The sequence below is a fragment of the Triturus cristatus genome, chromosome 4_1 (assembly GCF_964204655.1).
Source record: "Triturus cristatus chromosome 4_1, aTriCri1.1, whole genome shotgun sequence".
Lineage (NCBI taxonomy): Eukaryota > Metazoa > Chordata > Amphibia > Caudata > Salamandridae > Triturus > Triturus cristatus.
In genome coordinates, this window is record NC_140585.1 from 7,773,735 (window position 1) to 7,917,913 (window position 144,179).

Here is a 144,179-nt window from a genome sequence, read left to right on the forward strand (position 1 = left end):
TGTAATGTACACAAGGTACTTGTAATGTGCATGTGACACTTGTAATGTATGTGTGATACTTGTAATGTATGTGTGTTACTTGTAATGTATGTGTGTTACTTGTAATGTACATGTAATACTTGTAATGTACATGTGATACTTGTAATATATGTGTAAAACCTGTAAGATTCAGGAGACTCTGTTTGGAAGAATCCCCAAGCCTGTGTCCACGTGAAGCCTTTAACACCAAGCTGCCAGAAAAGACCCCTGGGTTGGGACTATAAACTTCAAGAATGAAACTAGGTTTATAAAATATTCTAAGTTACATACATGACATATTCTACAGCATGTCAGGCTCAAGGCAAAAGTGAAATCTAATGTATATCCATTTACTGTAGATTTGGGCCAGTGGAAAAGTGTCAATGTTAACTGGTAATGTCAACAAATATATTATACTAGGGAAGTCCTAATACAAGTAAAAAGAAAAGAGAATTTTCAGTGCATTCTATATTTGCAATACATTAGACATACATGGTTGGAATGTACTTTATAAACTGATATTAATTTCTTAGCTAATTATATGAATTTATTTCAAGGTGTGATTGTTTCCATTATAAGATTATCAGGAACTGCCAAAGGGCCCATTTTGTAATTCTTTAACAGAATTCTGTACAAAGAAATGTTTTTTACCTACACTGCAATAGGCAGGGAAATACTGTTTTAAATGCAATTATTCCCTGGTAAGATACAACAGATAAAAAAGATACATGTTATGAGCCAGTTTGTTCATAGCCCACCTACGGTAGTACAAAATCACATGTAATCCTTGCAAAATTATAGTTCACTCTGTTGAAGGAGAAGTCAAACATCAGCAGATCGGTCTCTGAATGAATCAAGAGACAACAACAAAGCTGTACATCAATGCAGAACATAAGATAAACGAATGTCAGTAGAAAATTGGAAGTGGCCAGCACAGTTAAAGGATCTGTGCCCTTAAGGCGCCGCACTCTCCGTTACACCAGCTCCATCTTTCTTCTCCAAGTGGAGTCTCAGATGTCTTGTAAGAGATTGCTTTGCAGTGAAACTCTTCTCACACTCAGTGCAATTAAAAGGCCTCTCTCCTGTGTGTGTTCTCTGGTGTTGTATTAGAGTTGTGCTCAGAGTGAAACTCTTTTCACACACAGTGCACTTGAAGGGTCTTACACCTCTGTGTATTCGTAGGTGTTGTACGAGGGATGGTTTCACAGTAAAACTCTTATCACACTCGGTGCAGTTAAAAGGTCTCACTCCTGTGTGAATTCTTTGGTGTTGTAAAAGAGCGGTCTTATCAATAAAACATTTCTCACAGTTTGTGCAGTGAAAGGGCCTAATCCCTTTGTGGATTTTTAGATGTCGTAATAGAGCTGATTTATCAGTGAAACATTTTGCACACTCTGTGCAGCTAAAGGGCCGCACTCCTGTGTGTATTCTTTGATGTTGAGTAAGAGCAGTTCTCACCCTAAAACTCTTTTCACACTCCATGCACTTGAAGGGCCTCACTCCAGTGTGTATCCGTTGGTGTCTTAGAAGATGTCCCTTTTCAGTAAACCTCTTCCCACATTCTGTGCAGTGAAATGGCCTCACTCCGGTGTGTGTTCTCTGATGATTTAGAAGATTTCCTTTTTGAGTAAAGCTTTTCCCACAGTCAGTGCACTGAAACGGCCTCTCTCCTGTGTGTATTCTTCTGTGAATTACGAGATCAGACTTTAGAGTAAAGCGTTTTTCACAGTCTGTGCAGGGAAAGGGTCTTAGCCCTTTGTCGGGTCTCTGATGTGCCGCAAAAAAGATCTTAGTCCTATATGCCTTCTCCCACTCACTGCTGGTCAAGCGTTTTTCTGTTGTCTGGAGATTGTGTTGTTGATTTAAGATGAAATTGTGAGTAAACGCCTTACACTCTGTGGATGTACTGGTCTCTCCCTCATTCACACTTCTTTCTTCTGACTGGAGGGCTGGTGAATGAAAAGAAATGTAAAAAATAGGGAAATAGTTTACATAAACAAGCACCAATGTGTGATATTACATGTCAGTGGTTGGCAGTACTGCTACAGGGATGTTTTGCATGTTACAATGAGAGGCCGTACCAAGGATTCCTTTGATACACAAATGTTAGACACTCAGGTAATGTCAGACAGATAATAGACTCTTGTCGCTCATGTGACATACTTATGTCAGTCATGTGACAGACCTACATCAGTCAAACGCATGTTGGACAGTCATGTGCTATGCCATGTTATGTAGATTTGTAGAGTGCACTGTCCTGGCCCTGAGCAGGTTTGGGTCTAGCCAAACCTATGGACTAGTGGAACTACTCAAAGTCAGGTCTTCATCTTCTTGTGGAATTCAAAAAGTGAGGAGGAGGCTCTTATGTGTAGTGACAGGTCCTTCCACTCTACGAGGGATGTAGGAGAAGGTGTGACTGACAGATATGGTTTTTCGCATCTGTGAGATTTGAGCAAGAGTGCAGATGAGCAGAGGTGTCTGGAAGGTTTGTTAAAGCAGGTGCAATTGTTGAGGCATGCTGGGTCAGTGCTATGCAGTGCCTTCAGAAGTGTGAGTGAGGAGTTTGAATTGTGCTCGTTTGTGTATGGGGAACCAGAGGGGGTCCTTTAGGTGAGGAATGATGCGAGATCGGCATGGGAGGTTGAGAGTGACTGGCTGTAGAGTCCTGAATGGTCTGCAGGCCTCTGTGAGTTTTTTGTTGATCCTGGCATATAGAGGATGTTCTCGTAGTTCAGCTTGCTTGTGACCAGGGTGTGCATGACGGTTTTGCTGGTGCTGATTGAGAGCCGTTCAAAAATCATCTTTAGCATCTTCAGGGTATGGAAGCATGAGGTGGTGATGGCATTGACTTGAGCTGTCGTGTCAAGTTTTCTGTCGATGATGATCCAGAGGTTCTTGGTGTGGGTGGTGGGGGTGGGTGTAAGTCCAAGAACAATTGCCCACCACGTAAAGCCCCATGGTGAAGTGCTCTTCTCGAAGATCATGATTTCAGTGTTGTCAGTAATCAGCTTTAGACAATTGGTCTTCATCGATTGGTTGATTTCAGTCATTCTTGTACGTGAGGGAGGGCTTGAGCTGTGTGTCGTTGGCATAGGAGAGGATGTTGGGAGAGTGGATGATGCTGGCTAGAGAGATAATTTCTGCGTTGCAGAGTGTCAGGCTCAGGGAGGATCTTTGCAGAACTTCGCAGATGAGGTCGGCGGCATCCGAGGTGTGTGGTGTCAGGTTAATTGACTGGATCCTTCCAAACAGGAAAGAACAGATCCATCATAGTGTGTGTCCTTAGATTTCAATGTTGTGCTTCCTTTGGATAAGGATGGGGTAGGAGACTGTGCCAAATGCTGCAGAGTGTTTCAGAAGAATGAGGCCACCATGTCTGTTCCATCCAGAGTCATGCAGATGTCATCTGTGGCAGCGATGATGGCAGCTTCTGTGCTGTTGTTGGGTCTGAAACCAGATTGAGTGATGTTGAGAAGTTTGTAGTCATTGAGGTATTCAGTGAGGAGTTTGTTGATGATTTTTTTCTAAGGTCTTGGGCGGGAACGGTAGCAGGGAGGTCGGTCTTCAGTTTGTAAGCATTGACAGGTCAGTGGGGGTTCCTTCAGCAATGGGAGAACCGGTGCCTATTTCCAAGCATCTGGGAAGGTTGTGTAAGCCGAGGAAGCATTCAGCATGAGTGTGAGCATGGCTCTGGAGATGGTGTGGTGGGGCAGGGTTCTGATGGGGCTCCTGAGTTGATGGACTTCCCGATGGGAGCAGTTCTTATGGGGTGATGGCGAGCATAAGTTATTTGGATAAGATCGGGAGGCATTTGGCAAGATCTGCCCGGTCCATTTGCGGGTTGAAGTTTATGTAAATGGTGGTGATTTTGTTGCTGAAGAACTGAAAGAGTGTTGCAGAGGTCCTGCGAAGGGGTGATTGAGTTGAAGGCAGCCGCCTGTGAGGTCAAATTCCTCACAACGGTGAACATTTCTTTGCTTCTGTTGGTGCTGGCATTGATGCGATCCACCAGAGCGGCACTTTTGGTGGTCTAGTTCATTTGGTGGACTTGTCTCAAGATGGATTTGTAAGGTGCTTCTATCTGCATTGTCCTGGCTCGTTCTCCATTTGCCCTCCAGTTGTTTGCAGTGGTGATTCATCTGTCTGAGTGTTCGTGTACCAAGTGGCCTGGGGTTTGGGTCTTGCTGTGCTGCTGTGTTTGGGGTGAATGGGGGGAGGAGTCAGTGCAGGAGGTGACAGATGTACAACATTGGGCAGTGGCATGACACACTCATGTTGGACAGTAATACGATAACGACCATGGCAGGCAGTTATATGACACTCCCATGTGAGACAGACATGTGACATGCCCATGTCGGTAATGTGACAGATCCATGACAGTCATGTGAGAGACCTATGTCAGATTTGCAACAGAATGTCAGATATGTGACAGACCCATGTCCAGTTATATGAGAAACCCGTGTGTGACAGATATGAGACAGACCCATGTCAGTTCTGAGTCAGACCCATGTTGGGCATGTGACGGACCCAATTCAGGCAGATGTGACACACCCATAGCAGACAGATGTGCGAGAGATCAATGTCAGAGATATGACCGACTCCTCTCAGTCATGTGATGTACCCATACCAGTTCCGTGACAGAACCGATGTCATAAATGTGATGACCCATGTAAAACAGCCATTTAACAAACTTGTCAGACATGTGACACAATCATGACAGCCAGTCATGTGACAGACCCATGCCAGGCATGGGGCAGACGCATGTCAGACAGTCATGTAAAAGAACTATTTGTTTTATACATCACACAAGCTTTATAAAAATAAATGTATGAGCAAAATAAAATCACATTCTCCTGCACAAGAAATTCTTTATAAAAACTTCATATATATATATATATATATATATATATATATATTATTTTTTTTTAAATTATTTTTTTAAATGTCCACACATCGAGAGACAACTCCTTTGGAATGGAGGGCATTAGTTTTACTTTAGGGGTTTGTTTTGGGAAAAAAGTACAAAGTAAACGTTTGACAGGAGGTGTCCGTCATGTTTGAAAGAGCTATCCTTCTTTTAAAACTTTTAAGACATTGACAGGAAGCACCGTGATGACGGTTACTGCCAATGTTTAGAGTTGTCCACAGGACTGGTGTACAATTTTACATTTGGCGGACAGAGGACCCTTGGTATAGTGGGTGTAAAATACTCTGGCATACCGACTTACTTACCTCCGGCAGCCAAATCCGAAACCAGCTCCAAAGCCCTGTTTCCTGGCACTGGCGTCGCTCTGCCACCACCATCAGCACTGGTTGAGAGGGTGATAGCCACCCTCACTCAGACGAGGGGTACACTTAGAGCGAGCTCTGGCATTAACCAACAATGTGAAACCCTGTGAACACTTTCGATGTGATTCTACAATTGTAATACTCCCTGTACAAACACACAGAGGGTAATCAAGTAAAAAGTATATAGGCAGCTCAGCTTTTTCACGCTAAAGAGAGGACTTTTATTCCAACGCTTAGGTCATAGATTTGTCATTGATATTAGAAACACTGTAAATAACTTTAGATTTAAACAGAGGAAGGCATGAGTGGCCTTCCCATTCCAAGCTCTTGTTGGAGAGGTTGATAAAAATATTAATTTTCATATTTAGAGTACATGGAAAGTGTGTGAGGCCACACCTCCAAGGTCTCTTGGACACAAAGGTGAATAAGTAATCCTCAAGACAAGTATGACATGGTCCTTTGAAATACAGGTGCTACTGTACCTTTATGACTTGATAACATCTAGATTGGACTATATTATTGGTCTATATGCAGGTTCTACAAAACAAGCCTTGCAGAACCTTCAGGTGGTGCTACCCTCTGCGGCCAGACTTGTACTCAAACTCCCTTGTTGCTCCTCGTCATTGAAAGTACTACATTGGCTGCCAGTCCATAAAAGATTTATTTTTAAAATTATCTTTTTCATTTTTGGAGCTTTTAGAGGACTGGGGGCAAAATATTTAATTTCCAGAGTTACCCATTACATAACGACACATCTTCTCAAGTCCTCACAAGCCAACCTGCTCAAACCCCACACGTACAGACTCAAAACCTAAGGAGAAAAATCCGTCACAGTTTTGGGCACGAGAGCCTGGAATCAGCTTCCCAGGAAGTTAAGATTCATTAATTTAGAAAGAATTTTCAATCTGCAGCTTAAGACATGGCTCTTTGGCATCCCCAGTGCTTTGTGCTATTCAATTATTCTCCAACGCATTGCTCCTCCAAGATTGATCAAGACTGACTAAGTGTATGCAGCCACATCCATTACCGCATAGCGGCAGGATGCTCCTATGGGAGTGGCAGTGCGCTCTAGAAATACAATACTCATACTCATACTGCACGCTCCCTTAATCCTTAAACACCTCTTCTGTCTTTCAGGGTGTAGCAAAATTGAAGAGTCAAGGCTTACTGTTTGGAGGGCGGTGTGGGCTAAAATTCAACAAGCCACCACATCTCTCACAACAAATATATATTTCCAAATCAGTGTTATCATTTTGTAAGAGAAATAAGACTCTATTTACATTAAAAGAATTATGCCTAATAGCTTCAGGAAAGCTCCAATCATAAATCATCACCACAAGGTAAGTGGGGCTATTTCTATGTACTTAGATGTGGATATTGTTAAGACCCATGGGCGCTACCAGGATACATCCACATCTACTTAAGACCCATGGGCGCTACCAGGATACATCCACATCTTAAGACCCACGTGCACCACCAGGAAACATACACATCTTCCTAAGACCTACGTACGCTACCAGGATACATCAATTATAATGGTGGGATGCACACCAAAGTTACAAATGTGTTCCATGCTTGTCTATGCTATTTATCAAGAGTGCGTGCATACCGGTTTAGTGCCACGCCCAAAGGCACCAGAATTGACAACAACATAATGAACTGGGGCATTTCATTTTGCCCCAAGACCGATTGCACAGCTGTAATCCGCCGCTTCGGCTGACAATATAATTAATACCAAGTTTCCTCCATGTTTAATCACGTATTCCAATTCTTTATGCCTCTGTTTTTCATCCACAATATTCTTTAATCCACACACGGGTAATTATGCCATTTTCCAATTTCCTATTGTTAAAGCTGTGCCCATCCGGACCTCTTGCTGAAACATGACAAATGCAAGAGTTCGTTTAAAGCAGCGTTTATTTAAAAAGGACCCAATGCATTTCGGGCTATGTAAGGAGTTGACCGAGTTGGGTGATAAATCTAATGTGTGGGAATGAGTGTGATGCAAGTAGGCGAGAGATGAAAGTTCACGAAGTCATGAGTTAGATGAAGATTGCTTGACACGGGGTTTAAAAGCAGGAGGTAGATAATGAAAGGGCTTACAAGTGAAGAGAGGGATTAAGCTAGTTGGTTTAAAGAATAGTGGCACTACGGGGTGTAACGAAAAAAAAAAATGTGTCCAAAGGGGCAGGGGTTTATTATTCACTGTTATCATTATTAGAATGAAGGGTCAGTTTTTATTGTTCACAAAGGAGATCACTACATGACATGAGGACGGGGTACCATTAGATTAGTCATTTTTGATAAACCAGTCATATTGTATACTCAAGATGTAAGATATGTAGATGGTTAATATGGTACTGATTATGTGTTTCATTGTTTATTTTTTAGCGTCCCCTGACGAAGGGCGCTTGTAGCCCGAATTGCATTGGGTCCTTTTTAAATAAACGCTGCTTTAAACGAACTCTTGCATTTGTCATGTTTCAGCAAGAGGTCTGGATGGGCACAGCTTTAACAATAGGAAATTGGAAAATGGCATAATTACCCGTGTGTGGATTAAAGAATATTGTGGATGAAAAACCGAGGCATAAAGAATTGGAATACGTGATTAAACATGGAGGAAACTTGGTATTAATTATATTGTCAGCCGAAGCGGCGGATTACAGCTACCAGGATACATCAACATATTAAGACCCACGTGCACCACCAGGAAACATACACATCTTCCTAAGACCTACGTACGCTACCAGGATACATCTACATCTTCCTAAGACCTACGTACGCTACCAGGATACATCTACATCTTCTTAAGACCTATGTGCACTACCAGGATATATGCACATCTACTTAAGACCAATGTGCACTACCAGGATACATCCACATCTTCTTAAGACCAACGTGTGCTACCAGGATACATCTACATCTTCTTAAGACCCACGTGCGCTACCAGGATACATCCACATCTTAAGACCCACGTGCACTACCAGGATAAATCCACATCTTAAGACCCACGTGCACTACCAGGAAACATACACATCTTCTTAAGACCAACGTGTGCTACCAGGATACATCTACATCTTCTTAAGACCCACGTGTGCTACCAGGATACATCCACATCTTAAGACCCACGTGCACTACCAGGATAAATCCACATCTTAAGACCCACGTGCACTACCAGGAAACATACACATCTTCTTAAGACCCACGTGTGCTACCAGGATACATCCACATCTTAAGACCTACGTGCACTACCAGGATACATGCACATCTTCTGAAAGACCCATGTGCGCTACCAGGATACATCCACATCTTCCTAAAGCCTGCGTACGCTACAAGGATACATCCACATCTTCTTAAGACCAAGGTGCACTACCAGGATACATCCACATCTTCTTTAGACCCACGTGCACTACCAGGATACATCCACATCTTCTTAAGACCAATGTGTACTACCAGGACACATCTATATCTTCTTTAGACCTACCAGCGCTACTAGGATACATACACATCTTCCTAAGACCTACATATGCTACCAGGATACATCCTCATCTTCTTTAAACCTACCAGCGCTACTAGGATACATACACATCTTCCTAAGACCTACATACGCTACCAGCATACATCCACATCTTCTTAAGACCTACATGCACTACCAGGATACATCCACATCTTCTTCAGACCCACGTGCACTACCAGGATACATCCACATGTTCTTAAGACCAATGTGTGCTACCATGATACATCCACATCTTCTTAAAACCAATGTGTACTACCAGGATACATCTATATCTTCTTAAGACCTACGTGCACTACCAGGATACATCCACATCTTCTTAAGACCAATGTGCACTACCAAGATACATCCACATCTTATTTAGACCTACCAGCGCTACTAGGATACATACACATCTTTCTAAGACCTATGTACGCTACCAGGATACATCCACATCTTCTTAAGAACAATGTGCACTACCAGGATACATCTACATCTTCTTAAGACCTACCAGCGCTACCAGGATACATCCACATCTTCTTCAGACCCAGGTGTACTACCAGGATACATCCACATGTTCTTAAGACCAATGTGTGCTACCATGATACATCTATATCTTCTTAAGACCTACGTGCACTACCAGGATACATCTACATCTCCTTAAGACCTATGTGTGCTACCAGGATACATCCATATCTTCTTAAGACCCACATGCACTACCAGGATACATCTACATCTCCTTAAGACCTATGTGCGCTACCAGGATACATACACATCTTCTTAAGACCTACGTGCACTACCAGGATACATCTACATCTTCCTAAGACCTACATACGCTACCAGGATACATCCACGTCTTCTTAAGACCAATGTACACTACCAGGATATATCTACATCTTCTTAAGACCTACGTGTGCTACCAGGATACATCTACATCTTAAGACCCACGTGCACTACCAGGATACATCCACATCTTCTTAAGACCCACGTGTGCTACCAGGATACATCCACATCTTAAGACCCACGTGCACTACCAGGATACATCCACATCTTAAGACCCACGTGCACTACCAGGATAAATCCACATCTTAAGACCCACGTGCACTTCCAGGAAACATACACATCTTTCTAAGACCTACGTACGCTACCAGGATACATCTACATCTTCTTAAGACCTACGTGCACTACCAGGATACATGCACATCTACTTAAGACCAATGTGCACTACCAGGATACATCCACATCTTCTTAAGACCCACGTGTGCTACCAGGATACATCCACATCTTCTTAAAAACCACGTGTACTACCAGGATACATCCACATGTTCTCAAGACCAATGTGTGCTACCATGATACATCTATATCTTCTTAAGACCTACGTGCACTACCAGGATACATCTACATCTCCTTAAGACCTATGTGTGCTACCAGGATACATCCATATCTTAAGACCCACGTGCACTACCAGGATAAATCAACATCTTAAGACCCACGTGCACTACCAGGAAACATACACATCTTCCTAAGACCTACGTACGCTACCAGGATACATCTATATCTTCTTAAGACCTACGTGCACTACCAGGATACATCCACATCTTCTTAAGACCAATGTGCACTACCAGGATACATCCACATCTTCTTTAGACCTACCAGCGCTACCAGGATACATCCTCATCTTCTTTAAACCTACCAGCGCTACTAGGATACATACACATCTTCCTAAGACCTACATACGCTACCAGCATACATCTACATCTTCTTAAGACCTACCAGCGCTACCAGGATACATCCACATCTTCTTCAGACCCAGGTGTACTACCAGGATACATCCACATGTTCTTAAGACCAATGTGTGCTACCATTATACATCTATATCTTTTTAAGACCTACGTGCACTACCAGGATACATCTACATCTCCTTAAGACCTATGTGTGCTGCCAGGATACATCCATATCTTCTTAAGACCCACATGCACTACCAGGATACATCTACATCTCCTTAAGACCTATGTGCGCTACCAGGATACATACACATCTTCTTAAGACCTACGTGCACTACCAGGATACATCTACATCTTCCTAAGACCTACATACGCTACCAGGATACATCCACGTCTTCTTAAGACCAATGTACACTACCAGGATACATCCACATCTTCTTAAGACCCACGTGTGCTACCAGGATACATCCACATCTTCTTAAGACCCACGTGTGCTACCAGGATACATCCACATCTTCTTAAGCCCACGTGCACCACCAGGATAAATCCACATCTTAAGACCCACGTGCACTACCAGGATACATCCACATCTTCTTAAGACCCACGTGCGCTACCAGGATACATCCACATCTTCTTAAGACCCACGTGTGCTACCAGGATACATCCACATCTTAAGACCCACGTGCACTACCAGGAAACATACACATCTTCCTAAGACCTACGTACGCTACCAGGATACATCTACATCTTCTTAAGACCTACGTGCACTACCAGGATACATGCACATCTTCTAAAAGACCCATGTGCGCTACCAGGATACATCCACATCTTCCTAAAGCCTGCGTACGCTACAAGGATACATCCACATCTTCTTAAGACCAAGGTGCACTACCAGGATACATCTACATCTTTTTTAGACCCACGTGCACTACCAGGATACATCCACATCTTCTTAAGACCAATGTGTACTACCAGGACACATCTATATCTTCTTTAGACCTACCAGCGCTACTAGGATACATACACATCTTCCTAAGACCTACATATGCTACCAGGATACATCCTCATCTTCTTTAAACCTACCAGCGCTACTAGGATACATACACATCTTCCTAAGACCTACATACGCTACCAGCATACATCCACATCTTCTTAAGTCCTACATGCACTACCAGGATACATCCACATCTTCTTCAGACCCACGTGCACTACCAGGATACATCCACATGTTCTTAAGACCAATGTGTGCTACCATGATACATCCACATCTTCTTAAGACCCACGTGTGCTACCAGGATACATCCACATCTTCTTTAGACCTACCAGCGCTACTAGGATACATACACATCTTTCTAAGACCTACGTACGCTACCAGGATACATCCACATCTTCTTAAGACCAATGTGCACTACCAGGATACATCTACATCTTCTTAAGACCTACCAGCGCTACCAGGATACATCCACATCTTCTTCAGACCCAGGTGTACTACCATGATACATCTATATCTCCTTAAGACCTATGTGTGCTACCAGGATACATCCATATCTTCTTAAGACCCACATGCACTACCAGGATACATCTACATCTCCTTAAGACCTATGTGTGCTACCAGGATACATCCATATCTTCTTAAGACCCACATGCACTACCAGGATACATCTACATCTCCTTAAGACCTATGTGCGCTACCAGGATACATACACATCTTCTTAAGACCTACCAGGATACAAACATCTTCCTAAGACCTACATACCATACCAGGATACATCCACGTCTTCTTAAGACCAATGTACACTACCAGGATACATCTACATCTTCTTAAGACCTACGTGTGCTACCAGGATACATTCACATCTCCTTAAGACCTACGTGCACTACCAGGATACATCTACATCTCCTTAAGACCTACGTGCACTACCAGGATACATCTACATCTTCTTAAGACCTACGTGTGCTACCAGGATACATCCACATCTTCTTAAGACCTACCAGGATACAAACATCTTCCTAAGACCTACATACGCTACCAGGATACATCCACGTCTTCTTAAGACCAATGTACACTACCAGGATACATCTACATCTTCTTAAGACCTACGTGTGCTACCAGGATACATCCACATCTTCTTAAGACCAATGTGCAGTACCAGGATACATCCACATCTTCTTAAGACCTACGTGTGCTACCAGGATACATCCACATCTTCTTAAGACCAATGTGCACTACCAGGATACATCCACATCTTCTTTAGACCTACCAGCGCTACTAGGATACATACACATCTTTCTAAGACCTACGTACGCTACCAGGATACATCCACATCTTCTAAAGACCAATGTGCACTACCAGGATACATCTACATCTTCTTAAGACCTACCAGCGCTACCAGGATACATCCACATCTTCTTTAGACCTACCAGCGCTACTAGGATACATACACATCTTTCTAAGACCTACGTACGCTGCCAGGATACATCTACATCTTCTTAAGACCTACCAGCGCTACCAGGATACATCCACATCTTCTTAAGACCCACGTGTGCTACCAGGATACATCCACATCTTCTTTAGACCTACCAGCGCTACTAGGATACATACACATCTTTCTAAGACCTACGTACGCTACCAGGATACATCCACATCTTCTTAAGACCAATGTGCACTACCAGGATACATCTACATCTTCTTAAGACCTACCAGCGCTACCAGGATACATCCACATCTTCTTAAGACCTACCAGCGCTACTAGGATACATACACATCTTTCTAAGACCTACGTACGCTACCAGGATACATCCACATCTTCTTAAGACCAATGTGCACTACCAGGATACATCTACATCTTCTTAAGACCTACCAGCGCTACCAGGATACATCCACATCTTCTTCAGACCCAGGTGTACTACCAGGATACATCCACATGTTCATAAGACCAATGTGTGCTACCATGATACATCTATATCTTCTTAAGACCTACGTGCACTACCAGGATACATCTACATCTCCTTAAGACCTATGTGCGCTACCAGGATACATACACATCTTCTTAAGACCTACCAGGATACAAACATCTTCCTAAGACCTACATACCATACCAGGATACATCCACGTCTTCTTAAGACCAATGTACACTACCAGGATACATCTACATCTTCTTAAGACCTACGTGTGCTACCAGGATACATCCACATCTCCTTAAGACCTACGTGCACTACCAGGATACATCTACATCTCCTTAAGACCTACGTGCACTACCAGGATACATCTACATCTTCTTAAGACCTACGTGTCCTACCAGGATACAAACATCTTCCTAAGACCTACATACGCTACCAGGATACATCCACGTCTTCTTAAGACCAATGTACACTACCAGGATACATCTACATCTTCTTAAGACCAATGTGCACTACTAGGATACATACACATCTTCCTAAGACCTACCAGCACTACCAGGATACATACACATCTTCCTAAGACCTACGTACGCTACCAGGATACATCCACATCTTCTTGTAATGTAAATGAAATGTAATGTAAAGGTATATTTATATAGCGCGACTATCACTCCAAGGAGCATCTTGGCGCTAATACAGAAACCAGAGATGGAAACACTGCTGGTTAGCTGCGAACGGTAGAAAGATAGGCGATCAAATCAGATTTTTCCAGAGTATGTCTGGTGCACCAAAGATCCAGGTTTTAAGTGCCTTCCTAAACACAGACTCGGATGCAATCTGGCGGAGTTGAGGTGGGAGTTTATTCCATGCCTTTGAGCCTATGACTGCGAGTGATTTTCCTCCCTTCGAGACCAATCTGAAAATTGAAATATTCAACAGATTGGCGTTAGATGATCTTAAACTTCGGGAGGGAACATAGCGCTTAAAGCCAGAAGGTATTGGGGGCCTAGGGAGTGAAAGGCCCTGAAGGTAATGATCAGGACTTTAAACAGAACGCGTTTGTGAATTGGCAGCCAGTGCAGGATATCTAGTGCCGCAGAAGCAGATGATCTCCTGGGCCACTTCAGTACCAGCCGTGCAGCCGCTTGCTGGACCACATGGAGCTGGTGCATAACTGATCTGTTAGTTCCTGCATAGAGGCTGTTACAATAATCCAGCCTGGAGGTAATGAGGGCCACGGCAGCAGTGTGCCTGGCTGAGCTGGGAATCAGGTCGAAGAATTTCTTTAGGCTTTTTATGATGTGGAAGCAGGTACCTGCAACTGCCAGTGTTTGCTGTTTAAATGATAGGGTAGTGTCACATTTTATTCCTAGATTCCTAGCTACGTTTATTGTATTAGGGGGAGGAGTGGCATTTTATGGCCATCAAAGTTTAGGCGTGAAAAGGTTTTGCTGGCCAAAAGGCAGGATTTCGTTTTTTTCAGAGTTACACCTCAGATGGTTATTATTCATTCATCTGAAAGTCGCTGTGAGGCTTTTGCGGAGATTTTCTTCCGCCTGGGTAGTGTGATTGTCCAAGACCAGGATTAGCTGCGTATCGCCCGCATATGAGATGGTGTTTATATTAAAGGACGATATTAGCTTGATCAGAGGGGACATATATGCATTGAAGAGGGTCGGGCTAAGGCTCGATGCTTGAGGTACCCCTGATATGAGTGCTTTTTCTTGAGAGTTATATTGTCCTAGCGTGATCACTTGGCGTTGATCTTGCAGAAAGTTCTTTATCCACTCTAGGACAGTGCCAGATATGCCAGATGATGCAAGACGGTCTAAAAGAATGACATGTGAGACCGTGTCGAAGGCCGCTGACAGGTCTAATAGTATCAGGACTGCTTTCTTTCCCTGATCCAGGGCTGCTCTTAGGGTTTCCGTTGTATACAGTAGGGCAGATTCTGTTGAGTGTTGGGCTCTAAAACCTGATTGATTAGACTGCATCGCATTTGTTTTCTCCAGGAATGTAGTGAGCTGGCTATTAACACATTTTTCAGTCAGCTTGCACAGACTAGGTAGGAGCGAGATGGGACGTAGGTTAGAGAGACTCGTAGGATGTACCAGTTGTCTTCTTAAGACCCACATGCACTACCAGGATACATCCACATCTTTCTAAGACCTACGTGCGCTACCAGGATACATCCACATCTTCTTAAGACCTATGTGCGCTACCAGGATACATCCACATCTTCTTAAGACCTACGTGCGCTACCAGGATACATACACACCTTCCTAAGACCTATGTACGCTACCAGGATGCATACACATCTTCCTAAGACCAATGAACACTACCAGGATACATCTACATCTTCTTAAGACCCATGCGTGCGAGATGGGACGTAGGTTAGAGAGACTCGTAGGATCTACCAGTTGTCTTCTTAAGACCCACATGCGCTACCAGGATACATCCACATCTTTCTAAGACCTACTTGCGCTACCAGGATACATCCACATCTTCTTAAGACCTATGTGCGCTACCAGGATACATCCACATCTTCTTAAGACCTACGTGCGCTACCAAGATACATCCACATCTTCTTAAGACCTACCAGCACTACCAGGATACATACACATCTTCCTAAGACCTATGTACGCTACCAGGATGCATACACATCTTCCTAAGAGCTACGTACGCTACCAGGATAAATACACATCTTCTTAAGACTAATGTGCACTACCAGGATACATCCACATCTTCCTAAGACCAATGTGCACTACCAGGATACATCCACATCTTCCTAAGACCTACATACGCTACCAGGATACATCCATATCTTCTTAAGACCAATGTACACTACCAAGATACATCTACATCTTCTTAGGACCCATGCGTGCTGCCAGGATACATCCACATCTTCTTAAGACCTACGTGCGCTACCAGGATACATCTACATCTTCTTAAGACCTACCAACACTACCAGGATACATACACATCTTCCTAAGACCTACATACGCTACCAGGATACATACACATCTTCCTAAGACATACATGCGCTACCAGGATACATCCACATCTTAAGACCCACGTGCGCTACCAGGATACATCCACATGTCATATGTGCTGAAGGCCAGGCCCAGCATCAGGTTCTGCCTGTTACAGAGATCAGTCGCTTGGTCTGATCCTCAAGTGAAGTGCGCACAGCTCATGGCAGACTGCCTAGGGATTGTGGTGCCTAAACTTCAGCTGAGTCAGGCAGCCATAACTTGATTCCTCCCTTGAGGGTTTTAGAGGCTACGCAGCTGCAGTTCGATCAGTGGAAAGAGGGTGGCAAAAGGTTGGAGGCATACAGCCCTCACAGTGGTGAAGGGGTCATAAGAATTCGGGAGTCAGATCTTGCGTTCAGTAGTTTAGAGAGGCACATACTCCCTCAAGATTCTTTCCAGCACCACTTGAGGTAAAACAGCAGTGAGACAGGGATTTCAAGAGATCGTGGTTCTCTTGATCACTGGCTTGAGGAACGCAGAGTAGCAGCAGTCGCTGAAGCACATGGCGTCCCTCTGTCTAGAGTGGCAAGGTGGGTGAAAAACACTGGACTGGAATGTCGCAGTGCGAGATCACCTGTGACGGAGTTTAATTCAAGCATTCCATCCATCACCATGTTGTTTATAGCAGTCAACACTATGACTGGTTGCTCACGCGTGGATCCCATTCTCACTGTGACTCAGGATTCCAGCAACACCCTACTGATGAGAGGTGAAACCAAAGAGGCTGAAACTGGTCCTGGGTAGCTTGAGTTCCCTTCTGAAGGGGACCTCGCCTGGCAGTTAGAGATCAACAGTTTCCATGATGAGCAGGGTAAGCACTGGTCGGCATAAGGCAGGCCACTGTTTACAGTTGCATGGTAGGCGACAACAATGGGCTGGAATGCTGGACATGGTGAACGCTACTGGCTGAGATTAAGTCAAGCATTTTATCCATCACCTTGTTGTTTGTTTCATCTGCTGCACAGCTCTTCTGTTGAGTGCTGCTTGGGGAGAAGAAAGATGCAGCAGTGACTGCAGAGGTACACAGGCCCACAGGCTAATCTTATGCACCACTTATTGCTGCTATTGTCAGTGAGACTGGCCAGCTCCTCAGGCTGCAGTTGCTATCTTGTCAAATGTGCTCACAGGAACAAACAGGGGCACTAGACTAGGATCGGTCTGAATCTCGCAGGGACTCAATTCGGAAGACAGCATCCACCCATCTCTCGCCATGTTGCAATAGCAAGAAGTTTTGTCCACAGTGTAGGGCTAGATTCCTTATCAGTTGAGGACAACAAATATTCGGCCTGTGGGGACACATTTATTCTATACTGGTGTGCAGAGCTCTGTGAAGTAAAAGGAGGCCTCTGGATAAGCCAATACACTGGCAGTCGGCCTCCAAAAAAACTACCCACTACTCACTTGTTCTCAACATTTGGAGGCAGCCAATCCGGTCTAAGCACATTTCCTATAGGTAAGTCACGGCTCAGTGATTTCCAGGAGCCAGGAAGATTGTCCCTCTATTGCTGTTGGTTGGGGTCTCGACCTTTGCTGGTCAGTCAGGTTGATGAGTCCTATCTTACGTAATTGAATAGGACAAAGAATATGGGGTATAGAGACGCAGCCCACCTCTTTACTGTAGGTGTGCAATCGGTGGCCATGTACTTGGCCATAGTGTTTACAGGTCCTCAAACAGTTGCCACAGGAGACTGTGCAGGGCAAGCCAGATGCTGTGGATGAATGTCTCTGTGATTAGGTTGTTGGACACACAGTATAAGCCACATAAGAAAGTAATTATGGAAAAGTGTACATTTTATAGGAGGCAACAACTAGTCGGTGAACCTATTGAAAGTTATGTGCAGGCCAACTTTTGGGTAAAATACTTTCAAGGATAAAGTGATAAGGAGCCAATGAGGGGAAATTAACAGAAAAACGTAAGACGTTGTTAACCACTGCCAATTTTTGAGAGTGAGATTGAAAGTACAGCATCTTATATGGAGGAGCGGTCACTTATTTCAGGATCCCAGATTGTGCATAAAGTGTAAGCAAACACACAAACAAAGGAGGAGTGTGGTACCACAGGGAAGAAACCAAAAAGCTGGCAATGTTACAGTGAAAGTCATCTAGGAAATGCATTGTTTTGCCCAGTGATTGATTGCAACGTTTCACTTAAAATGGCTGTTATGAAACCGATTAATACCATTGAGAGCCAGAACAAATGTAATGGAGAACCTAATTTAAGTAAACAAAGTATTGTACTGTGTGTTGACTCTATTGGCACCTCCATGGCTTGGTGTATTGAAAATGATAACCTGCTCGGAAGAGATGGTGTGCATGTCATTAACAGACCGTATTGTATAACAGATGTGGAGGGTGGTCTAATGAGGATGATGGCTAATTCTAGTTAATCAATTCTGCTTATTGGCAGGGATGACCAGAGTGAATTCCGGAGACTAACTTTAAAAGAGACCAATGTCACACTTGTCGTGACTTGCGTCTGGTGTCAGAGAAAATGATGTGTTGGGGTATTCTAATGCTGTTCTCATCTTTAAAGGTAACAAATATGGTTCATGTTAATTGTGATGGCTAGAGCAAAGACATTTGCAAATTATACTAGATTTAACAAATCCTAGACAGGTGATACTAGGGAGAGTGTGTGTGAATGTTTGTTCTATGGGTTCAACATTTTGAGAGCAGAGGTGTCCAGATGTATTTAGGGGCAGCCTAGGTACGCCAAAGGGTTTTTCCAATAGAATCAAATAGAAATTGTTGTCCAATCGATGGTGCATAAAATGCAGAGGGTTCTTTTAGCATTAAGTGCAGAACTGAAGACTGAGCTTGATAGTAAAGAGTAAAGAGAGGGTCATTGAACTAACTTAGGGCTCAACATGGTTGTTACAACAGGTACTAGCTTGTAAGTCTAATGGTTCCCTCGGAATACGTGTGAACCTCAGGGCCTTATTTGGGGTGATAGACATCTCCTGCTTAAAATTAACTAAATATTGACAGTGTTGAAAATGCAATTTGTTTTTATCACAAATGATTTGTCAGAAGCCAAGAACATCATCTGCAGAGCCCCCCAAGGATCATCTCTCCACCTGACCTTGTTTAACATCTATATGACTCCACAGGCCGACTTCATCAGATCGCACAACATCAGTATCCTTTCCTATGCAGACGACGTCCAGCTGATACTCTGACTGACAGGCAAGACTCCTGTGACAAAAACCAACTTTGCCACCTGCATGATCGCATCAGCCACCAGGGTGAGATATATCTGCTTCAAGCTCAACTCAGACATGAGTGAAGTAGTGATCTTCGGAACAAAAACCTCTGCTTGGGAGTCCAATTGGTGGCCAGCATCCCTCGATTCCACACCAATCCCAGCCGGCCATGCTATAAACGTAGGAAACATCCTAGACAACAAGCGCAACATGACAGTCCAGATAAATGTGGTGACCTCTACCTATTTCCATATCCTGGGGATGCTGTGAAAAATCTTAAAGTGGCTACCAGAAAAAGCCAAGAAAACACTCTGATAACCAGCAGACTCTGCAGGAATTTCCAAATTGATCCTGAACAGTCTCCAAACCATCCGAAATGGTGCAGCAAGACTTGTGCTTAACCCACCTCACCCCATTCACATCACTCCACACCTGGAGGAACTTCACTGACTTTCCATACACAAAAGTACTCAGTTCAAACTCCTCATGCACACAAACAAAGCTCTGCACAACACAGGCCCCACCTACCTCAACAGTAGCATACACTTTCATCAATCTTTCAGACACCTTCGCTCAGCCGGAGTCTCAGTAGCCCATGTACCCTGCAGACACAAAAACAGAGCAGGAGGTTGCGCCTTCTTGTACATCTCCCCCAATGCATGGAAGAACCTCAACCGCACATCAGAGCCTTCTTCTTGCGTCTTGAGTTCTGCAAGAAGCTGTAGACCTGGCTTTTCCACTAATCTCACATTGGAAGACAGCCTCCTACCCATCTGTGAAGAGCGGGGATCAGATTGTAGACTGCGTACGCATAAAGGTCTTGTTGGTATGAGGGCCATGAAGCACATGCTTAGGGAGAGTTTCTGAAGGCGTGATCTAGATAAGTACATGGAATGGTATGTGAGGCAATGCATTTCATGTGCCAGCACTGATATGTGACAAGTCCCTCTGCTGAGTCCTACTGAATTGATGCAAGTTTTTAAAAAAGTACCAGCCGAAACTGGGTCTGGGTATCACTGATTTCCTTAGGGTATGGAAAGAAATTATGGAATGAAGTGCTTGAGTAATAAAGCCCTGTGGAACCCATTCTAGACACCCAAGTCAGGCCTTCCACACAAAGTGGAGGGGAGGTTGTTTGCGGAGACAGTGGAAGTGTACTGTTGAGATAACTGAAGCTGGAGAGAGAAGACCTAGACTCTGTAGTGAACTGAGTGGAACCAAGGCTCCTTTAGACATTCAGTGAGGTCTTTTGTTTGGCAGAACACTCCTTCTTAGTCTTCCCCAACACTGCCCCTTGGGGATGGTTGCGTTGATGCGTGGGACAGCAGACTCTGTTGTGCAGAGGGAAGGAGACACGTTAGGTGAAGTCCAGCTTTTTGTCTTTACCTGATCACACTTTCAGTTTGGCTGATGATAGCCGCATGCAGAAACCTCACACAACTTTGTGATTGTGTTGTGAGTGCTCTAAACAGAAGGCTACTCTGCTTTGGGAGGTATCACTATACAAAGAGTCTGTGTCAGGAGAACATCCTGGAAAGGAAACTTAAAAAAAAATACCACTCATACCAGTTCTGAAGACTGTGACAGTGAAGACATATCTCCTATCTCCTACCTGATTATGCTGTAAAAAATGGAGGACCAACTACTCCACTTGTTATTCCAGCCCCAAAAGTATTTTTCAGATTTTAAAAATAAATATTTTTAAGCAATGTGTAGAAATAACAAAAAAAAATTTATATACTATAATTACACTTTTCTGAAAGTGAATTAATTTATATATTCAAAACAGATTGTTAAAATATTTTGTAATAAGAGGCAGGTCCTGAACAGACTGGACGACTTGATCGAGTAGCAACAGATTCCATCAAATCTGCAGGCGGGTTTCAGGAGACAGAATAGCACAATCGATCAAGTGTTCAGGTTTCTGGCCATTTATTGGAAAACGGTTGTGCTCCAAAAGTCCCATCTCTGCTTAATTTTTGTTCACCTGAAATCTCCTTTTGATTTGGCCCCCAGGGTTAAACTTTGGGAGTCTCTAAAGCAGAACGGTTTCCCTAACGACCTGTTGTCTATCCTAATGCGTTTGCATCAGGACAAAAACAACCGAGAACACTGGGATAAAAATAGAGAGTTAACTAGACCCATTGACATACACAAGAAAGTATGACAGGGGTGCGTCCTTGCCCTCACTTTGTTCTCCCTCTATCTTAACGGCATAGCCCCATATTAGAAGATTGTCAGTGTAATCTCCTGAGGAACAGGGGCCGGAAGGCTCCCATGCTCCTTTTTCAGGTCTCGCTAAGTCAGCGCGCATGCGCTGCTCGGAGAGACTTTAGTAGGTGAGTTTTCAAAGTGCTGCTGGCTGGCGACACGCTTGCGTTCACGCGAGCGTGCAAGCGCGAACCGCCAGCCTTCAGCACGATCTGTCTTTGCATCCAAGGTTCCTGAAGTCTCCTCCTCCTGCCTCCTGTGATGACAAGATTTCTCCTCTTCAGCAGGTATAAAGACAATTGTTGCAGTACTTGGTCTGCCTCCTACATTGATGCTTACTGCACAGTCACTGGACAGGCTTGGTAAACAAACACACCTGTTACATAGGAGCCATCTTGTGTTTGTTGTGACTCCAGGCAGTTTTTTGCCGCCCCTGGGGAGATGTTCTTTCCACTTGCTGTTCTGAAATCCCGCCTTCGGGCTCTTAAGCACCTTTAAATCCTCATTAACAAAATAACTCGCTGCAGCAATGATTTTGTTCCCCGGAGAGCGCGAGGTTACTATGGGTGTGAATTCTTGGAGGTACCAGCTCGCTGCTTTGCCGCCCACTCCTAGACACAGGACTTTGTGTTTCCTGCTGGCCCGGAGGGGGCTATCCTGCCTTTCTGGGTACGGGGCTGTTGTCTTCCTGGTTACAGGGGGCCACCTGCGCCCCAGTGCGTGATCTTGGCCCTTCTAATGAAAAACTATAATTAGAGCTCACTGCAAAGGTGAAATTGTTGCGTGGAAGATTTAAAGGGGCAATTCATATATATTTTTTTTACCTAGCGCTTGTGTCTTCCTTCCTACATCTACAGATCAGAGGGACAGTCTTTTATTTTTCAGCTTGAGTTGGTTGTAGGCTTGGATCAGTGTTACTCTCGGAGGGGTCATTGTCATCAGTTCTGATCTGAGTTATGAAGTTTGAAATTGGCAAGTATATACTGAAGGGCTGGCCTTCGCTCCCAGACGTTTGGGGAGGAAGAAAGGAGCGCTTCACTGGGTACCGGTCCTGGTTGCTTATCTCACGGGTCTTTCTTTATTCATCAGACGTGCTGGCCGTCACCTGTGGCCACCCATAACTTTAGCTAGAGCTTTCTTTATAAATGTACATTTTCCCCCTCCTGACAGGATAAAAATGCAGAGATCTCAGGTGAGACGCTGGAAAGGAACGTTCTAGACTATAAAACGAAATAAATAAATCTGCTTCGCGATTTGAGCCATGCGTCAGCAGTCTACAATAAAATACAGACCATGTGGGGTGAATTAGTTGTATGAACCAAATACTATGTGTTTCTTCATTTTTCAAAAACTTTTCAGCCAACATCTTATCCCAGTGATGGACAACTGACGTTTAACCCCTTGACTGCCGTCTTTATGTAAATGTATGTTCTAAAAATGTGCACCCAGCATGCCCTTTTGATGCATTTGTACATCATAGGCACAAATGTCAAGTAAAGTGCCCATCCAGTGTTTGTTCTGTGCATACTCTGGAGAAGTGTCTGGCTCTGGACCTGTGCAGTGTTCTGTGCACACTCTGGCGAAGTGTCTGGCTCTGGACCTGTGCAGTGTTCTGTGCACGCTCTGGCGAAGTGTCTGGCTCTGGACTTGTGCAGTGTTCTGTGCATGCTGTGGAGAAGTGTCTGGCTCAGGACCTGCGCAGACAAGGGGTTAACCTTTTTTGTTTTATTTTAAGCTGCCTGCACAGTATCTTTGCATCCCTTCTATAAGCTGCCCTTTGGCGTCCCTCTCTTGTGTGGTAACAACCAGTCCCACCTCATCAGGTTCTAATGCTTCCATCAGATTTACTGCCCCAGTTGTATGATTTCAGTGCAAGTTGTCGTGTCTAACCCTCCAAGGTTCCTGAAGTCTCCTCCTCCTGCCTCCGCTGCATATTTTTAGGTCTCGCTGAGTCAGCGTGCATGCGCTGCTCAGAGAGACTTTAGTAGGTGAGTTTTCAAAGTGCTGCTGGCTGGCGACAAGCTTGCGTTCACGCGAGCATGCACGCGCGATCCTCCAGCCTTCAGCGCCATATGTCTTGCCTCTTGCTTGCTCCCTGCCTCCACCCCTCCTCCCGCCTTCGCGCTTACAAGCGTTCGGGATTCTCCCAGTGGGTGCATCATCATCAGGCAATATCACGCCCACCTTAAATGTATCTTCCATCGCTGCCTCAACGTGCTTTCTCTTTCCACAAACTCGATGTTTGTGTTCCTTTATTTTGAGATGCTTTTAGTGTTACTGTTTTGTGACTTAAGGAACATTAAGGAAATGTTACAGTGAAACTGGACAACGTTCACAGTGTTTATTTCTGATCACAGCGGCTGCTTCATGTCCATTGCACCATTCAGGGAGTCCTTTCGTTGGCGCTTTCATGAGGACATGATGAGGAAGCTGGAAACTTTTGGCACATTCTCTTTAAAAGAACAGCATATTAGCGACTGCTTAGTCGATTAGACCTATGTTGCGCTTTAGATCTCAAAGCGCTATGGTGGGTGCAGCAGTTATAACTCATGAAATATGGGGTGCAACTCACAGGGAGGGGGCAGGTTTGAGTGCACATTGGTTGCAATCGAACTCTTGAGATGATGGGCTGTGTGTATCCATTATCAGCACTGAGTCTTTGCTAAGTGATCTTGTTTTGTTTTTGTTGTTGTGTCAATGCTTTGCTGCGCCCGTTTGACTTACAACGTTCTTTCTCTTTCTCCAAACTCGATGTTTGTGTTCCTTTATTTTGAGATGCTTTTAGTATTACTGTCACACACACAACCACAACCACACCCACCACACACACACACAACCACACACACACACAGCCACACACACAACCACACACACACACACACAACCACACGCACACTCAACCACACTCTCACACAACCACACACACACAACCACACACACACACACACACAACCACACACAACCACACACACACAACCACACACAACCACACACTCAACCACACACACACACACACACTCAACCACACACACAACCACACACACAACCACACACACAACCACACACACAACCACACACAACCACAACCACACACAACCACACACAACCACACACACACTCACAACCACACACTCAACCACACACACACACTCAACCACACACACACACTCACTCAACCACACACACACAACCAACCACACTCAACCACACACACACAACCAACCACACCCACACAATCAACACATACACACACAACCACCACCACAACCACAACCACACACACCCACAACCACACACACAACCACACATACACAACCAACCACACATCCACACCCACAACCACACACAACCACAACCACACACACAAAGGGAGGAGACAACTGCAGCAGGACCTTCGGCTCGATCAGGACAGCAGAACCACTGGAAAAGGAACCCCTCGGCACGACCTGGGCAGCAAGAAGTTATCACTGGAGACATCGTGATCCTATGAACAATAGTGTCATCAATGATCTAATCCAAACTGTAAACTGTGACAAATAACATCCCTATATATTGCATTACCACAGAAACAGCAACAAGCGTTGACATAGCCAATAGGTCTCGCCTTTGGGACCTTATAAGTGTTTTGCCATGCAACAGTTGTTGTTGCACCAAGGATATTGTGCTGCATAACTAAATACTTATAAGGTCCCAAAAGCTAGACCTATTGGCTATGCCAATGCTTGTTTGCAGGTGACACCTTGTTCGTGTCAAAGACCGCTGCTGACCTCCAGTCTTTGGTGGATAGATTTGCAGCATTTTGTGTTGCACGAGGACTGCTGATATATCACACTAAAACAAAGTGCATGACAATCAACCTTCCTAAATCATACTGAGGTGTCATCAAGCTTGATGGTGTCATTTTGGAGAGGGTCTCAGCCTTCGATTACCTTGGCCCTTGCAAATTGTTAAGAGTACTCTTAATTTAACCCGTCATGCTTCGGCTATCCTCAGGCGTTATGAGGCTACAAAAGCCAGGATTATTTTACCTGCACTTAAGATCTACAGTTCAAAAGCAGAGGGAAGTGTGTGATATGGGGCTGAGTTGTGGGGGAGCACGTGTCGACCCAATTAGGCACAGCACAAAATACTTTTCTGAGATCCTTGGGGGGCGTATCTAGAAGTACACCACTATTGCCACTGCGCTGGGACATGGGCATCAAATCTATAAAACCCAATTTTGATAATTACTATATTGGCACTGGCTGCAATACACTCCAGCTTTAGCGGAGCACTAGAATGCTTTTAAAAAGATAGTGGAGATAGATACATCTCACACGGTCAAGTGGCTATGGTACGTTAGAGAGGCATTGGCGGAGCTTGACAGATGACAATCAGTTCCTGGGGAAACTCCATGCTCTCCACAGCCCCCCCCAGGGACACTCCATGCTCTCCACAGCCCCCCCAGGGACACTCCATGCTCTCCACAGCCCCCCCAGGGACACTCCATGCTCTCTGCAGCTCCCCAGGGATACTTTATGCTCTGTGCAGCCCCCTGGGGACACTCCATGCTCTCCACAGCCCCCCAGGGACACTCCATGCTCTCCACAGCCCCCTGGGGACACTCCATGCTCTCCACAGCCCCCTGGGGACACTCCATGCTCTCCACAGCCCCCCAGGGATACTTCATTCTCTGCGCAGCCCCCCGGGGACACTCCATGCTCTCCGCAGCCCCCCGGAGACACTACATGCTCTGCGCAGCCCCCCGGGGACACTCCATGCTCTCCACAGCCCCCCACGGACACTCCATGCTCTCCACAGCCCCCCGGAGACACTCCATGCTCTCCACAGCCCTTGGGGACACTCCATGCTCTTCGCAGCCCCCCTCCGAGGACACTCCATGCTCTCCACAGCCCCCAGGGACACTCCATGCTCTCCACAGCCCCCTGGGGACACTCCATGCTCTCCACAGCCCCCCGGGGCCACTCCATGCTCTCCACAGCCCCTTGGGGACACTCCATGCTCTCCACAGCCCCCTGGGGACACTCCATGCTCTCCACAGCCCCCCGGGGACACTCCATGCTCTCCACAGCCCCCCGGGGACACTCCATGCTCTCCACAGCCCCCCGGGGACACTCCATGCTCTCCACAGCCCCCAGGGACACTCCATGCTCTCTGTAGCCCCTGGGGACACTCCATGCTCTTCGCAGCCCCCCGGGGACACTCCATGCTCTCCACAGCCCCCTGGGGACACTCCATGCTCTCCACAGCCCTTGGGGACACTCCATGCTCTCCACAGCCCCCCGGGGACACTCCATGATCTGCGCAGCCCCCCGGGGACACTCCATGATCTGCGCAGCCCCCCGGGGACACTCCATGCTCTCCGCAGCCCCCCGGAGACACTCCAAGCTCTCCGCAGCCCCCCTCCGAGGACACTCCATGCTCTCCACAGCCCCCTGGGGACACTCCATGCTCTCCACAGCCCTTGGGGACACTCCATTCTCTCCACAGCCCTTGGGGACACTCCATGCTCTTCGCAGCCCCCCTCCGAGGACACTCCATGCTCTCCACAGCCCCCAGGGACACTCCATGCTCTCCACAGCCTGCAGGGACACCCCATGCTCTCCGCAGCCCCCCGGGGATACTCCATGCTCTCCGCAGCCCCCCGGGGACACTCCATGCTCTCCACAGCCCCCCGGGGACACTCCATGCTCTCCACAGCCCCCCGGGGGACACTCCATGCTCTCCGCAGCCTGCAGGGACACCCCATGCTCTCCGCAGCCCCCCGGGGACACTCCATGCTCTCCGCAGCCCCCCGGGGACACTCCATGCTCTCCACAGCCCCCCACGGACACTCCATGCTCTCCACAGCCCCCCACGGACACTCCATGCTCTCCACAGCCCCCCGGGGACACTCCATGCTCTCTCTGCAGCCCCCCGGGGACACTCCATGCTCTGCGCAGCCCCCCGGAGACACTCCATGCTCTCCACAGCCCTTGGGGACACTCCATTCTCTCCACAGCCCCCCGGGGACACTCCATGCTCTCCACAGCCCCCCGGGGACACTCCATGCTCTCCGCAGCCCCCCGGGGACACTACATGCTCTCCACAGCCCCCAGGGACACTCCATGCTCTCCACAGCCCCCCGGGGACACTCCATGCTCTCTCTGCAGCCCCCCGGGGACACTCCATGCTCTCCACAGCCCCCAGGGACACTCCATGCTCTCCACAGCCCCCCGGGGACACTCCATGCTCTCCACAGCCCCCCGGGGACACTCCATGCTCTCTGCAGCCCCCCACGGACACTCCATGCTCTCCACAGCCCCCCACGGACACTCCATGCTCTCTCTGCAGCCCCCCGGGGACACTCCATGCTCTCCACAGCCCCCCGGGGACACTCCATGCTCTCCACAGCCCCCCGGGGACACTCCATGCTCTCTGCAGCCCCCCGGGGACACTCCATGCTCTCCACAGCCCCCCGGGGACACTCCATGCTCTCCGCAGCCCCCCGGGGACACTCCATGCTCTCCACAGCCCCCCGGGGACACTCCATGCTCTCTGCAGCCCCCCGGGGACACCCCATGCTCTCCACAGCCCTTGGGGACACTCCATTCTCTCCACAGCCCCCCAGGGACACTCCATGCTCTCTCTGCAGCCCCCCGGGGACACTCCATGCTCTCCACAGCCCCCCGGGGACACTCCATGCTCTCCACAGCCCCCCGGGGACACTCCATGCTCTCCACAGCCCTTGGGGACACTCCATTCTCTCCACAGCCCCCCAGGGACACTCCATGCGCTCTCTGCAGCCCCCCGGGGACACTCCATGCTCTCCACAGCCCCCCACGGACACTCCATGCTCTCCACGGACACTCCATGCTCTCCGCAGCCCCCCGGGGACACTCCATGCTCTCCGCAGCCCCCCGGGGACACTCCATGCTCTCCACAGCCCCCCGGGGATACTCCATGCTCTCTGCAGCCCCCCGGGGACACCCCATGCTCTCCACAGCCCTTGGGGACACTCCATTCTCTCCACAGCCCCCCAGGGACACTCCATGCTCTCTCTGCAGCCCCCCGGGGACACTCCATGCTCTCCACAGCCCCCCGGGGACACTCCATGCTCTCCACAGCCCCCCGGGGACACTCCATGCTCTCCACAGCCCCCCACGGACACTCCATGCTCTCCACGGACACTCCATGCTCTCCGCAGCCCCCCGGGGACACTCCATGCTCTCCACAGCCCCCCCACGGACACTCCATGCTCTCCACGGACACTCCATGCTCTCCGCAGCCCCCTGGGGACACTCCATGCTCTCCACAGCCCCCGGGGACACTCCATGCTCTCCACAGCCCCCCCGGGGACACTCCATGCTCTCCACAGCCCCCCGGGGACACTCCATGCTCTCTGCAGCCCCCCACGGACACTCCATGCTCTCCACAGCCCCCCACGGACACTCCATGCTCTCTCTGCAGCCCCCCGGGGACACTCCATGCTCTCCACAGCCCCCCGGGGACACTCCATGCTCTCCACAGCCCCCCAGGGATACTTCATGCTCTGCGCAGCCCCCCGGGGACACTCCATGCTCTCCACAGCCCCCCCGGGGACACTCCATGCTCTCCGCAGCCCCCCGGGGACACCCCATGCTCTCCGCAGCCCCCCGGGGACACTCCATGCTCTCCACAGCCCCCCGGGGACACCCCATGCTCTCCGCAGCCCCCCGGGGACACTCCATGCTCTCCGCAGCCCCCCGGGGACACTCCATGCTCTCCGCAGCCCCCCACGGACACTCCATGCTCTCCACAGCCCCCCACGGACACTCCATGCTCTCCGCAGCCCCCCACGGACACTCCATGCTCTCCACAGCCCCCCATGGACACTCCATGCTCTCCACAGCCCCCCACGGACACTCCATGCTCTCCACAGCTCCTGCATCAGTCACACGGAGAGGTCGCCAGGATTGCCATCAAGGATCGAACGTTTACCCACCTGATTCAGCAAAAGAGGTCGGTTTGGTTGAATGAACCTGAACTAAGTGCGTATTTGACTGTGAGAGATCTGCAAGACGGGACATGAGCATGCTTCACCCTTTACCTGACTTTGCAGAAATGGGCGGAACAGCCAGAGTAAGGGCTAGTGGGAGAGACTCAGGGGCGCAGCATCACAAAGGAGACCTGCACCTAGGCACACCTTTACGAATGGCTGGTTGGATGGTGAAGAGTTTCGTTCCACTGCATAATTAAAAGCATTTTCTTTTTATGAAAAGACAAGCACTGGGCTGGCCGCTGAAGTGACTGTGTCTGATGGGTGAATGCGGAGAACTGAACTCAAGGTTACCTTACCTGACAGTCAAGTGCCCTCTCTACCCTGAGAGTCGAGCATGGAAGGGAATCTATTTCACTCACTGTGAACAGCCGTGGCTGGGGGGGTCTCTGTCCATGCGAGGCAAACCTCATCAGCCACTACTCTTGAGGCCCTGCTGCCCTAAGAAAAGATCTGATGCACGTCTTCATCTACTAGCAGACGACCGAGCAGCATCACTACGTTTCCTCAACTACCTGACGCCCTATTACGTCTACGGTGCAGTTTCCCTGTTTGCGCCACGGCGCACCTTAAAACAGGTATGCCGGGCGCAAAAAGGGAAAGTACACACTATTACATGGAATGCACTGCCCCCAGGGCAGCCACAAACTCGCGCTGCCCGCAGTGCATATAGGTAAAATATGGAGTAGCTCCGAAGCAGCTCTTGTGTTTCACTGGACAGGTGGCAACCCGCCTGCACTTTTAAAAGGGAACAGAGATCCCCTTGCAGGCAGGTGAAGTGAGTGACTGCACCAGCCTGCAAGGGGACCACTGGGGTCCATGGGGCCCATTTCCCCCCTTCAGGGGCCTGATATCAGGACACGCACTCTCAGCGCACCTGCTGACAGCTTCTTTACCTCTGCGCCTACGTCTCTAAAGGGAGAATGCAAAGGTATTCCCTCATTTGCATGCCCCCATGTAAATGTGGGAACGTACTCTGGTGATCGCGTTGGCGCTAGATTTGCGCTAGCGCTATCTGTATTACAGAGAGGGCAGCACAAGCGTCTGTGGCCCCTTCAGTAATACCAAAGTGCCCCGCGGGCACGTATAGCGGACAACCATATTCATTGTGCCCCTGGGGCACTTTTCATAATATGGCCAAAGAAGTGTAGATGGCCAGGTGCTCGGTTGAGGCACATCTTCCCCTAATACCAGAAGCGCGGATAGGCAGTCGCTTAAGGGAGGCATGTGTCACTGTAATCCCACTGGATCTGTCAGCCTTCGTGTGATTGTATGTGGGAAAGCACCATTCCTTACCTGGAGCATAACTGACATGTTGTGTTTCCTCTGGCCTCGGAAAGGTGGTGGGATGGCTCTCCTCCTCCTCCTCCTCCTCCTCCTCTTTAATGATGACCGAAATGATATTTGTTATCGTCCCAGAGCCTAAAATGTATTGAAATGAAAAAATAATTAAAACATTTACTTTTCAATGTACTATGTGCATGAGTGTGAAATCTGCTGACTTACTGCAAAGAAGGCCAGATGCACGACCCTATTTTGCAACCCGCTTGTGCAGGCAAAATCTAATAAGGCCATGTCCAATCCCTATTTAGCGAGTCGTTGTTTACATATGGGAACCGCAGTAATGTTGTGTGTCTGGAAGGCGAGACTTGTGAAACACACACCTCCTCTGCGAGTGCAGACATGCTGTCCAGCAAGGAAATGTTACAGGGACGAAGTCCCACCCACCACAGACAGTATTGTGTTCAGTCTGGAAACACCACAGGAAGGGCGTTTTCAAAGGTTAGGGCCTGCGGGTTAGTAGAAATACAACTCAATGCTCTGGCCGCACTAGGGCACCCCTGACACCCATACAGGACCCTCAAGAGGCTCTCAAGGGGAGGACAAGTGGTAAGCTTCCTTGGTGTGTGTCATGTGAGACCACTTGTGTGTTTGTGCTCTGAGACTTCCACCACTTGTCACTCACCTGAGGGACAGTCACTGCCATGTTTCCTCTCAGTGTCTTCATCCACAGGCCTCAGATCTTCTGTTCCTGTAGCTCCTAATGAAGACACACAGGAGGAAGTCAGAGAGCCTGTTTGCAATGAGCACAGCATTATTATTATCATCATAAAAGTTAATAATAGAAATAAATTTAAAAATAAACATTTTCTAACAAAAATTATTTAAACTAACCACATGACCTCTAACAACATTTATTAAGTATTATTTAAAACAGTGGGGGCGGGGGAGGAGCCAAGATGGCGACCGGAGCAGACGCTTGAGCGCCCGGCTCCGTCGGCCCTTGGCCTCGGACTATCATCCTGCTTCCTATCCTCGCCGATTTTCGAGGTGCAACGTGTGCGACGACGCGCTGACCGCGCCGCCGCTTTCCCGGAGTCTTAGCCCGCCCGGACGCCGGAGTTCTTGGTGCTTTTGTTCTCCGCACTGGACCCCTGCTCTATTGTGGCCTTGGCCGGCCCCCTGGAAGCTCCGCAGTTACCGGACCCGCTAGCGTAAACCTGAGCCCCACGGTCCCGGTCCCACCTTACACCACGGACTGTCGCCGGATGAGCCGGGGGAGGGACGCCCAGACACCTCCTGCACCCCGCAACTGATGGGCTGGAGCTACAGGGTAAGCCCCGGTGCGGCGGGTCTCCTGCCCCGTTCCGTGGACCGCGCTGTGGGAGGCTGCAGACCCCCTTCTTCTATTGCCTAGTCGGCTGCAAAGAGAACCCGAGGGAAGGGCAGCGATTGTTGGCTTTTCCCTGTTGCGGCGCAGACCTGAGGGGAATTGCCTCCTTGCTACGACCTCCCCCCCTGGCCACCGTACCGTGCTGCGGTAAAACATGGCGATGATTGCCTGCTCGCGGCTGGGGGATGCTACTCTGGTCTCGCCCGCTGCCCGCTTCGCCCTCCCTCTACCAGACACCAGCTCCACAGTGCCGTCCCGGATTGCTACCGATGTGGGGGAGCAGCCTCCGCTGACATGCGGCTCCGTTCTGGCTGCCCTGCGGGACTTGCGTCTACAAATGTGTCTTGGCTTGCAAGCGCTGAGTGAGCGGTTTGACTCCATACTGTCGGCTGCGGGTCGTGAGCGCCCCGTTTGTCATCAACAAGGCGTGGGTCTGCCAGTGCTTTTGTCCTCTTGCGGGGACGCAATGGCTGTTTATGATCGTGCTACACTGGTGCCTGCCTCTGGCTTTACCGGCACCCAGGATCAATCGCTCTCCAGCTCAATTGCGGATACTTTGTCTCCCCGTTCATTGCTGCCTGCTTCGTTGTTGCCTGCCTCACCGTGCCCGCAAGGGTATCCAGCAGAGCGACACCTGACGTCCTCGAGGAACTGTTCACGGTGGCCTACTGCTTCTTTTCTGTGGAACTCCTGTACTTTACATGCCAGGTTTGGACTTTATGTGGTGTACAAGGGGACCTCAATAGATGGTCGGCGGCCATTTTGTGACTCTACTTCACCATCTTCTCCCAAGCGGCCATATTGTCTTTGTCTGCACGGGGGGCGGGGCCTTCATGTAGGGGCTGGGGTAATCTTAAGCCCGCGATCGGGCCAGGGCTAAACTGATTTATATCGCCATGGTTTCACGGATGGGCTGGACTGGGACTGGAACTGTTTGCATATGTTGTGCGCACTCGTCGCGGTTTGTCCGCCTTCACTTCAATTGTTGTGACACGTTATCTTCCCACGACCGCCTTCGGCGTAGTGGGTTCTCAGTGGGTGGAGGCCATAGCTGGCCGATGGTTTCGGGCGCTCTGGGGTAACGTAGGCTCCTCCCCACTTACCTCTCTGTTCTCTTATTTTTCTTCACTCTATTCCTACTTTCTCTCTTGTCTATATTTCGGGTTCATTGGGCGACAGGCACTATGCTGGGGGGGGGGGGCAGGCCGTAGCCTCCGCATTGGTGTAGGGTGGGGGGGCAATTCACTGTTTCTACTTAGTTCTATGGGCCTTTTTCTTTTATGTTTCTGCGCTATACTTGTTTCGATTCGGGGTCCGGGTGTGGGGTGGATTGAGTGGGGGCGGCTCTGGAGGGGTGCATATTTACTCATGTGACTATCCTGTTATATAACTGCATCGCCTCACTGCCTGAGGTTTTCCTTCCATGACCGTTTTAATGATGCTGCTGCTCTCCCGTGTGGTGAAGCTATCTTGCGGACTCGAATCTCCTTGGTTCTCATTCTTTACTGATTTTTCCCTGATAAAATTATTTTGAAAACCTTAAAATTAACCTTCACTTCTCCTTCCCCTGGTGTCAAGGATCTCTCCAGTGTATACCTCATGACTCGTTGCTAATCTTGACCGTTGATGCACAGGGGATGTAATGTTTGTACCAGTGCTTAACCGTACCGTGGCCGGCCTGACGGTTGTAGGCCCGTATTTGTTCTTTTAATATGCACAAATGAAGGTTTTAAAAAAAAAAAAAACAGTGGGGGCGCTAGAGGGCGTGGGCAAGATGACTGCCTGAGTGCGGCTCCACCAGCCGAGTGCAGGATACGACAATAATCCTGATAATGGTGTGACATCAGGCCCTCGCAGTAGTGGAATCCCAACAATACTGGTGGCGAGGCGACATCCAGCAGTCCATGTCGGGCGAAGACGGCGACGGAGGATGCGGTCCGACCTTGTGGCGGCGGTCTGGGATGAGGAAATGGTGACTGCCTGGACCTCCTGAATGGGCCTGATGGGCCATGAGGGCACCGCAATATAAGCAGTGAGGGGAGAGTAGCCACCCAGTGCCTGATAATGACGGTGAGAAGCTGCTGCGTCCATGATCAGCCCGAGGGACAGTAATGAGCCGAGACGGACCTGCTGAGTGTGGAATGGACGGACGAGTGACTGTTGCGTCCATGATCAGCCTGAGGGACAGTAATGAGCCGAGACGGACCTGCTGAGTGTGGAATGGACGGACGAGCAACTGCTGCATCCATGATCAGCCCGAGGGACAGTAATGAGCCGAGATGGACCTGCTGAGTGTGGGATGGACGGACGAGCAACTGCTACGTCCATGATCGGCCCGAGGGACAATAATGAGCCGAGAAGGACCTGCTGATTGCCAGATGGACGGACGAGCGACTGCTGCGGGGGAACAACCTTTACAACGCAACTTTTACAACGCACTACACTTACAACGCATTTTTTACAACGCAAAATCCATTACAACGCACTACACTTACAACGCATGACACTACAACGCATTTTTAAAAACTACCTTTACAACGCATTCCATTACAACGCCTACCATTACAACGCATAATATTACACTACACTATCCAACACTTACCCTACTGTTGCACCCCCTGGAGTTAGAATAGTAATTTTTACCCCTATACTATCCAACACTTACCCTACTGTTGCACCCCCTGGAGTTAGAATAGTAATTTTTACCCCTATACTATCCAACACTTACCCTACTGTTGCACCCCCTGGAGTTAGAATAGTAATTTTTACCCCTATACTATCCAACACTTACCCTACTGTTGCACCCCCTGGAGATAGTATAGGGGTAAAAATTGCTATTCTATCTCCAGGGGGTGCAACAGTAGGGTAAGTGTTGGATAGTATAGGGGTAAAAATTACTATTCTAACTCCAGGGGGTGCAACAGTAGGGTAAGTGTTGGATAGTATAGGGGTAAAAATTGCTATTCTATCCAACACTTACCCTACTGTTGCACCCCCTGGAGTTAGAATAGCAATTTTTACCCCTATACTATCCAACACTTACCCTACTGTTGCACCCCCTGGAGTTAGAATAGCAATTTTTACCCCTATACTATCCAACACTTTCCCTACTGTTGCACCCCCTGGAGTTAGAATAGCAATTTTTACCCCTATACTATCCAACACTTACCCTACTGTTGCACCCCCTGGAGTTAGAATAGTAATTTTTACCCCTATACTATCCAACACTTACCCTACTGTTGCACCCCCTGGAGTTAGAATAGTAATTTTTACCCCTATACTATCTAATACTTACCTTAAATGCAATTTACTATTATGCGTTTGTTAGAAATGGGATTTCTGGTTGGCTAAGTCTTGCGCCAAAGTCAGGCAGAAACCACCACTCTAGTCAGGGCAAGGAAGTTACACGCCAAAGATAACCCCTGCTCACCCCCTTGGTAGCTTGGCACAAGCAGACAGGCTTATCCCTGAGGCGATGTGTAAAGCGTTTGCGCGCGCACCCAGCAACAACACCCAAGGCCCACCACAAAGGAAACTCCACACAAGGTATTCTATAAAAATAGCCTTTGTATTATACACAACACATTAGATAAAAACACACACTCTACAATGTGCCAACAGGCACGGGCAGAATTTACAAGGGATTATATATACAGGGGACAGGGCCACATGGACCACTGTCAGGAATTAGCACTTAGAACATAGCACAAATCACCAATAGTAAACATAGGACAGAACACAAAGTAACTGTAGAGCACAACCAGTCTCTACTGGCGCACTAATGACCTCAGCGTCATCACACTAGCATCAGGTGTAAAACCTATCCTGCATCTATCACAGGGGCATAAATACATTATGCACATTCTCAGTAGTCTAACGCATTAGACCCAACCACCTAAGTATAACTACTCCAGGGGCGTACATAACACAGGGAAGTACATTCTCCCTACCATCAACCTGAAAAGGTAAAACAACCTCCTAGGCAGAACTACCCACATTTAGAGGTATGAAATACAGTGAGCGCAAAATATACTATCCACAGTACATTTCCTAACCCCATAATCGCATTATAGTCCAGGTCGCACCAGAACCTAAACGTAGCAGCTGTCCACTACTTGCTGGGCAGCTGGGGACAAGCACAGGGCCTAAACGCTGCAGCTGGCACTAAGTGCTGCGCAGCTGGGGGAGGCAAATAGGCGCAGGGGGGGGCTCTCATTAGCCCTTCAGAACACACTGAACAAACTGCGCCCATCCTTGGAGCCCTCTAGGCTCTAGAACAGTGTGCCAAACGTGGGAGCCATCTGGCTCTGGAAATCATGCCCCCTGGAGCACACTGGCTCCTGAAATAATGGTGCGCCAATATGCTGGAGCCCCCTTGGGCTCTATAAACAACTATGCCCCCTTTGGAGCCACGCAGGCTCCAGAAATCATTAGGCTCACATTGGAGCCACGGGGCTCTTAAGAAGACGCATACCCCCGATGGAGCGGCCCTCTGCCATGTGGGGCCGCTCAAGCAGTACTGATCTCACCTCCCCTCTTGGGACGCACGGGAGCTTGGGCCTCGATCCGGCAACCAGGGGGCCCCTCTACTCACCGGGATTCTTCTTGAGACGGACTTCTCGGGACACCGCCGGCGGGAGCAGCCGCACTCTTCTCGTGGTGCGGGCGGGGCTCCCTCTCAAACACGGGAGCCCTGCCCAGGCATCGGCGGCTTCTCCACTTCTGTAGCGGTCATGGCGGGGCTCTCTCACTTCATGAGATCCCCGTCCTCTTGACGCGCCGGCCTTCTCCCGGGACAGGGATTTCTCCTCCAGGAAGTGGCAGTGCTAGCACTTCCGCTTCCGTCCCGCGGCCCCGCCCACAAGCAGGCGGGCCGCGGACTCGGCGGAGACTTCCACAATAGAACGTGGGGTGAGCACCCGTATTCAACTAAAAGCCGTCGGCGGCATTTTCAGCGGGGTGGGCGCCCGCAGAGACATCGAACAGGCGCTATGAGGGGTAGGCTCCCTCGGAATTGGAATATAAAGCAGGGTGGGCACCTGCTCTTAAAACCTCAAAAATAGGCGGCCATAAGCGGGGTGGGCACCCGCAATTGGAGGCAAAGATAAGCGGCACCAACGCGGGGTGGGCACCCGCCAATTCGGCATCCAGAGGGGAATCCCTACGTCGGGGATTCCCTCTTCTTCATGCAGCGCAGCGCTGCTAAGGCCCACAGGTTCCTCCTTCCTGGGGGGAAAGATAGCGCTTCCCAGGCGCTAGGGACAACAGAAAGTCCTGGAGGCATCAAGGGGGCAATGTAGGGCCCAGGGGCCAGCACACAGGGCCCTCCCAGCAGCAAGCCCCCTCCTGTCAGGATTCAAAGCAGGACAAGCAATAAAGCGCTCACCAGGCGCTAGAAGTACAGTCCTCCAATAACCAGGGCATCCAGGGGCTGGGCAGGGCCCAGGGAGGCAAGCCTTCCCCTGGGCCCCAGCAGCAGCACGCCCCTGGTAGATTCAAGTGCAGAACAAGAACATTTTGTAAGGGGACACAGCCCCTTTTTATACACCAAATCCCTTTGTTCTGTGTTCAGGGTGAGGGGGAAAAACAGTCGCAGCTGGTTGGGGAGCACCCTTGATGTGCTCAGCCCCTCACTCTATTCACTGGCAGGGCTAGGGTCGTCAGTCGCACCACAGGGGGCGGAGCCAGCAGTGTGTGGGGAAAACCCTGCCCTATTCAGGTCCAAGGTGCACTCCTCCCCAGCCATCAGCATGCTAATCTCACACTCACCACTGGGGCAGACCCAACCAGACTCCTGGAGCCAGGCTCACCAGCCAGCTCCAGCCAATCACACGCCAGACGCACTGCACACAGAAGTGCCCACTTCTAGAAGTGGCACTTCCACACTAGGTACATGCACGCCGCACACATCATCGCGCAGCATTCACTCCCACGAGTCCGCACATACCAAACTCGGGCCTGCACACCCCACACCTCAGGAACTACTAGGGACACATACATTCCCCATGCATTCCTATGGGAGGGCAGGCCTATCTCACCACATGCACTCAGAGCACGCACGCACTTTACCCTGGGACACAGGGAAAGTGCGCAGGAACCAAACAAATCACCACACCAAGTCACCAATAAAAAGCAAAAAGTTCAGGGGTGAACCTGCCAGAAGGGCCAAGTCCAACAGCGTTGTAATGGTATGCGTTGTAAAGGTAGTTTTTAAAAATGCGTTGTAGTGTCATGCGTTGTAAGTGTAGTGCGTTGTAATAGATTTTGCGTTGTAAAAAATGCGTTGTAAGTGCATGCGTTGTAAAAGTGTGCGTTGTAACGACATACATCCACTGCTGCGTCCATGATCAGCCCGAGGAACAGTAATGAGCCGAGACGGACCTGCTGAGTGTGGAATGGACGGACGAGCAACTGCTGCATCCATGATCAGCCCGAGGGACAGTAATGAGCCGAGATGGACCTGCTGAGTGTGGGATGGACGGACGAGCAACTGCTGCGTCCATGATCAGCCCGAGGGACAATAATGAGCCGAGAAGGACCTGCTGATTGCCAGATGGACGGACGAGCGACTGCTGCGTCCATGATCAGCCCGAGGGACAGTAATGAGCCGAGACGGACCTGCTGAGTGTGGAATGGACGGACGAGTGACTGTTGCGTCCATGATCAGCCTGAGGGACAGTAATGAGCCGAGACGGGCCTGTTGAGTGTGGAAGGGACGGACGAGCAACTGCTGCATCCATGATCAGCCCGAGGGACAGTAATGAGCCGGGCTGGACCTGCTGAGTGTGGGATGGACGGACGAGCGACTGCTGCGTCCATGATCAGCCGGAGGGACAGTAAAGAGCCGAGACAGACCTGCTGAGTATGGGATGGCTGGATGAGCGACTGCTGCATCCATGATCAGCCCGAGGGACAGTAATGAGCCAAGGAAGCCCTGCTGAGTGGGATGGACAGACGAGCGACTGCTGCATCCATGATCAGCCCGAGGGACAGTAATGAGCTGAGCTGGACCTGCTGAGTGTGGGATGGACGGACGAGCAGCTGCTGCATCCATGATCAGCCCGAGGGACAATAATGAGCCAAGAAGGACCTGTTGAGTGTGGAATGGACGGACGAGCAACTGCTGCATCCATGATCAGCCCACGGGACAGTAATGAGCCGAGACGGACCTGCTGAGTGTGGGATGGACGGACGAGCAACTGCTGCATCCATGATCAGCCCGAGGGACAGTAATGAGCCGAGACGGACCTGCTGAGTGTGGGATGGACGGACGAGCAACTGTTGCGTACATGATCGGCCCGAGGGACAGTAATGAGCCGAGACGGACCTGCTGAGTGTGGGATGGACGGACGAGCAACTGCTGCATCCATGATCAGCCCGAGGAACAGTAATGAGTCAAGACGGACCTGCTGAGTGTGGGATGGATGGACGAGCGACCGCTGCGTCCATGATCTGCCCGAGGGACAGTAATGAGCCGAGATGGACCTGCTGGGTGCCAGATGGACGGACAAGCGACTGCTGCATCCATGATCAGCCCGAGGGACAGTAGTGAGCCGAGACGGACCTGCTGAGTGTGGGATGGACGGACGAGCAACTGCAGCGTCCATGATCAGCCTGAGAGACAGTAATGAGCCGAGACGGACCTGCTGGGAGCCAATTAGACAGACGAGCGACTGCTGCGTCCATGATCAGTCCGAGGGACAGTAATGAGCCGAGACGGACCTGCTGAGTGTGGGATGGATGGACGAGCGACTGCTGCGTCCATGATCAGCCCGAGAGACAGTAATGAGCCGAGACGGACCCGCTGGGTGTGGGATGGACGGACAAGCAACTGCTGCGTCCATGATCAGCCCGAGGGACAGTAATGAGCCGAGACGGACCCGCGGAGTGTGGGATGAATGGACGAGTGACTGCTGCGTCCATGATCAGCCCGAGGGACAGTAATGAGCCGAGACAGACCTGCTGAGTGTGGAATGGACGGACGAGCGACTGCTGCGTCCATGATCAGCCTGAGGGACAGTAATGAGCCGAGACAGACCTGCTGAGTGTGGAATGGATGGACGAGCGACTGCTGCATCCATGATCAGCCCGAGGGACAGTAATGAGCCGAGACGGACCTGCTGAGTGTGGGATGGACAGACGAGCAACTGCTGCATCCCTGATCAGCCCGAGAGACAGTAATGAGCCAAGACGGACCTGCTGGGTGTGGGATGGACGGACAAGCAACTGCTGCATCCATGATCAGCCCGAGGGACAGTAATGAGCCGAGACGGACCTGCGGAGTGTGGGATGGATGGACGAGTGACTGCTGCATCCATGATCAGCCCGAGGGACAGTAATGAGCCGAGACGGACCTGCTGAGTGTGGAATGGACGGACGAGCGACTGCTGCGTCCATGATCATCCCGAGGGACAGTAATGAGCCGAGACGGACCTGCTGAGTGTGGAATGGACGGACGAGCGACTGCTGCATCCATGATCAGCCCGAGGGACAGTAATGAGCCGAGACGGGCCTGTTGAGTGTGGAATGGACGGACAAGCGACTGTTGCGTCCATGATCAGCCCGAGGGACAGTAATGAGCCGAGACGGACCTGTTGAGAGTGGGATGGACGGACGAGCAACTGTTGTGTCCATGATCAGCCCGAGGGACAGTAATGAGCCGAGACGGACCTGTTGAGTGTGGGATGGACGGACGAGCAATTGCTGTGTCCATGATCAGCCCGAGGGACAGTAATGAGCCGCGACGGACCTGCTGAGTGTGGGATGGACGGACGAGCGACTGTTGCGTCCATGACCAGCCCGAGGGACAGTAATGAGCCGAGACGGACCTGTTGGGTGTGGGATGGACGGATGAGCAACTGCTGCGTCCATGATCAGCCCGAGGGACAGTAATGAGCCGAGATGGACCTGCTAAGTGTGGAATGGACGGACGAGCGACTGTTGCGTCCATGATCAGCCCGAGGGACAGTAATGAGCCGAGATGACCCTGTGGAGTGTGGAATGGACGGACGAGCAACTGCTGCATCCATGATCAGCCCGAGGGACAGTAATGAGCCGAGACGGACCTTCTGAGTGTGGGATGGACAGACGAGCAACTGCTGCATCTATGATCAGCCCGAGGGACAGTAATGAGCCGAGACGGACCTGCTGAGTGTGGAATGGACAGACGAGCGACTGCTGCGTCCATGATCAGCCCGAGGGACAGTAATGAGCGGAGACGGACCTGCTGAGTGTGGAATGGACGGACGAGTGACTGTTGCATCCATGATCAGCCCGAGGGACAGTAATGAGCCAAGACGGACCTGTTGAGTGTGGGATGGACGGACGAGCAACTGCTGCGTCCATGATCAGCCCGAGGGACAGTAATGAGCCGAGACAGACCTGTTGAGTGTGGGATGGACGGACGAGCAACTGCTGCGTCCATGATCAGCCTGAGGAACAGTAATGAGCCGAGACGGACCTGCTGGGTGTGGAATGGACGGACGAGCAACTGTTGCGTCCATGATCAGCCCGAGGGACAGTAATGAGCCGAGACAGACCTGCTGAGTGTGGGATGGACGGACGAGCGACTGCTGCGTCCATGATCAGCCCGAGGGACAGTAATGAGCCGAGACGGACCTGCTGGGTGTGGAATGGACGGACGAGCGACTGTTGCGTCCATGATCAGCCCGAGGGACAGTAATGAGCCGAGACAGACCTGCTGAGTGTGGGATGGACGGACGAGCGACTGCTGCGTCCATGATCAGCCCGAGGGACAGTAATGAGCCGAGACGGACCTGTTGAGTGTGGGATGGACGGAAGAGTGACTGCTGCATCCATGATCAGCCCAAGGGACAGTAATGAGCCGAGACGGACCTGCTGAGTGTGGGATGGACGGACGAGCGACTGCTGCGTCCATGATCAGCCCGAGGGACAGTAATGAGCCGAGACGGACATGTTGAGTGTGGGATGGACGGACGAGCAACTGCTGTGTCCATTGTGGAAATATGGATTTTTCTGATCAGTTATGTCCCCTATCTTGGACCCCAACGGTTTCATGTATAAATCACAAGTACATGTATGTTCCCTCCAGTTCCAGTTATGAAGACGCAAACACATGTGCGTCCACCGTCAACATGTCCTCTTTCAGATCCACCATGAATGGGCCGGATATTCCATTCCTAAGTATGAAAGGCCACCGGCTTTATATGGTTCACTTATGCCATTTTACAGTCCAGGCGAGTAGGCCCTGATTCTGCCATCAAGCTTTTCTTGCCTTCTGCCTCTGAAAGCTCCAGTCTGAGCCTGCATCTGTGACCATGAACTTTGTCTCACTCCCTGCCCGGCTAACGGTGCCTGACATCAGCCTGTTGCCTGCCAAAAACTGTACTTCACCTTTGAAATTATCTGCTCCGCTCCCTATCCAATGCATTCCTGTCTAGTAGTTTAAGTAAACATTCTTCCAGCTACCGAGCAAAAGGCCCGGCTTCTCTGTCTTTATGCAAGTAATTCATAGCCCTGTTACTATGGAAGATTTCTGCCCTCGCATCTAGTGTAGACACTTAGACGCTTGTACACGCACTAACAGTCAGTATAGTCAGTATAGAATAAGATTCTACTCTAAGAGACCTCTCTTTTGGATAACTTAGGGGCATATGCATCAACCAAACTAATACCGATTCCTTAATAGCGAAAAATAAGGAATCGCCATTAAGGAATCGGTAATTGGCATGCATCAACAGATTCGGTAAAATTTAGCGATTCCTTAAAAATCGCTAAATTTACCGATTCCTTAATAGCGGGGCACGCAAACGGCCCCACTAGCAAATAGCGAGTTCGGTAATACCGATTTGGCTAATAGCGAGTTCGGTAATGCCGAATTAGCAATTACCGAATCGGTAATAGCGAAATCGCAAATTGCCGCGTCGCACCGGGAACAGGCTGATGACATCACCAACCAGGAAATACTGCTGCCCCACCCACATAGCCTCGACAGAGGAGCAGACAGGAGCTGGAAAGAAGGACAGGCTGTGCAGAGTGAGGCCACACAGATTCTGCCAGTCACAGCACACATCCATCATGTCGCAGGAAGTGCCATCCAGCGCTGAATCTGCACGCAAGCGCAAGAAGAAGTTTTCAGACAGGGAGCTGGAGTACCTCATCGAGGGAGTGGCCAGCAAACACGACCGCCTCTTTGGCAAGCTGTCCCTCAAGGTGCCTGAGTCCGAGAAGCGGCGCATCTGGCAGCGCATCCGTGAGAGGATCAATGCGGTTGGCGTCACTAGCCGCAGCATCGACGATCTCAAAAAACGGTGGTATGACCTCCGGAAGCGCGCAAAAGAGAGGATTGCTGAGAGGCTCCAGGAGGCAAGAAGGACTGGAGGCGGAACAAGCACTGCACCATCCAACACAGCCCTGGAGGACCTTGTGGAAGGGACGATCGAGCGGGAAGCCGTCGTGGGGGTGATCCAGATGGACACGTCCGGCGCAGCCACAAGTGCCCAAGGTAAGATGCATGCCTGTGCCACACCCAGCATAGCGTAAATCCATACCCATGCCCCCAGCCCAATCTCACTGTGTCTGCAGCTCTGGCACAGACAGTTCCACACATGACACTACTGCATCTTGGGAGTTGTAGTCTAGTCAGCCCAGAGTGCAGGCACAGGCGTAAATCCTCACACAACACATATGTTGTACATGGCTGTAGACTGTTCATTTGTTGGACCACAGAGGGACATTGATGGGTACAACACTATGTAGGTGTAATCATCCCACTAATCATGCACTGTTTCACACACAGATGCATCACCTGGGGACTCTGACGACAGCGACCAGCTGATCATCTCTGAGACACCCGTGGAGTCAGACCAGGAGACTGTGCAGGATGCGCACGCACCGCCAACACCTGCCACCCCACCAGCACCACCTCCACCAGCGCCACAATCATCGGCACCAGCACCAGTGCCACAAGCCAAGGCACCTGCGCCACAAGCCAAGGCACCACCACCTGCGCCACAAGCAACGGCACCAGCAAGCCAGCCTGCAGCCAGTGCAGCCACAATACCGCAGAGGCACAGGCACCAAGTTGCGCCCTTGCAGGAGATGGCAACCCCCCCCCCTCAATTGGCACCCACGCAGCGCACATCCACACCACCTGCTGCACCACATGGAGGCTCAAGACACGCACGGCGTCACAGGGCCCGTCGCAGTTCCGTCTCCTCAGCTGACCAGGATGTCCCAACAACCTCTGCAATTGAGGAGAGGATGCTGCGCACACAGAACCTGCAGGGAAGACATGTGGCTAGCATCAGCTGCAACATCGTGCGCCTAGCGAGGGAGATGCGCGCCATGACTGCAGCAGTCACCGACATGGGCTCCGCGGTCAGGGACATGGGCACGGCGGTCAGGGACCAGACCACTGCGGTTGCTGATGGCAATGCTCAGCTCAGGGAGGAGGTACGTGAGCTCACCCGTGCCATCAGGGAGGGCCATGAGTCCCAGAGGAGGAGTAACCGGCAGCTAATGTTGCGTTCTGCCGCCGCTACCAAGGCCATACAACGGCACAGCAACTGCACCGCTGTGTTGGCACGCCGCACAGTCTCCCTGCAGGTGGACCTTGGGCACTTCTGCGGTGATGTTGCCAAGTCACTGAGACACATCACCACTGCTGTGGAACAACTTCAGAGCAGCACATGCAGTGCTGCAGCATTGGGAGGGGATGACACCAGTGAGGCTGCCTCCAGTGTCAGCAGCGTGTCACTGGCAGAGGCCAGCACCAGGCGCCGAAGTTCGCGTGCCTCCACGGGGACAGGCCGTGGTGAGGGTATGGATGCACCTGAGCGGAGGCTTGGTGTACGTGGCAAGCGGCACTAGAAATTTGTACATGCTGCAGGTCCATGGTGGAGCAACCATGGCCATCCAATTATTCTGTTTGCACAGGCCTGACTTTAAGGAACCTTTTATTTACATTTATGCAATCGGAGCATGATTCACAATGCTAGTTCTGTTGCACATTCCTCAGTGCTACTGTGCATTAAACAGTTGCACCCAACACCAACTTGTAATGTCTCATTTTACCCAGGGTCAAAAATGATTTTGCGTTATGTCTGTCCGCCTCCTATGGCCCTCTGCTGTGTTTGGGATGTGTGCCGGTCGTCGTTGGGCGGGTGGTTGGTCAGCCTGGGGGTCGTCATCCCTGTCCACCTCCATGGGTATCCCCCTTCTGGTGGCAATGTTGTGCAGCATTGCACATACAGCAATTATTCGACAGCATGTGTCTGGTTGGTATAGCATTGCGCCGCCAGTCTTGTGGAGGATACGGAAGCGGCTCTTGAGAATCCCAAAAGTCCGCTCTATCACATTCCTCGTGCTGATGTGTGCAGCGTTGTAGCGATGTTCCTGCGGGGTTGCTGGATTTAGGTATGGGGTTAGTATGTATTCCCGCAGGCCGTAAGCACTGTCACCTAGAAGATGGAAGCATAGACTTAGCATTGGTGATGTACATACATGTGTGGTGTTGGTGTGGGGAAGCGTAGTTCTACTTACCTAACAGGAGTCCCTCTCCAAATTCGCCATTGAGTAGTCGCCTGTGCATTCCACTGTTGCGGAAGATGTATGAGTCGTGTGTGCTCCCTGGGAATTGTGCCACTAGGTCCGTTATGATGTTGTTGGCATCGCACACAACCTGCACGTTGATCGAGTGGTATGACTTGCGGTTCCTGAAAAGGTACTCATTTGCTGACGGAGGGCATATGGGGATATGCGTGCAGTCGATGCATCCAATCACATGTGGAAATTGTGCCACCTGGTAGAATGCCTGTTTTGTGCGGTCCAACTGCCGTGGGGTTGTGGGGAAGCTGATGTGTCTGTGGAGCATTGTCAGCATGGCATCTAGGAATTTTTGGAAGAAGCGTGACAGTGCGCTTTGCGAAACACCTCCGGCAACCGCAATTACCCCCTGGAAACTCCCAGAGGCCAGTAGGTGCAGGCTGCATAGTACCTGAACGTGCGCAGGGATTGCATTTGTCCGGTGGGTCTGGTGCTGCAGTAATGGTTCCAGGTCTGCAATCAGGCGCATGATCATAGCGCGATTGAGGCGATATTTCTGGTACACCTCGTCCTCATTCTGGCCGAGCAGGGTTATGCGCAGTCTGAACACTCTCTCCTGTACCCTTCTCCTGCGCTGTCCTGCTGCATTGATCCGCATCCTCCTTGCAAGCACGTAGAGGGCAGCCATTTTGGGGGAGCCAACAGGGTCTCCTGGGCCAAATTTAAGGGTTTAGTGATTGCCTCAATCATTTGCACATGTAGGAATTTTTTTATTTTTTTTTGTGACTTTACCTCCAGGTTTTGATTCCCCTTATTTAGCTCTGGCAAAATAGCGATTTTTGGGATTTTCGGTATTAGCGAGTTTTCTTGCATTGGGGTGCGATTCGTTATTTGCTATTGGCAATTTCCGGGAGCTAATAGTGATTTCGGTAATTGCGGATTCGGTATTTAGCGATTCGGTAAATTAGCATTTTTGGTATTAGCGATTCGGTATGTTCGAGGTTATTTATTTAGCGATTCGTTATTTGCTCGGGTTTTGGGTTGATGCAGTGGGATTGGGTATTTTTAACACAATACCGGGAGCTATTACCGAATCGGTATTTTACCGACTGGATTTTGGCTTGATGCATAAGGGTGATAGTTCTCTAAACATAGGATGTTAGATATGATTTGGGATTAGGTTGACTTGACCCTCCAGACTTCTGTCGCCACATGTAGAGCTAAATGTCAAGTCCCCTTCACCCCCTAGTTGCACGTCAATCACATGTCATGCCGCTGCGCGCGCATTTCTGCCAAGTATTTCTGCTGACATTGCGAAATTCTTTCATGGAACCACCCTATTATGACATCATACCTGATGACGTTCTTTAGTTACACCCAGTTACACCCACTTTTGCTACGCATGTATGTTTTATCTTTACTATCAATTGTTACGCCTCCTGCATTTGCTTCACTGTAATGCCTATTGTATAAAAATGATTACTTGTCAATAAAGTAGCGTCTTCACTTCCTGAACCTTCGTGGTGATGGAATATGGAGCTCCTCAATTTAAATTGATTTTGGAATAAAGCCCGTTCCAAACCTCTAATACCACGGATTCTGCCTCTTATTTTACTGAGCTATTATTATAGATTTTCCGCATCAAATTAAGTTCCGGTAATTAAATTATTTACCACACCATGATCAGCCCAAGGGACAGTAATGAGCCGAGACGGGCCTGCTGGGTGCCTGATGGACAGTCGAGCGACTTATGCGTCCATGATCAGCCCGAGGGACAGTAATGAGCCAAGGAAGCCCTGCTGAGTGTGGGATGGAGAGACGAGCGACTGCTGCATCCATGATCAGGCCGAGGGACAGTAATGAGCCTAGACGGACCTGCTGAGTGTGGGATGGACGGACGAGCGACTGCTGCGTCCATGATCAGCCCGAGGGACAGTAATGAGCCAAGACGGACTTGCTGGGTGTGGGATGGGCGGACGAGCGACTGCTGCGTCCATGATCAGCCCGAGGGACAGTAATGAGCCAAGACGGACCTGCTGGGTGTGGGATGGATGGACGAGCGACTGCTGCGTCCATGATCAGCCCGAGGGACAGTAATGAGCCGAGACAGACCTGCTGAGTGTGGGATGGACGGACGAGCGACTGCTGCGTCCATGATCAGCCCGAGGGACAGTAAAGAGCCGAGACGGACCTGCTGGGTGTGGAATGGACGGACGAGCGACTGTTGCGTCCATGATCAGCCAGAGGGACAGTAATGAGCCGAGACAGACCTGCTGAGTGTGGGATGGACGGACGAGCGACTGCTGCATCCATGATCAGCCTGAGGGATAGTAATGAGCCGAGACGGACCTGTTGAGTGTGGGATGGACGGACGAGTGACTGCTGCATCCATGATCAGCCCGAGGGACAGTAATGAGCTGAGACGGACCTGCTGAGTGTGGGATGGACGGACGAGCGACTGCTGCGTCCGTGATCAGCCCAAGAGACAGTAATGAGCCGAGATGGACATGTTGAGTGTGGGATGGACGGACGAGCAACTGCTGCGTCCATGATCAGCCCAAGGGGCAGTAATGAGCCGAGACGGGCCTGCTGGGTGCCTGATGGACGATCGAGCGACTGCTGCGTCCATGATCAGCCCGAGGGACAGTAATGAGCCAAGGAAGCCCTGCTGAGTGTGGGATGGACAGACGAGCGACTGCTGCATCCATGATCAGCCCGAGGGACAGTAATGAGCCGAGACGGACCTGCTGAGTGTGGGATGGACGGACGAGCGACTGCTGTGTCCATGATCAGCCCGAGGGACAGTAATGAGCCGAGACGGACCTGTTGAGTGTGGGATGGACGGACGAGCAATTGCTGTGTCCATGATCAGCCCGAGGGACAGTAATGAGCCGAGACGGACCTGCTGAGTGTGAAATGGTCGGACGAGCGACTGTTGCATCCATGATCAGCCCTAGGGACAATAATGAGCCGAGATGTACCTGTTGAGTGTGGGATGGACGGACTAGCGACTGTTGCGTCCATGATCAGCCCGAGGGACAGTAATGAGCCGAGACGGACCGGTTGGGTGTGGGATGGACGGATGAGCAACTGCTGCATCCATGATCAGCCCGAGGGACAGTAATGAGCCGAGATGGACCTGCTGAGTGTGGAATGGACGGACGAGCGACTGTTGCGTCCATGATCAGCCCGAGGGACAGTAATGAGCCGAGACGACCCTGTGGAGTGTGGAATGGACGGACGAGCAACTGCTGCATCCATGATCAGCCCGAGGGACAGTAATGAGCCGAGACGGACCTTCTGAGTGTGGGATGGACAGACGAGCAACTGCTGCATCCATGATCAGCCCGAGGGACAGTAATGAGCCGAGACGGACCTGCTGAGTGTGGAATGGACAGACGAGCGACTGCTGCGTCCATGATCAGCCCGAGGGACAGTAATGAGCGGAGACGGACCTGCTGAGTGTGGAATGGACGGACGAGCGACTGTTGCATCCATGATCAGCCCGAGGGACAGTAATGAGCCAAGACGGACCTGTTGAGTGTGGGATGGACGGACGAGCAACTGCTGCGTCCATGATCAGCCCGACGGACAGTAATGAGCCGAGACAGACCTGGTGAGTGTGGGATGGATGGACGAGCAACTGCTGCGTCCATGATCAGCCTGAGGAACAGTAATGAGCCGAGACGGAACTGCTGGGTGTGGAATGGACGGACGAGCAACTGTTGCGTCCATGATCAGCCCGAGGGACAGTAATGAGCCGAGACAGACCTGCTGAGTGTGGGATGGACGGACGAGCGACTGCTGCATCCATGATCAGCCCGAGGGACAGTAATGAGCCGAGACGGACCTGCTGGGTGTGGAATGGACGGACGAGCGACTGTTGCATCCATGATCAGCCCGAGGGACAGTAATGAGCCGAGACAGACCTGCTGAGTGTGGGGTGGACGGACGAGCGACTGCTGCGTCCATGATCAGCCCGAGGGACAGTAATGAGCCGAGACGGACCTGTTGAGTGTGGGATGGACGGACGAGTGACTGCTGCATCCATGATCAGCCCAAGGGACAGTAATGAGCCGAGACGGACCTGCTGAGTGTGGGATGGACGGACGAGCGACTGCTGCATCCATGATCAGCCCGAGGGACAGTAATGAGCCGAGACGGACCTGCTGAGTGTGGGATGGACGGTCGAGCGACTGCTGCGTCCATGATCAGCCCGAGGGACAGTAATGAGCCAAGGAAGCCCTGCTGAGTGTGGGATGGAGAGACGAGCGACTGCTGCATCCATGATCAGCCCGAGGGACAGTAATGAGCCTAGACGGACCTGCTGAGTGTGGGATGGACGGACGAACGACTGCTGCGTCCATGATCAGCCCGAGGGACAGTAATGAGCCAAGACGGACTTGCTGGGTGTGGGATGGGCGGACGAGCGACTGCTGCGTCCATGATCAGCCCGAGGGACAGTAATGAGCCAAGACGGACCTGCTGGGTGTGGGATGGATGGACGAGCGACTGCTGCGTCCATGATCAGCCCGAGGGACAGTAATGAGCCGAGACAGACCTGCTGAGTGTGGGATGGACGGACGAGCGACTGCTGCGTCCATGATCAGCCCGAGGGACAGTAAAGAGCCGAGACGGACCTGCTGGGTGTGGAATGGACGGACGAGCGACTGTTGCGTCCATGATCAGCCAGAGGGACAGTAATGAGCCGAGACAGACCTGCTGAGTGTGGGATGGACGGATGAGCGACTGCTGCATCCATGATCAGCCTGAGGGATAGTAATGAGCCGAGACGGACCTGTTGAGTGTGGGATGGACGGACGAGTGACTGCTGCATCCATGATCAGCCCGAGGGACAGTAATGAGCTGAGACGGACCTGCTGAGTGTGGGATGGACGGACGAGCGACTGCTGCGTCCGTGATCAGCCCGAGGGACAGTAATGAGCCAAGACGGACTTGCTGGGTGTGGGATGGGCGGACGAGCGACTGCTGCGTCCATGATCAGCCCGAGGGACAGTAATGAGCCAAGACGGACCTGCTGGGTGTCGGATGGATGGACGAGCGACTGCTGCGTCCATGATCAGCCCGAGGGACAGTAATGAGCCGAGACAGACCTGCTGAGTGTGGGATGGACGGACGAGCGACTGCTGCGTCCATGATCAGCCCGAGGGACAGTAATGAGCCGAGACGGACCTGCTGGGTGTGGAATGGACGGACGAGCGACTGTTGCGTCCATGATCAGCCAGAGGGACAGTAATGAGCCGAGACAGACCTGCTGAGTGTGGGATGGACGGACGAGCGACTGCTGCCTCCATGATCAGCCTGAGGGATAGTAATGAGCCGAGGCGGACCTGTTGAGTGTGGGATGGACGGACGAGTGACTGCTGCATCCATGATCAGCCCGAGGGACAGTAATGAGCTGAGACGGACCTGCTGAGTGTGGGATGGACGGATGAGCAACTGCTGCGTCCATGATCAGCCCAAGGGGCAGCAATGAGCCGAGACGGGCCTGCTGGGTGCCTGATGGACGATCGAGCGACTGCTGCGTCCATGATCAGCCCGAGGGACAGTAATGAGCCAAGGAAGCCCTGCTGAGTGTGGGATGGACAGACGAGCGACTGCTGCATCCATGATCAGCCCGAGGGACAGTAATGAGCCGAGATGGACCTGCTGAGTGTGGGATGGACGGACGAGCGACTGCTGTGTCCATGATCAGCCCGAGGGACAGTAATGAGCCGAGACGGACCTGCTGGGTGTGGGATGGACGGACGAGCGACTGCTGCGTCCATGATCAGCCCGAGGGACAGTAATGAGCCAAGACGGACCTGCTGGGTGTGGGATGGATGGACGAGCGAGTGCTGCGTCCATGATCAGCTCAAGGGACAGTAATGAGTCGAGACGGACCTGCTGGGTGCCAGATGGACGGACAAGCGACTGCTGCGTCCATGATCAGCCCGAGGGACAGTAATGAGCCGAGACGGACCTGTTGAGTGTGGGATGGACGGACGAGCGACTGCTGCGTCCATGGCAGGCAGTATGGATATGTGTATGTCAGACAATATAGAATGCTCTCGCCTCTAGCAGGCAGTGCTGGTATGTCTCCATGAGACAATATAGAACGCTCTCACCCCTAGCAGGCAGTATGGGTAGGGATCCATGAGACAGTATGGGCTATATTGGCCCTTGTAGGCCGTGTAGGTAGCCTCATAAGACAGGATATAATGGAAGGTCTGGAGCTTTTCTTGAGAGCCAAGTTCAAGTGCTTAGGGAGCTGGTAAAGCTGCCGCCTTATAACAACTACTGATGGAGTATGGTCGACCTCCACGGCTCTCCATGTCTGCCACACAACACAAGCTCCGGCCTCTCCACAGCTGCCCGACACCTTCAAGCATTGATGGAAACTGCTTGACAGTCCCACGGGTACAGCTCGACAGTCCCATGGGTGCAGATCGACAGTCCCACGGGTACAGCTCGACAGTCCCACGGGTACAGCTCGACAGTCCCACGGGTACAGCTCGACAGTCCCACGGGTGCAGCTCGACAGTCCCACGGGTGCAGCTCGACAGTCCCACGGGTGCAGCTCGACAGTCCCACGGGTACAGCTCGACAGTCCCACGGGTACAGCTCGACAGTCCCACGGGTACAGCTCGACAGTCCCACGGGTACAGATTGACAGTCCCAGGGGTACAGCTCGACAGTCACAGGGGTACAGCTCGACAGTCACAGGGGTACAGCTCGACAGTCACAGGGGTACAGCTCGACAGTCACAGGGGTACAGCTCGACAGTCCCACAGGTACAGCTCGACAGTCCCAGGGGTACAGCTCGACAGTCCCAGGGGTACAGCTCGACAGTCCCAGGGGTACAGCTCGACAGTCCCATGGGTACAGCTCGACAGTCCCATGGGTACAGCTCGACAGTCCCATGGGTACAGCTCGACAGTCCCATGGGTACAGCTCGACAGTCACAGGGATACAGCTCGACAGTCACAGGGGTACAGCTCGACAGTCCCAAGGGATTCAGCTAGACAGTCCAGGGGGAACAGCTCGACAGTCCCAGGGGTAGAGCTCGACAGTCCCACGGGTATAGCTTGACAGTCCCACGGATACAGCTCGACTGTCCCACGGATACAGCTCGACAGTCCCAGGGGTACAGCTCGACAGTCCCACAGGTAGAGCTCGACAGTCCCAGGGGTAGAGCTCGACAGTCCCACAGGTAGAGCTCGACAGTCCCACAGGTAGAGCTCGACAGTCCCACGGGTAGAGCTCGACAGTCCCAGGGGTAGAGCTCGACAGTCCCACGGGTAGAGCTCGACAGTCCCACGGGTACAGCTCGACAGTCCCACGGGTACAGCTCGACAGTCCCACGGGTACAGCTCAAACAGGCAGTCCCTCATAGAACACCACAATCGCTTTGGCTGCTGTCTCTCGGACCTAGGATGGTTTGTCCAGAGAAGTCTTGTCGAAGTTGGTAACTTGCCCTGGCAGAGGATCAGGCCACCGTGTGTTCTGGTGGAGATGAGGAGAGAAAGAATACACTAGGCCTGGACGGTAAATTCCGTTCCGCTCGCGGAATTTGCGGAATTTGGGTAATTTCGCGTTCCACGGAGAACGCGAAATTGCCCAAAATTCTGCTTTCCGCGACTTCGCGTAATTTTTTGCTTGTTCGCGTTCTCAAAATGCGTGTTCGCAAGATATTTCTCCCCGAGCACGCAAACAGCGATTGTGAACAGGAAAAAAGCATCGCGAACAAGCAATTCGGCGTGTTCGCGGAATTTCTGCGTGTTCGCTGAGATTTTTTACCGTTTCGCGGAGATTTGCGTAACGCGATTACGCAAATTCCGCCCACCCCTAGAATACACCACCCATGGCGTTTATGGATTGAGTGTAGGTAGCCTTGGGGTAGACCTATGCTTCTCTCTGACCTTCTGTGTGAGTTTTAAAGATGTAGCACTAGTGATGAAGAGTGTATATTAGTAGAGCGACTGTGAATTAGGAATGGAGAAGAGGAATGCCCTGATGTGACCAGGTCTATTCCAACGATAGCTGCGTCATCCGCTCCCTTTGCTGCTCACTGCAGTATCACAGACCAGGCCGGAGCGCACGAGGATTACGGACAGAGCCCCATTACCAGACCCTCAGGTACAACTGCACCTTCACATCTCCGTGTCCACTGCACACTCCTCCTGGAGCGATCCCCTTGTACTTTGTTATGTTAGAGAATTTATAGAGCGCACGTACACCAAAAGGTCTCTAGGCGCTACGGCAGCGGAGACAGCGACTAGAGGTAAAGTTAGCAATAAGCCTGTTTAAACAGCCAGGTTTGTAGGAATTTCCTAAACCCCACAGAACTGGTTGAAGATCTAATGTCAGGGGGAAGAGTGTTCCTGGTGGGGGAGCAAATACGGAGAACCTAACCCCCGCTTTGTATATCTGCAGAAACCTTCCTGCGGCACAGGGCCTGCCCGATCGATCCTGAACTCGCCCAAGTCTGCCCACTCCCAGGGCGGGTCCAGTGAGGCTGAATCTGAGGGATCCTCCCTGCTGCTTCAGTACACATTGCCCCATTGGCCTCAGCAGAGCAAAGACTGGCAGGTCTTATGGCTTGTTTCCCTCTGGACACTGCTCAGCACACCTCAGGCCATGGTCGGTCATAGTCGTCAGACCCCCTGTACTGTGCAGACTGCCCTCCACACTTGGGGGCCACACTCTGCTTGCTTTTCAGATCACTTTGTAATTTGTGCCATGCCCTACTCACCACACCACAGAGACAGTGGTCTCCTAACACCCTGCAGACCACACCTGATATTCAAGTCTTCTCATACTCATCACACTGCCCTGGGCACCACTGTCCTACAGGGCCTTGTACTGTGCACGGTGCTCTGCCCATGCACCACGCGGACCTGGTCTGATCTTCAGATCACCTTCTGTGGTCACAGTGCCCTACACACTACAGCGCCTAAGACACAGACACCACAGCACAGTGCCCTACACACTACAGCGCCTAAGACACGGACACCACAGCACAAGTGCCCTACACACTACAGCGCCTAAGACACGGACACCACAGCACAGTGCCCTACACACTACAGCGCCTAAGACACGGACACCACAGCACAAGTGCCCTACACACTACAGCGCCTAAGACACGGACACCACAGCACAGTGCCCTACACACTACAGCGCCTAAGACACGGACACCACAGCACAGTGCCCTACACACTACAACACCCAAGACACGGACACCACAGCACAAGTGCCCTACACACTACAGCGCCTAAGACACAGATACCACAGCACAGTGCCCTACACACTAAATCGCCTAAGACACTGACACCACAGCACATTGCCCTACACACTAAAGCGCCTAAGACACTGACACCACAGCACAGTGCCCTACACACTACAACGCCTAAGACACAGACACCACAGCACAAGTGCCCTACACACTACAACGCCTAAGACACTGACACCATAGCACAAGTGCCCTACACACTACAACGCCTAAGGCACGGACACCACAGCACAAGCGCCCTACACACTACAACACCTAAGACACGGACACCACAGCACAAGTGCCCTACACACTACAGCACCTAAGACACGGACACCACAGCACAGTGCCCTACACACTACAAAGCACCTAAGACATGGACAACACAGCACAGTGCCCTACACAATACAGGGCCTAAGACACGGACACCACAGCACAACCCTACACACTACAACGCCTAAGACACAGACACCACAGCACAGTACCCTACACACTAAAGCGCCTAAGACACTGACACCACAGCACAGTGCCCTACACACTAAATCGCCTAAGACACTGACACCACAGCACAGTGCCCTACACACTACAGCACCTAAGACATGGACACCACAGCACAGTGCCCTACACACTACAGCGCCTAAGACATGGACACCACAGCACAGTGCCCTACACACTACAGCGTCTAAGACACGGACACCACAGCACAAGTGCCCTACACACTACAGTGCCTAAGACACGGACACCACAGCACAGTGCCCTACACGCTACAGCGCCTAAGACACCTACAGTGCCTAAGACACGGACACCACAGCACAGTGCCCTACACGCTACAGCGCCTAAGGCACGGACACCACAGCACAAGTGCCCTACACACTACAGCGCCTAAGACACGGACACCACAGCACAGTGCCCTACACACTACAGCGCCTAAGACACGGACACCACAGCACAGTGCCCTACACACTACAACACCCAAGACACAGACACCACAGCACAAGTGCCCTACACAATACAGCGTCTAAGACACGGACACCACAGCACAAGTGCCCCACACACTACAACGCCTAAGACACGGACACCACAGCACAGTGCCCTACACACTACAACGCCTAAGACACAGACACCACAGCACAAGTGCCCTACACACTACAATGCCTAAGACACTGACACCATAGCACAAGTGCCCTACACACTACAACGCCTAAGACACGGACACCACAGCACAAGTGCCCTACACACTACAACACCTAAGACACGGACACCACAGCACAAGTGCCCTACACACTACAACACCTAAGACACAGACACCACAGCACAAGTGCCCTACACACTACAACGCCTAAGACACGGACACCACAGCACAAGTGCCCTACACACTACAACGCCTAAGACACAGACACCACAGCACAGTGCCCTACACACTACAATACCTAAGACACGGACACCACAGCACCCTAAACACTACAACACCTAAGACACAGACTCCACAGCACAAGTGCCGTAGACACTACAACACCTACGACACAGACACCACAGCACAGTGCCCTACAGACTACAGCGCTTAAGACACAGACACCACAGCACAAGTGCCCTACACACTACAGCACCTAAGACACAGACACCACAGCACAAGTGTCCTACACACTACAACACCTAAGACACAGACACCACAGCACAAATGCCCTACACACTACAATGCCTAAGACACGGACACCACAGCACAGTGCCCTACACACTACAACGCCTAAGACACAGACACCACAGCACAAGTGCCCTACACACTACAACGCCTAAGACACTGACACCATAGCACAAGTGCCCTACACACTACAACGCCTAAGACACAGACACCACAGCACAGTGCCCTACACGCTATAGCGCCTAAGACACCTACAGTGCCTAAGACACGGACACCACAGCACAGTGCCCTACACGCTACAGCGCCTAAGACACGGACACCACAGTACAAGTGCCCTACACACTACAATGCCTAAGACACGGACACCACAGCACAGTGCCCTACACGCTACAGCGCCTAAGACACGGACACCACAGCACAGTGCCCTACACACTACAGCGCCTAAGACACGGACACCACAGCACAGTGCCCTACACACTACAACACCCAAGACACAGACACCACAGCACAAGTGCCCTACACACTACAGCACCTAAGACACAGATACCACAGCACAGTGCCCTACACACTAAATCGCCTAAGACACTGACACCACAGCACATTGCCCTACACACTAAAGTGCCTAAGACACTGACACCACAGCACAGTGCCCTACACACTACAACGCCTAAGACACAGACACCACAGCACAAGTGCCCTACACACTACAACGCCTAAGACACTGACACCATAGCACAAGTGCCCTACACACTACAACGCCTAAGGCACGGACACCACAGCACAAGCGCCCTACACACTACAGCACCTAAGACACGGACAACACAGCACAAGTGCCCTACACACTACAACACCTAAGACACAGACACCACAGCACAAGTGCCCTACACACTACAACACCTAAGACACGGACACCACAGCACAAGTGCCCTACACACTACAACGCCTAAGACACGGACACCACAGCACAGTGCCCTACACACTACAATACCTAAGACACGGACACCACAGCACCCTAAACACTACAACACCTAGGACACAGGCTCCACAGCACAAGTGCCGTAGACAGTGCAACACCTAAGACACAGACACCACAGCACAAGTGCCCTACACACTACAGCGCTTAAGACACAGACACCACAGCACAAGTGCCCTACACACTACAGCACCTAAGACACAGATACCACAGCACAAGTGCCCTACACACTACAACACCTAAGACACAGACACCACAGCACAAGTGCCCTACACACTACAATGCCTAAGACATGGACACCACAGCACAGTGCCCTACACACTACAACGCCTAAGACACAGACACCACAGTACAAGTGCCCTACACACTACAACGCCTAAGACACTGACACCATAGCACAAGTGCCCTACACACTACAACGCCTAAGACACGGACACCACAGCACAAGTGCCTTACACACTACAACACCAAAGACACGGACACCACAGCACAAGTGCCCTACACACTACAACGCCTAAGACATGGACACCACAGCACAAGTGCCCTACACACTACAACGCCTAAGACACGGACACCACAGCACAAGTGCCCTACACACTGTTGGACAGGCCACACGAAGGGCTTGCTCCCTCCCCGCACGACAGGGCCCGAGCTCCGGCCCACCAGGCACAACCCACGAAAAGCACCTGTACCCCGTCTTCCGACGGACCTTCTGCCCTCGGACCTCTACTCATCACGGGGCCCAGCCCCACCGGCTCCCCCGGCCGGTTCAAGCCGCCATCTTGGGCCCTGCACCACGAGGCCGCGTGGCCTCGGCCCGACCCTAACCCCGGGCCTGGCCGGCCCCGACATCCCGGCACCATCCTCCACCCAGGAGGTGAGCGGACCACTTGGCAGGTCAATGGGAGAACGAAGTGTCAAGAGCTCTTCCCCCGCCAGGTGCCGATCGCCCCCAGCTCCCCCAGGCGCTGGCTCCACCCCCTGCTGGGTGTCTGGACACCTTCATCCCGGGCCCTCCGACCTCCAAGTGCGAGGGTCTGGACATCAAAGGGCGCCTGCCCTATAACTGGGGCAACTCCGGAGCAGGAAGGCAGTTGTATCCTGGAGTCGAGAGACACCGAGAGAACTCAGCCTTGACGGACTACTGGCGCTGCCGTAGCCCGCTCTTGTGAACCATCGTCCTGCCTGCCGGCGCTGCCGCGGCCTTCTGCAACATCCATCCTCGTCGGGACCTGCTGGCGCTGCCGCGGCCCGTTGTAACGACCATCCTCGTCGGGACCTGCTGGCGCTGCCGCGGCCCGTTGTAACGACCATCCTCGTCGGGACCTGCTGGCGCTGCCGCGGCCCGTTGTAACGACCATCCTCACCGGGACCTGCTGGCGCTGCCGCGGACCGTACATCGACCATCTTTCCGGGACCTGCTGGCGCTGCCGCGGACCGTGTACCGACCATTTCAACCGGGACCTGCTGGCGCTGCCGCGGCCCGTACCAACTAAACCATCAAGCTCGAGGATTGTGAGCTAGTCATCATCTCATCCGAACTACCTGACTGGTAGACAGACTGTCCCGCTACCCCTACCCTGCTTTGAGAGACTTGAATCGAGGGGACCCCTGAGTCCAGACCTCCTTGTACCATTCAACCGTACCTTAAGAAGTGCTTATAAAGAACACTGAACCTTATCCGTGTGTGGTATCTGTCGGTGGGGGGGAAGTTACTTGTCTGTACGATCGCGGGAGACGGCTCTCCCCGGAGACCTCTCCTCCTGACCCCGGCCGACCCTCCCGGTCCGTCTACCCTTTCTAACATTGGTGGCCAGCGGCGCGATCCGAATCAACGCGTAATCGTACAGAGAGTAGCTCACCCCACGACAAAAACACGATGTCAGCCAAAGATAGCAGCTCCACCGAGAAATTCCAAATGGATAAATTAGAAGAATACAACCACCGCGAACTGAGACAATTCTGCATAGAACTTGGCATTGCTACCACCGGCCTGAGTACCAAGGATGATCTAAAGCATGCCCTAGAGTCGTGGACAGAAACTGGGGTCGCCAGACCCTCCGACCAAAGCAGCATCACACCAGAGGGGAACGCCACGGCTCCCGAGGAGCGGGGAACGGGCCTCTCGCAGGAGGAGATCCGAGAAAGAGAAAGAACCAGATTGCACGAGTTGGAAATGGCACGACTCAAGATGGATGGGGAACTCAAGTTAGCTGAACAGAAACTCAACCTCGAGCATATGCGGCTCCGAGATGAACGAGAAGAGAAGCAGAGACAGAGAGAGCTGGAGGAGAAAAAAATAACGCTCGAGCACGAGCGCCAACTAGCGGAGATAGAACTTCGGAAACAGAATAAAGAACTGGGGGTGCCTGAGCGACCACACACCCCGGGGCCAATCGAGAAAAAAGTCCACATCCCCAAGGATGTTGTCCGCGAGTATGTCCGAGAAGACGACATACAACAGTGGTTTAAAGCCTACGAGATCGCCATGACCTCCCACCGGATCGACCGGAGCGATTGGGGAGCCGGACTTTGGGGGAGGTTTATCAACGAGGGTCGCGATGCCCTACTGCAGCTCCCAGATCACCAAATGTCGTCCTACGACCACATGAAGGCTGCCCTCCTCACCCGCTACGGCCTCACACCCGAGATGTACCGCCAGAGGTTCAGAGATTGCACCCGGATCCCAGGTACAACTTGGGTAGAATACGTGAACTATTTCAGCCGTGCCTTTGAGGGTTGGATAAAGGGGAGCCAGGTCACCACCTACGAACAACTCTTTAACCTTATGGTATGGGAGCACCTGTCGAACAACTGTTTCGTCGAGCTCAGGCAGCACCTCCTCGACAGTAAGCTGACTGACCCCCGGCAGCTCGCCGCCGAAGCTGACCGATGGGAAAGCACCCGAGTGGGCCGGAGGGGGCCACACGAACAGAACAGAAGCAACCAAGGCCAGCACCGTCCTCGGGGAGGAGGAGGGGGCCAGGGGCGAGGGAGAGACGCCTTGCCAGCAACACCCGTGGCCAGCACCCCGCCTCCGGCCGGCCGGGGCAACCCCCCGTGGCGTCCTGGGGTCCGAGCCAACGTCACGTGCCACCGATGCCAGCGAGTCGGCCACTACGCCAATGACCCGAGCTGCCCGCAGAACCAAACACCCAAGCCCCGCCAGGTAGCTGCCGCCGCCCTGGGGGAAGAGCGATCATCGGAGGAACCAGAAGAGTATGAGCCGGCCCAGCAAGAGTGGGAACCGGCCGCCATGGTCCTGGCGTGCTTAGGGGGAAGAGACATGGTCCCGCGGGCTCCCCTACCCGCTAACACCAGGAAATACGGTCAGTGGGTGACCATTAATGGACAGCGAGCCGAGGCCTTGCGTGACACAGGCGCCAGTGTGACGGCCGTCCGCTGTCACCTGGTGAAGCCCGAGCAGATCCTGCCGAACATTCTCTGCCCCGTCCGCTCGGCAGACAACTCTGAAAGTATGTGTCAAATGGCCTGCTTCCCATTCGAATGGGGAGGGGTCTCCGGCCTGTTGAAGGTGACGGTCCGGGACGATGCCCCCGTGGACTGCCTCCTGGGGAATGACCTCGAGAGTTCCCCGTGGGCCACCGTTGAGAGAAGAGAGCACCTGGGGATGCTGGGCCTCCCGGACTGGGCCTGCATAACCACCCGGTCCATGGCCGCCCGTGCCGCCCCTCGATCAGAAGAACCGGAATGGCCAGCACCTCCGCCCCCGGTCGCCCCAGTAGAAGACAACGACGAGGCCAGCCTCCCAGACCCGACGACCGAAGGGGACGCGCAACCCCAGGACCTTCCTGACCTGGCTCAGTGGCGTCAAGAAGGGGGGCCCACCCAAGAACAATTCCGCCAGGAACAAAAGACCTGTCCCTCCCTCGAGGGACTCCGCCAACAAGCCAGCGCCCAGAACGCAGGGGACTCCACCGGAACTCACTGGGTCTACTGGGATAACGACCTGCTATACAGCGAGCAAAGAATCGCCGAGCTGGGGGCCGGTCGAGTACTGGTGGTACCTCTCCGCTTCAGAGACTTTCTGCTCAACCTGGCCCACGATGTCCCCCTGGCTGGACACCTGGGCCAGGACAAAACGTACAGCCGCCTAGTGACCCACTTTTTCTGGCCGAAAATGAGGAACGACGTCCTGAACCACTGCCGATCTTGCCCCACATGCCAAGCCAGCGGGAAGAGTGGTCGGAAGCTGAAAGCCCCTCTGCAACCCTTCCCTGTGGTCACCACCCCGTTCGAGAGGGTGGGGATAGACATTGTGGGGCCTCTGGACCCCCGCACGGCAAAAGGACACAGGTTCATCTTAGTACTGGTGGACCATGCCACCCGCTACCCCGAGGCGGTGCCCCTACGGACCGTGACAGCTCCGGTGGTTGGCCGGGCCCTAATGGGGATCTTCTCCCGGGTAGGCTTCCCCCGAGAAGTCGTCAGCGACCGAGGCACGAACTTTATATCCAAATACATGAAGTCCCTCTGGCAACAATGCGGGGTCACCTACAGATTCACGACCCCCTATCACCCCCAAGGGAACGGACTAGTGGAGCGTTTTAACCGCACTCTCAAGGGGATGATTGGGGGATTGGAAGAGCCCCTCCGTCGCCAGTGGGATGTACTACTCCCGTGCCTCCTCTTCGCCTACCGAGAAGTTCCCCAGAAGTCCCTCGGTTTTAGCCCTTTCGAACTCCTGTACGGGCACCCTGTGCGAGGGCCCCTCAGCCTAGTAAAAGAAGGTTGGGAGATGGCCCCCCTAAAGACCCCTCCAGACGTCTTCAAATACATCCTGGCCCTACGCAATCAGACCCGGCGCTTCAGAGAGATGGCCAAGGCGAACCTCGAGGCCAGCCAGGAGGACATGAAGAGGTGGTATGATCACAATGCCTCCTCCGTTGAGTTCGAGCCTGGACAACAAGTATGGGTGATGTCCCCCACCGAACCATGTGCCTTGCAAGATAAGTGGACGGGGCCCTTCAAAGTGGTCGAGCGCAAAAGCCCCGTCACTTACCTCATCGACCTGGGGACCCCCCGGAACCCCCTCCGGGTCCTCCACACCAACCGACTCAAACCACACTTTGTGCGCTCAGAACTCAGCCTCCTGATGGCTACGGACAGTGGGGCAGAGGAAGACTCCGAACCCCTCCCGGATCTTCTGAAGACTCAGGAGAATGACGGCTCCGTGGACGGGGTCCGGCTCTCTGACGCCCTCACTTCGGAGCAACGCCAGGGCTGCCGGAACCTCCTGCTGCAGTTCGCTACCCTGTTCTCCCTCACCCCCGGGGTCACCCCTTGGTGTTTGCATGACGTGGACACCGGGGACAGTCCCCCTGTCCGACACCGGGCCTACCGCGTACCAGATCGGGTACGGGCCTGCATACAGGAGGAAGTGGCCAAGATGCTCACAATCGGGGTCATCGAGCCCTCGGACAGTCCCTGGGCCAGTTCGGTTGTATTGGTTCCCAAAGCCGCTGCCCCCGGCACCGCACCTGAACTGAGATTCTGCGTCGACTACCGGGGCTTGAACGCTGTCACCCGGACCGACGCTCATCCGATCCCCCGAGCAGACGAGCTGATCGACCGGCTGGGGGCCGCCCGCTACCTTAGTATCTTCGACCTAACAGCGGGCTACTGGCAGATCGGCCTCACACCCAGGGCTCAGGAACGGTCAGCCTTCTCTACCCCCGATGGCCACTACCAATTCAAGGTCATGCCCTTCGGCATGAAGAATGCCCCCGCCACGTTTCAACGCCTCGTGAACCAGGTCTTGGCGGGGCTCGAAGAGTTCAGCGCTGCCTACCTGGACGATATCGCTGTATACAGCCGCCACTGGCCCGACCACCTCCGTCACCTCCAAGAGGTCCTACAGGCCCTCCAGCGGGCCGGCCTCACAATTAAGGCCGGCAACTGCCAAATTGGCCAAGGGTCTGTGACCTACCTTGGGCACCAGGTGGGAAGCGGGCTGGTGGCCCCGCTACAACTTAAGATTGCTGCCATCCAGTCCTGGCAGCCCCCCGTCACCCAGACCGAGGTCCGAGCCTTCTTGGGGCTCACCGGCTACTACCGGCGGTTCGTGAAAGACTACGGCAGCATCGTGGGGCCCCTCACGGGTCTCACGTCCAAGAACCAGCCGAAGCGGATTAACTGGACCCCCGATTGTCAAGCGGCCTTCGAGAAGCTGAAGGCCGCCCTGTGCACCGCCCCTGTGCTCCAGGCCCCCGATTACAGTCGGGAATTCGTGGTACAGACCGACGCCTCCGACCACGGCATCGGAGCCGTCCTTTCTCAGTTAAACCCCGAGGGTCATGACCAGCCGGTGGCCTTCATCAGTCGACGTCTCCTGGCCCGAGAACAGCGCTGGAGCACCATCGAGAGGGAGGCCTTCGCAGTGGTGTGGGCCCTCAAAAAGCTCCGGCCCTATCTCTTCGGTACCCACTTCCGGGTACAAACCGACCATCGACCCCTGCAGTGGCTGATGCAGATGCGGGGGGAGAACCCAAAACTCTTGCGCTGGTCCATTTCCCTGCAGGGAATGGACTTCACTGTGGAGCACCGACCAGGCCAAGACCACGCCAACGCGGATGGCCTGTCCCGCTTTTTCCGCCTCGACGAAGAGAGTCCCCAAGGAGATGGGTGACTCTCCCCGCCTTCAGCTGGGGGGGACGCATGTTGGACAGGCCACACGAAGGGCTTGCTCCCTCCCCGCACGACAGGGCCCGAGCTCCGGCCCACCAGGCACAACCCACGAAAAGCACCTGTACCCCGTCTTCCGACGGACCTTCTGCCCTCGGACCTCTACTCATCACGGGGCCCAGCCCCACCGGCTCCCCCGGCCGGTTCAAGCCGCCATCTTGGGCCCTGCACCACGAGGCCGCGTGGCCTCGGCCCGACCCTAACCCCGGGCCTGGCCGGCCCCGACATCCCGGCACCATCCTCCACCCAGGAGGTGAGCGGACCACTTGGCAGGTCAATGGGAGAACGAAGTGTCAAGAGCTCTTCCCCCGCCAGGTGCCGATCGCCCCCAGCTCCCCCAGGCGCTGGCTCCACCCCCTGCTGGGTGTCTGGACACCTTCATCCCGGGCCCTCCGACCTCCAAGTGCGAGGGTCCGGACATCAAAAGGCGCCTGCCCTATAACTGGGGCAACTCCGGAGCAGGAAGGCAGTTGTATCCTGGAGTCGAGAGACACCGAGAGAACTCAGCCTTGACGGACTACTGGCGCTGCCGTAGCCCGCTCTTGTGAACCATCGTCCTGCCTGCCGGCGCTGCCGCGGCCTTCTGCAACATCCATCCTCGTCGGGACCTGCTGGCGCTGCCGCGGCCCGTTGTAACGACCATCCTCGTCGGGACCTGCTGGCGCTGCCGCGGCCCGTTGTAACGACCATCCTCGTCGGGACCTGCTGGCGCTGCCGCGGCCCGTTGTAACGACCATCCTCACCGGGACCTGCTGGCGCTGCCGCGGACCGTACATCGACCATCTTTCCGGGACCTGCTGGCGCTGCCGCGGACCGTGTACCGACCATTTCAACCGGGACCTGCTGGCGCTGCCGCGGCCCGTACCAACTAAACCATCAAGCTCGAGGATTTTGAGCTAGTCATCATCTCATCCGAACTACCTGACTGGTAGACAGACTGTCCCGCTACCCCTACCCTGCTTTGAGAGACTTGAATCGAGGGGACCCCTGAGTCCAGACCTCCTTGTACCATTCAACCGTACCTTAAGAAGTGCTTATAAAGAACACTGAACCTTATCCGTGTGTGGTATCTGTCTGTGGGGGGGAAGTTACTTGTCTGTACGATCGCTGGAGACGGCTCTCCCCGGAGACCTCTCCTCCTGACCCCGGCCGACCCTCCCGGTCCGTCTACCCTTTCTAACACACACTACAAAGCCTAAGACAAGGACACCACAGCACAAGTGCCCTACACACTACAACACCTAAGACACGGACACCACAGCAAAAGTGCCCTACACACTACAACGCCTAAGACATGGACACCATAGCACAAGTGCCCTACACACTACAACACCTAAGACACGGACACCACAGCACAGTGCCCTACACACTACAACGCCTAAGACACGGACACCACAGCACAAGTGCCCTACACACTACAACACCTAAGACACGGACACCACAGCAAAAGTGCCCTACACACTACAACGCCTAAGACACGGACACCACATCACAGTGCCCTACACACTACAATACCTACGGCACGGACACCACAAGTGCCCTACACACTACAACGCCTAAGACACGGACACCACAGCACCTTGCCCTACACACTACAACGCCTAAGACACAGACACCACAGCACAGTGTCTGTCTTGTCTTTAGTCTCCCTTATACTGGGCACATGGCCGTGCCTCAGCAGGCACTGCCTATCATTAAAAGTGTCCTTGTACACTATGCATTCCTGCAGACCCCACAGCACACAGACTATCTGGTTCTCAGAGGATCTGCTCTCGTCCATACTTGCCCACTCCAACACTCTAGGCCCAGTTTGGCTGTACAGATGAATGTGCACTGAGCACGTTGCCAAACCGAGAACAGAGCCGGGGACATTTCCTATTTTCAGACCCCCTTGTACAGTGCACAAGTCCAAAACCACTCCACAACCACAGCTCCCTCTTAGTTTCCAGGACCCTCGCACTCGACATATTGTCCTACACACCACATCACACAGGCTCCGGCTTGTACGCAAAGGTTCTTGTAGGGTGCACATTGCCTGTCCCAGTACCCGCAGACCATGCCTTGCACCTACAGATCACGAAGTGTGCACATTAACCAACAAACCACCACCCACACCTCCATGTACCCTTCTGCGTATACCATGCCTTGCACCTACAGACCACCATGAAGTGTGCACATTAACCAACAAACCACCACCCACACAGCCATGTACCCTTCTGCGTATACCATGCCCTGCACCTACAGACCACCATGAAGTGTGCACATTAACCAACAAACCACCACCCACACAGCCATGTACCCTTCTGCGTATACCATGCCTTGCACCTACAGACCACCATGAAGTGTGCACATGTACCCTCCTGCGTATACATCTACTGCGAAACAAATACCTGGCATAGCTGGTAGTAGAGCCGATTCCACACTTCTTCTCTCCAATGAGCCTGTGAGAGCAGTCACACCTGCATGGAGAGTGTCTTGTCCGAGGGATGATGCGGGCACAGACGGACTGTGGGCATCAGTACATGGTGACACTCCCTTGTAATCCACATCTGCCTCCTGTGCGTCAGGACGCACCGGCTGCGTGTGCTGATTCCACTCTGGGCCACGGCCACCAACGGGCAATGGTTCTGGTTTTGGGTGTTCACCTGGTTCCTTCCCATCGGGATGCCCTAGTTGCCAGCTGTGGCGCTGCTGTGGTTCACGCGCTGGTTTCTGGCATGGGTCCCGCTGCAGTCCCTGTCCAGCTGGAAGCACTAGTTGCATGTTGAGGTCGTGCCCCCCCAGCAGCCCTGGTTGTAGGCCCAGTTCCTTCTGCTGGTCCAGCCGAGTCTGGAACACGGGCCCTGGTCGTTGGTCCTTCTGCGAGTCAGGCACCCCTGGAGATGGTGGCTTCATGAAAAGGCTGTCTTGTGGGTCCCAACTATCAAGAGACGATGGCTCTTGCTTCAGGGGTTCGTCTAACTCCTGCTCGCTTGAAGACACTGGTGGGAAGCACCGGACCCGCACTGGGTCATGGTGATCAGGACGGACTGGCTGTAGACTCGGGGTAGGATCCCCTGGGCTCGCTGGACGAGAGGTTGGAGAGGACCTGGTGAAGCTGCAGTCGCCGACGCCTGCTGGACTCACCGCCTCCAAAGACATTGCATCAATCTCTAGGAAATCTCGACCCTTTTCTACCCAGATCTTTTCCATGAGGTGGGCAACTCGAGAAGGGACATCGCCCACTGAATTCTGCAAGTTATCGAGTTTGGCTTCCATCCGCTCTAGCATGGCTAACACTATCAGAGTGGGGGAGAGCCCCATATGGGACTCTGGCTTAGGACGACTGTGAGCATCGGAGGTCAGGTGAGGGGGGGTGCGGGTCCTGCGCACAGCTGCGCTGCAGCTGTTGGCGTCCTTCTCCAAAGCATTTATGAGGGAGCTTTCTTGGCAGGACCCTATAAGCAGGGTGTCTGGCATGGGAAGCGTTCCAAACTCTTCCTGGACGGTCCATCCACAGATCTGGGACCCCAGGTTCTTGGCACCTCCAGGCCGGTGGAGATCTTCAGCTAGGGGTCTTGCACCGGAGAAGTTATGACTTGGAAAGGCCGCATGTGTTGCTCTTAGACCTTCAGGTGAATTTTGGACCTTTTCATTCCTCTCTGAAGCCTGCGCTCTCCACATTCTGAATGTTGGTGTTCTGCGTTCCAGTGTCTGCAAAGGGGATGAAAAAAAGAACAGCAAACATTTTAAAACGAGTCAATCAAGGCAAAAGGTTGCATCCATTCTAATGCGGCTCCCTGGGTTCCACACTTAAGTGCCAAATGCAAAGAATGACTGGTCACTTTCCATCTTCAGACAGCGGAAGTGTTCACCCTTGGGTCATGCTGGGTGAACGTGGAACAGTTTAAGAGTGGAGCGATCTGCGCTTGTACAACCGCCTCTCAGAGACACCATTGGCAGAAGCCGCAACAGGGGGCCAAACATGAGACCTGCTTCAAAGAGGAGACTGGACAGATCTGGACAGACCAGAGGCAGACAGGTAGAGAGGGGATCTAAACAAGTAACTGGAAGGACTTGTGACAGACAGGTAGAGAGGGGATCTAAACAGGTAACTGGAAGGACTTGTGACAGGCAAGAGACAGACAGGTAGAGAGGGGATCTAAACAAGTAACTGGAAGGACTTGTGACAGACAAGAGACAGACAGGTAGAGAGGGGATCTAAACAAGTAACTGGAAGGACTTGTGACAGACAGGTAGAGAGGGGATCTAAACAGGTAACTGGAAGGACTTGTGACAGACAAGAGACAGACAGGTAGAGAGGGGATCTAAACAGGTAACTGGAAGGACTTGTGACAGACAAGAGACAGACAGGTAGGTAGAGAGGGGATCTAAACAAGTAACTGGAAGGACTTGTGACAGACAAGAGACAGACAGGTAGAGTGGGGATCTAAACAGGTAACTGGAAGGACTTGTGACAGACAAGAGGCAGACAGGTAGAGAGGGGATCTAAACAAGTAACTGGAAGGACTTGTGACAGACAAGAGACAGACAGGTAGAGAGGGGATCTAAACAGGTAACTGGAAGGACTTGTGACAGACAAGAGACAGACAGGTTGAGAGGGGATCTAAACAAGTAACTGGAAGGACTTGTGACAGACCAGAGTGCAGACAGGTAGAGAGGGGATCTAAACAAGTAACTGGAAGGACTTGTGACAGACAAGAGACAGACAGGTAGAGAGGGGATCTAAACAAGTAACTGGAAGGACTTGTGACAGGCAAGAGACAGACAGGTAGAGTGGGGATCTAAACAAGTAACTGGAAGGACTTGTGACAGACAAGAGACAGACAGGTAGAGAGGGGATCTAAACAAGTAACTGGAAGGACTTGTGACAGACAAGAGACAGACAGGTAGAGAGGGGATCTAAACAGGTAACTGGAAGGACTTGTGACAGACAAGAGACAGACAGGTAGAGAGGGGATCTAAACAGGTAACTGGAAGGACTTGTGACAGACAAGAGACAGACAGGTAGAGAGGGGATCTAAACAGGTAACTGGAAGGACTTGTGACAGACCAGAGCACAGACAGGTAGAGAGGGGATCTAAACAGGTAACCGGAAGGACTTGTGACAGACAAGAGACAGACAGGTAGAGAGGGGATCTAAACAAGTAACTGGAAGGACTTGTGACAGACAAGAGACAGACAGGTTGAGAGGAGATCTAAACAGGTAACTGGAAGGACTTGTGACAGACAAGAGACAGACAGGTAGAGAGGGGATCTAAACAAGTAACTGGAAGGACTTGTGACAGACAAGAGACAGACAGGTAGAGAGGGGATCTAAACAGGTAACTGGAAGGACTTGTGACAGACAAGAGACAGACAGGTAGAGAGGGGATCTAAACAGGTAACTGGAAGGACTTGTGACAGACAAGAGACAGACAGGTAGAGAGGGGATCTAAACAGGTAACTGGAAGGACTTGTGACAGGCAAGAGACAGACAGGTAGAGAGGGGATCTAAACAAGTAACTGGAAGGACTTGTGACAGACAAGTGACAGACAGGTAGAGAGAGGATCTAAACAAGTAACTGGAAGGACTTGTGACAGACAAGAGACAGAGAGGTAGAGAGGGGATCTAAACAGGTAACTGGAAGGACTTGTGACAGACAAGAGACAGACAGGTAGAGAGGGGATCTAAACAAGTAACTGGAAGGACTTGTGACAGACAAGAGACAGACAGGTAGAGAGGGGATCTAAACAAGTAACTGGAAGGACTTGTGACAGACAAGAGACAGACAGGTAGAGAGAGGATCTAAACAAGTAACTGGAAGGACTTGTGACAGACAAGTGACAGACAGGTAGAGAGAGGATCTAAACAAGTAACTGGAAGGACTTGTGACAGACAAGAGACAGAGAGGTAGAGAGGGGATCTAAACAGGTAACTGGAAGGACTTGTGACAGACAAGAGACAGACAGGTAGAGAGGGGATCTAAACAAGTAACTGGAAGGACTTGTGACAGACAAGAGACAGACAGGTAGAGAGGGGATCTAAACAAGTAACTGGAAGGACTTGTGACAGGCAAGAGACAGACAGGTAGAACAGACAGGTAGAGAGGGGATCTAAACAGGTAACTGGAAGGACTTGTGACAGACCAGAGCACAGACAGGTAGAGAGGGGATCTAAACGGGTAACTGGAAGGACTTGTGACAGACAAGAGACAGAGAGGTAGAGAGGGGATCTAAACAAGTAACTGGAAGGACTTGTGACAGACAAGAGACAGACAGGTAGAGAGGGGATCTAAACAAGTAACTGGAAGGACTTGTGACAGACAAGAGACAGAGAGGTAGAGAGGGGATCTAAACAGGTAACTGGAAGGACTTGTGACAGACGAGAGACAGACAGGTAGAGAGGGGATCCAAACGGGTAACTGGAAGGACTTGTGACAGACCAGAGCACAGACAGGTAGAGAGGGGATCTAAACAGGTAACCGGAAGGACTTGTGACAGACAAGAGTGCAGACAGGTAGAACAGACAGGTAGAGAGGGGATCTAAACAGGTAACTGGAAGGACTTGTGACAGACCGGAGCACAGACAGGTAGAGAGGGTATCTAAACAGGTAACCGGAAGGACTTGTGACAGACAAGAGCGCAGACAGGTAGAACAGACAGGTAGAGAAGGGATCTAAACAGGTAACCGGAAGGACTTGTGACAGACAAGAGTGCAGACAGGTAGAGAGGGGATCTAAACAAGTAACTGGAAGGACTTGTGACAGACCAGAGCACAGACAGGTAGAGAGGGGATCTAAACAGGTAACTGGAAGGACTTGTGACAGACAAGAGACAGACAGGTAGAGAGGGGATCTAAACAGGTAACCGGAAGGACATGTGACAGACAAGAGTGCAGACAGGTAGAACAGACAGGTAGAGAGGGGATCTAAACAGGTAACTGGAAGGACTTGTGACAGACCGGAGCACAGACAGGTAGAGAGGGTATCTAAACAGGTAACCGGAAGGACTTGTGACAGACCAGAGCGCAGACAGGTAGAGAGGGGATCTAAACAGGTAACCGGAAGGACATGTGACAGACAAGAGTGCAGACAGGTAGAACAGACAGGTGGAGAAGTGTGGCTCAATGGTTAGAGCGGCAGACCCTGATGCAGAGGTCTAGCCCGGGACCAGGGTTCAATTCCCTGCCTCGGCGGGTCTTGGGCTCAAAAATTCCACAGACCTGATTATTCTCGCCTCGGTGCCTATTCCAATCATGGAGTCCCACTCTGCAACTCTGGGCAATAGCTTGCTTAATCTCCACAACGGCCCCCACAACGCTAAGGATGCCTGGCCTCCACCTTGGGGGTGCCCAGGAGTGGACGCCTCACAGGGAAAGCCAGGATGGGTTCCACAGCGGTATTCGTACAAGCGCCTTGAGACCCTTGCGGGTGAGTAGTGTGCTATACAAGTATCAAGTATCAATGTACTTTGTTGAGTCACCTCACTTGTATGATGTGGAGTTAGGCTCCTAAAAGGATCTGCATGTCTAGCTGTGAGAGTCAGCAGCAGGCATGGAAGCTGATGTCTCCCACACACAAACCAACACCAGGGGGTCTGACACTGCCACTGCAGCACAATACACTGATTGCAAGACCCAAAGCAACTGGGAATCAGGAGGCGAAATGTCACAAGTGTACACACACAAACACACTCCCTCTCGGCGAATATACATTTCAGCAGGGCTTGGTTTTCTACAGTGGGGCCTTTTCTAAATGAGAAAAATGTTGCATGGCGACGGTGAATAAAAGAACATGATTTTATGGACCATTCCGCTTAGTCCACGTGATATGCGCGTGAATCTAGATCGTTAGAAGTGCAGTTTTGTGACTTTTGCTGGAGTCTTGTGTAACGTGCAGGACTCTGAACACCAACATGGACTTCTCAGCATTTCATCCTTCTGGAGTTGATGAAATGGAAGTCCCTGGTTAGACAAATACAAATTCTTGCTATTTAGAATGCTTTATCATGGTACAATGTGGCTAAATACATTTTATGAAGGAACATATTATATCAAGCCCTAGCAGACACATGTGTATATTTGTTCAGTAAAATAAATAAAGGTTTCAGTGTGAGTTGAAGTTAAAATGGAATGTAAACTGCAGCACAAAAAAGAACACGTCTCAAAACTACTAAATCACATGATTGAAGATTTTGTTAAAACATCTTAGTATTAACAATTTCTGTAACTATTTGTGAATATTGCAGGAAGTCTGGGCTTAGTGAGGACTAATTCTGTACATCCCTGTGTGTTTTTGTCAGGATACAATGTATGTATGCCAGTTCCTTTGAGGTACATGTGTGTGTTGTACCCGGCCTGCACATACTTCACCCTGAACCCCTGTTACAAACTATGCACTAGATTATCCCAGTGACCAAGGCCCTTGGCAGGAGCTGACCTTCAACACTGTGCCTGACCTTGGTAATCCGAGTAGGATGGTAATACCGCAGTCCAGAGGGTAATACTGTGCACGAGCCGGAACAATACAGATCCTCACCTCAGAATGGGGCAGCATTTTACCCAAGCTCACGGGATGAGGTGCAGGCGCGGAATGATCCCCGCTGACAGTGTCAGCTGCTAAATCCGGATTGCCCGAGTCGAACTGATCAGCCATCGGTTGCCAAATCAATAAACAATCCCAATAGTATGGCTGGTGGTGAACCAGGCCGAGGTGTTCAGCTGGACCGGAGGCCTTTGCACTTCACTGGAGTTCTCTGTAGTAAATCACTCCATAGAGGGGGCGGAGCCTCCGGTGCTAAGGCGCTGTCTCCACCTTTATTACTGTGAGGCGAAGGCTATCGCTTTACACCCGTGGTAAATCTGGGGGTGATCCGTTCCCCATCCTTTCCTGGACGTAGAGTTACTCCCAATATCCCCAGAGTGGAAAGGCTACCATCAAGAATTTGAGGGTGCCACAAATGCATAAGCGTGTGGGTGTACCTAAAAGGACTAAGGTGACTCACACCTTACAGCACCCGATGCTCGCCCCTTAAGTGGGGTTTACTATAGGGGATTTCTCTGCACTCTGGGTGGAGTAATAATCGTCAGGAGTCCCTTTATGAATTCCTTGCAGGTGTTAAAAAGGTACATTTAGTCATAAACCATGTTTAGGACAGAATGTATCTTTTGAGAATACAGCCCTATAAGTTGATGTACAGAAGGTAAATACTCGACAGTTAGGTATTATGGTTCCATAAAGGGATGCATAGAGTTGGAAATCCCAGTCCTCTCCTCTGCATATATGTTTTAAACCTCTTGAGATTTGTGAAGTGTGAAGCTGACGAGGCCTTTCAGAATGATCCCTTTGTTGTAGGGGCGGTAATCCCATTTAGGCGACCCTGTCCTACTGGTTCTGATGAGAGGCTTGCTTGCCTTTCTCCAGCACCGGTGGCCCGGGGCAGGCCTGGCCCTGCAGTGGAAGTCAAGGTGAGACATGCTATTCATTCCCCTGCTGGCTCAGCTCTTAATGGCGGCAGGAAGTGCAGCCCCCTGCAGCCGGAAGTCCTGCAGGTCTTCGGGCAAAGGATGGGTGGGATGCAACAGGGACGGCAAGAACATCATTTGCATTGCCGCATTCCTATACTTACATGATATGCAACTATGAAAGAGGGATTTGTAAATCTCACTAGAACTCTGTAAATTTACGTGATGCACTTTTAACATCGCATGCTTTTGAAACATTAAAATATGCCTTGAAAACACGACATGTCACCTCTTTGGTTTACAACATTACACTCATGTCTGGGCCTAATATTGGTTGATACTGTAATTATTAATAATAATAAAAATAATGAATCAGTGTGAGATTATTCCTGTGAAGTATGAGTTATGAAATTGCTGCTGACAGGATTTTCAACTCATGATCCACAACCTCAAACCATGGCCTTCTCGGAGAGTAGGGTCAGTCCTGGTACCAGGGCGCCTCCCTTCTCGGAGAGTAGGGTCAGTTCTGGTGCCAGGGCGCCTCCCTTCTCGGAGAGTAGGGTCAGTCCTGGTGCCAGGGCGCCTCCCTTCTCGGAGAGTAGGGTCAGTTCTGGTAGCAGGGCACCTCCCTTCTCGGAGAGTAGGGTCAGTCCTGGTGCCAGGGCGCCTCCCTTCTCGGAGAGTAGGGTCAGTTCTGGTAGCAGGGTGCCTCCCTTCTCGGAGAGTAGGGTCAGTTCTGGTGCCAGGGCGCCTCCCTTCTCGGAGAGTAGGGTCAGTTCTGGTAGCAGGGTGCCTCCCTTCTCGGAGAGTAGGGTCAGTCCTGGTGCCAGGGCACCTCCCTTCTCGGAGAGTAGGGTCAGTCCTGGTGCCAGGGCGCCTCCCTTCTCGGAGAGTAGGGTCAGTCCTGGTGCCAGGGCGCCTCCCTTCTCGGAGAGTAGGGTCAGTTCTGGTGCCAGGGCGCCTCCCTTCTCGGAGAGTAGGGTCAGTTCTGGTAGCAGGGTGCCTCCCTTCTCGGAGAGTAGGGTCAGTCCTGGTGCCAGGGCACCTCCCTTCTCGGAGAGTAGGGTCAGTCCTGGTGCCAGGGCGCCTCCCTTCTCGGAGAGTAGGGTCAGTCCTGGTGCCAGGGCGCCTCCCTTCTCGGAGAGTAGGGTCAGTCCTGGTGCCAGGGCGCCTCCCTTCTCGGAGAGTAGGGTCAGTCCTGGTGCCAGGGCGCCTCCCTTCTCGGAGAGTAGGGTCAGTTCTGGTAGCAGGGCGCCTTCTTCTCGGAGAATAGGGTCAGTTCTGGTGCCAGGGCGCCTCCCTTCTCGGAGAGTAGGGTCAGTCCTGGTGCCAGGGCGCCTCCCTTCTCGGAGAGTAGGGTCAGTTCTGGTGCCAGGGCGCCTCCCTTCTCGGAGAGTAGGGTCAGTCCTGGTGCCAGGGCGCCTCCCTTCTCGGAGAGTAGGGTCAGTCCTGGTACCAGGGCGCCTCCCTTCTCGGAGAGTAGGGTCAGTCCTGGTGCCAGGGCGCCTCCCTTCTCGGAGAGTAGGGTCAGTCCTGGTGCCAGGGCGCCTCCCTTCTCGGAGAGTAGGGTCAGTTCTGGCAGCAGGGCGCCTCCCTTCTCAGAGAGTAGGGTCAGTCCTGGTAGCAGGGCGCCTCCCTTCTCGGAGAGTAGGGTCAGTCCTGGTGCCAGGGCGCCTCCCTTCTCGGAGAGTAGGGTCAGTCCTGGTACCAGGGCGCCTCCCTTCTCGGAGAGTAGGGTCAGTCCTGGTGCCAGGGCGCCTCCCTTCTCGGAGAGTAGGGTCAGTCCTGGTGCCAGGGCGCCTCCCTTCTCGGAGAGTAGGGTCAGTTCTGGTAGCAGGGCGCCTTCTTCTCGGAGAATAGGGTCAGTTCTGGTGCCAGGGCGCCTCCCTTCTCGGAGAGTAGGGTCAGTCCTGGTGCCAGGGCGCCTCCCTTCTCGGAGAGTAGGGTCAGTTCTGGCAGCAGGGCGCCTCCCTTCTCAGAGAGTAGGGTCAGTCCTGGTAGCAGGGCGCCTCCCTTCTCGGAGAGTAGGGTCAGTCCTGGTGCCAGGGCGCCTCCCTTCTCGGAGAGTAGGGTCAGTCCTGGTGCCAGGGCGCCTCCCTTCTCGGAGAGTAGGGTCAGTCCTGGTACCAGGGCGCCTCCCTTCTCGGAGAGTAGGGTCAGTCCTGGTGCCAGGGCGCCTCCCTTCTCGGAGAGTAGGGTCAGTCCTGGTGCCAGGGCGCCTCCCTTCTCGGAGAGTAGGGTCAGTTCTGGTAGCAGGGCGCCTTCTTCTCGGAGAATAGGGTCAGTTCTGGTGCCAGGGCGCCTCCCTTCTCGGAGAGTAGGGTCAGTCCTGGTGCCAGGGCGCCTCCCTTCTCGGAGAGTAGGGTCAGTTCTGGTGCCAGGGCGCCTCCCTTCTCGGAGAGTAGGGTCAGTTCTGGTAGCAGGGTGCCTCCCTTCTCGGAGAGTAGGGTCAGTCCTGGTGCCAGGGCACCTCCCTTCTCGGAGAGTAGGGTCAGTCCTGGTGCCAGGGCGCCTCCCTTCTCGGAGAGTAGGGTCAGTCCTGGTGCCAGGGCGCCTCCCTTCTCGGAGAGTAGGGTCAGTCCTGGTGCCAGGGCGCCTCCCTTCTCGGAGAGTAGGGTCAGTCCTGGTGCCAGGGCGCCTCCCTTCTCGGAGAGTAGGGTCAGTCCTGGTGCCAGGGCGCCTCCCTTCTCGGAGAGTAGGGTCAGTCCTGGTGCCAGGGCGCCTCCCTTCTCGGAGAGTAGGGTCAGTCCTGGTGCCAGGGCGCCTCCCTTCTCGGAGAGTAGGGTCAGTTCTGGTAGCAGGGCGCCTTCTTCTCGGAGAATAGGGTCAGTTCTGGTGCCAGGGCGCCTCCCTTCTCGGAGAGTAGGGTCAGTCCTGGTGCCAGGGCGCCTCCCTTCTCGGAGAGTAGGGTCAGTTCTGGTGCCAGGGCGCCTCCCTTCTCGGAGAGTAGGGTCAGTTCTGGCAGCAGGGCGCCTCCCTTCTCAGAGAGTAGGGTCAGTCCTGGTAGCAGGGCGCCTCCCTTCTCGGAGAGTAGGGTCAGTTCTGGCAGCAGGGCGCCTCCCTTCTCAGAGAGTAGGGTCAGTCCTGGTAGCAGGGCGCCTCCCTTCTCGGAGAGTAGGGTCAGTCCTGGTGCCAGGGCGCCTCCCTTCTCGGAGAGTAGGGTCAGTCCTGGTACCAGGGCGCCTCCCTTCTCGGAGAGTAGGGTCAGTCCTGGTGCCAGGGCGCCTCCCTTCTCGGAGAGTAGGGTCAGTCCTGGTGCCAGGGCGCCTCCCTTCTCGGAGAGTAGGGTCAGTTCTGGTAGCAGGGCGCCTTCTTCTCGGAGAATAGGGTCAGTTCTGGTGCCAGGGCGCCTCCCTTCTCGGAGAGTAGGGTCAGTCCTGGTGCCAGGGCGCCTCCCTTCTCGGAGAGTAGGGTCAGTCCTGGTGCCAGGGCGCCTCCCTTCTCGGAGAGTAGGGTCAGTTCTGGCAGCAGGGCGCCCCCCTTCTCGGAGAGTAGGGTCAGTCCTGGTAGCAGGGCGCCTCCCTTCTCAGAGAGTAGGGTCAGTCCTGGTAGCAGGGCGCCTCCCTTCTCGGAGAGTAGGGTCAGTCCTGGTGCCAGGGCGCCTCCCTTCTCGGAGAGTCGGGTCAGTTCTGGTGCCAGGGCGCCTCCCTTCTCGGAGAGTAGGGTCAGTTCTGGTGCCAGGGCGCCTCCCTTCTCGGAGAGTAGGGTCATTCCTGGTAGCAGGGTGCCTCCCTTCTCAGAGAGTAGGGAAAGTTCTGGTGCCAGGGCGCCTCCCTTCTCGGAGAGTAGGGTCAGTTCTGGTGCCAGGGCGCCTCCCTTCTCGGAGAGTAGGGTCAGTCCTGGTACCAGGGCGCCTCCCTTCTCGGAGAGTAGGGTCAGTCCTGGTACCAGGGCGCCTCCCTTCTCGGAGAGTAGGGTCAGTCCTGGAACCAGGGCGCCTCCCTTCTCGGGGAGTAGGGTCAGTTCTGGTGCCAGGGCGCCTCCCTTCTCGGAGAGTAGGGTCAGTTCTGGTGCCAGGGCGCCTCCCTTCTGTGAGAGTAGGTTCAGTCCTGGTGCCAGCGCGCCTCCCTTCTCGGAGAGTAGGGTCAGTCCTGGTAGCAGGGAGCCTCCCTTCTCGGAGAGTAGGGTCAGTCCTGGTAGCAGGGCGCCTCCCTTCTCGGAGAGTAGGGTCAGTCTTGGTACCAGGGCGCCTCCCTTCTCGGAGAGTAGGGTCAGTTCTGGTGCCAGGGCGCCTCCCTTCTCGGAGAGTACGGTCAGTTCTGGTGTCAGGGCGCCTCCCTTCTTGGAGAGTAGGGTCAGTCCTGGTGCCAGGGCGCCTCCCTTCTTGGAGAGTAGGGTCAGTCCTGGTGCCAGGGCGCCTCCCTTCTCGGAGAGTAGGGTCCGTCCTGGTAGCAGGGTGTTGGACTTGGCCCTTCTGGCAGGTTCACCCCTGAACTTTTTTGCTTTTTAATGGTGACTTGGTGTGGTGATTTTTTGGTTTCTACGCACTTTCCCTGTGTCCCAGGGTAAAGTGCGTGCGCGCTCTGAGTGCATGTGGTGAGATAGGCCTGCCCTCCCATAGGAATGCATGGGGAATGTATGTGTCCCTAGTAGTTCCTGATGCGTGGGGTGTGCAGGCCCGAGTTTGGTATGTGTGGACTCGTGTGATTGAATGCTGCGCGGTGATGTGTGCGGCGTGCATGTACCTAGTGTGGAAGTGCCACTTCTAGAAGTGGGCACTTCGGTGTGCAGTGTGAAATGTGTGCCACTCACCGCTATTTGGTTTCTGTGAACTGCTGCTACTCGTGCCTGGCGAGGGATCTCTACCTCTGCTCACCGATTGTGTCCTGAGCTGCTGTGCCTGAGCTGACGCTGTCTCTGTTTGTTGCTCCGTGGCGCCCCTCCCCTTGACTCGCTGGTGTGAGCGTGAGCTGCAACCCGCACGCTCTGCCTGTCGCTCCCAGCTGGAGTCAGAAGGGTTGAGGCTGGGCGAAAAACTACAGCGCGCCTAACCTGGGGGACTGCGAGGACCAGAATTCCAAGCTGGGATCAGCTGGTTCCTCTTCCCCCAGGCGACACGCCCACGGACACGCCCACTGACGAGGCAGGACAAGTATTCGTGACACCCGCTTCGCGGGTGCCACTCACCGCTATTTGGTTTCTGTGAACTGCTGCTACTCGTGCCTGGCGAGGGATCTCTACCTCTGCTCACCGATTGTGTCCTGAGCTGCTGTGCCTGAGCTGACGCTGTCTCTGTTTGTTGCTCCGTGGCGCCCCTCCCCTTGACTCGCTGGTGTGAGCGTGAGCTGCAACCCGCAGCTCTGCCTGTCGCTCCCAGCTGGAGTCAGAAGGGTTGAGGCTGGGCGAAAAACTACAGCGCGCCTAACCTGGGGGACTGCGAGGACCAGAATTCCAAGCTGGGATCAGCTGGTTCCTCTTACCCCAGGCGACACGCCCACGGACACGCCCACTGACGAGGCAGGACAAGTATTCGTGACACCCGCTTCGCGGGTGCCACTCACCGCTATTTGGTTTCTGTGAACTGCTGCTACTCGTGCCTGGCGAGGGATCTCTACCTCTGCTCACCGATTGTGTCCTGAGCTGCTGTGCCTGAGCTGACGCTGTCTCTGTTTGTTGCTCCGTGGCGCCCCTCCCCTTGACTCGCTGGTGTGAGCGTGAGCTGCAACCCGCACGCTCTGCCTGTCGCTCCCAGCTGGAGTCAGAAGGGTTGAGGCTGGGCGAAAAACTACAGCGCGCCTAACCTGGGGGACTGCGAGGACCAGAATTCCAAGCTGGGATCAGCTGGTTCCTCTTCCCCCAGGCGACACGCCCACGGACACGCCCACTGACGAGGCAGGACAAGTATTCGTGACACCCGCTTCGCGGGTGCCACTCACCGCTATTTGGTTTCTGTGAACTGCTGCTACTCGTGCCTGGCGAGGGATCTCTACCTCTGCTCACCGATTGTGTCCTGAGCTGCTGTGCCTGAGCTGACGCTGTCTCTGTTTGTTGCTCCGTGGCGCCCCTCCCCTTGACTCGCTGGTGTGAGCGTGAGCTGCAACCCGCACGCTCTGCCTGTCGCTCCCAGCTGGAGTCAGAAGGGTTGAGGCTGGGCGAAAAACTACAGCGCGCCTAACCTGGGGGACTGCGAGGACCAGAATTCCAAGCTGGGATCAGCTGGTTCCTCTTCCCCCAGGCGACACGCCCACGGACACGCCCACTGACGAAACGTAGAAAAACCAATTAGCCTTCCGCGACGCGGGACGCGCGCGGGACCAAGCGCGGAACGAAGACCGGACAAAGAGCGGGCCGTCTGAGGCCGTCCGGGGACGACCGAGGACGGGACGGGCCACCCCACTAACGTTCAGCACACGAGGACACTACTCAACCAAATTATGAAACCGACGTGAAAAAACCCCCCATTTCTTACTGATCAAACTGAGATTGTGAGATAAAGATAAAGTTATTACAAATACACAAAACCTGCTGCGACTACTATAAGCTATAAAGTAGATTTCCGGTCCCAAGTATGAGGGCTCTAAAAAAACTACGCTCACGGACAATCTACATGAGGCGTATGGGGACAGACGCAGCTGTAAGAAAATCTGTTGACAAATCACTAAAACCTGGTCAAATATCAAGTACTCCAGCTATAAGTCAATACTTCTCTACCCTCTCCAAGAAAAAGTATCTTTCTCCATATTCAACTGATGATCAAAATAAGCTGGATCCTTCAATAAATAAGGTTGAACATGATTCGTTACATTTCACAGATCAGAAACCCAATAAACAAGGTCAAATAACAACTGAAAGTAATTTGGCAAATTTCTCTCTCTCGGAAGAATGTCAAAAATCATTCCCAGATACGTCTCAAATAACATCTATAACACCTATAAAAAACCAGGACAACGACTTATTCTTCGATGTATCTATAAATCATAACACGAAGACCGAAGAAGAAAAAACAGAAATATTGCTAAGTCAAAAACATCCACTAACCAGTTCACCAGAAAAATCGCCTAACCTTTATTCTAATCTGGCCAACCTATCAGACCCTAATTTTATAAATCCAAATTCTGAAAATACTGCCTCTCCCCTGTCAAAAGCACTTTTTTCATTGCAAGAAATTTTGGAATCAGTACTAACTCATCTTGGTCAAATTTTAGCTAACTCGGACGATACTTTAGACGTACAAATAGGAATACTTAAATTCCTGGTTGAAGAAAAAAAGAAAAAAGATCTAACTAAAGTCTCACCAAAACAACCCGGAGCAGTCGAATCACAACAAATAGATGATTTTCATAAAAATGGAAGTGCGACCCCAAAACCACAGGAAGCAAGCACGCAAACGAACGACGTACTAATAATTAAGACTAAAACTAAGGGACTAAGAAATAAGGAAAAACCTCTTATCACATATTCACTTAAAAAACTGTTCAAAGAAGAATCGGAAACCATCACCGAAAACAAAACTAAACATTATCCTATCTTTTCGAATAAAGTATCCGATAATAATCGTGATCAGATTATCGGGGAAAATAAAGCAGAGTTATCGGGAGTTACTGCCGAACAGGATTTCAGCCAAGGAGGACAGTCTGAAAAAAGTAACACTAGGGAAAAAGTAAGGGGGAAGAAGAAGAGAAAACCCTTGAGGAGAATACAGAGGAAAAAAGGGAATAAGCTTAAATTCCAAAAATTCACTCCCGTAAACTTGGTGAACTCTCCAGAAACTCAAAAAATACCATCAGAAAAACCTCTAAACCCAAAAGCAGACGAATTTTGTCCTCCGATAGAAAACAGATCAACAACGCAAAATATCATGGATATAAAAGAACTACATGATAATAAATCTCAATCATGGGAAGTAATTCCATCTAAACACATAACTATCGAAGAGCTATTTCCCTCAGATAAGGAGCCGTTTAATCGTGGTAGAATAATTAATCTCTTACAAGAAATACCATCCCTGAACTCTCTGACAAGTAAAGAAATCGACCTAGTTCTCTTTCCAATAAAAGAAAATAACAAACTAGTACAGGTATCCTTTTATTCCCCAGTTTTGCCTGGAATAATAATCAGAGAGAAGGAAATTCTTCACAAAAATGGCTATGATGTAATCTCGGTGGAAGATCTTAAAATCAACAACCTAAACAAAGGTACATTAGGACAAACTAATAGAAGAAAAGAAAACAATAGTTTTAATTGGGGAGATTCAGCATCAAATATTATGAGGAAAGATTCACTCAAAATACAAGTAATACAAGGTGAGAGGTCAGTATGGTCCCGGAATTCAAGCTCTAGTAACACTGAGAACTCAATAAAATCGTGGGCATGGTTATCAGAAACCTTAAACAGCAAAAAAACGGTAAATTCACAACAACACCAAGTTTAGCAAAGGTCTGACGTTATTGTCCTGGAACTTGGCAGGGAAAACTGATTTAAAAATGAAACATGCAATCAAAAACTCCCCTGATATCATTGCCCTCCAGGAAACATGGTTAATTAATACCTTTACTCAAAAAGGATACTATGTATATGAAACGTTGGCAAAAAGATCTAGAAGGGGACACGCCAAGGGTGGTCTGGCAATATTATTAAAAGAAGATCACTCTTGGTCACAGGAAATAATCGATACAAACATAGACAATCTACAATGTTTAAAAGTATCCCTTAGAACTCAAGCGTCAGCCAAACTTGAAAAAATATTACTTTTCAATATCTACGCACCTCCCAGTAATAATAATGATTTGCTGTTTGACCGCCTAATGGAGATTATCACCCATATCATTGAAGATCAATCTCACTTGCCATATCTTATAATGGGGGATTTGAACGCTAAAATTTCAAACTGTGAGATAAAGAAATGGGCTCGTCTTTTCAAAGAGGAATCTTTGGAAACATCACTCCCTGAATTCCCAAAAGGATCTAAATCAGATAAGAGAGGACGCGCACTATTATCTTTTCTCTCCAGCATTAATGGGACTATATTAAACGGTAACATCAACGGTGACATACCAGCAACATACACACGGCAAGGAAATGGATCTCCCTCTACCCTGGATTATTTTATATGCGGGATCGAAGAAAAAGAACAAATGATTCAACTTTCAATAATATTCAATGAAGAAAGTGATCATGCTCTTCTAAACCTTTCAACCCATTGGATTCCACAGTCCTCTTCTTATAACCAGCCAATATTTCTTACAACAAAAACGGAAGTAAACATAACAAGGCGTCGCATTTATTGGGGGACAGAAAATCTGGACTATCTGAGGCTATTAATTTCCGAAACCAATATATTGACTAACATATATTCAGATGACCCTATAAAGAATTTCGAACAATTAACGAATAATCTCAAACAAGCTCTGCAAAGTAAGTTAGAACACAACAGATCAGTAAAAAGTAAATGGAGAAATAAGAATAAAAACTGGAACCAACCAGTCGTAAAACAACTCAATAGGCTGATACGCGCCCAGTATCTGAACTTCTCGTCAGCAAACAAAAAGGAAATCAATAGATTAAAGAATCAAATACGACGAGAAAAAACTAAACAGAAAAAACTGAAACAGGACTTCAATTGGTCTGAAATCCAACAAGCAGCTAAACAAAACAACCAGCGCAAATATTGGACACTGATTGCAATAATGACGGGATCCAAAAAAAAGCTGGAGGCAACTCCTGTTTCAGAAGAAAACTGGGATATTTACCTTCGCGAGCTATATAAACAGAATAAGTCTATTAAAAATGAAGAGGCGGGAGAACAAATTGTGGAAACTAAAGATACTAAGATCAATAAAACGTCGGCAGTGTCAGTCTCTACGAATATCAGGAAGGCAAGGAGCACGGGTGCATCTGGCCCCGATCAGATACCTATCAAGGTCTACCAAACTGAACATAAAGAGTGGGGACTGGTGCTCTCGCCTCTATTTAACTATATATTCGACAGTGGTCAAATGCCAAACTCCTGGAAAGGAAGTATTATAATCCCGATTTACAAAAAAGGAAAAAGAAACATACCGGGAAACTATAGGCAAATTGCCCTCATGGATGCTGCCGGGAAGATTTTTGCAGCAGAAATCCTGGATAGGCTGAAAAATTGGGCCTTCTCATTGGGTCTAATCCCTAAGTTTCAGTCCGGATTTCGCTCAAACCACTCAGTCACTGACAATGTAGCAATCTTCCAAACCATTTTAGACAAGTACGCAACAGGGAAAAAACAAACTATTTACGCAGCGTTCATCGATTACTCGACAGCTTTCGATCGAGTGGACAGACCGACCCTGTGGTCAAAGTTAAGAAGAATGGGCATTCCGGAGCAGCTATTACATTTGATAGTGAATCTACACAGTGACACCTGGTGCCGTGTCCAAATGGGGAGCGACAAGGGCCTATCGAAGATAATACGAACATCAAATGGCCTGAAACAAGGGTGCCTCTTGGCTCCAATTTTATTCTCACTGTATTTAAGTGACCTACCTTCCCAACTGCAGCAAGGGATATGCACTCCTCCTAAGATAGCCACTGAATACATTCATTCCCTGCTGTACGCAGACGATATAGTCATGTTTGACCTAACACCTTTCGGACTACAAAATCTTTTAGATATTTTATACAAGTATTCTATAAAAAATTTTTTAACCCCAAATACAAACAAAACCAAAGTGGTTGCTTTTTCAAACCAGAAGAAAAGGGTAAGGTACGAATGGAAGTTGGGAGGTGAGAAGCTAGAACAAGTAAAGGAGTATACATATCTGGGCAGAATTTTCTCACAAAACATGAGTAACATCAACCAAATCAATCACCTGAAAAGGAAAAGTGACCTACATGCTGGGGCTTTGTCCCGCTTATACTCGGCCACTGGACAAAGGCATTTCTCTGCACTAATTCAAGTCTATCGAGCCAAAATCACACCGGTCCTGTCTTACGCCTCGGAATATATTCCTTTTAAACAATGGACCTATATGGACTCAGTAGAAGGTAAAATATTGAAAAAACTACTGAAGATTTCTACATCTACCCCAGTACAGGCATTGAGACTGGAATGTACCATCACGAGTGCATATGCTACAGCCATAGCTAGTATTATAAGGTGGGCCTATAACCTTCTTCATTCAAAAGAAGGCACTCTAAGAAGTTTACTAAAAATAGAGACATTCGAGACCAGCTCTACCCATATTACCTTTTTAAAAAATATGCGAGAGGCCCTACAGATTGCAAAAGTTAGTGTGGAAATTTTGTCTACGTGGTCACCAGCCCAACTCAAACTTTTTCTAAAAAACTTCACTCCCAAACTGAGCTACGAGATTGACCACTTACATTGTAATAGACTATCGTCATATAAGATCTATGCAGCCTCCCAGGAATACAAACAATGCCAGCCTTATTTAGAGTATACACTTCAACACGGTGCAAGGCGTGCAATTATGATGTTGCGCCTGGGAACACTTCCTGTACAAACCTTTACTTCCTCCTGGAGGCCTGACAGTTCTGCCTTTTGTACCCTCTGTCAAGGGGGCAACCAGAATTTGGAACACTTACTTTTTATATGTCCAAATGCAGAAATTGTAAACGCAAGGTTAACATGTCTTAAGTCCATCTATCGGTCCTGTAGGATCGTTAACTCAAAAGACTTTTTATCATTATGCAAAAGCCCTCCTAATGAATTCGTCTGTTACAGAATTTTTAAGTTTTTGAAAATCTCATTGAAAATGTATTAAATGGAAAGTATAATGTATATTTTATTTTGTGGTCCTCGAAAGAGTACCGTAACAAAAATAAAAAACTTTTGACTTTGACTTTTGTGTGCCTTGTCGCGTGATTGGCTGGTTGAGGTCATGTGACGGGCTAGGGATTCCCCAGAGTCAGGATGAGTCACCCAGTGGTGAATGGGGAGATCAGCAGCTAGATGGGTGGGAGGAGTACACCTGGGTCCTGAATAGGGCAGGGTTTTTCCCACACAATGCTGGCTCCGCCCCCTGTGGTGCGACTGACGACCCTAGCCCTGCCAGTGAATAGAGTGAGGGGCTGAGCACATCAAGGGTGCTCCCCAACCAGCTGCGACTGGTTTTCCCCCTCACCCTGAACCCAGAACAAAGGGTTTTACTGTATAAAAATGGGGCTGTGTCCCCACAGAAACTGTTCTCTTCCAGGATCCTGCCTGAGGGGGGGCTGCTGCTGCTGGACCAGAGGACCGCCACTTGAACTACCTCCCTGCCTGGAGGCCCAGTGAGCTGGCTCTGGGTCCAGCCTTGCACCCCCCACCCCTGCCTTGCTGTATGCAGGGGAGAACTTTGCTGGACTTGCCTCTAGCGCTGAGAGCGCTTTCCCTTTTATCCTTAGCGCTAGGAGCGCTTTATTACTGCAAGCCGGTGCCCACCCGGCATTTGCCCCGTTCTGGGCCGATCCTGAAGTCCCCTGGCAGGTGCCCACCCTGCCCGGGACATTGCCGCCCTATCGAGTGCCCACCTCGATTTATAGCATTTTAAAAGCGCCGGTGCCCACCCGGCATTTGCCCGCGAATTGCCCTCCGGCGCCCGACCAGGAAGTCAGGCGGGCCGGGGGCGGGTCTCCGGGACAACCGGAACCGGAAATAGGAGGGCGGGAGCCTACCCCGCCTCCCACCGAACACTCGCGGCTAATTTGAGCCCCGGAGCAGGCAGGAGCCTACCCTGCGCCCCGGGGCACTCCGGAGGAGAAGCGCCGTGTCCCCCACCCAGGCGGGAGCCCACCCCGCACTGGGACGTGTGGCCTTCGTGTTCGGAGCCCGTAGGCTCCGCATTCCAGTCCAAGTCCGCGAGGAACAAGCCCCGCAGACCGAGTCCTGCCTTCGCCACCTCTCCCCTAGCCGGTAAGTGAAAAAGGGAGCCGGGTGGGGAGAGGCAGAAGCAGAGCGGCCCCGCTTCACAGCGGACCGCTCCAACGGGGCGCCTTGTTTGATTTAGAGCCTGTTAGGCTCCAACGTCTGGGGACATTTGTCTCTCGAGTCCCTGAGAGGGACTCCAACGACGGGGCCCATTTGTATAGAGTCCCGAGGGACCCCGACCACGAGGGCATCTCTCTGGTGCTACGAGCAGCCCCGGAAGGGAGCGGGCCGCTCCAACGTGAATGGGGGCATATTTGTTTAGGCTCCAACGTCGCAGCCTTACTTTCTCGAGCCCCTGAGAGGCTCCAACGACGGGGGCATTTCGTCCATGACCAGAGCGGCCCCGGAAGGCAGTGGGCCGCTCCGACGTTATTTAGAGGGGCACATTTGTTTATTGAGCCTGTGAGGCTCTAACGGGGGCATTGCTTTATCGTCCAGAGCCCTGAGAGGGCTCAAGAGGCACGCCGGTGCCAGGTTCTTTTTCCCAGCTGCCCAGCACTTAGTGGGCAGCTGCAACGTTTAGGTTGTGGCCTCTGTGTTTTGGCTTGCGCAGCTTGCGCAGCCGTGCCCTGACTTTCCTGGACACAGGGCGTCCTTGCCCCGACAAGGCCAGGTGGCCTAGGGACTGCCACAGTGGTGGCTAATGCGAGTTTTCCGTTATTGTCTCCTTTCCTGCACCTCTGAATGTGTTGATGCGTCATGTGCTTTGCTTTACACCGCTGAATGTATTTTATGCATCATGTGTTTCCCTTGTTCTACACCTCTGAATGTGATGCATCATGTGTAAAGTGCGTTTACCCCTACAGGTATTGTGATACTTAGGTGGTTGTTTTCTCCCTAGTACAGGTGGTGCTAGTGAGGTCCTGATTCCCTGCGCAATATTTTCCTAAGGTGGTTAGGGTTGCGTAGGTGGTACTTACCTGATGCTAGTGTGATGACGCTGAGGTCATTATTGCGCCAGTAGTTACTGGTTGGGTGCTACATGTTCTATTTTAGTGCTACAGTGATTGTAAGTGCTATGGTCTACAGTATTATTCCTATGTTCTAAAAAGTGCTAATTCCGGACAGCGGTCCATGTGGCCCTGTCCCCTGTACATATAATCCCTTGTAAATTCTGCCCGTGCCTGTTGGCACATTGTAAAGTGTGTGTTTTTATCTGATGTGTTGTGTATAATACAAAGGCTATTTTTATAGAATACCTTGTGTGGAGTTTCCCTTTGTGGTGGGCCTTGGGTGTTGTTGCTGGGTGCGCGCGCAAACGCTTTACACATCGCCTCAGGGATAAGCCTGTCTGCTCGTGCCAAGCTACCAAGGGGGTGAGCAGGGGTTATCTTTGGCGTGTACCTTCCTTGCCCTGACTAGAGTGGTGGTTTCTGCCTGGCTTTGGCGCAAGCCCTAGCCAACCAGAAATCCCATTTCTAACATTGGTGATCAGCGGTGGGATTTGGACTTGCGTTTGCGCTGTACCGCAGCGGCAACTGGCCGCACTACAAAACTCTGCATTTAGATAAATCACATGGTATAGGGATTATTGTTCTAAGTTTGTTTTTAATTGTCATTTCTTTGGAAATGTGTTTTTGTGCACTGTGAGTTAGGTGTCCCTAGCTCGGGAGGGTAGATCATCCCCCTTAGTGCATTGTGTTTCTGGATTCACCAGAGGGTGGGATCCAGTGGTGGCAGCGTAATAGTGTCCTGTACATTTGTCCCCCGCCCTGCGCCCAGAGTTGGTACCTGTGTCACGTGGTGGTCAGGTTGAGGAATCAGGGGTGGTAGAAACTGCCTTACCAGTCCGAGGGGAGGGTTGTGTGTGTGGATGGATGGTGTGTGGCACTAGGCAAGTGAGTGTGAGTTCTCTGGGTTAGAGAGCTTGCTGAATCTTTTTGTGAATTTTGTGCTCCTGTTAAACGCAGACCCCTAAGTTCCCTGTGTGATCTTTTCTCTAGAACGTCTGCCAGAATGGAGCCTGCTTGTGATCCCTATGAGCTAGCTTGGCGCCAGAGGCAGGAGTTAGAAAGGTCCTGTACAGAGGGAGAGTCTGACACTCTGTACGAACTTCAGGACCACCTGGTCCTATGGCAAAAGGGTCCATGGGATCTTGAGCACAGTATGGAAAGGGCCCGGGCCTCACACCTGGAGGGTGGTGGGTCTGTTGGGAGCCCTGAAGATTCAGAAGAGGAGGCTGAGAGGGCCTCCACCAGAGGCAAAGTAGCTCTGGAGGATAGACTATCCCCTGCGCGCAATTTTAATTTTCTGGGCTCCCCCGGGAGGGTTGAGTCCAGTGGTGATAGCTATATAGACTGCAGTGTAGGAAATCCCAGTCCCAGTTCCCCCAGTCTGGTACCTGTTCCCCAGGAGGAGGAGTTAAGGTTAAAATTCATGGGCAGTAGGAAACTGTCTCACCAGACTTGGGAGGAGTTTGTGGATGGATGTGAGGATGCAATGTTTGATTGGATTTCCACAGCAAGTGATTTTGGTATACTGTGTAATCTGGTTCTCAAAGAACACCTGCTCAGTTGTTGTGTGCCGGGGTTGCGCAAACACCTGTTGGGGTGTGGATTGTCTGAGCCCCTTGAGCTTGCGGAGGAAGCAGAGCGCTGGGAAAGGGCTAGAGGTTCTCTAGAGTCATTAGGGAGTGACTCCAAAAGGAGTGGTCAGGTATCTTCCAGCCCAGCGTGGTGTAAGAGGCTCAGTGTAGCCCAGCTAGGTCCCAGGATAGCGAGGAGGGTGTAGGGGCTCACTGCCTGGCTCAGTGGAGCAGGAGTGAGAGGGTGACCGAGGGTCCCCGGACGTACGAAACCCTGCCTCAGGACTTGGATGGTTTCATGAGGGAACACCAAGTTGGGGACCTAGGCTGTCCTGTTAGCCCATTTGAGGAAGATCTCCTGGTGAGTAGAGGACCTAGAGCACCTGTAACCAGGGCTCCTGTGGTTCTAGAGTCTGGCAGTACCGCTCCGGTAGGGAGGGTACAGGAGTCCAGCGTGAGGAGTGATTGGGGGATGAGTTTCCCAGTGGAAGAGCCTGTGGGTCAGGGACTACCCAGTTGGGCTAGGATCCCGTGTAGTGACCAGGGTGGCACCACTTCTGTTCTGGGGGATCTCCGCGCACTGTCAGGTGGACAGGGGACGGGAGATCAGCGCCAGACAGACAGTCGCTCGACATATGTGTCATTTGATAGCCTCAGAGGAATGGAGTCGAAATCCCCAGAAGTCCTGGAGTGCCAGGCAATTATTCCACCAAAGGTTCTAGGCCGGAGGTTGGGAGGCCAGGTTCGGGATCAGCCTGACCTGAAGGGTGGGACGTCTGTAACCAGAGTCCCGACCGGTTCTTCTTCCAGAGGTACCGCCCCAGTTGGTAGGGAGCAGGGCTCTGGAAGGGGGTGCAGAGGGTGGGAGAGCCCACCTCTGGCCCCGGTACAACCTGAGGGGTTAAACCCTGGGTTGGAATGGCGTCCTAGGTGTACCCCTTGCCAGAGGAGGAGGAACCCTAGGAGAAGAGGTAGGGGGAGGAGAGCCTTCCCTGAGACTCCTGGTCCGCCTAAGGGTGCAGACCCTAGGCTGGAGAACCAGTGGCAGTCTAGTCCTGTCTTGCAGACAGGAAGAGTGGAGAATGGCCGCTATGTGCCAGGGGTTACTACCCCCCACTCTGTGATTAGGCAAAGACCGGGGGCACCTGGGTGGCCTAGGGCCTGGTCTTGGCCGCGGACAGCTTGGGAGTACCAGTGGGGTAGCCCAGTTGGTCCAGACAGTGGTGTTAGAAAGAATTCCATGGGTTCACCGTGGCGTAGAACCGGAGGGTGTCCCTGCAGTTGCGGGCCCGCGTCCGTGTTCTATCGCCCCAAGCAGGGAAGTCCATCACGGTGGTGATTGGTCTGCCCTGCGTTTTGGCTGGAAGGGGGTTGTGTTGGACTTGGCCCTTCTGGCAGGTTCACCCCTGAACTTTTTTGCTTTTTACTGGTGACTTGGTGTGGTGATTTTTTGGTTTCTACGCACTTTCCCTGTGTCCCAGGGTAAAGTGCGTGCGTGCTCTGAGTGCATGTGGTGAGATAGGCCTGCCCTCCCATAGGAATGCATGGGGAATGTATGTGTCCCTAGTAGTTCCTGATGCGTGGGGTGTGCAGGCCCGAGTTTGGTATGTGCGGACTCGTGTGATTGAATGCTGCGCGGTGATGGTGCGGAGTGCATGTACCTAGTGTGGAAGTGCCACTTCTAGAAGTGGGCACTTCGGTGTGCAGTGTGAAATGTGTGCCTTGTCGCGTGATTGGCTGGTTGAGGTCATGTGACGGGCTAGGGATTCCCCAGAGTCAGGATGAGTCACCCAGTGGTGAATGGGGAGATCAGCAGCTAGATGGGTGGGAGGAGTACACCTGGGACCTGAATAGGGCAGGGTTTTTCCCACACAATGCTGGCTCCGCCCCCTGTGGTGCGACTGACGACCCTAGCCCTGCCAGTGAATAGAGTGAGGGGCTGAGCACATCAAGGGTGCTCCCCAACCAGCTGCGACTGGTTTTCCCCCTCACCCTGAACCCAGAACAAAGGGTTTTACTGTATAAAAAGGGGGCTGTGTCCCCACAGAAACTGTTCTCTTCCAGGATCCTGCCTGAGGGGGGGCTGCTGCTGCTGGACCAGAGGACCGCCACTTGGACTACCTCCCTGCCTGGAGGCCCAGTGAGCTGGCTCTGGGTCCAGCCTTGCACCCCCCACCCCTGCCTTGCTGTATGCAGGGGAGAACTTTGCTGGACTTGCCTCTAGCGCTGAGAGCGCTTTCCCTTTTATCCTTAGCGCTAGGAGCGCTTTATTACTGCAAGCCGGTGCCCACCCGGCATTTGCCCCGTTCTGGGCCGAACCTGAAGTCCCCTGGCAGGTGCCCACCCTGCCCGGGACATTGCCGCCCTATCGAGTGCCCACCTCGATTTATAGCATTTTAAAAGCGCCGGTGCCCACCCAGCATTTGCCCGCGAATCGCCCTCCGGCGCCCGACCAGGAAGTCAGGCGGGCCGGGGGCAGGTCTTCGGGACAACCGGAACCGGAAATAGGAGTGCGGGAGCCTACCCCGCCTCCCACCGAACACTCGCGGCTAATTTGAGCCCCGGAGCAGGCAGGAGCCTACCCTGCGCCCCGGGGCACTCCGGAGGAGAAGCGCCGTGTCCCCCACCCAGGCGGGAGCCCACCCCGCACTGGGACGTGTGGCCTTTGTGTTCGGAGCCCGTAGGCTCCGCATTCCAGTCCAAGTCCGCGAGGAGCAAGCCCCGCAGACCGAGTCCTGCCTTTGCCACCTCTCCCCTAGCCGGTAAGTGAAAAAGGGAGTCCGGGTGGGGAGAGGCAGAAGCAGAGCGGCCCCGCTCCACAGCGGACCGCTCCAACGGGGCGCCTTGTTTGATTTAGAGCCTGTTAGGCTCCAACGTCTGGGGACATTTGTCTCTCGAGTCCCTGAGAGGGACTCCAACGACGGGGCCCATTTGTATAGAGTCCCGAGGGACCCCGATCACGAGGGCATCTCTCTGGTGCTACGAGCGGCCCCGGAAGGCAGCGGGCCGCTCCAACGTGAATGGGGGCATATTTGTTTAGGCTCCAACGTCGCAGCCTTACTTTCTCGAGCCCCTGAGAGGCTCCAACGACGGGGGCATTTCGTCCATGACCAGAGCGGCCCCGGAAGGCAGTGGGCCGCTCCGACGTTATTTAGAGGGGCACATTTGTTTATTAAGCCTGTGAGGCTCTAACGGGGGCATTGCTTTATCGTCCAGAGCCCTGAGAGGGCTCAAGAGGCACGCCGGTGCCAGGTTCTTTTTCCCAGCTGCCCAGCACTTAGTGGGCAGCTGCAACGTTTAGGTTGTGGCCTCTGTGTTTTGGCTTGCGCAGATTGCGCAGCCGTGCCCTGACTTTCCTGGACACAGGGCGTCCTTGCCCCGACAAGGCCAGGTGGCCTAGGGACTGCCACAGTGGTGGCTAATGCGAGTTTGGCGTTATTGTCTCCTTTCCTGCACCTCTGAATGTGTTGATGCGTCATGTGCTTTGCTTTACACCGCTGAATGTATTTTATGCATCATGTGTTTCCCTTGTTCTACACCTCTGAATGTGATGCATCATGTGTAAAGTGCGTTTACCCCTACAGGTATTGTGATACTTAGGTGGTTGTTTTCTCCCTAGTACAGGTGGTGCTAGTGAGGTCCTGATTCCCTGCGCGATATTTTCCTAAGGTGGTTAGGGTTGCGTAGGTGGTACTTACCTGATGCTAGTGTGATGACGCTGAGGTCATTATTGCGCCAGTAGTTACTGGTTGGGTGCTACATGTTCTATTTTAGTGCTACAGTGATTGTAAGTGCTATGGTCTTGTTAGACGGCGACCTCAGAGGAGCCCGGGAAGGGAGTCCTGACTACCCTGAGACCCACCCTCAAGTATCGTAGCCGGGCACTGGCGGGAGACTCCTCCGGAGGAGAAGTCTCGTATCGAGGATCGTACTTCGGGCACCACACGACACAGAAACAACACACCGTGCGTTCTTAGGAACCAATCTTTATCAAGTAGGTTAGTGTTGGACTTGGCCCTTCTGGCAGGTTCACCCCTGGACTTTTTGGCTTTTTATTGGTGACTTGGTGTGGTAATTGTTTGGTCTCTGCGCACTTTCCCTGTGTCCCAGGGTAAAGTGCGTGCGTGCTCTGAGTGCATGTGGTGAGATAGGCCTGCCCTCCCATAGGAATGCATGGGGAGTGTATGTGTCCCTAGTAGTTCCTGATGCGTGGGGTGTGCAGGCCCGAGTTTGGTATGTGCGGACTCGTGGGAGTGAATGCTGCGCGATGATGTGTGCGGCGTGCATGTACCTAGTGTGGAAGTGCCACTTCTAGAAGTGGGCACTTCTGTGTGCAGTGTGTCTGTTGCGTGATTGGCTGGTCATGTCATGTGACGGGCTAGGGATTCCCCAGAGTCAGGATGAGTCACCCAGTGGTGAATGGGGAGATCAGCAGCTAGATGGGTGGGAGGAGTACACCTGGGTCCTGAATGGGGACAGGGTTTTCCACACACAATGCTGGCCCCGCCCCCTGTGGTGCGACTGACGACCCTAGCCCTGCCAGTGAATAGAGTGAGGGGCTGAGAACATAAAGGGTGCTCCCCAACCAGCTGCGACTGGTTTTCCCCCTCACCCTGAACCCAGAACAAAGGGTTTGCCTGTATAAAAATGGGGCTGTGTCCCCACAGAAACTGTTCTCTACCAGGATCCTACCTGAGGGGGGCTGCTGCTGCTGCTGGACCAGAGGACCGCCACTTGGACTACCTCCCTGCCTGGAGGCCCAGTGAGCTGGCTCTGGGTCCAGCCTTGCCCCCCACCCCTGCCCTGCTGCCTGCAGGGAAGGACTTTGCTGGGTGCGCGCGCAAACGCTTTACACATCGCCTCAGAGATAAGCCTGACTGCTCGTGCCAAGCTACCAAGGGGGTAAGCAGGGGTTATCTTTGGTGTGTAACTTCCTTGCCCTGACTAGAGTGGTGGTTTCTGCCTGACTTTGGCGCAAGCCTTAGCCAACCAGAAATCCCATTTCTGTCAGTTAGCACTGCAAATATGTACAAGGAGAGCACGGGCTCAATGAGTCTCGGAAGGGATAGGGGGTAGCGGGACAGTCTTTGGCACAAAGGTTCAAGGTATGGACGTACCCGGCGCACAGCTCACAATCCTCGAGCTGGGGGGTGGGCTGGTTGTCGTAGGGTCCGGCGGGACCAGTGGAGTCTGTGGAAGCCGCGAGTCACTCAGCGGGCTCAGGTACAAGTTCGGAGGTCTTACGATCTTCAGGGAGCCGCGAGTCACTCAGCAGGGCTCAGGTACAAGTTCGGAGGTCTTACGATCTTCAGGGAGCCGCGAGTCACTGTTAGAAAAGGTAGATGGACCAGGAGGGTCGGCCGGGGTCAGGAGGAGAGGTCTCCGGGGAGAGCCGTCTCCAGAGATCGTACAGACAAGTAACTTCCCCCCCACAGACAGATATCACACACGGATAAGGTTCAGTGTTCTTTATAAGCACTTATTTAAGGTACGGTTAAATGGTACAAGGAGGTCTGGACTCAGGGGTCCCCTCGATTAGAGTCTCGCAAGGTAGGGAAGGGGGTAGCGGGACAGTCTATTTACCAATCAGGTAGTTCGGATGAGATGATGATGAGCTCACAATCCTCGAGCTTGGTGGTTAGGTGGTATGGGCCGCGGCAGCGCCAGCAGGTCCCGGTGTGGATGGTCGATACAACGGGCCGCGGCAGCGCCAGCAGGTCCCCGGAAGATATACGGTCCGCGGCAGCGCCAGCAGGTCCCGGTGAGGATGGTCGTTACAACGGGCCGCGGCAGCGCCAGCAGGTCCCAGGAAGATGACTGTTGCAGAAGGCCGCGGCAGCGCCAGCAGGTCCCGGTGAGGATGGTCGTTACAACGGGCCGCGGCAGCGCCAGCAGGTCCCAGGAAGGTGAAGGTTGCAGAAGGCCGCGGCAGCGCCAGCAGGCAGGACGATGGTTCACAAGAGCGGGCTACGGCAGCGCCAGTAGACCGTCAGGGTTGAGTTCACTCGGTGTCTCTCGACTCCAGGATACAACTGCCTTCCTGCTCCGGAGCTGCCTCAGTTATAGGGCTGGTGCCCTTTGATGTCCGGACCCTCGCACTTGGAGGTCGGAGGGTCCGGGATGAAGGTGTCCAGACACCCAGCAGGGGGTGGAGCCAGTGCCTGGGGGAGCTGGGGGCGATCGGCACCTGGCGGGGGAGAGCCCTTGACACTTCGTTCTCCCATTGACCTGCCAAGTGGTCCGCTCACCTCCTGGGTGGATGGTGGTGCCGGGATGTCGGGGCCGGCCAGGCCCGGGGTTAGGGTCGAGGGGAGGCCATGCGGCCGCGTGGTGCAGGGCCCAAGATGGCGGCTTGACCCGGCCGGGAAAGCCGGTGGGGCTGGACCCCGTGATGAGTAGGGGTCCGAGGGCAGAGGGTCCGTCGGGAGACGGAGTACAGGTGCTTGTTGCGGGGGTATGCCAGGTGGGCCGGGGTTCGGGCCCCGTCGAGCGGGGAGGGAGCAAGCCGTCTGTGAGGCCTGTCCAACATGCGTCCCCCCCAGCTGAAGGCGGGGAGAGTCACCCATCTCCTTGGGGACTCTCTTCGTCGATGCGGAAAAAGCGGGACAGGCCATCTGCGTTGGCGTGGTCTTGGCCTGGTCGGTGCTCCACGGTGAAGTCCATTCCCTGCAGGGAAATGGACCAGCGCAAGAGTTTTGGGTTCTCCCCCCGCATCTGCATCAGCCATTGCAGGGGTCGATGGTCGGTTTGTACCCGGAAGGGGGTACCGAAGAGATAGGGTCGGAGCTTTTTGAGGGCCCACACTACTGCAAATGCCTCCCTCTCGATGGTGCTCCAACGCTGTTCTCGGGCCAGGAGACGTCGGCTGATGAAGGCCACCGGCTGGTCATGACCTTCGGGGTTCAGCTGAGAGAGGACGGCCCCGATGCCGTGGTCGGAGGCGTCGGTCTGCACCACAAATTCCCGACTGTAATCGGGGGCCTGGAGCACCGGGGCGGTGCACAGGGCGGCCTTCAGCTCCTCGAAGGCCGCTTGACAATCAGGAGTCCAGTTGACCCGCTTCGGCTGGTTCTTGGATGTGAGACCCGTGAGGGGCCCCACGATGCTGCCGTAGTCCTTCACGAACCGCCGGTAGTAGCCGGTGAGCCCCAAGAAGGCTCGGACCTCGGTCTGGGTGACGGGGGGCTGCCAGGACTGGATGGCAGCAATCTTAAGTTGTAGTGGGGCCACCAGCCCGCTCCCCACTTGGTGCCCAAGGTAGGTCACAGACCCTTGGCCAATCTGGCACTTGCCGGCCTTAATGGTGAGGCCGGCCCGCTGGAGGGCTTGCAGGACCTCTTGGAGGTGACGGAGGTGGTCGGACCAGTGGCGGCTGTATACAGCGATATCGTCCAGGTAGGCAGCGCTGAATTCTTCAAGCCCTGCCAAGACCTGGTTCACAAGGCGTTGGAACGTGGCGGGGGCATTCTTCATGCCAAAGGGCATGACCTTAAATTGATAGTGGCCATCGGGGGTAGAGAAGGCTGACCGTTCCTGAGCCCTGGGTGTGAGGCCGATCTGCCAGTAGCCCGCCGTTAGGTCGAAGATACTAAGGTAGCGGGCGGCCCCCAGCCGGTCGATCAGCTCGTCTGCTCGGGGGATGGGATGAGCGTCGGTCCGGGTGACAGCGTTCAAGCCCCGGTAGTCGACGCAGAATCTCAGTTCAGGGGCGGAGCCGGGGGCAGCGGCCTTGGGAACTAATACGACCGGACTGGCCCAGGGACTGTCCGAGGGCTCGATGACCCCGATCGTGAGCATCTTGGCCACTTCCTCCTGTATGCAGGCCCGTACCCGATCTGGTACGCGGTAGGCCCGGTGCCGGACAGGGGGACTGTCCCCGGTGTCTACGTCGTGCAAACACCAGGGGGTGACCCCGGGGGTGAGGGAGAACAGGGCAGCGAACTGCAGCAGGAGGTTCCGGCAGTCCTGGCGTTGCTCTGAAGTGAGGGCGTCCGAGAGCCGGACCCCGTCCACGGAGCCGTCCTTCTCCTGAGTCTTCAGGAGGTCCGGGAGGGGCTCGGAGTCTTCTTCTGTGCCACTGTCTGTAGCCATCAAGAGGCTTAGTTCGGAGCGCACAAAGTGCGGTTTGAGCCGGTTGGTGTGGAGGACCCGAAGGGGGTTCCGGGAGGACCCCATGTCGATGAGGTAAGTGACGGGGCTTTTGCGCTCGACCACTTTGAAGGGCCCCGTCCACTTATCTTGCAGGGCACATGGTTCGGTGGGGGACATCACCCATACTTGCTGCCCAGGCTCGAATTCAACGGAGGAGGCATTGTGATCATACCACCTCTTCATGTCCTCCTGGCTGGCCTCGAGGTTCGCCTTGGCCATCTCTCTGAAGCGCCGGGTCTGGTTTCGTAAGGCCAGGATGTATTTGAAGACGTCTGGAGGGGTCGTTAGGGGGGCCATCTCCCAACCTTCCTTGACTAGGCTGAGGGGCCCTCGCACAGGGTGTCCGTATAGGAGTTCAAAGGGGCTAAAACCGAGGGACTTCTGGGGCACTTCCCGGTAGGCGAAGAGGAGGCACGGGAGCAGTACATCCCACTGGCGACGGAGAGGTTCTTCCAATCCCCCAATCATCCCTTTGAGAGTGCGGTTAAAACGCTCCACTAGTCCGTTCCCTTGGGGGTGATAGGGGGTCGTGAATCTGTAGGTGACCCCGCATTGTTGCCAGAGGGACTTCATGTACTTTGATATGAAATTCGTGCCTCGGTCGCTGACGACTTCTCGGGGGAAGCCTACCCGGGAGAAGATCCCCATCAGGGCCCGGCCAACCACTGGAGCGGTCACTGTCCGTAGAGGCACCGCCTCGGGGTAGCGGGTGGCATGGTCCACTAGTACCAAGATGAACCTGTGTCCTTGTGCCGTGCGGGGGTCCAGAGGTCCCACAATGTCTATCCCCACCCTCTCGAACGGGGTGGTGACCACCGGGAAGGGTTGTAGAGGGGCCTTCAGCTTCCGGCCACTCTTCCCGCTGGCTTGGCATGTGGGGCACGATCGGCAGTGGTTCAGGACGTCATTCCTCATTTTCGGCCAAAAAAAGTGGGTCACCAGGCGACTGTACGTTTTGTCCTGGCCCAGGTGTCCAGCCAGGGGGACATCGTGGGCTAGGTTGAGCAGAAAGTCTCGGAAGCGGAGCGGTACCACCAGAACTCGACCGGCCCCCAGCTCGGCGATTTTTTGCTCGCTGTAGAGCAGGTCGTTATCCCAGTAGACCCAGTGGGTTCCTGTGGTGTCCCCGGCGGTTTGGGTGCTGGCTTGTTGGCGGAGTCCCTCGAGGGAGGGACAGGTCTTTTGTTCCTGGCGGAACTGTTCTTGGGTGGGCCCCCCTTCTTGCCGCCACTGAGCCAGATCCGGAAGGTCCTGGTGTTGCGCGTCTTCCTCGGTAGTCGGGTCCGGGAGGTCGGACTCGCCGTTGTCCTCTACGGGGGCAACCGGGGGCGGAGGTGCTGGCCATTCGGTTTCTTCTGATCGGGGGGCGGCACGGGCGGCCATGGATCGGGTGGTTATGCAGGCCCAGTCCGGGAGGCCCAGCATCCCCAAGTGCTCTCTTCTCTCGACGGTGGCCCACGGGGAACTCTCGAGGTCATTCCCCAGGAGGCAGTCCACGGGGGCATCGTCCCGGACCGTCACCTTCAGTAGGCCGGAGACCCCTCCCCATTCAAACGGGACGCAGGCCATCTTACACATGCTCTCAGAGTTATCTGCCGAGCGGACGGGGCAGAGAATGTTCGGCAGGATCTGCTCGGGCTTCACCAGGTGACAGCGGACGGCCGTCACGCTGGCGCCGGTGTCACGCAAGGCCTCGGCTCTCTGTCCATTAATGGTCACCCACTGACCATATTTTCTGGTGTTGGCGGGTAGGGGAGCCCGCGGAACCATGTCCCTTCCCCCTAAGCATGCCAGGACCATGGCGGCCGGTTCCCACCCTTGCTGGTCCGGCTCATACTCCTCGGGTCCCTCCGATGATTGCTCTTCCCCCAGGGCAGCGGCAGCTACCTGGCGGGGCTTGGGTGGTTGGTTTAGCGGGCAGTTCGGATCGTTGGCGTAGTGGCCTAGTCGCTGGCATCGGTGGCACGTGACGTTGGCTCGGTACCCAGGCCGCAATGGGGGGTTGCCCCGGCCGGCCGGAGGTGGGGTGCTGGCCACGGGTGTTGCTGGTAAGGCGTCTCTCCCTCGCCCCTGGCCCCCTCCTCCTCCCCGAGGACGGTGCTGGCCTTGGTTGCTTCTGTTCTGGTCGTGTGGCCCTTTCCGGCCCACTCGGGTGCTTTCCCACCGGTCAGCTTCGGCGGCGAGCTGCCGGGGGTCAGTCAGCTTACTGTCGAGTAGGTGCTGCCTGAGCTCGACGAAACAGTTGTTTGATAGGTGCTCCCATACCATAAGGTTGAAGAGTTGTTCGTAGGTGGTGACCTGATTTCCCTTGATCCAACCCTCGAAGGCCCGGCTGAAATAGTTCACGTATTCCACCCAAGTTGTACCTGGGATCCGGGTGCAATCTCTGAACCTCTGGCGGTACATCTCGGGCGTGAGGCCGTAGCGGGTGAGGAGGGCAGCCTTCATGTGGTCGTAGGACGACATTTGGTGATCGGGGAGCTGCAGCAGGGCATCGCGACCCTCGTTGATGAATCTCCCCCAAAGTCCGGCTCCCCAATCACTCCGGTCGATCCGGTGGGAGGTCATGGCGATCTCATAGGCTTTAAACCACTGTTGTATGTCGTCTTCTCGGACATACTCGCGGACCACATCCTTGAGGATGTGAACTTTTTTCTCAATAGGCCCCGGGGTGTGTGGTCGCTCAGGCACCCCCAGTTCCTTATTCTGTTTGCGCAGTTCTATTTCCGCCAGTCGGCGCTCGTGCTCGAGCGTTATTTTTTTCTCTTCCAGCTCTCTTTGTCTCTGCTTTTCTTCTCGTTCCTCTCGAAGCCGCATATGCTCGAGGTTGATTTTCTGTTCAGCTAACTTAAGTTCCCCATCCATCTTGAGTCGTGCCATCTCTAATTCGTGTAATCTGACTCTGTCTCTTTCTCGTATCTCCTCCTGTGAGAGGCCCGTTCCCCGCTCCTCGGGAGCCGTGGCGTTCCCCTCTGGTGTGATGCTGGTTTGGTCTGGTGTGACGCTGTTTTGGTCGGAGGGTCCTGTGACCCCAGTTTCTGTCCATGACTCAAGAGCGCGCTTTAGATCATCCTTGGTACTCAGGCCGGTGGTAGCAATGCCAAGTTCTATGCAAAATTGTCTCAGTTCGCGGTGGTTGTATTCTTCTAATTTCTCCATTTGGAACTTCTCGGTGGAGCTGCTATCTTTGGTCGACATCGTGCTTTGTCGTGGGGTGAGCTACTCTCTGTACGATTACGCGTTGATTCGGATCGCGCCGCTGGCCACCAATGTTAGAAAAGGTAGATGGACCGGGAGGGTCGGCCGGGGTCAGGAGGAGAGGTCTCCGGGGAGAGCCGTCTCCAGAGATCGTACAGACAAGTAACTTCCCCCCCACAGACAGATATCACACACGGATAAGGTTCAGTGTTCTTTATAAGCACTTATTTAAGGTACGGTTAAATGGTACAAGGAGGTCTGGACTCAGGGGTCCCCTCGATTAGAGTCTCGCAAGGTAGGGAAGGGGGTAGCGGGACAGTCTATTTACCAATCAGGTAGTTCGGATGAGATGATGATGAGCTCACAATCCTCGAGCTTGGTGGTTAGGTGGTATGGGCCGCGGCAGCGCCAGCAGGTCCCGGTGTGGATGGTCGATACAACGGGCCGCGGCAGCGCCAGCAGGTCCCCGGAAGATATACGGTCCGCGGCAGCGCCAGCAGGTCCCGGTGAGGATGGTCGTTACAACGGGCCGCGGCAGCGCCAGCAGGTCCCAGGAAGATGACTGTTGCAGAAGGCCGCGGCAGCGCCAGCAGGTCCCGGTGAGGATGGTCGTTACAACGGGCCGCGGCAGCGCCAGCAGGTCCCAGGAAGGTGAAGGTTGCAGAAGGCCGCGGCAGCGCCAGCAGGCAGGACGATGGTTCACAAGAGCGGGCTACGGCAGCGCCAGTAGACCGTCAGGGTTGAGTTCACTCGGTGTCTCTCGACTCCAGGATACAACTGCCTTCCTGCTCCGGAGCTGCCTCAGTTATAGGGCTGGTGCCCTTTGATGTCCGGACCCTCGCACTTGGAGGTCGGAGGGTCCGGGATGAAGGTGTCCAGACACCCAGCAGGGGGTGGAGCCAGTGCCTGGGGGAGCTGGGGGCGATCGGCACCTGGCGGGGGAGAGCCCTTGACACTTCGTTCTCCCATTGACCTGCCAAGTGGTCCGCTCACCTCCTGGGTGGATGGTGGTGCCGGGATGTCGGGGCCGGCCAGGCCCGGGGTTAGGGTCGAGGGGAGGCCATGCGGCCGCGTGGTGCAGGGCCCAAGATGGCGGCTTGACCCGGCCGGGAAAGCCGGTGGGGCTGGACCCCGTGATGAGTAGGGGTCCGAGGGCAGAGGGTCCGTCGGGAGACGGAGTACAGGTGCTTGTTGCGGGGGTATGCCAGGTGGGCCGGGGTTCGGGCCCCGTCGAGCGGGGAGGGAGCAAGCCGTCTGTGAGGCCTGTCCAACAGTCACTCAGCAGGGCTCAGGTACAAGTTCGGAGGTCTTACGATCTTCAGGGAGCCGCGAGTCACTCAGCAGGGCTCAGGTACAAGTTCGGAGGTCTTACGATCTTCAGGGAGCCGCGAGTCACTCAGCAGGGCTCAGGTACAAGTTCGGAGGTCTTACGATCTTCAGGGAGCCGCGAGTCACTCAGCAGGGCTCAGGTAGTTCTAAGTTCCAGGAGCCGCGACCGCGTCAGCAGGCTCTCGTTGTTCCAGCGTCGAATCTGCCGGACAGTCCCAGAGCACCCCTTGTTATAGGTCGACCCCTCTTTGATGTCCGGGGTCTGTGCAGGCAGGGGTCTTGTCACCTGGGGGTCACTTGTCGGGGATTTCCTGCCATTGTCTTTTGATCCTTTCAGGGCCGGGTCGGGAGGAGTCCCAGACACCGAGCAGGCGTGGAGCCAGCCTTCAGGGAGGCCGGAGGGCCGATCGAAACCCATCGTCCCAGGGGAGTTCAGAGGTGCGATAGAAACTGCTCCCCCCTCTCTCAACCCCTGGAAGCGTGATGTCCTCCAGCCAGAGTGGCGCCTCTAGGCCCGGGTCGCGCTGGGGCCGGGCGGCCATCTTGGTGCATGAAGGGGGCACGCGGGCCCGGGGTGGCCGAAAGGAGAGAGGCCATGGACGAGGGTGTCCGGGTTGAGTGTGTGTGTTCTGGTGGAAAGGCTTGGGGAGGCCGGGGGATTGGGGCCGCCGGCACCAGGTTAGGGGGTGTGGGGACCAGTAGAGCCATGTTACGAGGCCGGGTCCAACACGCGTCCCCCCCAGCTGAAAGCCGGAGAGAACTACCCATCATCTTGGGGGGTTCTCTTCGCTGAGGCGGAAGAACCGGGAGAGGCCATCGGCGTTGGCGTGGTCCGTCCCAGGACGGTGTTCCACGGTGAAATCCATCCCCTGAAGGGAGATTGACCACCGCGGTAGCTTGGGGTTTTCTTCCCGCATCTGCATAAGCCATCGCAAGGGCCGATGATCGGTTTGGACTTTGAAATGGGTGCCGAACAGGTAAGGGCGTAGTTTCTTGAGTGCCCAGACCACGGCAAAGGCTTCGCGCTCAATGGTACTCCATCGCTGTTCTCTGGGTAACAGCCGCCGACTGAGGAAGGCGACGGGCTGGTCCAGGCCTTGGTCATTCATCTGGGACAGGACGGCCCCAATGCCATGCTCGGAGGCATCGGTCTGGACTACAAACTCCTTGGAGTAGTCGGGAGCCTGGAGGACGGGGCCGTGCACATGGCCTTCTTTAGGGCATCGAACGCCTCCTGGCAGGCGGGTGTCCACTGAACCTTTTTTGGCTGTTTTTTGGATGTGAGTTCTGTGAGGGGGCCGACAAGGCTGCCATACCCCTTGATGAATCTGCGGTAGTAGCCAGTGAGGCCCAGAAAGGCTCGGACCTCCGTTTGGGTGGTGGGGGGCTCCCAGGCCACGATGGCGTCGATCTTTGGTTGTAGAGGGGCGACCTGGCCACTCCCGACCTGGTGCCCCAGGTAGACTACTGATCCTTGTCCAATTTGGCACTTGCTGGCTTTTACTGTCAGGCCTGCCTGGCGCAGGGCGGTTAGCACTCTCCGGAGGTGCTGGAGGTGCTCACTCCATCCGGAACTAAAAACGGCTATGTCGTCCAGATAGGCCGCCCTGAACTGTTCTAGCCCGGCCAGGACTCTATTTACCAGTCGCTGGAAGGTGGCCGGGGCATTTTTCATTCCGAAGGGCATTACGCGGAAGCGGTAATGCCCATCTGGGGTGGAGAAGGCAGACCGCTCCTTGGCCCCCTCGGTGAGCGCAATCTGCCAGTATCCGCAGGTGAGGTCGAAGGTGCTGAGGAACCGTGCTGCCCCGAGTCGGTCAATGAGCTCGTCGGCTCGTGGAATGGGGTGGGCATCGGCTCGGGTGACGTCATTGAGCCCCCGGTAGTCCACACAAAACCGGAGCTCGGGGGCGACACCGGGGGCCGCTGCCTTCGGGACCAGGACCACGGGGCTGGCCCAGGGACTGTCAGATGGCTCGATCACCCCCATGGTCAACATCTTTGAGACTTCAGCTTGAATGCAGGACCGGACCCGGTAGGCTCGGTGTCTCACCGGCGGGCTGTCCCCGGTGTCCACGTCGTGGACACACCAGTCGGTGACTCGGGGGATCAGGGAGAAGAGGTCGGCAAATTGTCCTAGTAGCTGGCGGCAGTCCTCCTGCTGCTGGGCAGTGAGAGCTGGGGAGAGATTCACTCCCTCCACGGAGCCATCCTGCTCCTTGACACACAGGAGGTCCGGGAGGGGATCGGACTCATCTTCGGCCCCGTCATCGGTGGCCAGCAGGAGGCTGAGTTCTGTCCGCACGAAGTGAGGCTTGAGGCGGTTCACGTGAAGGACCCGGAGGGGATCCCGAGGCGACTGGACGTCCACCAAGTATGTGACTGGGCTCTTCCGCTCAATCACTTTGTAGGGCCCAGTCCACCTGTCCTGGAGGGCGCCTGGCTTCACGGGATCCATGACCCATACTTGTTGGCCCGGCTGGAACTCGACCAGAGTGGCATTCTGGTCGTACCAGCGCGTCATCTCTTCTTGGCTTGTCTCTAGGTTGGCCTCGGCCAGTGCTCGGAACTTCCGGGTCTGGTTCCGGAGGGTCAGAACGTAGTGGAACACATCTCGTGGGGTGGTCTGGGGTGCCGCCTCCCACCCTTCCTTAACCAAGCTGAGGGGACCTCGGACGGGGTGTCCATAGAGCAACTCAAATGGGCTGAACCCTAGGGACTTCTGGGGGACCTCTCGGTAAGCGAACAAGAGGCAGGGGAGCAGGACGTCCCACTTACGCCGGAGGGGCTCTTCTAGGCCGGTGATCATCCCTTTCAGAGTCCGGTTAAACCTCTCTACTAGGCCGTTCCCCTGGGGATGGTACGGGGTCGTGAATTTGTAGGACACTCCACATTGTTGCCACAGGGACGTCATGTACCTCGAGATAAAATTAGTGCCGCGATCGCTCACGACCTCGCGGGGGAACCCTACCCGGGAAAAGATCCCCATCAGGGCCCGGCCCACTACAGGGGCCGTGACGGTGCGTAGGGGGATCGCCTCAGGGTATCGGGTGGCGTGATCCACCAGGACCAGGATGAAACGGTGACCTTGGGAGGTGGGGGGGTCCAGGGGCCCCACGATGTCGATCCCGACTCGTTCAAAGGGGGGTACTGACGACCGGGAAGGGTTGGAGGGGAGCCTTGCGCTTCCCTCCACTCTTCCCGCTAGCTTGGCACGTGGGACAGGACTTGCAGTGGGCTTCTACGGCTGCTCTCATCTTAGGCCAGTAAAAATGGGTCACGAGACGGCTGTAGGTCTTGTCTTGACCCAGGTGGCCGGCAAGGGGGACGTCGTGGGCTAAGCCCAGAAGGAAGTCTCGGAAGCGGAGGGGTACCATCAGCACCCGCCCGGATCCCAGCTCCACCGACTTCTGCTCACTATACAAAATGCTATTTTCCCAATAAATTCGGTGCGTGCCAGTTTGGTCGCCTGCGGCTTGGCCCTCGGCCTGGCGCCGCAGTCCGACCAGGGAAGGACAGGTGGCTTGCTCCCGGCAAAACTCCTCCCGGGTGGGTCCACCCTCATGGCGCCATTGGGCCAACTCGGGTAGATCTCCTAACTCAGGGACCGGGGCGGTATCGGACAGGGAGGGCTCGTCGCTGGCGACGGGCCCCTCCGATGGGGGGACGGGAGGACCCTCGGGGGTTACTGCTCTGACTTCTTCGGTCGGGGCGTCTTCGACTTCTCCCAGGGGGGTGAGTCGGGCTGACATAGATCGGGTGGTGGCGAACACACACTCGGGGAGCCCCATCATCCCTAGGTGGGCCTTGCGTTCGACGTGCTTCCAGGGCGAACTCTCCAGGTCGTTCCCTAGGAGGCAGTCGACCGGCTGGGAGGTTCTTACGGCCACCTTGAGTTTATCTATCACCCCTCCCCACTCAAATGGCACCAGAGCTACCTGACACATACTCTCTCTATTATCGGCGGAAATGACTGGGCAAAAGACGTTGGGGAGGATCTGCTCCTCGGGGACTAAGTGCCTGAGGACACCGGTGATGCTGGCCCCGGTGTCCCGCAGGGCCTCTATTTGGTGGCCATTGATCTTAACGAGCTGCCCGTATTTCTTCGTGTTGGAGGGCAGGAGGCTACCAGGGACCATCTCCCTATCTCCCAGGGATACTAGGGCCATGGCTGCGGGTTCCCATTCCCCGGCTTCCTCAACCTCCTCCCCCAGAGCTATGTTGGCTATCTGTCTTGCAGGGGTGTTTTGGGTGGCCATGGGGCACTCTGGGTCATTGGCGTAGTGCCCGGGCTTCTGGCAACGGAAACAAGTGACGGTTACCCTGTGTCCCCGTCTCCCGGGGGCCCGGTTACTGGTGGGGGGGGCGCTGGGAAAGGTGGAGATTGGGTCTTCGGAGGACTAGGCTGGGACTCTCTCTGGCCTCCCTGGTCCCCCCCCCCCCTCTCTGGCGGGGCGGTCCCTGACTGGCTCGGTGGTATTCTCCTATCATGCCCCGGGTGACCCGGGTGTTGGTCCAGCGGTCTGCTTCCACCGCCAGCTTCCTGGGATCGGTGAGTTTGCTGTCGAGCAGATGCTGGCGTAGTTCCACAAAGCAGTTCGCAGCCAGGTGTTCCCACAATAGGAGGTCGGTGAGCTCCTCAAGAGTGGTGACTTTGCTGCCCTTGACCCACCCGAAGGCCCGACTAAAAAAGTTTACATATTCTACCCAGGTGGTGCCCGGGATTTTCCTGCAGTCCCGGAATCGTTGACGGTACATCTCGGGGGTGAGACCGTACCTTGTGAGTAGAGCCTCTTTCATGTGGCTGTAGGAGGTCTGCAGAGAGAGGGGTAGGTCGAGCAGGGTGTCTCTTCCTTCGCTCAGAAATCGTCCCCACAACCCTGCCCCCCAGTCCTTCTGCGGGACCCGATGGGAGGTCATGGCGACCTCGTAGGCCCTGAACCATTGCTGAATGTCATCGTTTTTATAATATTCCTTGACCACATCTTTGGGGATGTGGACCTTCTGCTCCGCTGGGGAGGTCGCCTCTCGGTTTCCCGGGGGCCTCCCTTCCTCACTTCTGGCCTTGAGTTCGATTTCCTTCAAGCTGCGCTCGTGCTCCAGTTGGAGCTTCCTTCCTTCGTGTTCCCGTTGGAGCTTCTTCTCTTCTAGCTCGCCTTGCACGCGCATTTGCTCTACTGCTAGCTTTTTCTCTGCTAACTTTAATTCGCCTTCGATTTTGAGCTTAGCTAACTCGAGTTCGTGATTGCGGCTTCTCTCTCTGTCCGCGAGTTCCTCCGGGGATAGGCCCCCGTCTGGTACGATGTTTCGCACTTGATTGTTGCTGCTTTCGTCTTGGGGAGGTTCGGCCTCGTCGGGGCGCTCCCCCGTGTTTTCCGGGCGGGAGGCCCCGGTATCCACCCAGGCTTTCAGTGCTTTCTGCAAATCTTCCTTGGTGTTTAGACCGGTGGTAGCGATTCTAAGTTCTTTGCAGAATTGCTTTAGTTCTTTGTGTGTGTATTCTTCTAGTTGTTCCACCTGGAACACCCTGTTGGCGTTGATTTCTGCGGGGATCCCGGTATTTCCTTCTGCCATCTTTGTTGGTAGTGCGTCCGTCGTTCACAGTACGATCTCTCGGTGATGGGCCCGAATCCCGTCGCTTGCCACCAATGTTAGACGGCGACCTCAGAGGAGCCCGGGAAGGGAGTCCTGACTACCCTGAGACCCACCCTCAAGTATCGTAGCCGGGCACTGGCGGGAGACTCCTCCGGAGGAGAAGTTTCGTATCGAGGATCGTACTTCGGGCACCACACGACACAGAAACAACACACCGTGCGTTCTTAGGAACCAATTTTTATCAAGTAGGTTAGCACTGCAAATATGTACAAGGAGAGCACGGGCTCAATGAGTCTCGGAAGGGATAGGGGGTAGCGGGACAGTCTTTGGCACAAAGGTTCAAGGTATGGACGTACCCGGCGCACAGCTCACAATCCTCGAGCTGGGGGGTGGGCTGGTTGTCGTAGAGTCCGGCGGGACCAGTGGAGTCTGTGGAAGCCGCGAGTCACTCAGCGGGCTCAGGTACAAGTTCGGAGGTCTTACGATCTTCAGGGAGCCGCGAGTCACTCAGCAGGGCTCAGGTACAAGTTCGGAGGTCTTACGATCTTCAGGGAGCCGCGAGTCACTCAGCAGGGCTCAGGTACAAGTTCGGAGGTCTTACGATCTTCAGGGAGCCGCGAGTCACTCAGCAGGGCTCAGGTACAAGTTCGGAGGTCTTACGATCTTCAGGGAGCCGCGAGTCACTCAGCAGGGCTCAGGTACAAGTTCGGAGGTCTTACGATCTTCAGGGAGCCGCGAGTCACTCAGCAGGGCTCAGGTAGTTCTAAGTTCCAGGAGCAGCGACCGCGTCAGCAGGCTCTCGTTGTTCCAGCGTCGAATCTGCCGGACAGTCCCAGAGCACCCCTTGTTATAGGTCGACCCCTCTTTGATGTCCGGGGTCTGTGCAGGCAGGGGTCTTGTCACCTGGGGGTCGCTTGTCGGGGATTTCCTGCCATTGTCTTTTGATCCTTTCAGGGCCGGGTCGGGAGGAGTCCCAGACACCCAGCAGGCGTGGAGCCAGCCTTCAGGGAGGCCGGAGGGCCGATCGAAACCCATCGTCCCAGGGGAGTTCAGAGGTGCGATAGAAACTGCTCCCCCCTCTCTCAACCCCTGGAAGCGTGATGTCCTCCAGCCGGAGTGGCGCCTCTAGGCCCGGGTCGCGCTGGGGCCGGGCGGCCATCTTGGTGCATGAAGGGGGCACGCGGGCCCGGGGTGGCCGAAAGGAGAGAGGCCATGGACGAGGGTGTCCGGGTTGAGTGTGTGTGTTCTGGTGGAAAGGCTTGGTGAGGCCGGGGGATTGGGGCCGCCGGCACCAGGTTAGGGGGTGTGGGGACCAGTAGAGCCATGTTACGAGGCCGGGTCCAACAGGTCTATATTCCTATTTCTAAAAAGTGCTAATTCCTGACAGTGGTCCATGTGGCCCTGTCCCCTGTACATATAATCCCTTGTAAATTCTGCCCGTGCCTGTTGGCACATTGTAAAGTGTGTGTTTTTATCTGATGTGTTGTGTATAATACAAAGGCTAATTTTTATAGAATACCTTGTGTGGAGTTTCCCTTTGTGGTGGGCCTTGGGTGTTGTTGCTGGGTGCGGGCGCAAACGCTTTACACATCGCCTCAGGGATAAGCCTGTCTGCTCGTGCCAAGCTACCAAGGGGGTGAGCAGGGGTTATCTTTGGCGTGTACCTTCCTTGCCCTGACTAGAGTGGTGGTTTCTGCCTGGCTTTGGCGCAAGCCCTAGCCCTAGCCAACCAGAAATCCCATTTCTAACACAGGGCGCCTCCCTTCTCAGAGAGTAGGGTCAGTTCTGGTGCCAGGGTGCCTCCCTTCTCAGAGAGTAGGGTCAGTCCTGGTAGCAGGGCGCCTCCCTTCTCGGACAGTAGGGTCAGTCCTGGTAGCAGGGCGCCTCCCTTCTCGGAGAGTAGGGTCAGTCCTGGTAGCAGGGCGCCTCCCTTCTCGGAGAGTAGGGTCAGTCCTGGTAGCAGGGCGCCTCCCTTCTTGGAGAGTAGGGTCAGTTCTGGTAGCAGGGCGCCTCCCTTCTCAGAGAGTAGGGTCAGTTCTGGTGCCAGGGCGCCTCCCTTCTCGGAGAGTAGGGTCAGTCCTGGTACCAGGGCGCCTCCCTTCTCGGAGAGTAGGGTCAGTCCTGGTGCCAGGGCGCCTCACTTCTCGGAGAGTAGGGTCAGTTCTGGCAGCAGGGCGCCCCCCTTCTCGGAGAGTAGGGTCAGTCCTGGTGCCAGGGCGCCTCCCTTCTCGGAGAGTAGGGTCAGTTCTGGTAGCAGGGCACCTCCCTTCTCGGAGAGTAGGGTCAGTCCTGGTGCCAGGGCGCCTCCCTTCTCGGAGAGTAGGGTCAGTTCTGGTAGCAGGGTGCCTCCCTTCACAGAGAGTAGGGTCAGTTCTGGTGCCAGGGCGCCTCCCTTCTCGGAGAGTAGGGTCAGTCCTGGTACCAGGGCGCCTCCCTTCTCGGAGAGTAGGGTCAGTCCTGGTGCCAGGGCGCCTCACTTCTCGGAGAGTAGGGTCAGTTCTGGCAGCAGGGCGCCCCCCTTCTCGGAGAGTAGGGTCAGTCCTGGTGCCAGGGCGCCTCCCTTCTCGGAGAGTAGGGTCAGTTCTGGTAGCAGGGCACCTCCCTTCTCGGAGAGTAGGGTCAGTCCTGGTGCCAGGGCGCCTCCCTTCTCGGAGAGTAGGGTCAGTTCTGGTAGCAGGGTGCCTCCCTTCACAGAGAGTAGGGTCAGTTCTGGTGCCAGGGCACCTCCCTTCTCGGAGAGTAGGGTCAGTTCTGGTAGCAGGGTGCCTCCCTTCTCGGAGAGTAGGGTCAGTCCTGGTGCCAGGGCGCCTCCCTTCTCGGAGAGTAGGGTCAGTTCTGGTAGCAGGGCGCCTCCCTTCTCGGAGAGTAGGGTCAGTTCTGGTAGCAGGGCGCCTCCCTTCTCGGAGAGTAGGGTCAGTTCTGGCAGCAGGGCGCCCCCCTTCTCGGAGAGTAGGGTCAGTCCTGGTGCCAGGGCGCCTCCCTTCTCGGAGAGTAGGGTCAGTTCTGGTAGCAGGGCACCTCCCTTCTCGGAGAGTAGGGTCAGTCCTGGTGCCAGGGCGCCTCCCTTCTCGGAGAGTAGGGTCAGTTCTGGTAGCAGGGCACCTCCCTTCTCGGAGAGTAGGGTCAGTCCTGGTGCCAGGGTGCCTCCCTTCACGGAGAGTAGGGTCAGTTCTGGTGCCAGGGCACCTCCCTTCTCTGAGAGTAGGGTCAGTCCTGGTGCCAGGGCGCCTCCCTTCTCGGAGAGTAGGGTCAGTTCTGGTGCCAGGGCGCCTCCCTTCTCGGAGAGTAGGGTCAGTTCTGGTAGCAGGGCGCCTCCCTTCTCGGAGAGTAGGGTCAGTCCTGGTGCCAGGGCGCCTTCTTCTCGGAGAATAGGGTCAGTCCTGGTGCCAGGGCGCCTCCCTTCTCGGAGAATAGGGTCAGTCCTGGTGCCAGGGCGCCTCCCTTCTCGGAGAGTAGGGTCAGTCCTGGTGCCAGGGCGCCTCCCTTCTCGGAGAGTAGGGTCAGTCCTGGTGCCAGGGCACCTCCCTTCTCGGAGAGTAGGGTCAGTCCTGGTACCAGGGCGCCTCCACCTTGCCACCCATACATTTCAGTCATGCACTGTAGCCAGACATCTCTTCCCTACCTTTTGTCTTGGCATGGCCATGCTGAGCTGACCTTGAGCACGGTCACTACCCCTGCCCTCTAACAAGTGCCATGAGCATCCAAACTGGCACTTCCTGCAGCAGTGCCCAGAGGGCATGGTTGGCAGCCACTCCTTATGCCCAGTACCGCTGCCAACAGTACAAGTTGGGTACTGAGAAGGGCCAATGTTCTGTTCAAGTACGCCAAACATTGGAATACACACGCATCTTTCACCTCGCAGACTTGCGAAACGTGGCCTATATTGTCAGTGTCTGAAACGGCCGATCTTTGTTTTTGTGGAGTTTTCTATAGCGCGAACTAGGCCCGGGGGTTTCAGAGCGCTTTACATGAGCACCAGTTACGTTACTGACACATTCATTTTAGCGGGCACGGGGAGATGAAGTGATTTGCCCAGAATCACAGAGTGTTGAGCGTCCCTGCAGAGACTCGAGCCCGGTTCCCCAGCTCAGAGGTCGGCCTTCCCAGCCCTTCGGCTACTTTCTTGCTCCAATGCTCACAATCTTCCTGAATGCTTTTATTTGTTGCCTCCTCCCCATCCATCATCTTGGCCCACCCATGTTTCTTCATGGCCCTGCCAGAGTCAGAATCTTGGAGCGTGCCTGCTCCTACAGAAAGGAGCGGAAGGTCAGAGGTCACCTGACAGGGCAGGTGGTTTGGGAGGACATTGTTATCTTGCAGCTCAGGAACACGACCGTGAATCTGCCTGACCATGCCTGACCATGAAGAGAACCAGCCTGGGATCGTGAGCGCCTGGTGCCCAAGATCACACATGCTGCAGAGTCCCGGTGGCATCTGTAGGTACAAGCATCTCTGCGGGGCCGCAAAAGGCCGGTGCAGGTATGAGGTTGGTCACCCTGGAAAGGGGGAAACAGTGTGATGGGAGGGAGTGTGCGCGTATTGTGAGAGCCAGCTCAGTGACAGCATCTGCTGGGCCTCCTCCTGCAGAGCCCAGGGCAGGGCGACTGCCTTTGTTTATGGGCTCCTGTGCCACCGGGGGCCAAGCTCTGGGGGGTCGAGGTTTCATTTTGGCGCGTGTCACCCAGGCGCATCGACTGTTCGCCTCATAAACTGTCGCACAAGAGAGTGATAAGGGCGCAAGCACAACTGTCCTTTAATATTTAATTCTTTTTCTCCAATAGTGCAAAGTTTCTGCTTTTGTGCTGTTATTATTTCCATGTTTATCCCGCCCCCCGAGCCCCTTTAGGGTTTCACATCACATCCCCTTGGGATGACTGGTCAGAGCAGGTGTTTTTTCTCGGGGGGGGGGGGGGGGGGGGTGCAAGATCTGCGACGCCTTCAGCTTTGATCTTTTTCTTCTTTTTTTTTAAATGCAAACACAGGCGTTTCATTTCACCCGCACACACAACAGATGCGGTGACTCCTCTCAACCGAATATAAACTTATTTTGGCTGCGCTTCTCTTGCTTTTCTATTTACTTGTTTCCCTGCGCGATCTCCTCTGATGTGTCTGCAAAACGTACCCTATGTCCTGAATTCTGACCCTTTGCCCTGAATTTTTACACTCACTGTCCTGAATTTGCACCCATGCCAGTTGGTCATCCTACTGCTGACTCTACACGGATATCCTGTCCTACCCCCGAATGCGGTGCTGCCCCGCGGGTGGTGGATGCCATAAACCCCCTGCCTACAATTCCGGACTTTTTTGGGGCTGTTTATTGCCAGTGGCTTCCCCCAGCCCCTCCCCTACCCCCCCCCAGCCCCCCAGGTGATGGCTCTCACCTGATCTCAGCTCCTCCCGGGCAGGGGGTGTGAGCCTGTGCAGATGATGCTGTGCCCCCCCAGCCCCCCCAGCGATGGCTCTCACCTGATCTCAGCTCCTCCCGGGCAGGGGGTGTGAACCTGTGCAGATGATGCTGCGCCCCCAGCCCCCCAGGCGATGGCTCTCACCTGTTCTCAGCTCCTCCCGGGCAGGGGGTGTGAACCTGTGCAGATGATGCTGCGCCCCCAGCCCCCCAGGCGATGGCTCTCACCTGATCTCAGCTCCTCCCGGGCAGGGGGTGTGAGCCTGTGCAGATGATGCTGCCCCCCCCCCCCCCAGCCCCCCCAGCGATGGCTCTCACCTGATCTCAGCTCCTCCCGGGCAGGGGGTGTGAGCCTGTGCAGATGATGCTGTGCCACCCCCCCCCCCCCCCAGCCCCCCAGGCGATGGCTCTCACCTGTTCTCAGCTCCTCCCGGGCAGGGGGTGTGAACCTGTGCAGATGATGCTGCGCCCCCAGCCCCCCAGGTGATGGCTCTCGCCTGATCTCAGCTCCTCCCGGGCAGGGGGTGTGAGCCTGTGCAGATGATGCTGTCCCCCCCCAGCCCCCCAGGTGATGGCTCTCGCCTGATCTCAGCTCCTCCCGGGCAGGGGGTGTGAGCCTGTGCAGATGATGCTGCGCCCCCAGCCCCCCAGGCGATGGCTCTCACCTGATCTCAGCTCCTCCAGGGCAGGGGGTGTGAGCCTGTGCAGATGATGCTGTGCCCCCCCCCCCCCAGCCCCCCAGGCGATGGCTCTCACCTGATCTCAGCTCCTCCCGGGCAGGGGGTGTGAGCCTGTGCAGATGATGCTGTCCCCCCCCAGCCCCCCAGGTGATGGCTCTCGCCTGATCTCAGCTCCTCCCGGGCAGGGGGTGTGAGCCTGTGCAGATGATGCTGTCCCCCCCCAGCCCCCCAGGTGATGGCTCTCGCCTGATCTCAGCTCCTCCCGGGCAGGGGGTGTGAGCCTGTGCAGATGATGCTGTGCCCCCCCAGGTGATGGCTCTCACCTGATCTCAGCTCCTCCAGGGCAGGGGGTGTGAGCCTGTGCAGATGAAGATGGAGGCAGCGTATCGGGCAGCCCTGGGCACACAGCCGGGGCCATGAACATCTCTTCAGACCGGGGGGGGGGGGGGCGGGTTGTGCGCGTTTAAAGCCCCGAGTGAGGAATGACTGCTCGTGCGCGGAGTGGAGACACTGATCAAGCCGGGGAGGGCGGTCACGCGCCGCAGGGGTTATTCCTCATTCCTGCTCCCGCTTGGTAGAAGAGGAAGGACACCCACCCGCAGGTGATCGCAGGGGGTGGGGGGAGCAGGTACCTGCGTGGGGGGTTGTTTCCCATCCCCCACCGCAGAGTGTCAGGTTACCTACCCCCCCCCTACACCTGAGTGTGAGTTTACCCCCCCCCCCCCACCGCCCCTATGTGTCAGGTAATCCCCCACAACTTCGCTGAGTGTGAGTTACCCGCCCCTCCCCCCCAGGCCTGTACCTGAGTGTGAGTTTATTCCCCGACCCCTTTGAGTGTCGGGTTATTCCTCATTCCTTCCTGCCCCGGCAGTGAAGCCCCGCTCTGCAGAGAGAACGCTCCTGCACGGGTGCGAGGGCCCGACCCGTGGCCCTGGGGCCCCGTCCTGAAGGGGGTCAATCTGCTCACTACAGCAGTGATGGCTGGACGCAGCGGGCGCTGCCCCAGCCCCGCAGACTCTCACTACATTCACCCAGAGTCTGCGCCTACTTCAGGGTGTAACACAAGCAGGCGCTGCCCCAGCCCTACAGACTCACACTACATCCATCCAGAGTCTGCACCTACTTCAGGGTGTAACACGGGCAGGCGCTGCCCCACAGACTCACACTACATCCATCCAGAGTCTGCGCCTACTTCAGGGTGTAACACGGATAGGCGCTGCCCCAGCCCCGCAGACTCACACTACATCCATCCAGAGTCTGCGCCTACTTCAGGGTGTAACACAAGCAGGCGCTGCCCCAGCCCTACAGACTCACACTACATCCATCCAGAGTCTGCACCTACTTCAGGGTGTAACACGGGCAGGCGCTGCCCCACAGACTCACACTACATCCATCCAGAGTCTGCGCCTACTTCAGGGTGTAACACAAGCAGGCGCTGCCCCAGCCCCGCAGACTCACACTACATCCATCCAGAGTCTGCGCCTACTTCAGGGTGTAACACGGGCAGGCGCTGCCCCAGCCCCGCAGACTCGCACTACATCCATCCAGAGTCTGCGCCTACTTCAGGGTGTAACACAAGCAGGCGCTGCCCCAGCCCTACAGACTCACACTACATCCATCCAGAGTCTGCACCTACTTCAGGGTGTAACACGGGCAGGCGCTGCCCCACAGACTCACACTACATCCATCCAGAGTCTGCGCCTACTTCAGGGTGTAACACGGATAGGCGCTGCCCCAGCCCCGCAGACTCACACTACATCCATCCAGAGTCTGCGCCTACTTCAGGGTGTAACACAAGCAGGCGCTGCCCCAGCCCTACAGACTCACACTACATCCATCCAGAGTCTGCACCTACTTCAGGGTGTAACACGGGCAGGCGCTGCCCCACAGACTCACACTACATCCATCCAGAGTCTGCGCCTACTTCAGGGTGTAACACAAGCAGGCGCTGCCCCAGCCCCGCAGACTCACACTACATCCATCCAGAGTCTGCGCCTACTTCAGGGTGTAACACGGATAGGCGCTGCCCCAGCCCCGCAGACTCACACTACATCCATCCAGAGTCTGCGCCTACTTCAGGGTGTAACACAAGCAGGCGCTGCCCCAGCCCTACAGACTCACACTACATCCATCCAGAGTCTGCACCTACTTCAGGGTGTAACACGGGCAGGCGCTGCCCCACAGACTCACACTACATCCATCCAGAGTCTGCGCCTACTTCAGGGTGTAACACAAGCAGGCGCTGCCCCAGCCCCGCAGACTCACACTACATCCATCCAGAGTCTGCGCCTACTTCAGGGTGTAACACGGGCAGGCGCTGCCCCAGCCCCGCAGACTCACACTACATCCATCCAGAGTCTGCACCTACTTCAGGGTGTAACACGGACAGGCGCTGCCCCAGCCCCGCAGACTCACACTACATCCATCCAGAGTCTGCACCTACTTCAGGGTGTAACACGGGCAGGCGCTGCCCCACAGACTCACACTACATCCATCCAGAGTCTGCGCCTACTTCAGGGTGTACCACGAGCAGGCGCTGCCCCAGCCCTACAGACTCACACTACATCCATCCAGAGTCTGCACGTACTTCAGGGTGTAACACGGACAGGCGCTGCCCCAGCCCTGCAGACTCACACTACATCCATCCAGAGTATGTGCCTACTTCAGGGTGTAAGACAGGAGCAGGCGGGGGCCCAGCCCTACAGACTCACACTACATTCACCTACAGTCTGCGCCCACTTCAGGGTGTAACACGGGCAGGCGCTGCCCCAGCCCTACAGACTCACACTACATCCATCCAGAGTCTGCACCTATTTCAGGGTGTAACACGGGCAGGCACTGCCCCAGCCCTGCGGACTCACACTACATTCACCCAGAGTCTGCGCCTACTTCAGGGTGTAACACGGGCAGGCGCTGCCCCAGCCCCACAGACTCACACTACATTCACCCAGAGTCTGCGCCTACTTCAGGGTGTAAGACAGGAGCAGGCTGGGGCCCAGCCCTACAGACTCACACTACGTTGACCTATAGTCTGCGCCTACTTCAGGGTGTAACACGGACAGGCGCTGCCCCAGCCCTACAGACTCACACTACATTCAACAAGAGTCTGTGCCTACTTCAGGGGGTAACACGAGCAGGCGCTGCCCCAGCCCTGCAGACTCACACTACATTTATCCAGAGTCCGCGCCTACTTCAGGGTGTGAAACGAGCAGGCGCTGCCCCAGCCTGACAGACTCACACTCCATCCATCCAGAGTCTGCGCCTACTTCAGGGTGTAACACGAGTAGGCGCTGCCCCAGCCCCACAGACTCACACTACATCCATCCAGAGTCTGTGCCTACTTCAGGGTGTAACACGGACAGGCGCTGCCCCAGCCCTGCAGACTCACACTACATCCATCCAGAATCTGTGCCTACTTCAGGGTGTAAGACAGGAGCAGGCGCTGCCCCAGCCCCACAGACTCACACTACATCCATCTAGAGTCTGTGCCTACTTCAGGGTGTAACACGAGCAGGTGCTGCCCCAGCCCCACAGACTCACACTACATCCATCCAGAGTCTGTGCCTACTTCAGGGTGTAAGAAAGGAGCAGGCGCTGCCCCAGCCCTGCAGACTCACACTACATCCATCCAGAGTCTGTGCCTACTTCAGGGTGTAACACGGGCAGGCGCTGCCCCAGCCCCGCAGAGTCACACGACATTCACCCAGAGTCTGCGCCTACTTCAGGGTGTAACACGGGCAGGTGCTGCCCCAGCCCTACAGACTCACACTACATTCACCTAGAGTCTGCGCCTACTTCAGGGTGTAACACGGACAGGCGCTGCCCCAGCCCTACAGACTCACACTACATCCATCCAGAGTCTGCACCTACTTCAGGGTGTAACACGGGCAGGCGCTGCCCCAGCCCCACAGACTCACACAACATTCATCCAGAGTCTGCACCTACTTCTGGGTGTAAGACAGGAGCAGGCGCTGCCCCAGCCCTACAGACTCACACTACATTCATCCAGAGTCTGCGCCTACTTCAGGGTGTAAGACAGGAGCAGGCGCTGCCCCAGCCCTACAGACTCACACTACATTCATCCAGAGTCTGCGCCTACTTCAGGGTGTAACACGGACAGGCGCTGCCCCAGCCCCACAGACTCACACTACATTCATCCAGAGTCTGCACCTACTTCCGGGTGTAAGACAGGAGCAGGAGCAGGCGCTGCCCCAGCCCTACAGACTCACACTACATTCATCCAGAGTCTGCGCCTACTTCAGGGTGTAACACGGGCAGGTGCTGCCCCAGCCCCACAGACTCACACTACATTCATCCAGAGTCTGTGCCTACTTCAGGGTGTAACACGGGCAGGCGCTGCCCCAGCCCTACAGACTCACACTACATTCATCCAGAGTCTGTGCCTACTTCAGGGTGTAAGACAGGAGCAGGCGCTGCCCCAGCCCTACAGACTCACACTACATTCATCCAGAGTCTGCACCTACTTCAGGGTGTAACACGGACAGGCGCTGCCCCAGCACCGCAGACTCACACTACATCCATCCAGAGTCTGTGCCTACTTCAGGGTGTAACACACGGGCAGGCGCTGCCCCAGCCCCACAGACTCACACTACATTCATCCAGAGTCTGCACCTACTTCTGGGTGTAAGACAGGAGCAGGCGCTGCCCCAGCCCTACAGACTCACACTACATTCATCCAGAGTCTGCGCCTACTTCAGGGTGTAACACGGGCAGGTGCTGCCCCAGCCCTACAGACTCACACTACATTCATCCAGAGTCTGCGCCTACTTCAGGGTGTAACACGGGCAGGTGCTGCCCCAGCCCTACAGACTCACACTACATTCACCCAGAGTCTGTGCCTACTTCAGGGTGTAAGACAGGAGCAGGCGGGGGCCCGGCCCTTGTGCCCTCCTTCGACCCACTGCAAGGAAGGAAACTGGCCCCTGGCTGTACTTTCAAAGGCAAAATACAGCGAGTCAGTGTTGACTGGGCCCCGGTGCCACTGCACCTGCTGCACCCGTGGAAGCCGTGCCATACTAGCAGCGGCCCTGCGGATGTCCTCTGCTTAGGGGGGACACTTTGCCATTTCTACGCCACATTTATTGGGTAGATCCATGTTTTTTGCACCGCAGGAGCTCGCCGAGGGCAGCGGAGGTTTCACAGGGGCACTGGCGTCATTTACACGAGTGGGGGTGGGGGGGGGGGGGCAGTGAGTTGCTCAGGTTCACAGGCTTCTAAGCCATCAGCGAGACTCCGATCCGGCTCCCCAGGTCCAAAGCCGGCAGGGCTGGGCCACATCCTTGCACACGGAGCCTCTATAGGCGACACCCCCCTCCCTTAGTAAAGTAGCCTGTACAAGGGAATAAATAAATACACAACACAACTTTTGTTTGGGAAATATTGCTGCAGGTTTATTCCATACCAAAGTATGCCACATGGTGGGTTCTCTTACGGGCGATCCAAGGGCGGGCAGCGGTGACGCCCCTACGCTGCCCTGCCCGCCTGAGGAGCCAAGCAGCGCTGTGGCCAATCCCATCGGTGCTACCAGTTATGGTGGATCCCCTCCCTAGATCACGTGGCCCACTGAACCACCGTCTTACTCGCGCCCTTTCAGGGTGGAGTGTTGCAAGGCCAGCCCCCGGTTGCTCAGGCTTCCAACCGCCCTAAGGACTAGTGGGGCACCGACGATTCCTTCTCCAGGATCCTGCCGTAAAGACTCCTGGGGTTTGGCAAAGGCACCCCTATTGTGCTCCTGAAGAGGTACCCTCCTGTACCCTCCCACCTCCGGATCGCCCTGTAACTCCGCCAAAGTGCAGGATGTGGCCACTGTCTCCTCCAGAGCCCCCCCACCAAGGTCTGCCATTTCCTTCACTTGCCTCCTGCTGTTTCCAGCGCCTCTCACTAATGTCCAATAAGAACAGATCCATGCCCACCTTTGACGGGTGCACCCATCCTCCTCTTCGTTGACCTTTAGTCCTTCTAGGTAGACCATCTCCTTCGCTACTTCTGACAGGTGTGCCCCATCCCTATCGGGGGACCATGTGTGTTACACAAAAAGGCACTTCATATTTCATATTGAATTTGAGTTGAACCGTGCCCTCCAGCTTCATGGGCTTGTCCATAGCTTTAATTTCCTTTCTGTCAGAACGAGATGGCCTCCCCGGGAGGGGGATCTACTGTTCTTTCCTTAACCACGTCCTTGCAGGCTCTATAACCTCCTGCAACCTGCCATTACCATCCTTCTAGTTGGACGTCTCCCCTATCTACCTCTGGTAGGTGTGTGCCCCGTCCCTATCGGGATACCGTGTGGTGTTTGCACAAAAGAGGCCATGACTAATTTACCAAGCCCTTCTATTAGATATGAATTGGGTTGAACCAAGCCCTCCTGCTTGGTGGGCTTGCACATGGCTGTATTTACACTTCTGTATGACTGTGCGATGGCCTCCCCGTACGTTGGGAACTACTGTTCTCTTCTTTAACCACAGCCTTGTTTACCCTGCAAGTTATTGTTCGGGCCAACCAATACCCTATCCCAAGCCACTGACCTCCAATTGTACGGGAGCGCAGTGCCGACAGGAGATGGGACCCCAAGAGCATAACAAACTCCTGCTCTGCTTTGAAACCACAGTCCTGTGTGATACAATCAGTTGAGCCCAGTGTGCAAGGGTATGCATTTACCTTTGGGGGTTGAGTAAGCCATGGTTCACCCCACCCCCTTCTTGACGAGTCCCAACTTGGAGGGTCAAACTGATGACCATTTGCTGCCCCAGCAAGGATAGTCATGCCTTCCTAGAACGCCAGGCGGACCTCCCCACCTACCGAGACAAAGGTGGATCTAACCACTGGGGGGTGAGTCCTGAGGTCCCCTAAGGGACTCCAAAGATACTGCAACGTCTCATGTCCTTCTTGCCTGAACCACCCGTCCGTCTGGCTGCGATCTGCAGATGCTGTGTCGCCATGCTGCATGCCTGGCCCATCACCCGCTTTTGTTGCAGTTATCCCAGGTGCCGCAAAAGATGCCAATGCTTTTGGATTGTGCAGACATGGCAAAATGATATGAGCATTGTTGGACAGGCCACACGAAGGGCTTGCTCCCTCCCCGCACGACAGGGCCCGAGCTCCGGCCCACCAGGCATACCCCCGCGACAAGCACCTGTACCCCGTCTCCCGACGGATCTCCTGCCCTCGGACCACTACTCATCACGGGGTCCAGCCCCACCGGCTTCCCCGGCCGGGTCAAGCCTCCATCTTGGGCCCTGCACCACGCGGCCGCGTGGCCTCACCCCGACCCCAACCCCGGGCCTGGCCGGCCCCGACATCCCGGCACCACCATCCACCCAGGAGGTGGGCGGACCACTTGGCAGGTCAATGGGAGGACGAGGTGTCAAAGGCTCTCCCCCGCCAGGTGCCGATCGCCCCCAGCTCCCCCAGGCACTGGCTCCACCCCCTGCTGGGTGTCTGGACACCTTCATCCCGGACCCTCCGACCTCCAAGTGCGAGGGTCCGGACATCAAAGGGCACCAGCCCTATAACTGGGGCAGCTCCGGAGCAGGAAGGCAGTTGTATCCTGGAGTCGAGAGACACCGAGTGAACTCAGCCTTGACGGTCTACTGGCGCTGCCGTAGCCCGCTCTTGTGACCATCGTTCTGCCTGCTGGCGCTGCCGCGGCCTTCTGCAATCTCCATCCTCACCGGGACCTGCTGGCGCTGCCGCGGACCGTACATCGATCATCTTCCTGGGACCTGCTGGCGCTGCCGCGGCCCGTTGTACCAACCATCTTCACCGGGACCTGCTGGCGCTGCCGCGGACCGTACATCGACCATCTTCCTGGGACCTGCTGGCGCTGCCGCGGCCCATTGTACCAACCATCTTCACCGGGACCTGCTGGCGCTGCCGCGGACCGTACATCGACCATCTTCCTGGGACCTGCTGGCGCTGCCGCGGCCCGTTGTAACGACCATCATCACCGGGACCTGCTGGCGCTGCCGCGGCCCGTACCACCTAACCACCAAGCTCGAGGATTGTGAGCTCATCATCTCATCCGAACTACCTGACTGGTGAATAGACTGTCCCGCTACCCCCTTTCCTACCTTGCGAGACTCGAATCGAGGGGACCCCTGAGTCCAGACCTCCTTGTACCATTCAACCGTACCTTAAGAAGTGCTTATAAAGAACACTGAACCTTATCCGTGTGTGGTATCTGTCTGTGGGGGGGAAGTTACTTGTCTGTACGATCGCTGGAGACGGTTCTCCCCGGAGACCTCTCCTCCTGACCCCGGCCGACCCTCCCGGTCCGTCTACCTTTTCTAACATTGGTGGCCAGCGGCGCGATCCGAATCAACGCGTAATCGTACAGAGAGTAGCTCACCCCACGACAAAAACACAATGTCGACCAAAGATAGCAGCCCCACCGAGAAATTCCAAATGGAGAAATTAGAAGAATACAACCACCGCGAACTAAGACAATTTTGCATAGAACTTGGCATTGCTACCACCGGCCTAAGTACCAAGGATGATCTAAAGCGCGCCCTTGCGTCATGGACAGAAACTGGGGTCGCAGGACCCTCCGACCAAAGCAGCGTCACACCAGACCAGAACGGCATCACACCAGAGGGGAACGCCACGGCTCCCGAGGAGCGGGGAACGGGCCTCTCACAAGAGGAGATCCGAGAAAGAGACAGAATCAGATTACACGAGTTGGAGATGGCACGACTCAAGATGGATGGGGAACTCAAGTTAGCTGAACAGAAACTCAACCTCGAGCACATGCGGCTCCGAGATGAACGAGAAGAGAAGCAGAGACAGAGAGAGCTGGAGGAGAAAAAAATAACGCTCGAGCACGAGCGCCGACTAGCGGAGATAGAACTGCGAAAACAGAATAAGGAACTGGGGGTGCCTGAGCGACCGCACACCCCGGGGCCAATTGAGAAAAAAGTCCATATCCCCAAGGATGTTGTCCGCGAGTATGTCCGAGAAGACGACATACAGCAATGGTTTAAAGCCTATGAGATCGCCATGACCTCCCACCGGATCGACCGGAGTGATTGGGGAGCCGGACTTTGGGGGAGGTTTATCAACGAGGGTCGCGATGCCCTACTGCAGCTCCCAGATCACCAAATGTCGTCCTACGACCACATGAAGGCTGCCCTCCTCACCCGCTACGGCCTCACACCCGAGATGTACCGCCAGAGGTTCAGAGATTGCACCCGGATCCCAGGTACAACTTGGGTGGAATACGTGAACTATTTCAGCCGTGCCTTCGAGGGTTGGATCAAGGGGAGTCAGGTCACCACCTACGAACATCTCTTCAACCTTATGGTATGGGAGCACCTGTCAAACAACTGTTTCGTCGAGCTCAGGCAGCACCTCCTCGACAGTAAGCTGACTGACCCCCGGCAGCTCGCCGCCGAAGCTGACCGATGGGAAAGCACCCGAGTGGGCCGGAAGGGGCCACACGACCAGAACAGAAGCAGCCAAGGCCAGCACCGTCCTCGGGGAGGAGGAGGGGGCCAGGGTCGAGGGAGAGACGCCTTGCCAGCAACACCCGTGGCCAGCACCCCGCCTCCGGCCGGCCGGGGCAACCCCCCGTTGCGGCCCGGGTTCCGAGCCAACGTCACGTGCCACCGGTGCCAGCGACTAGGCCACTACGCCAATGACCCGAACGGCCCGCTAAACCAAACACCCAAGCCCCGCCAGGTAGCGGCCGCCGCCCTGGGGGAAGAGCGATTATCGGAGGAACCCGAAGAGTATGAGCCGGCCCAGCAAGGGTGGGAACCGGCCGCCATGGTCCTGGCGTGCTTAGGGGGAAGAGACATGGTCCCGCGGGCTCCCCTACCCGCCAACACCAGGAAATACGGTCAGTGGGTGACCATTAATGGACAGAGGGCCGAGGCCCTGCGTGACACCGGCGCCAGTGTGACGGCCGTCCGCTGTCACCTGGTGAAGCCCGAGCAGATCCTGCCGAACATTCTCTGCCCCGTCCGCTCAGCAGATAACTCTGAGAGTATGTGTAAAATGGCCTGCGTCCCATTCGAATGGGGAGGGGTCTCCGGCCTGCTGAAAGTGACGGTCCGGGACGATGCCCCCGTGGACTGCCTCCTGGGGAATGATCTAGAGAGTTCCCCGTGGGCCACCGTCGAGAGAAGAGAGCACCTGGGGATGCTGGGCCTCCCGGACTGGGCCTGCATAACCACCCGGTCCATGGCCGCCCGTGCCGCCCCCCGATCAGAAGAACCCGAATGGCCAGCACCTCCGCCCCCGGTCGCCCCAGTAGAGGGCAACGGCGAGGCCGGCCTCCAGGACCCGACGACCGAAGAGGACGCGCAACCCCAGGACCTTCCGGATCTGGCTCAGTGGCGTCAAGAAGGGGGGCCCACCCAAGAACAGTTCCGCCAGGAACAAAAGACCTGTCCCTCCCTCGAGGGACTCCGCCAACAAGCCAGCGCCCAAAACGCAGGGGACGCCACCGGGACTCACTGGGTCTACTGGGATAATGACCTGCTCTACAGCGAGCAAAGAATCGCCGAGCTGGGGGCCGGTCGAGTTCTGGTGGTACCTCTCCGCTTCAGAGACTTTCTGCTCAACTTAGCCCACGATGTCCCCCTGGCTGGACACCTGGGCCAGGACAAAACGTACAGTCGCCTAGTGACCCACTTTTTCTGGCCAAAAATGAGGAATGACGTCCTGAACCACTGCCGATCTTGCCCCACATGCCAAGCCAGCGGGAAGAGTGGTCGGAAGCTGAAAGCCCCTCTGCAACCCTTCCCTGTGGTCACCACCCCGTTCGAGAGGGTGGGGATAGACATTGTGGGGCCTCTGGACCCCCGCACGGCACAAGGACACAGGTTCATCTTAGTGCTAGTGGACCATGCCACCCGCTATCCCGAGGCGGTGCCCCTACGGACCGTGACAGCTCCGGTGGTGGGCCGGGCCCTAATGGGGATCTTCTCCCGGGTAGGCTTCCCCCGAGAAGTCGTCAGCGACCGAGGCACAAATTTCATATCCAAATACATGAAGTCCCTCTGGCAACAATGCGGGGTCACCTACAGATTCACGACCCCCTATCACCCCCAGGGAAACGGACTAGTGGAGCGTTTTAACCGCACTCTCAAGGGAATGATTGGGGGATTGGAAGAGCCCCTCCGTCGCCAGTGGGATGTACTACTCCCGTGCCTCCTCTTCGCCTACCGGGAAGTTCCCCAGAAGTCCCTCGGTTTTAGCCCTTTCGAACTCCTGTACGGGCACCCTGTGCGAGGGCCCCTCAGCCTCGTCAAGGAAGGTTGGGAGATGGCCCCCCTAACAACCCCTCCAGACGTCTTCAAATACATCCTGGCCCTACGAAACCAGACCCGGCACTTCCGGGAGATGGCCAAGGCGAACCTCGAGGCCAGCCAGGAGGACATGAAGAGGTGGTATGATCACAATGCCTCCTCCGTCGAATTCGAGCCTGGTCAGCAGGTATGGGTGATGTCCCCCACCGAACCATGTGCCTTGCAAGATAAGTGGACGGGGCCCTTCAAAGTGGTCGAGCGCAAAAGCCCCGTCACTTACCTCATCGACATGGGGACCTCCCGGAACCCCCTTCGGGTCCTCCACACCAACCGACTCAAACCACACTTTGTGCGCTCAGAACTCAGCCTCCTGATGGCTACGGACAGTGGGGCAGAGGAAGACTCCGAACCCCTCCCGGATCTTCTGAAGACTCAGGAGAATGACGGCTCCGTGGACGGGGTCCGGCTCTCTGACGCCCTTACTTCGGAGCAACGCCAGGACTGCCGGAACCTCCTGCTGCAGTTCGCTGCCCTGTTCTCCCTCACCCCCGGGGTCACCCCTTGGTGTCTGCACGACGTAGACACCGGGGACAGTCCCCCTGTCCGACACCGGGCCTACCGCGTACCAGATCGGGTACGGGCCTGCATACAAGAGGAAGTGGCCAAGATGCTCACGATCGGGGTCATCGAGCCCTCGGACAGTCCCTGGGCCAGTCCGGTTGTATTGGTTCCCAAAGCCGCTGCCCCCGGCACCGCACCTGAACTGAGATTCTGCGTCGACTACCGGGGCTTGAACGCTGTCACCCGGACCGACGCTCATCCCATCCCCCGAGCAGACGAGCTGATCGACCGGCTGGGGGCCGCCCGCTACCTTAGTATCTTCGACCTAACAGCGGGCTACTGGCAGATCGGCCTCACACCCAGGGCTCAGGAACGGTCAGCCTTCTCTACCCCCGATGGCCACTATCAATTCAAGGTCATGCCCTTTGGCATGAAGAATGCCCCCGCCACGTTTCAACGCCTTGTGAACCAGGTCTTGGCGGTGCTCGAAGAGTTCAGCGCTGCCTACCTGGACGATATCGCTGTATACAGCCGCCACTGGTCCGACCACCTCCGTCACCTCCAAGAGGTCCTACAAGCCCTCCAGCGGGCCGGCCTCACCATTAAGGCCGGCAAGTGCCAAATTGGCCAAGGGTCTGTGACCTACCTTGGGCACCAAGTGGGGAGCGGGCTGGTGGCCCCCCTACAACTTAAGATTGCGGCCATCCAGTCCTGGCAGCCCCCCGTCACCCAGACCGAGGTCCGAGCCTTCTTGGGGCTCACCGGCTACTACCGGCGGTTCGTGAAGGACTACGGCAGCATCGTGGGGCCCCTCACGGGTCTCACGTCCAAGAACCAACCGAAGCGGATTAACTGGACTCCTGATTGTCAAGCGGCCTTCGAGAAGCTGAAGGCCGCCCTGTGCACCGCCCCTGTGCTCCAGGCCCCCGATTACAGTCGGGAATTTGTGGTGCAGACCGACGCCTCCGACCACGGCATCGGGGCCGTCCTCTCTCAGTTGAACCCCGAAGGTCATGACCAGCCGGTGGCCTTCATCAGTCGACGTCTCCTGGCCCGAGAACAGCGTTGGAGCACCATCGAGAGGGAGGCATTTGCAGTAGTGTGGGCCCTCAAAAAGCTCCGACCCTATCTCTTCGGTACCCACTTCCGGGTACAAACCGACCATCGACCCCTGCAATGGCTGATGCAGATGCGGGGGGAGAACCCAAAACTCTTGCGCTGGTCCATTTCCCTGCAGGGAATGGACTTCACCGTGGAGCACCGACCAGGCCAAGACCACGCCAACGCGGATAGCCTGTCCCGCTTTTTCCGCCTCGACGAAGAGAGTCCCCAAGGAGATGGGTGACTCTCCCCGCCTTCAGCTGGGGGGGACGCATGTTGGACAGGCCACACGAAGGGCTTGCTCCCTCCCCGCACGACAGGGCCCGAGCTCCGGCCCACCAGGCATACCCCCGCGACAAGCACCTGTACCCCGTCTCCCGACGGATCTCCTGCCCTCGGACCACTACTCATCACGGGGTCCAGCCCCACCGGCTTCCCCGGCCGGGTCAAGCCTCCATCTTGGGCCCTGCACCACGCGGCCGCGTGGCCTCACCCCGACCCCAACCCCGGGCCTGGCCGGCCCCGACATCCCGGCACCACCATCCACCCAGGAGGTGGGCGGACCACTTGGCAGGTCAATGGGAGGACGAGGTGTCAAAGGCTCTCCCCCGCCAGGTGCCGATCGCCCCCAGCTCCCCCAGGCACTGGCTCCACCCCCTGCTGGGTGTCTGGACACCTTCATCCCGGACCCTCCGACCTCCAAGTGCGAGGGTCCGGACATCAAAGGGCACCAGCCCTATAACTGGGGCAGCTCCGGAGCAGGAAGGCAGTTGTATCCTGGAGTCGAGAGACACCGAGTGAACTCAGCCTTGACGGTCTACTGGCGCTGCCGTAGCCCGCTCTTGTGACCATCGTTCTGCCTGCTGGCGCTGCCGCGGCCTTCTGCAATCTCCATCCTCACCGGGACCTGCTGGCGCTGCCGCGGACCGTACATCGATCATCTTCCTGGGACCTGCTGGCGCTGCCGCGGCCCGTTGTACCAACCATCTTCACCGGGACCTGCTGGCGCTGCCGCGGACCGTACATCGACCATCTTCCTGGGACCTGCTGGCGCTGCCTCGGCCCATTGTACCAACCATCTTCACCGGGACCTGCTGGCGCTGCCGCGGACCGTACATCGACCATCTTCCTGGGACCTGCTGGCGCTGCCGCGGCCCGTTGTAACGACCATCATCACCGGGACCTGCTGGCGCTGCCGCGGCCCGTACCACCTAACCACCAAGCTCGAGGATTGTGAGCTCATCATCTCATCCGAACTACCTGACTGGTGAATAGACTGTCCCGCTACCCCCTTTCCTACCTTGCGAGACTCGAATCGAGGGGACCCCTGAGTCCAGACCTCCTTGTACCATTCAACCGTACCTTAAGAAGTGCTTATAAAGAACACTGAACCTTATCCGTGTGTGGTATCTGTCTGTGGGGGGGAAGTTACTTGTCTGTACGATCGCTGGAGACGGTTCTCCCCGGAGACCTCTCCTCCTGACCCCGGCCGACCCTCCCGGTCCGTCTACCTTTTCTAACAAGCATGTTTACCTTCACCTGGTTAGATCGGAGTGCAAAGTGTGCTCTGGAATTGTCCGCAATAGTGCTCCAAACCCATATTTCTTGACGCCGTTGGAGCCACAGCACACTTTCTGGCATAACCAACTGACGCAAGCCACCTGGCGAATGGCCGCTGCGAGATTTGATCTTATCCCCATGCTCTCATGTGTACCAGTTCACTTCTTCTATAGGTCTAGCCCCGCTCTATTTATACAGATTCCTGCAATGACGTCCTGGTCCAACTTCTGTTGAATGATTGCGATAATGCTGACCAAAAGGCAAAGCCTAAGGGCTGGTAGATGGGCAGAGAAGACTATGTAAAGATACCAGCCCTATTATGAAACTGGGAATGCTCAATGTGTTTTGATAGCTGTGAACCTATGTGCTCTAAACCAGTGTTTTCCAGCTTGGAACCACGTCCATGTTAAGTTACAAGCCTACGCAACCTGTCTCTCTGCAAGGGCGATGAAGGCGAGCAAAAGTTGGCTTCACTGAATCACTGTTGGACAGGCCACACGAAGGGCTTGCTCCCTCCCCGCACGACAGGGCCCGAGCTCCGGCCCACCAGGCATAACCCACGAAAAGCACCTGTACCCCGTCTCCCGACGGATCTTCTGCCCTCGGACCTCTACTCATCACGGGGCCCAGCCCCACCGGCTCCCCCAGCCGGTTCAAGCCGCCATCTTGGACCCTGCACCACGAGGCCGCGTGGCCTCGGCCCGACCCTAACCCCGGGCCTGGCCGGCCCCGACATCCCGGCACCACCCTCCACCCAGGAGGTGAGCGGACCACTTGGCAGGTCAATGGGAGAACGAAGTGTCAAGAGCTCCTCCCCCGCCAGGTGCCGATCGCCTCCAGCTCCCCCAGGCGCTGGCTCCACCCCCTGCCGGGTGTCTGGACACCTTCATCCCGGGCCCTCCGACCTCCACGTGCGAGGGTCCGGACATCAAAGGGCGCCTGCCCTATAACTGGGGCAACTCCGGAGCAGGAAGGCAGTTGTATCCTGGAGTCGAGAGACACCGAGAGAACTCAGCCTTGACGGACTACTGGCGCTGCCGTAGCCCGCTCTTGTGAACCATCGTCCTGCCTGCTGGCGCTGCCGCGGCCTTCTGCAACATCCATCCTCGTCGGTGTGAGAAGTTGGCCTGATGTATGATGTCACTAGTTATAGTGTACACCTTATATCAGTCCAAATACCCTTATGGTGATTGGTTGTAAAGTCAACCTTATAGACCAGCTATCCTAGTGGTAGCATGGACAAGAGCAGTCTTAGGCTAAACTCTGAATGGCATGTGAAGCCAGCTGTGATACCATATATAATCCCTTGAATACCAAATGAAAGGACACCACAACAGATATATATATAAAATAAAGTGTATTTATTCTAAGCAAACCCTCAGCACTCTTTATGAGTTTAGAGGTAAGTACAACACAGTCTTATTAATGCATACAGTAAGTCACACAGGTAAGTAATACAGTTAGGCCCTAGGGGCCACGCAAACCATATACTAAATAAGTGGTATAAGAACCACTGTCACGGAAATAGAATAGGCCTAGGCCTAGGGAATCGCTGGGGCTACACTACACTAGCGTTAGTTAGGAAGTGGGAGGCCCACAGGATTCGTGTGCAGAGTGGAAACACTCACGCGTAATGCGTAAAAGTCAATAGTAATGTTACAGTTTAGAAATAGATAGATTTAGGACACTTCCGGAGTAGCTAGGAAGTTGAGACTTGAAAACTAGACACTAGGATAGTCACTATCCTGATGAGCACCGGAGTACTCAAGTTACCTAGCCCACAGGCTGCGGGTGCATAGGGGTGAAGATGCGTCGTTTTCGTCGTCGACTCCTATGGATGCCTGAAGAAAGATGCTGACAGGCAGTCAGGAGAGAGTGTCCGGTGGATCCCAAGCCTGGGATCAAGAAGAGAAGAAACCTGCAAGCAGAGGGGACAGAGTCAAGGTCACTAGCCAGTGACCACGTGGAACCAGGAAGGAACCAGGCGATGTCGTGAAGAGTTGCAGGTGAAGGTGAAGCTTGTCGCTGCAGCCAGGAGGACCAGGAAGCGTCGAGGACGACCAGGACCAGGAGGCGAGCTGTCCCACGAAGGCTCTTGCTGTCGGCGGCGTCGAAGTTGGACTAGGACTCACCAAGCCTTGGCAAGCGGAACCCACGAAGAACAAGGGACTTGCTTCTGGTGCAGACCAGGAAGGTCTGGGGTGCTTCTTCTTTGCAGAGAAGCGGGAGCCAGTCTGGAGGAGCCAAACCAGTGCAGAAGATTTCGGGGAGCGTCGTCACAGAGGCCACTAGCCAGCGGGCAAGCAACCGGACAGACGCGGCAAGCAGGAAAATGCTGAAGGGCCCCACGCAGGACTCGTGGAGTGTGGGGGGCTGGTCTTCGGTGCAGATGGTGCTTGGGGTTGGGGCTTCTCAATCCCCGGTGCACAACTTCGAGGGTACCTCAGAAGCTGCGCTGTAAGTTACTAGCCACTTTTCCCAGGTAGCCGGTCCCACGTCGCTCGTCGCCTCCACGGATCTCAGCTCTGCTGCAGATGTGGATGAGGGTCGGAGAAGTCTGGAAATCAAGGCTCTGGTCGGGCTCTGCAATCGGTTCCTCGTCGAACGTTTCACAAAGCAAAGGGTAGTCACTTGATGGTGCCTGTTTGCACAGGGTAGCCACTCCTTGGCTACAAGGGAGATTCTTCAGTCTTCTTCTTTCGTCGAATGTCGAAGGTCCAGAGTTTCTGTTCAGTTTTGCAGGTTCAGGATAATCTAAAGTCTTGAGGCCCAACTCCCACTCTTATACTAATCTGGGGGGCTGGGATACCTGCTAGGTCACGCCTTATGGGTGGGACCTGGGAGGGGGTGGTTACACCCACTTCCCTTTGTCCAGTTTCGCGCCAGAGCTGGGGCTGGAGTGCCCCAGCGCCGGTTTGAACTGGACTATGCAAGGAACACCTTGTGTGCCCCAGGCATGTCTCATTCCTTTCAGCCCACCCTGCCCCAATACACTAAAGGCTGTCTGGGGAGGTGCTAGCACCTCCCCAAGCAGGAAACCTATTGTCCAGGCCTCCCTGGCTGGGATCACTCCCAGCAGCAGGAGGTCAGACTTGTGTCTGTGGCAGCAGCATCCATTTTGTGATGCTGAGGCTTTGGTTAGAGATAAACAGCAAAGTAGGATTTTAACATGTCTCTCCCTCTAGAAGGGAGGAATAATATCCTCATCACCAGAAATGGTATGGGGGTATTATTACAAAGTGTTAGACACCTTACACGACATGTTTTGATACAGCCCAACCATAGTTACCATAACCGTTTAAGATTATAAGGCACTTTAAGAGTATATGGTAGGCTATATCATAGAACAGCTATAAGGACATGGTTCCGAAAGCTGCAGACAGGCTCAGCTCATGCTAGAGCACCATCTCACATGTTACCAAGCACTCTGCCTCCAGGATTGTTAAGGCCTGCCATAGGAGTGACTGATAGGTACACATGTGTCTATATATAAGGTAGGTATAGGAATACTACACCTAAGCAAGGGGTGATTACACGACCTTGCCCCAGCTGAGTGATCAGCCAGTTGTGTCTGATTGGAAGGCCAGACCAGGGGTGGCATAATACATGCTGCAGCCCCTGGGAGGCCTAGGGTACACCTATGCCCTGGGTACCTAGGGTACACTGTACAGGGTCCAATAAGGTGATCCTTACCAATTGGTTATGTACCTAGGGTACATGGAGTCCATTTTACAGAGAGAGCAGACAGCCTGAGACCCTGAATGGCAGGATCTCAGGCCAACTAAGTCGAAAAACCAGCTAGACACTAGGCAAAAAGTTGGGGGTAACCATAGTCAGATATCCACCTTCCTACACAACCCCCCCCAAACGAAAGGAGATAAGGCTGGCCTTGACAAGGTAAGCCTCTATTGCCTGAGTGGCCATATAAGGAAGAACCAGCACTGGCATGGTTACCCCCTGTCTCATGGTCCACTAAGCAATCCCTCATCCTAAAGATATCATAGGGTCTCCACCATAGGGAATCTCTACCTTTGGTGTGTCTTTGCAAAGTAAAAGGCTGGTGTTGAGATGGAGTACTGAAGTGAGTGCCCCCAAAGTGAGGCCTCAGCTTCCTCCAATCATCCTCCACCCTGGATGCCTTTCTTTCTCTAACTGAGTTGCACTGTGCTCTCAGGGTCAGCCTCTGGCTACCTAAAGCTGGAGGCTGGGTCCCTTTTGTGGGCTTACTGGAGGGACAGGTCAGGTTTGGGGCCCTAAGGTCCCATGTTTGCCTGTGCCCAACAGAATCCCTCTGGGGGAGGTCCCTAACTACCTGTGAAGGGGATCCCTCAGGAATGTTTTTACCCATCACCTGGCTAGGGCAACTAACCAGGCAATCCTCATTCTTTTGAAGGGGGGGTTCTTGTGGACAGGGGCCCTCTTGGGGTCCACTGGCCTCCCTGACCTCTGCAGCCCTGGGCTGACTGAGGCAGGGTAGAGAGAGGCAGGCTACCTGCACCAGACTGGGTCCCACCTTGGAAGGGGCCACTGACATCAGAGGCTCTGCCAGGCCAGGCCTGGCTACCTCTGGGGCAGTTCCTTCACAAGGGGTGAGGTCAGATCCCGGAGGAGGCTGACCTTTTCCTAATGTCTGGGGGGAGGGAGACTTTTCTTCCTCCCCACTACTCTCTGTTTGTGTGGAGTGATCCATAGTTTCAGGCTTCACTACACCTATATCAGTCTGAGTGTGGGCTGAGACCATTACAGTCCTGCCAACCTTTTCAGGAAGGCACTCAGTTTGTGTTTGAGCTGTGACTGTCACAGCTCTGCCAATTTCTACAGGGAAGTCTGTCTGTGCCTGGGCTGTGGCTACCACTGCCCTTCCAACCTTTTCAGGGAGGAAAGCTACTTGGACAGGGGTTGTGACTGGCACAACCCCACTACCCTTTTTGGAAAGGCCTACCATTTTAGAATGGGTGTCTTGTTCAACTCCAGCCCAAGCTGAGAGTTCTAAGTCATTCCCCAGCAAGCAGTCCACAGGCAAGGTTGGAGACACTGCCACCCTTTTAGGGCCAGTGACACCTCCCCAGCTGAGACATACCTCTGCCATGGGATGACTGTTCTGGTTGCCATCAATGTTAGTTACCTGGTATGAGAAGCCAGGCAAAAGCTGCTCAGAGGGAACTAGCCTATGGGCCACCATAGTGATGCTAGCTCCAGTGTCTCTGTAGGCCTCAGCTTTTCTACCATTGATGTAGGGTTCCTGTCTGTACCTACCCAAAGTGTTGGGACAGGCAGTGAAGTTGGCAAACCCCATGCCACCATCACAGACAAGAGTAGCTGCTGTAGGGGAATTGGCTAAGCCAGAGTCCCCCTGTGTTCCCCAAGAAAACCCAACCAAATTTTTGGGGGCACTCCCACCACCTGGGGGATTACTGCTGACAGTAATAGGTGGTGTGACAGGAGTAGTTGGAGGAACAGTTTTGTTTTTAGCCTGTGGGCAACTGCTGTCAGTTTTCCAATGCCCAGGTGTTTTACACACATGGCAGTAAGGCTTTTTAACTGTGGTAGAGGAGGGAGCTTGGGACCCACCACCCTGTGTGGAGTTTTGGGGCCCTGAGGAAGATTTCTCTTTTGTTTTATCCCCACCCTTCTCTTGAGGCTTGGTGGTATCTTTCTTTTGGTCACCACCCTGATTTTTAGGCCTAATCCTGGTCCTGACCCATTTATCTGCCCTCTTTCCCAATTCTTGGGGAGAGGTCAAATCTGAGTCTACCAGGTGTTGATGGAGAAGCTGGTTCTGACAATTACTAAGGATCTGCTCCCTCATAATCAAGTTGTACAATCCTGTATAGTCCTGCACCTTGCTGCCAGTTAACCAACCTTCCAAAGCCTTAGTGGCACAATCCACAAAATCAGACCAGTCCTGTGTCTGTGTCTTCTGGGTGTCTCTGAACAACAACCTATATTGCTCAGTGGTTAAGCCAAACCCATCTATCAGAGCACTCTTCAGGACTTTGTAATTGTTTGCATCCTCATCACTGACTGTGAGGAGCTTGTCTCTACCTTTGTCAGAAAAGGAGAGCCACAAGATAGCTGCCCACTGACTTTGGGGTACCTGCTGTACTTTGCAGGCCCTCTCCAAAGCAGTCATCCATTTGTGGATGTCATCCCCATTCTGATATGGGGGGACTATCTTGCTTAGGTTTCTATGGTCATAAGACCTATCCCTATCTCTAGGAATGTTGCTGCCACCAGTGGGTTCTGACCCACACAATTTTTGCTCTCTAGCCAGAGCAAGCTTCTCCTTGGCAAGGGCAATTTCTTCCCTCTGAATCCTCAGATTAGCTTCCCTCATTCTGGCTTTATGCTCCTTTCTCTCAGGTGAAGTCATTCCCCTGTGAGAGGAAGCATTAGAGATGCTAGAGACATGGGAGTGGATGGATTCCCTTGAAGGGGATCTGTCCCTCCTGCTTCTCTGTGAATGCCTACTTGTGGGTCTGTATGGGGGGACCCCATGCAAACTCCCATGTAAGCTTAAGTTAGCCTGGCTAAGTCTCCTTACTTGGCTCTGGCTGTCTACCTCTTCCTCTGAAGTCCCATCTGACTCATCTGTGGTGGGTAGACCCTTATCTACAGCTATGGCACCATCCCTGGCAGCTCTTTCAGCATCATAGGCCTCCAGAAGCTCCACTAGCTGTCTAAGGGTAGGGTTTGCACCCTGTTTTATTCCTCTGGAGGTACACAATTGTCTCATCTCCTGGAATGTGAATGCATCATACCTAGAGGGAACCTGTCTAGGATTCTCCTCTCCTGAGGGAGCATCAGTGTGATCTCCATCCAGGGGCATGATTCTAGTGAGGGTGTGGTGTGTGCACCTACCTACACTAGTTGTATCTACTAAACCTCTCTAGTAGTTGTAGTCAGGGTGTGTTACTCCCTTCAACCTACAACTACAAAGTCCAGTAGGACTTAAGTATAATAATCTATGTTATATGTACCTAGACAATATCTGTGTGATCTTTCAATTTAGTATCTCAAGATTACAATGGTATTACAACAGCAAGCTCAGATCCCAACCGCTGCTCACCAATGTGAGAAGTTGGCCTGATGTATGATGTCACTAGTTATAGTGTACACCTTATATCAGTCCAAATACCCTTATGGTGATTGGTTGTAAAGTCAACCTTATAGACCAGCTATCCTAGTGGTAGCATGGACAAGAGCAGTCTTAGGCTAAACTCTGAATGGCATGTGAAGCCAGCTGTGATACCATATATAATCCCTTGAATACCAAATGAAAGGACACCACAACAGATATATATATAAAATAAAGTGTATTTATTCTAAGCAAACCCTCAGCACTCTTTATGAGTTTAGAGGTAAGTACAACACAGTCTTATTAATGCATACAGTAAGTCACACAGGTAAGTAATACAGTTAGGCCCTAGGGGCCACGCAAACCATATACTAAATAAGTGGTATAAGAACCACTGTCACGGAAATAGAATAGGCCTAGGCCTAGGGAATCGCTGGGGCTACACTACACTAGCGTTAGTTAGGAAGTGGGAGGCCCACGGGATTCGTGTGCAGAGTGGAAACACTCACGCGTAATGCGTAAAAGTCAATAGTAATGTTACAGTTTAGAAATAGATAGATTTAGGACACTTCCGGAGTAGCTAGGAAGTTGAGACTTGAAAACTAGACACTAGGATAGTCACTATCCTGATGAGCACCGGAGTACCCAAGTTACCTAGCCCACAGGCTGCGGGTGCATAGGGGTGAAGATGCGTCGTTTTCGTCGTCGACTCCTATGGATGCCTGAAGAAAGATGCTGACAGGCAGTCAGGAGAGAGTGTCCGGTGGATCCCAAGCCTGGGATCAAGAAGAGAAGAAACCTGCAAGCAGAGGGGACAGAGTCAAGGTCACTAGCCAGTGACCACGTGGAACCAGGAAGGAACCAGGCGATGTCGTGAAGAGTTGCAGGTGAAGGTGAAGCTTGTCGCTGCAGCCAGGAGGACCAGGAAGCGTCGAGGACGACCAGGACCAGGAGGCGAGCTGTCCCACGAAGGCTCTTGCTGTCGGCGGCGTCGAAGTTGGACTAGGACTCACCAAGCCTTGGCAAGCGGAACCCACGAAGAACAAGGGACTTGCTTCTGGTGCAGACCAGGAAGGTCTGGGGTGCTTCTTCTTTGCAGAGAAGCGGGAGCCAGTCTGGAGGAGCCAAACCAGTGCAGAAGATTTCGGGGAGCGTCGTCACAGAGGCCACTAGCCAGCGGGCAAGCAACCGGACAGACGCGGCAAGCAGGAAAATGCTGAAGGGCCCCACACAGGACTCGTGGAGTGTGGGGGGCTGGTCTTCGGTGCAGATGGTGCTTGGGGTTGGGGCTTCTCAATCCCCGGTGCACAACTTCGAGGGTACCTCAGAAGCTGCGCTGTAAGTTACTAGCCACTTTTCCCAGGTAGCCGGTCCCACGTCGCTCGTCGCCTCCACGGATCTCAGCTCTGCTGCAGATGTGGATGAGGGTCGGAGAAGTCTGGAAATCAAGGCTCTGGTCGGGCTCTGCAATCGGTTCCTCGTCGAACGTTTCACAAAGCAAAGGGTAGTCACTTGATGGTGCCTGTTTGCACAGGGTAGCCACTCCTTGGCTACAAGGGAGATTCTTCAGTCTTCTTCTTTCGTCGAATGTCGAAGGTCCAGAGTTTCTGTTCAGTTTTGCAGGTTCAGGATAATCTAAAGTCTTGAGGCCCAACTCCCACTCTTATACTAATCTGGGGGGCTGGGATACCTGCTAGGTCACGCCTTATGGGTGGGACCTGGGAGGGGGTGGTTACACCCACTTCCCTTTGTCCAGTTTCGCGCCAGAGCTGGGGCTGGAGTGCCCCAGCGCCGGTTTGAACTGGACTATGCAAGGAACACCTTGTGTGCCCCAGGCATGTCTCATTCCTTTCAGCCCACCCTGCCCCAATACACTAAAGGCTGTCTGGGGAGGTGCTAGCACCTCCCCAAGCAGGAAACCTATTGTCCAGGCCTCCCTGGCTGGGATCACTCCCAGCAGCAGGAGGTCAGACTTGTGTCTGTGGCAGCAGCATCCATTTTGTGATGCTGAGGCTTTGGTTAGAGATAAACAGCAAAGTAGGATTTTAACATGTCTCTCCCTCTAGAAGGGAGGAATAATATCCTCATCACCAGAAATGGTATGGGGGTATTATTACAAAGTGTTAGACACCTTACACGACATGTTTTGATACAGCCCAACCATAGTTACCATAACCGTTTAAGATTATAAGGCACTTTAAGAGTATATGGTAGGCTATATCATAGAACAGCTATAAGGACATGGTTCCGAAAGCTGCACACAGGCTCAGCTCATGCTAGAGCACCATCTCACATGTTACCAAGCACTCTGCCTCCAGGATTGTTAAGGCCTGCCATAGGAGTGACTGATAGGTACACATGTGTCTATATATAAGGTAGGTATAGGAATACTACACCTAAGCAAGGGGTGATTACACGACCTTGCCCCAGCTGAGTGATCAGCCAGTTGTGTCTGATTGGAAGGCCAGACCAGGGGTGGCATAATACATGCTGCAGCCCCTGGGAGGCCTAGGGTACACCTATGCCCTGGGTACCTAGGGTACACTGTACAGGGTCCAATAAGGTGATCCTTACCAATTGGTTATGTACCTAGGGTACATGGAGTCCATTTTACAGAGAGAGCAGACAGCCTGAGATCCTGAATGGCAGGATCTCAGGCCAACTAAGTCGAAAAACCAGCTAGACACTAGGCAAAAAGTTGGGGGTAACCATAGTCAGATATCCACCTTCCTACAGTCGGGACCTGCTGGTGCTGCCGAGGCCCGTTGTAACGACCATCCTCGTCGGGACCTGCTGGCGCTGCCGCGGCCCGTTGTAACGACCATCCTCGTCGGGACCTGCTGGCGCTGCCGCGGCCCGTTGTAACGACCATCTTCGTCGGGACCTGCTGGCGCTGCCGCGGCCCGTTGTATCGACCATCCTCACCGGGACCTGCTGGCGCTGCCGCGGACCGTACATCGACCATCTTTCCGGGACCTGCTGGCGCTGCCGCGGCCCGTACCAACTAAACCACCAAGCTCGAGGATTGTGAGCTAGTCATCATCTCATCCGAACTACCTGACTGGTAGACAGACTGTCCCGCTACCCCTTACCCTGCTTTGAGAGACTTGAATCGAGGGGACCCCTGAGTCCAGACCTCCTTGTACCATTCAACCGTACCTTAAGAAGTGCTTATAAAGAACACTGAACCTTATCCGTGTGTGGTATCTGTCTGTGGGGGGGAAGTTACTTGTCTGTACGATCGCTGGAGACGGCTCTCCCCGGAGACCTCTCCTCCTGACCCCGGCCGACCCTCCCGGTCCGTCTACCCTTTCTAACATTGGTGGCCAGCGGCGCGATCCGAATCAACGCATAATCGTACAGAGAGTAGCTCACCCCACGACAAAAACACGATGTCAGCCAAAGATAGCAGCTCCACCGAGAAATTCCAAATGGATAAATTAGAAGAATACAACCACCGCGAACTGAGACAATTCTGCATAGAACTTGGCATTGCTACCACCGGCCTGAGTACCAAGGATGATCTAAAGCACGCCCTAGAGTCGTGGACAGAAACTGGGGTCGCCGGACCCTCCGACCAAAGCAGCATCACACCAGAGGGGAACGCCACGGCTCCCGAGGAGCGGGGAACGGGCCTCTCGCAGGAGGAGATCCGAGAAAGAGAAAGAACCAGATTGCACGAGTTGGAAATGGCACGACTCAAGATGGATGGGGAACTCAAGTTAGCTGAACAGAAACTCAACCTCGAGCATATGCGGCTCCGAGATGAACGAGAAGAGAAGCAGAGACAGAGAGAGCTGGAGGAGAAAAAAATAACGCTCGAGCACGAGCGCCAACTAGCGGAGATAGAACTTCGGAAACAGAATAAAGAACTGGGGGTGCCTGAGCGACCACACACCCCGGGGCCAATCGAGAAAAAAGTCCACATCCCCAAGGATGTTGTCCGCGAGTATGTCCGAGAAGACGACATACAACAGTGGTTTAAAGCCTACGAGATCGCCATGACCTCCCACCGGATCGACCGGAGTGATTGGGGAGCCGGACTTTGGGGGAGGTTTATCAACGAGGGTCGCGACGCCCTACTGCAGCTCCCAGATCACCAAATGTCGTCCTACGACCACATGAAGGCTGCCCTCCTCACCCGCTACGGCCTCACACCCGAGATGTACCGCCAGAGGTTCAGAGATTGCACCCGGATCCCAGGTACAACTTGGGTAGAATACGTGAACTATTTCAGCCGTGCCTTCGAGGGTTGGATAAAGGGGAGCCATGTCACCACCTACGAACAACTCTTTAACCTTATGGTATGGGAGCACCTGTCGAACAACTGTTTCGTCGAGCTCAGGCAGCACCTCCTCGACAGTAAGCTGACGGACCCCCGGCAGCTCGCCGCCGAAGCTGACCGATGGGAAAGCACCCGAGTGGGCCGGAGGGGGCCACACGAACAGAACAGAAGCAACCAAGGCCAGCACCGTCCTCGGGGAGGAGGAGGGGGCCAGGGGCGAGGGAGAGACGCCTTGCCAGCAACACCCGTGGCCAGCACCCTGCCTCCGGCCGGCCGGGGCAACCCCCCGTGGCGTCCTGGGGTCCGAGCCAACGTCACGTGCCACCAATGCCAGCGAGTCGGCCACTACGCCAATGACCCGAGCTGCCCGCAGAACCAAACACCCAAGCCCCGCCAGGTAGCTGCCGCCGCCCTGGGGGAAGAGCGATCATCGGAGGAACCAGAAGAGTATGAGCCGGCCCAGCAAGAGTGGGAACTGGCCGCCATGGTCCTGGCGTGCTTAGGGGGAAGAGACATGGTCCCGCGGGCTCCCCTACCCGCTAACACCAGGAAATACGGTCAGTGGGTGACCATTAATGGACAGCGAGCCGAGGCCTTGCGTGACACAGGCGCCAGTGTGACGGCCGTCCGCTGTCACCTGGTGAAGCCCGAGCAGATCCTGCCGAACATTCTCTGCCCCGTCCGCTCGGCAGACAACTCTGAAAGTATGTGTCAAATGGCCTGCGTCCCATTCGAATGGGGAGGGGTCTCCGGCCTGTTGAAGGTGACGGTCCGGGACGATGCCCCCGTGGACTGCCTCCTGGGGAATGACCTCGAGAGTTCCCCGTGGGCCACCGTTGAGAGAAGAGAGCACCTGGGGATGCTGGGCCTCCCGGACTGGGCCTGCATAACCACCCGGTCCATGGCCGCCCGTGCCGTCCCTCGATCAGAAGAACCGGAATGGCCAGCACCTCCGCCCCCGGTCGCCCCAGTAGAAGACAACGACGAGGCCAGCCTCCCAGACCCGACGACCGAAGGGGACGCGCAACCCCAGGACCTTCCTGACCTGGCTCAGTGGCGTCAAGAAGGGGGGCCCACCCAAGAACAGTTCCGCCAGGAACAAAAGACCTGTCCCTCCCTCGAGGGACTCCGCCAACAAGCCAGCGCCCAGAACGCAGGGGACTCCACCGGAACTCACTGGGTCTACTGGGATAACGACCTGCTATACAGCGAGCAAAGAATCGCCGAGCTGGGGGCCGGTCGAGTACTGGTGGTACCTCTCCGCTTCAGAGACTTTCTGCTCAACCTGGCCCATGATGTCCCCCTGGCTGGACACCTGGGCCAGGACAAAACGTACAGCCGCCTAGTGACCCACTTTTTCTGGCCGAAAATGAGGAACAACGTCCTGAACCACTGCCGATCTTGCCCCACATGCCAAGCCAGCGGGAAGAGTGGTCGGAAGCTGAAAGCCCCTCTGCAACCCTTCCCTGTGGTCACCACCCCGTTCGAGAGGGTGGGGATAGACATTGTGGGGCCTCTGGACCCCCGCACGGCACAAGGACACAGGTTCATCTTAGTACTGGTGGACCATGCCACCCGCTACCCCGAGGCGGTGCCCCTACGGACCGTGACAGCTCCGGTGGTTGGCCGGGCCCTAATGGGGATCTTCTCCCGGGTAGGCTTCCCCCGAGAAGTCGTCAGCGACCGAGGCACGAACTTTATATCCAAATACATGAAGTCCCTCTGGCAACAATGCGGGGTCACCTACAGATTCACGACCCCCTATCACCCCCAAGGGAACGGACTAGTGGAGCGTTTTAACCGCACTCTCAAGGGGATGATTGGGGGATTGGAAGAGCCCCTCCGTCGCCAGTGGGATGTACTACTCCCGTGCCTCCTCTTCGCCTACCGAGAAGTTCCCCAGAAGTCCCTCGGTTTTAGCCCTTTCGAACTCCTGTACGGGCACCCTGTGCGAGGGCCCCTCAGCCTCGTAAAAGAAGGTTGGGAGATGGCCCCCCTAAAGACCCCTCCAGACGTCTTCAAATACATCCTGGCCCTACGCAATCAGACCCGGCGCTTCAGAGAGATGGCCAAGGCGAACCTCGAGGCCAGCCAGGAGGACATGAAGAGGTGGTATGATCACAATGCCTCCTCCGTTGAGTTCGAGCCCGGACAACAAGTATGGGTGATGTCCCCCACCGAACCATGTGCCTTGCAAGATAAGTGGACGGGGCCCTTCAAAGTGGTCGAGCGCAAAAGCCCCGTCACTTATCTCATCGACCTGGGGACCTCCCGGAACCCCCTCCGGGTCCTCCACACCAACCGACTCAAACCACACTTTGTGCGCTCAGAACTCAGCCTCCTGATGGCTACGGACAGTGGGGCAGAGGAAGACTCCGAACCCCTCCCGGATCTTCTGAAGACTCAGGAGAATGACGGCTCCGTGGACGGGGTCCGGCTCTCTGACGCCCTCACTTCGGAGCAACGCCAGGGCTGCCGGAACCTCCTGCTGCAGTTCGCTACCCTGTTCTCCCTCACCCCCGGGGTCACCCCTTGGTGTTTGCACGACGTGGACACCGGGGACAGTCCCCCTGTCCGACACCGGGCCTACCGCGTACCAGATCGGGTACGGGCCTGCATACAGGAGGAAGTGGCCAAGATGCTCACAATCGGGGTCATCGAGCCCTCGGACAGTCCCTGGGCCAGTCCGGTTGTATTGGTTCCCAAAGCCGCTGCCCCCGGCACCGCACCTGAACTGAGATTCTGCGTCGACTACCGGGGCTTGAACGCTGTCACCCGGACCGACGCTCATCCGATTCCCCGAGCAGACGAGCTGATCGACCGGCTGGGGGCCGCCCGCTACCTTAGTATCTTCGACCTAACAGCGGGCTACTGGCAGATCGGCCTCACACCCAGGGCTCAGGAACGGTCAGCCTTCTCTACCCCCGATGGCCACTACCAATTCAAGGTCATGCCCTTCGGCATGAAGAATGCCCCCGCCACGTTTCAACGCCTCGTGAACCAGGTCTTGGCGGGGCTCGAAGAGTTCAGCGCTGCCTACCTGGACGATATCGCTGTATACAGCCGCCACTGGCCCGACCACCTCCGTCACCTCCAAGAGGTCCTACAGGCCCTCCAGCGGGCCGGCCTCACAATTAAGGCCGGCAAGTGCCAAATTGGCCAAGGGTCTGTGACCTACCTTGGGCACCAAGTGGGAAGCGGGCTGGTGGCCCCGCTACAACTTAAGATTGCTGCCATCCAGTCCTGGCAGCCCCCCGTCACCCAGACCGAGGTCCGAGCCTTCTTGGGGCTCACCGGCTACTACCGGCGGTTCGTGAAAGACTACGGCAGCATCGTGGGGCCCCTCACGGGTCTCACGTCCAAGAACCAGCCGAGGCGGATTAACTGGACCCCCGATTGTCAAGCGGCCTTCGAGAAGCTGAAGGCCGCCCTGTGCACCGCCCCTGTGCTCCAGGCCCCCGATTACAGTCGGGAATTCGTGGTACAGACCGACGCCTCCGACCACGGCATCGGAGCCGTCCTTTCTCAGTTAAACCCCGAGGGTCATGACCAGCCGGTGGCCTTCATCAGTCGACGTCTCCTGGCCCGAGAACAGCGCTGGAGCACCATCGAGAGGGAGGCCTTCGCAGTGGTGTGGGCCCTCAAAAAGCTCCGGCCCTATCTCTTCGGTACCCACTTCCGGGTACAAACCGACCATCGACCCCTGCAGTGGCTGATGCAGATGCGGGGGGAGAACCCAAAACTCTTGCGCTGGTCCATTTCCCTGCAGGGAATGGACTTCACTGTGGAGCACCTACCAGGCCAAGACCACGCCAACGCGGATGGCCTGTCCCGCTTTTTCCGCCTCGACGAAGAGAGTCCCCAAGGAGATGGGTGACTCTCCCCGCCTTCAGCTGGGGGGGACGCATGTTGGACAGGCCACACGAAGGGCTTGCTCCCTCCCCGCACGACAGGGCCCGAGCTCCGGCCCACCAGGCATAACCCACGAAAAGCACCTGTACCCCGTCTCCCGACGGATCTTCTGCCCTCGGACCTCTACTCATCACGGGGCCCAGCCCCACCGGCTCCCCCGGCCGGTTCAAGCCGCCATCTTGGACCCTGCACCACGAGGCCGCGTGGCCTCGGCCCGACCCTAACCCCGGGCCTGGCCGGCCCCGACATCCCGGCACCACCCTCCACCCAGGAGGTGAGCGGACCACTTGGCAGGTCAATGGGAGAACGAAGTGTCAAGAGCTCTTCCCCCGCCAGGTGCCGATCGCCTCCAGCTCCCCCAGGCGCTGGCTCCACCCCCTGCCGGGTGTCTGGACACCTTCATCCCGGGCCCTCCGACCTCCACGTGCGAGGGTCCGGACATCAAAGGGCGCCTGCCCTATAACTGGGGCAACTCCGGAGCAGGAAGGCAGTTGTATCCTGGAGTCGAGAGACACCGAGAGAACTCAGCCTTGACGGACTACTGGCGCTGCCGTAGCCCGCT

At 54.3% G+C, this 144,179-nt stretch overlaps 1 protein-coding gene across 1 annotated transcript; it reads right to left on the bottom strand.

Annotated features, from left to right (window-relative positions):
• Positions 1–1,582: 1,582 nt before the first annotated feature.
• Positions 1,583–114,302, bottom strand: LOC146839280 (uncharacterized). Its single transcript, XM_085651310.1, is given in 7 exon segments — positions 1,583–1,768; positions 1,771–1,797; positions 1,800–1,967; positions 31,188–31,313; positions 31,858–31,932; positions 67,071–68,373; positions 114,174–114,302. Coding segments are annotated over 6 exon segments (1,713 nt in total). The 5' UTR covers positions 68,344–68,373; positions 114,174–114,302; the 3' UTR covers positions 1,583–1,724.
• Positions 114,303–144,179: the final 29,877 nt, after the last annotated feature.